General features: G+C 51.5%; 1 protein-coding gene across 5 annotated transcripts; it reads left to right on the forward strand.

The window, feature by feature from the left end:
• The first annotated feature begins 31,365 nt into the window (after positions 1 to 31,365).
• BIN1 (bridging integrator 1) lies at positions 31,366 to 88,343 on the forward strand. 5 transcript variants are annotated; one of them, XM_081243126.1, is made up of 18 exons: positions 31,366 to 31,545; positions 60,894 to 60,974; positions 66,754 to 66,808; positions 67,033 to 67,127; positions 67,262 to 67,357; positions 68,406 to 68,513; positions 73,477 to 73,562; positions 73,759 to 73,834; positions 75,202 to 75,284; positions 78,117 to 78,264; positions 79,573 to 79,701; positions 82,756 to 82,863; positions 83,413 to 83,436; positions 84,362 to 84,469; positions 85,265 to 85,351; positions 85,571 to 85,681; positions 85,930 to 86,031; positions 87,707 to 88,343. In XM_081243126.1, exons 1-18 carry the CDS (start codon positions 31,462 to 31,464, stop codon positions 87,812 to 87,814), a joined length of 1,689 nt encoding a protein of 562 aa, XP_081099252.1. In that variant the 5' UTR covers positions 31,366 to 31,461; the 3' UTR covers positions 87,815 to 88,343. The 5 variants fall into 5 exon arrangements, with proteins under 5 accessions (XP_081099252.1, XP_081099248.1, XP_081099249.1 ...); XM_081243122.1 differs by lacking the exons at positions 82,756 to 82,863; positions 83,413 to 83,436 and having other exon boundaries at positions 31,369 to 31,545; XM_081243123.1 differs by lacking the exons at positions 82,756 to 82,863; positions 83,413 to 83,436; positions 84,362 to 84,469 and having other exon boundaries at positions 31,370 to 31,545.
• The last annotated feature ends 53,328 nt before the right edge of the window (positions 88,344 to 141,671 follow it).

The raw sequence follows: 141,671 nt of genomic DNA on the forward strand, positions 1-141,671 counted from the left end.
CATATATCTCTTCTTTTTTGGATTTCCTTCCCATTTAGGTCACCACAGAGCACTGAGTAGAGTTCCCTGTGCTATACAGTAGGTTCTCATTAGTTATCTATTTTATATATAGTATCAATAGTGTATGTATGTTAATCCTAATCTCCCATTTCATCCCCCTCCCCCATATTACTTATTTAAAAATGATAGAAGAAAAGGGGATACTGGTCTGGGAATAAGGAAATACAGTGCTCTGATGCCATCTCTGCCTCTGATTTGCAATCTTGGGCAAGTCCTTTTTGTTCTGGGTTTTGGCATCTTCATCTGTAACATGAGCAATCTGCATAGTAGACAGGAAGGCCCGTGAGGCCTGGGACCATGTCTATTTTGTTTTAGAAGTGTCTGTACTCAGGAAATAGTGAATTAATGAGTAAATGAATGAGTGATACAAGAGTCAAGAATTAAGAGTTGTGGTGGGTGGGGGAGTTTCAGAGACAGGACACGTAGCAGTGGTCCTCAAATGTGGTCCAGAGGCAGAAGACCTGGAGGTTGTGAACTTTTTTTTTTTTTTTTTTTTTTTTGTGGTACACAGGCCTCTCACTGCTGTGGCCTCTCCCGTTGTAGAACACAGGCTCCGGACGTGCAGGCTCAGTGGCCATGGCTCACGGGCCCAGCCACTCCGCGGCATGTGGGATCTTCCCGGACCAGGGCATGAACCCGTGTCCCCTGCATCGGCAGGCAGACTCTCAACCACTGTGCCACCAGGGAAGCCCCAAACCTGGAGGTTGTGAACTTTTTATGGATACTATGAATAATCATGAGACTGGTCTCTGTTACATTCAGTTCACCAACACTGGAAGCTAGTTCAGAGTGCTGGGTTTAGTGTGGAACAGACTTGGATTCCAGTCCCAGTGTTGCTGTTTGCCAGCTGTAAAGTCTTGACCAAATTATATATATATTTTCTAAGCTTGTTTTCTCACCTGTAAAATGAGAATAATAATTAATACTGAGCTCATAGGGTTGCTCTGAGCATTTGAACAATCTGTTTAGAAATTAGTTCAAAATGGTAGACTGGGAACTTCCCTGGCAGTCTAGGGGTTAAGACTCCATGCTTCCACTGCAGGGGGCATGGGTTCTATCTCTGGTTAGGGAACTAAGATCCCACATGCCATGTGGCATGGCCAAACAAACAAACAAAATGGTAGACTGAATTCCAGCTACTGTTTCCTATCCCAAATCCTTAGAAACATCAGAAAAGATAAATACATATAATCCATAAGTGATCTGGCAAAGTGGTAACCTCAGTGGATTTGACATTGCAAGGAATTTCTGAAAGAAGAAAGTCGGTGGAATTGGAAGAAAGAAACCATTGCCTAAAATGTGTGTAGGAGAGACCTGACAAAGAAGGTGGGAGTGGCTTTGAAGGTGCTTCAAGCTTGAAGACAGTGGGTGGGGGTGGTGGTGACTGATAGGGTAATGGCTTCAGATGTTGCAGTAGGAAGAACCAACACAACCAGCAGCCTGCTCCTCCCAGCCCGCCTTCCCTGGTTAGCCAAATAGCAGCAGGCTCCATCATGCAAATGTGGGCACTCAGGCTAGAGACAAGGCAACACCCAGGAAGAATGGGCATTGGGTTATGGCACACTTTTCCATCGGTGTTTTTCTTACCCACTGTCATGCCTCCCACACAATGACGGGAGACATTAGCCATAGATGGGGTAAAAAGAATCTCAAATCCAAGATGAGCACACAGCCAAGAGTCATTAAACACTGAGGAAAGACACTGCCATGAAAGAGGCACAGAGCACAATAAACAGAGGAACTGACACCCAAAGAAACAGAGCTAACAGAGCAGATAGATTAAACATTTACAATAAGCACAAACATCCTCAGAAAGTTATTAGAAGAAACAGTCTGATATCTCAGAAATAAAAAATGACTCAAAATCATACTCAATAAATGGGCTATGAACAAGTTGGATACCTGTGGATAATAGCATATAAATGAGCTGGAAAATCAAGTCGAGAACTTCTAGAATGCAGTGGAGAGAGGGAGAGAAATACAAGTTAGGATATATGAAGGCTAGATTTAGAAATTCAATATCCATTAAACAGAAGTTCCAGAAAGAGGGAATAAAGAGAGTGGAAATGAAGAAAACTAGAATAAATACAGGAGGAAATTTCTCAAATTGATGAAAGACTAAAGTTCTCATAGTGAAAGGGGCCATCACATGACAAGCAGGATAGAAAATAAGATGATGAATAGACATGTAGGATGAAATTTAGAACATGAAGGATAGAGAAAAGCAAATCAGATTAATATCAGATTCAACTGCAACACTGCATGCTGAAATATCTTCAGAAGTCCAAGGGAGAATTATCTGAACCAGCCAAGCTATCATTCAAGGGTGAGGGCAAAATATATAAAGACAATTTCAAGCATCCAAGGATGATAAAATAAATCATCTTCGATCTTACCTGTGAGAGGATGCATTCCAACACAATGAGAATAATTCCAAGAGAAAGCTACAGGATTGAAGAAGCATACATAAAAATTAACTCAAGCCTGTTCTCTATGTCTGTGAGTCTGTTTCTGTTTCATAGATAGGTTCATTTGTGCCATATTTTAGATTCCACATATAAATGATATTGTATGGCACTTGTCTTTCTCTGTCTGACTTACTTCACTTAGTGTGATAATCTCTAGGTCCATCCTTGTTGCTGCAAATGCATTATTTCATTCCTTTTTATGACTGAATAGTATTCCATTGTATATATGTACCACATCTTCTTTATCCATTTATCTGTCAATGGACACTTAGATTGCTTCCATGTCCTGGCTATTGTAAACAGTGCTTCTCTGAACATAGAGGTGCATGTATCTTTTTGAATTATAGTTTAAGACAAAACTGTTCTTGTTGGCAGGTAGTACAACCTTCTACCTAGGTAACCCAAGAGAGTTATTTGGCAAATGATTAAAATGAATAAGAGAATTCAGCATGCTGGTCAGGTTATAATAACTTCAAGCTAGCATAGGCCTTTCCTATGGCCCAGCAATAATTAAGTCGAAAGTGCCACCACCACCACCACCACCACAAACCATCACTAGTGATCTTATTTTCTTCACCATGCTGTCCTTTTAAAAGTAAACCCTCCAGGGCTTCCCTGGTGGCTCAGTGGTTGGGAGTCTGCCTGCCGATGCAGGGGACATGGGTTCGTGCCCTGGTCCAGGAAGATCCCACATGCCGCAGAGCGGCTGGGCCCATGAACCATGGCCACTGAGCCTGCACGTCCGGAGCCTGTGCTCCGCAGCAGGAGAAGCCACAGCAGTGAGAGGCCCGCGTACCGCAAAAAAAAAAAAAAAATTAAACCCTCCAGAAAAGCCATCTTTAGTCCCTAACCTCTCTGGTTGATTGTCTTTTCTCCAGAGTGGGGGAAGCAGATGGGAAGAAGAGTGCAGCCAGCAAAGGGGCAAACTTGGTGCTGCCTGGAATCTCCCTCTTTCTGGAAGAACTGCTATTTCAGGCAGGACCAGAGTTGGCAGCACAAAAGAGCACTCAGCCAGCAGTGAGAGGACTGGGAGGCCAGAGAGAGAAAGTGATGAAGTTAAATAATGACCAGCAGAGGTGCAGCCACAGGCCAGGTCTCACGGGACCAGCTCTCTATGGTGGGAAGCGCGTCTCCTTCTGGGCCTCTGCCTTCCAGGGCTCAAGGTCTCCAGAAGCCATGGCCCAGCATAGGGCAAAGTCTGAGGAACAGAAGGGTTAATGCCTAAGCCAGTGATTCTCATCCTTTGGTACCCGCAGAACCGCTGGGAATAGAAGAACACCAAATGCAGATGCCAGGGCACCCCACTCTCCAGAGTCTACCTCAAGGAGCTCCTGAGGGGGTCCAGTGTACAGCAAAGCAGGGAAACCCTACCCTGGAGTCATGCACAAGTGGAGTCTGGGCTTCTCTTGCTGCACTGGCCCTTAGGCAAGGGCTGGCAGCTGCCCTGACCACAGCAGGGTCTGGCTGCCTGAGCTGCAGACTAGGAAACATGTGACATCGTCTCCCCACTCCTGGCACCCCATCATCCGCTCCCTTTGCCCATCTCCTGACTTAATTGTTTTTTCATCATCTCATCATTTCCGCCATTTATTTCAGGTTTTTAATTTTATTTCTTAAATTGAAGTATCCACCCTTAATGACAGGAGCAAAGAATTAAAAAAAAAATCTGAATGCCCAGGCCAGCACCCCAGGGCAATTAAGTCAAAATCTCTGTGGCAGGGCTGGGGCCTCAGGGTTTCCTGAAGCTCCCCACGTGGTCCCATGTGCAGCCCAGACAGCCATTCCCTAAGGGTGACCCATGGGCCTCGCCAGTGATTGATTCAGGGATGGGCATGTGACCCAGTTCTGCTCAATGAGATGTGAGAAGTCTTGGGGGTTAAGGCGTTTGAAATTCTGTCAGTTCTGGAGGATTCTTCAACCATAACAAGGAATGAAGTACTGATCCATGCTATAACATGGATGCTCCCCAAAAGCATTAGGTAAAGTTTAAAAAGCCAGTCAAAAAGACAACATATTCTATTATTCCACTCACGTGAAATGTCCACAAGTGGCAAATCTATAGGAACAGAAAGCAGATGAGTGGTTACCTAAGGCTGGGGAGAGGAAGAGGATGGGAGAGTGACTGCTTCATAGTTACGGGCTCTCCTTCCGGGCTGCTGACATTGATCTGGACCTGGGGAGTGCTGATGGTTGCACATCATTGTGACTGTACGAAATGCCACTCGGGGTAACTTTTGTTGTGTGTTTTTCCTGCCCCGACACACATGCAAAGTACAGCTGTTCTCTGAGAGAGTCCCTGGGAGAGATGGTACCTCTCTGTGTCAGGGGAAGACGAGGTGAATCCCCAGATCCTGTGAGCAGCCTGAGGAAGGGGCCAGCACGGAGGAAGGCAGAGCAGAAAATGGGGCAAAGCTGGTCACTGATGGCCTGGCTGAGCTGCTGAATCTGCACGTGCCCCGGGGTCCATCCCGCTTCCAGGAGCTCTGTTATGGTTGACGGTAAATGCCCTCTGGTTTAAGATTGTTTGGGTCAGGGTTTAAGATCACATGCTTTACTTTATTTATTTATTTTTATTGCCTGTGCCACGTGGCTTCTGGGATCTTAGTTCCCCGACCCAGGCCTTCGGCAGTGAAAGTGCCGTGTCCTAACCACTGGACCACCAGGGAAGTCCCTAAGGTCAAACGTTTCAGATTTTCCTCCTCATTTGTTGGTGCTGCTATCCCACTGGGCTGAGTAGGCTGCTGGTGACCCAGCGTGAGCAGTGACCTATCTCCCCGCCCAAGACTTGAGCCAGACTTACTAAGAGCCTGGAATGGGCGCAGGGGGTGCCCATCTGTAAGTGTGGCTGCACAGGGCTGGCTGCACCCACACACAGCCTGTGGGGCTCAGTGGTGGCCTCTGGGAGAGGGGCCCCTGAGAATGATCCACAGGCACATGTGAGTGCCTTGGTGCCAGGTCTCATACCCCAGACACTGCCCACAGGCGGGCAGCACAGGGGGACCCAGCTGGAGAAGGCGTGTATCACCAGAGGGGTGGTTAGAAAAGGGGGATCAGCCTGTGAGACTTCGGCTGTGGCCTTGGGGTGGGGGGCCTTGGCCCACAAGCCTGCCTTCCTGGTCCTCATGGCTGGACCACACTTAAGAGGGGCACCCAGGTGATATAGTCAAGGATGAGGGCCATTGACTTTGGCCAACCGTTTCTCTTGGTGCTGAGCCAGTCTCACCCAGAACTTATGAGAAGATCTTGGGCTTCCCACGGCAACGTCCCCAGTGGGCCGGGACGTGCTAGCCTCAGGGAGGGGAACCTAGGCCCTAGGAAGCTGGATTTTCACTGTTAGTTCAAGCATTGGTGTCTGAGATGAGCACACTGTACCTGTCCCCAGAGTTGACTGAAAGGAAAACACACAACATAAAAATTGTGAGTTTTAAGTTTTATTTGGAGAACTTACTGGGGACTATAGCCTGGGAGACAGGCTCCCAGTAGCTCTGAGGAACTGCTCTAAAGGGGTAAGGAAGGAGTCAGGATATATATGAACTTATTTGCTGGTAAAAACATGTAGTCAAGCAACAAAAGATTATCGCTAATCACTAAGAACAGACATTTCAAGCTGATGATATTAGCACTTTTCTATGTATGGAAAGATGCAAGATCCAGGGTCATTTGAAATTCTTCCTTAGATATGCATCTTAACTATCTAGGGATCAATATAACCAAAGCACAGAAAGTTCCTGTTTTTCTCCATCCTGAGTCTCCCACAGGGTGTGCCACTGGTGGGCAGCTGCAGTGGCCGATGGCCTGATCCCTGTAGAACTGGAATGGCTGGCAACATTTTTTTTTTTACACCTGGGACTGGGTGACACCAGGTGGCCTCTGGGCCTGCCTGGCTGAGACCACCTCCCCATGGTGTGTCCACCAGCTCCCAGGGCCACTCCATCCCTTCCAGCTCTCCTGGGCTCAGGCCTCCGTTCTGCAGGGGCTCTGTAAGAGGAGTGCACTTTGGCCCTTGAATGGAGGGGCACGTGTCTCCTCAGACTGCCTCCTGTTTTTCTGGAAGGAGAGCGGCCTCAGTCCCATTCTGCGGGAGGAGATGACTAGTGTGTCCGGGACTTCCAAGACCGAAGGGAAAATTGCCACAAGCCTCAGGACCAACTTCCACTCAAACTGGGCCTTGTGTGTGAGCCAGGCATTTGGAGAGATGCAAGCCAGAGGCTTCCTGGCATGGCCAAGACTGGCCCGGCTTTCAGACCCGGGGGGCTTCCAGGCTCATCCTAGGAGTGAGTCACACCCACCCCCTTGTTGATCTCACTCCCCATCCACACGGATGAGCAGGGTCCCAACCCTGCAGGGCTCCTCTCTGCCCATCCTCCCCACCTAGCCCTTCTCCCTCCCCTGGGGGCTAACATGCACCCTCCCCACAAGCCCTGGAGTTCCTGTTCTATGGCTTCCATAGAACTTCCATCTCCTCCTTCCCACAATGGATGGACACGGGCACTAGACCGCAAGGCTCCCCCTGAGTCCTGCGTCACCCCTCCCAGTCCCATTCCATCTGGACATCGAGACCCTCGAAGACTCCCAGCATCCATCAGATCCTCATCAGGCCCGTGCTCCTTTTCCTTCAATCATCCCCCTCACCTATCCTCCTCCACTGCTCCCCTCCTCCCAAGGTCCTGTCCTCTCTCTATCTCCCCCTTTCCCCAACCCCAAGACCTTGTCTGCTCACTGATGCCTTGGTCCCTCTATGTAAACCTGTGCCAGTGTCGGGGACTAATGGGCATCTACTCACATGGTCTAACTCCTGCCTCACTGTCCCCCGACTCCCCACCTTCTATAGCTGACCAGTACTGGGCATTGGGCAGGCCCGGGCACCTGCTTGCCTCATCTCACCTTATCCTCATGACAGACTCCCAAGAAGATGTTGTTTGCATGCTCTCACAGCCCGATGAATGAATGAACATCTGCCTTCCTGCAGGTGTGGGCTTCTCTGGGGTCTCTTCCCTAGGCTCTGACCCACAGTGAGGCTGCCACAGGGACGGCTGAAGGAGGGACAGATCATTCTGTGGTACTGGGGACTGTTGGTGACTGGGTTTCAGGTGTGAGGGGATGAGAAACCAGGATGACTTGTCAGGACAGACATCCTGGACTGGGGTAGGTGGCGGACAAGATGCTGGGCTGTTGCCCATAGATACTTCCTGGGCAGGCAGCTAAGAGGCACTGAGCTCTTCCCTTCTATCCATCTTTCCCTCCCTCCCTCCCTCCCTCCCTCCCTCCATCCATGTAGCTTGGTGTAGCTGTCCACAGGACATGTGGGTACCACAGCTCAGTGGAGCAGACCAGGAGGAGGACCAGTGGGCTTTGATAAAGACTGAGAGAAACAGGGAGGAGGTTCTGATACCAAGGGGTCAGCTCGGCCAATTGTTGCCAAGAGGAAATATGGGCACAGGGGGGCCTGATACCCTGATTTTTCTAGAGAATCCAGAAATGTGAGTTTTTATGTACACTCTCTGGATTGTTAAGTGTTGACAACTAATCACATTTAAAACACTGGACAGGCCTCAGCTGTGTGAATCAGGCAAAACGTGTACAGGCTGGAATCAGTGCAGGGGCCGGCAGTCCGCAGCCTCTGACATGGGATGCAAAACGCAGGCTGTGGAGTCAGAAGTAGAGCCCGATGTTGCACATATATATATATATATATATATATATATATATATACAGTGGAATATTACTCAGCCATAAAAAGAAACGAAATTGAGTTATTTGTAGTGAGGTGGATGGACCTAGAGTCTGTCATACAGAGTGAAGTAAGTCAGAAAGAGAAAGACAAATACCGTCTGCTAACATATATATACGGAATCTAGAAAAAGGGTGGTTCTGAAGAACCTAGGGGTAAGATGGGAATAAAGACGCAGACCTACTAGAGAATGGACTTGAGGATATGGGGAGGGGAAGGGTAAGCTGGGACAAAGTGACAGAGTGGCATGGACATATATACACTGCCAAACGTAAAATAGATAGCTAGTGGGAAGCAGCCGCATAGCACAGGGAGATCAGCTTGTGCTTTGTGACCACCTAGAGGGGTGGGATAGGGAGGGTGGGAGGGAGGGAGATGCAAGAGGGAAGAGATATGGGAACATATGTATATGTATAACTGATTCACTTTGTTATAAAGCAGAAACTAACACACCATTGTAAAGCAATTATACTCCAATAAAGATGTAAAAAAAAAAAAAAAGTAGAGCCTGCTAGTCCACTGGCTAACTGAAAGATGTGGGGCAAAGGACTCAGCCACTCTGAACCTCAGTCTCCTCTTCTGTAAACTGGGGTGAGAGCTACCCACCTCGCTGGGATGGTATGAGGGTTAAACAGGTAACTCAAGACAAGCGCCACACACAGCGCCTCCTTGGAGCGACCCCGCCACCCCCAATGATGGCTGTTGTCGCTGTTTCCATCACAGTGGTGAACGTGGGCCCTGGGTCAGGCTCGGGGGCAGCGCGGCAGCGAGGACCCTCCCAGGCAGCCCCTGAAGGCTTGCTAGTGCCGGCTCCTTGCGGGTGGCCGCCCGCAGGCCCCAGGACCACGCGGAGGACGAGGGGCTCCCAGCCAGGACCGAGACTTCCCCTTCGCCTCTCCTTCCTCCTTCCCCTTCCGTCCTTTCCTTAGTCCTCTTCCCTTACTTCTGCTGAAAGCGAAAAGGGGAAAAGGGAATTTTAAAAAAGCAGAACAAAGGTTTTGGTTATATATATATTTTTTTACTTTTTTTCTGGCCTTGCTGTGCCGCACGTGGTATCTTAGTTCCCCGACCCACAGGGCGGGGCGGGGGGAGGACCCGCGCCCTCTGCAGTGGAAGCGCAGAGTCTTAACCACTGGACCGCCAGGGAAGCCCTTGGTTGTATTTTTTGTTTGTTTGCTTTTTAAGCGTATTTGAAGTCTCAGTTTTCGGAAAAGTCAGCATAGGTCACGGGGTAAGTGCAGGGAGTAAAAGTTGTCTCCGTGGGGATCAGAGCCCGGGGCACTGGGTCCTCGAGACCCCTACTCTCGGAAGCGTTCCTCCTCCAAGCCTCTGCTCAGTGAGTGTTCTGGGGGCTTCGGGGCTGCGGGGAGGAGGCAGGGGGGCGGCTGGGGTGAGCGGAGGGGCGGGGGGGGGCCCTTGATTCCCAGCTGTACGTGTCACAGATTCTCCTGATTGCTTGAGTTGCCCTCAGTTCGTTTCTGTTATTTGACTCCTAGATGGAGTTGTCTGGGTTTCAGGCAGCAGTGGCTGGTCCACGTTCACTGTGGGTCCCCAGTGGCTCTGCTCTGGGTCTGGGAGCCCCAGGTCTCTTCTTGCCTCCTATAGTGTCACTACAGCTTCTGCCTCTCCTGTGACTGCTGTCTGTCCAGCTGTCCCTCGCTGGGGCCAGTGGGCAAGGGTGGGGGCCTGGGTCCTTGGCGCTGCTCCGGCTCTTGGCCCTGTGCTCTTCCCCTCCCCTCCCCTCCCCCTCCCCCTCCCCTCCTTTCGTCTCAATCTTTTTCTCAGTGTCTCAGTATCTTAGTCTCTCTTTCTCTCTGCTTCCACATGTGTTATCTCACTGCTGAAGGGTTTCCACCTCACAACTTCTCACTTCAGCATCCCTTGCTGACCAGCTGATCTTCCCTGGGTTTCTCAATTCAAAGAAAAAAGAACCCTGGGGGAGGGGTCTCAGAGCACTTCTGGTCGCTTGGGTTCACCATCACTGCCCATCAGGTCTTCGGTTGCTGGCCTGCCCATGGATTGATTGCCTTGTATGGGCCAGGTGTCATTCCCAAGTACTGTGTGACCTTGAGCAAATTCCTGTAACCTCTCTGAGGCTCCGTTTATCCCACCTGCCAAATGGGGACATTCATATTTATCTTACAGAACAAAAATGTAATCCTGGGGATGTGAATTCCTTGAGGTCAGGAACAATGTCTTATTCACCTCTAGATCCTCAGATTCAGATTCATGATAAGCGCTCAGTAAATATCTGTTGAATTAAGTTGTTTGTAAGTGGTTTATGTATGTATGAATTAAGAACGCTTTTTGCTATGAAAAATAGAAAATCCTCTTTATAGAGGCCTAGTCATATAGCAAGATTCTTCAGATCAGGTAACTGCTTGCATTGGTTTAGCAACTCCTGATGTCAGTGCAAGCTTATCTGCAAGTCTCTTGCTTATTGCCTTGAAACCACAAAATAGCTGCTGTGGCTCCAGACATTTTATTTGTATTCAAGGAAGCACAAAGGAGGAAAAGCTGCATGCTTCCCTTTAAGCAATAAAAGCAGAACCTTCCCAATCCCAGAAAATTTTCACTTAAGTCTCATTTCTATGTCAAATGTCCACTCAGTTCCAATGGAGGCTGGTAAAGTAAGTATTTAACTCTCCCAGGCTCTTTAAAGGAGGCGGCAAGGAACAGGGGAGAGAAATCTTATCGTTTTAGCCAACTGCACTCTGTCCCAGTCCTTTTCCTCCTGCTCTCCTCCCTCTGTTGGGATTGTGGGATAGAGGTATTTTGTGAGGATTGTGCCTGGAGTACAAGAGAGAGAAAGTCAGGAACAGGATTCAGGCCTGGAGGTAGGAGGTTTGTGTTACTGGAAGTGTGGCCATTGGCTAGACCATGGCCCTCTCTGGACTGGGGCTTCCAGGCTCCTTAGTGAGGTGGCTGAACAAGATGGTGTCTGAGGATCTTCCAGTTCTCATGGTCTAGCTTCATGAGAGCACCGTGTGAAGGCCAGAGAGGAAGGGAGAATGGAGTGGGAAGCAAAGAGTTAGAAACAAATATATGTGTATATGTGTGCAGAGCTGTAGACATGTTTGTAGGCAATGGGAACTGAAGTGTGGGACTGAAGCATCCCCAGCACTGGGCTAGCCAAGACAGAAATGAGAGAGCTGTAGGCTATTGTGTGTGACAGTATCCCCAGGCTGGCAGTAAGTACCCCCTGGGGACAGTACCCCCAGGGAGGCAGTAACCTCAGGTGAGCAGTACCCCAGGTGGGCAGGACCCCCAGGTGGGCAGTACCTGGGCCTCAGAGATGGTTCCAGCTCCCTGGCTGGACCAGATTGTGAAGCAGGGAAAGCAGCATGGACCAGCCCTTCATTTTCTGTCGGGAAAGAATGAGTCAGGGCATCTTGGACTCCTCCCTCCCGCCCCTTCCTTCTAGGGAGGCACTTATTTATCATTAGCTCTAAAGCAATAAGAATATCTTCTCTTTATTGAACTCATTTGTGTTTTCTGCTTTTTCTAAAAACCAAGTCTGGGCCTGTAGCAGTGTTTGCCATCTCTTAAAGGAAGAAATTCTCCCTTACCCCAGGTGTGGGCCTAAATTATATTTAAAAAATAGCTTTGTTTTTTAATTATTATATTTGGTTTGTGAGAATGAAATAGGCTTATAAAGAAGTGACTCATTATGGAAAAATATAAAAACAGAATTTGTGAATTTTTGCTGTTTTTCACTAACTTTGTACATTTTCTTGCTATCCAAGAAAGAAGAAACTACAACTGACTTCATTGTGAGCTCTTTACTTAAAACTGTGGACTAGATTGTTTTGATTATAATGTTTCTTAACTATATAGAAATATAAAATTAAGCATAAACTTCTTATGCTAATAGCTCTTATACTTTTGGGTACCATAAAACCAAAACAAAATTAGAAATCATATATAAACATTACGAAACCAGTAAAATTCAAAACAACATTAATTTAACATGAGGGATAATGATGTTTTCCTGAAAATTAATAAAAATTTACAGTAGGACTGGGAGGCATAAGGCTTTATTTTGTTTTTCCTTTTGTTTTTGTCTTGTTCAGCATGGCTATACTTCTAAGGACAAAGAAATTAAAAATAAATCTTAAACTTTAAGAGTTTTAGTCCTCCAAGTAATACTAGTAATGTAATTTTGAAATTATTTGATTCACGTTTTAGGAGACAGTAAATAAGTAATTACACTAATTGAAACAAAAATTATCAGGTTAAGGGGGAAAAGATAAAAACATAAAAACAAAGAAGGGGGAAAAACCCTCTAATATTAAATTTGAATTGGGACTATCAATAAGAACATATGGTTTTTATTTATTTATTTATAAATATTTATTTATTTATTATTTATTTCGTTGCGTTGGGTCTTAGTTGCAGCAGGTGGGCTCCTTAGTTGCAGCATGCACGTGGGAGCTAGTTCCCGGACGAGGGATCAAACCTGGGCCCCCTGCTTTGGGAGTGTGGTGTCTTAACCACTGTGCCACCAAAGAAGTCCCTGATTTTTTTTTTAATGTGAATTTTCTAGCTCTGCCCATTGAGAGGGCCCAGGAACAATCATATCTCAGTAGCAATGAGTACACCTAGCACCCAGATTTTGGATTCTAATACCATTTTCCACTGAAAGAGATTAGAACTCTCAGAGAAATGGCTGACTCCAGGCATGGAGAGAGAAAATACAAGGTGAGCTTGCCAGAAAGAAAGGAAGCCTTTTATGATGGCAAATTTTATACGTCAACTCAGCTAGACCATGGTGCCCAGTTGTTTGGTTAAATATTAATCTAGATGTTGCTGTGAAGTTGTCTTGTGGATGTAATTACATCTATAGTCAGTTGACTTTAAGTAAAGGAGTTTATCCTAGATAATGTGGGTGAACCTTGTCCTATCAGCTGAAGGCCTTAAGAACAAAAAATGGATCAGAAGGCATTCCACCTCCCTGACTATAACATAAAAGTCCCGCCCGAGTTTCCGGCCTGCTGGCCTACCCTACAGATTGCAAACTTGTTTGTCCCTACCATTGTGTGAACTTATTCCTTAAAATAAATCAAATACGTATATTATTGGTTCTGTTTCTCAGGACAACCCTGACCTTGAAAGACTAATAGGGATATATCAAAAGGACAAGGAACCAGCTAAATGGGGCCCCCACAGGCCAAATTTGGAACAATTTGAGCATCAAAAAAAAAGAATAAAGAATGAACTGATTAAAAACATTGAATAAATAAAGACCCATGAGACCATAGCGATGTTTAAAATGAAAGAGAGAGAAAGATGAAAAAACCCACCTGATTCACTACCTCATTTACTATTATGACTATTATACCAATTCCTTATTCTGGAAATAGAAAAAATTAAGCATTGATACGATCTTTTTAGCAAGGAATGTAGAAAGAATGTTAGTAAACAATTATTTTTCAATCCTCAGTGGAAGAATTGATTTGAGAATGGATCATCAATGGATGCTAAACCTCCCTTAACTGAGAGTGTGCTAGGGATCGGGGACTTGCATGGGGCCAAACTACCATCCTGCCTCTCATCTGCTAATTGCGAGATAAAAACATGCCTTCGCAGTGGGAAGAGCAGGCTGTCACCAGCTTAGCCAAACTGAATATCACTACCAATGGAATCGGCTGGCATTAGGCACCTCCTGTCATGATGTGGTGTGAAGTGCACAGCATCACGGGGTAGGTGAACCTGCCAAAGAGTGTTTAGACTCAGCTTCCAGTTTATAAGAACTCCAGGGAAGCAAGTCAAACCAAACCCCAAGGAAACACAGTTCAGAATTTGGGACATTCTATAGGACAACTGACCTGGTTTCTTCAAACAGGCAATAGCATATTCCCCCCAAAAGGTGGGGCCTCTTCAAAGTGGACTAAAATGTCTCAGCAACAAATGCAAGCGTGAACATTACTTGAATCCTGTTAACAAAAAACCCCCATATAGGGCTTCCCTGGTGGCGCAGTGGTTGAGAGTCCACCTGCCGATGCAGGGGACACGGGTTCGTGCCCTGGTCCAGGAAGATCCCACATGCCGCAGAGCGGCTGGGCCTGTGAGCCATGGCTGCTGAGCCTGCGTGTCCGGAGCCTGTGCTCCTCAACGGGAGAGGCCACAACAGTGAGAGGCCCGCGTACCGCAAAAAAAAAAAAAAAAAAAAAAGAAGAAAAGTTGGAAAAAACTGTAGAAGCAAAATAACAACGTAAATGTAATGTGATGGAAGACGTTCATACCTTGTAGGGTAGCACTTGGATGCCAGCTCTTGCTGCTATTTTAATTTTCAGGTGCCCACAGGACTCGGTGTCATGAGAAGACTCAATTCTCCAAGCACTTGCTCTACTAAAACTATGGCCAAACTTTTTTACCGGGCGTTATGTAGTTGTTTGGCCTTCTCTTGATGCCGACAATGATGTATAAAATCTTTTATATTTGCCATGAGATACAGTACTTGGTGAGAGTATGACCCTAAGTGGAAATATAAATTCCAGCCTGCTGTGGCTGACAGGTCTCAGTTATAAGGTGTCATGCAGATAAGGCAGGTACCAACATGGGTGGCTGCCCAGTGGGCCTCCATTCTATCAGGGCACTGATTATGGCTCTCTGTCAATTTTAATACTCACTTTCCCAAATTCCCTGTTGCTAAGCATGACATGTGACTCAGTTCTGGCCAATGGGATGAAAGTAAAAATGATTCATTGGGTGGGGCTTCTGTGTAACCTCTGTACAAGGGACACACTTGGGGGGCATGTGGCTTCAATCCTTTACTCTTTGGCTCTCCTGTTGTCCCCCACTAAAACTGGAGGTGTAACAGGCATCTTGCAGCTGTGAGGATACACGTCCCACAAACTATTACTAGAGTAACAGAGTCAGAAGATGGAAGGAAACTGTCCTTGATGACATCCTGGAACAGCTGCATTTGCTCTGCACTGCATTTCCTCAGATTTCTTAACATCTAGGAGAAACAAACTTATATGTGTTTAAGCCAGTGTCTGTTAACATAACTTGCATATAAATACATCCTTGAATGATTCATTTAAAATATACTTTCCGGTGGTTTTTTTTTTACATCTTTATTGGAGTATAATTGCTTTACAATGGTGTGTTAGTTTCTGCTTTATAACAAAGTGAATCAGTTATACATATACATATGTTCCCATATCCCTTCCCTCTTGTGTCTCCCTCCCTCCCACCCTCCCTATCCCACCCCTCTATGTTAGATGTTTAGATTATCATATGTGCCATGAATGTTGATGCAAAAATTCTTAACAAAATATTAGCAAATAGAATTCAGCAATATATAAAAAGAATTATACACCATGACCAAGTGGAGTTTATTCTAGGGGTGCAAAGCTAGCTCAATGTTAGAAAAATCAATGTAATCCATCATATTAACAGTCTAAAGAAGAAAAATTATATGATTGTATTAATGGATGCAGAAAAAGCATTTGACAAAATTCAACACCAATTCACACACACACACAAAAGAAAACTCTTAGAAAACTAGGAAAGAGGAAACTTCCTTAATTTGATAAAGAACATCTAAAAGAAAGCTACAACTAACATCATACTTAATGGTAAAAGACTAATTCTTTCCCCCTAACATTAGGAACAAGTCAAGTATGTCCATGCTTACCACTGCTACTCAACATAGTATTGGAAGATCTAGCCAGGGCAATATGTAAAAAAACCCCCAAACAACCAAACCAAATCAAAACAAAACAAAAACAATAAAACTCAAACAAACAAAAAAATGAAATTAAAAGCATATAGATTGAGGAAGGTAGAAATAAAACTATCCCTATTTGCAAGTGACATATTGTCTACGTAGAAAATCCTGAAGAAAGAAGACAAAGAAAACCTAAATAAATGGAGAGACATATAGTGTTCATGGGTTGTAAGACCTAATGTGAAAAGATGTCAATTCTCCCCCAAATTGACATACAATACAATTCCTCTCAAAATCCCAGCAAGAAATTTGGTGGGTATAAACAAGATTATCTTGAAATCTATATGGAAATGTGAAGGAACTAGAATGGCTTTTTCATTTCAGCCCCAACTATTCTGACACCAGTGGATGTACTGCCATAAAATTCTGACACTACCCACCCAGAGTTAGCCCAGACCCCACAAATCAAAGGTCACAGTCACCAGCAAGACTACTCCCACTCCGGATTCCAGCCACAAGCGGGGTCCCAGGACACATGTGCTTCTGATGAACTACCTACAAATCTGCGGGTTCCCATCACTTCCTCAGATTAGATGATTCACCAGAACATCTCACAGAACTCAGGAAAACACTATACTTATAATTTAATTATAAAGAATACAAATCAGGAAGAATCAAATGAAGAGACACATAGGACAAGGTCTGGGGGGATGGCAGATTTTTTGTGCCCTCTTCCTGTGGAATCAAGGCACATCAAACAGGAAGATCCACTTAGCTTCAGTGTCAGAGTTTTCATTGGGGCTTTGTTATGTATTGAATCATTGGCCATGTGATTGAACTCAATCTCCAGTTCCCCTCTTCCTCCCCTGAGGTCAGAGGTTGGGCTGATATGACACGCTCAAAGCCCCAACCCTCTAATCATGTGCTTAGTCTTTCTGGTGACCAACCCCCATCAGGAGTCATTGCATCTTTTAGCATAAAATCAGGTGGGATTCAAAGGGGCTCATGAATAATGGACATTTCTATTACTCTGGAAATTCTAAGGATGTCTTCTCTCTTCCAGGAATCCAGGACAGATGCCAGTCAATTCTTTATTATACAATAATAGCTAAAACAACTTTGAGGAAGAACAATGTATGAGGAGACCCTCTATCTGTTGTCATGACTTGTTATATAGCTAGTGCTATTCACACTGTGGTATGAGCAAAGGAATAGACCCATAGGTCAATGAACAAAACAGAGAACCTAGAAATAGACCATACAAGTATGGCCAACTAGTTTTTGACAAAGGTAGTAGGAAAATTCAATGGAGGAAGGAAAGTCTTTTCAATGCACGGTGCTGGATCACTGGATATCAATAGGCAACCCAACACCTCACATCTTTTACAAAAATTAACTCAAAATGGATTGTAGATTTAAATATAAAACATGAAGCTATCAACCTTTTAGAAGATGAGATAGGAGGAAATCTTTGGGACCAAGGGTTTTGTGAAGATTTCTTTTTCTTGTTTTTTTTTTCTCGGCCACGCCATGCGTCTTTAAGGATCTTAGTTTCCTGACCAGGGATTGAACCCAGGCTCTCAGCAGTGAAAACGTGGAGTCCTAACCACTGGACTGTCAGGGAATTCCCAAGAGTTCTTAAATATGACACCAAAAATGCACTTTCTGAAAGAAAAGAAAAGGATACATTGGATTTCAAAATTAAAAGCCTTTGTTAAAAAAATCCTGTTAAATGGATGAAAAGAATTAGCTTCAGACTGTGGGAATATATTTGCAGACCACATAGCCAACAAAGGACAATGATCTAGAATATATAAAGAGCTCTCAAAATTCAACAGTGAAAAAACAAGCAATCTGATTAGAAAAGAGATAGAAGACATGAAGAGACATTTCACTGAAGAGGATGTACAGATGGCAAATAAGCACTGAAAAGGCGTTCAACCTCATTAGCCATCAGCAAATGTAGACTATGATGAGTGATTACTATACACCTATCAGAACGGCTAAAATGAAAAATAATGACAACACCAAAAGCTGGCAAGGATGCAGAAAGCCTGGATCTCTCATACTTTGCTGGTGGGAAGGTACAATGGTACAGCCACTCTGGAAAACAGTTTGGCAGTTTTTAAAAAAATGAAACATATGCTTATCATATGACCTGTCAGTTGCACTCCTGGCTATAAACACTCTGGGATAAATACCAGAGAAATAAAAATTATGTTCACACAACAACATGTACACGATTGTTCATAGCAGCTTTATTTGTGGTTGTCAAAACCTGGAGTCAACCCAAATGTTCCTTAATAAGTAAAGGGCTAAGCAAGGTGAGGTATGTCCATCCATATCATGGAATACTACTCAGTAACACCAAGAAATGAACTATGGATGGATGAAAAAAGCGCATCTCAACACATCACATTCTCTATGAATTCCATTTATACGACATTCTTGAAATGACAACATCATGGAATTGGAGAATGAATTAGTGGTTGCCAGAGTGGGAGGAGGGTTGGGGGAGGGTGTGACCATGATGGGACGGCACCAGGGAGGGCTTTGTGGGCTGGGATAATTCTGCATCTTGACCGTGGTGATAGTTACTATGAGTCTACACATGTAATGAAGTGACAGAGAGCTATACACATATATTGGACTAACAGCACATTCCTGGTTTTATATTGGATCAGTTAGGTAAGATATTACCACTGGGGGAAATGGGGTGGAGGGTACATGGGATCTCAACTACCTTGTCACTTCCTGTGAAACTGTCACTATTTCAAAATTAAAAGTAAAGAGTAATGGCCTATATGGAAAAGAATCTTAAAAAGAGTGAATCTATGTTTATGTAAAACTGATTCACTTTGCTGTACGCCTGAAGTTAACACAACATTGTAAATCAACTATACTCCAATAAAAATTAAAAAAAAATAAAGTTAAAGAAAAAAATGATGGCAAAATAAAAACTTCTTCAGAAAAGAAAAATTATTAGGATGGAGTGTATCAGGGCCCACCACCCCAATTGGAGAATCACGAAGTGGGGGCAGAGGGGCTGGGATTGAGCCCTACTGGGTGCAGGTACATTCTGGTTGCCCGGCAGGTGCACTGATGAAGTCAGCTGTACTCGCCCCAGAGGAGAGCGCCATCTAGTCCAAAGGGTCCAGGTAACGTAGCATCCCGTGCTCTCTGCTTCCCACTCTCCTCTGCTTTTTCCGAGCACTCAGTGCATCAGTGCTGTTGGACACTGGGAACACGGTGATGAGTAAAGGTGGAGGTCTCCTCCTTGGAGGGACAGGTAACACAGTGGAAGAAGAGGTATCGGGTCCCAGAGCAAAGGCGCTGGCCCAGCTGGAGGACTTGGGGAGGTTTCCTGGGTGGCAGGAGTCTTGAACTGAGTTTAGAAAGACGAGCTGGAAGCAGTGAGGCAAAGAAGGAGACGCTGGTTATATAGAGAGGACAGCTGGGGCCGAGCGCTGGAGGTGAGGGTCGGCAGAAAGGGCTGGGCGTGCAGGGAGAGGAAGGTGTGTAGGCAGGCGGGGACTGGGCCTCCAGGGTGCTGTGCATTAACCTAAGGTATCTGTCATTTATTCTACAGTCTCTGGGGAGGCAGTGAGGGTAGGAGAATGGCATGATCTGATGAACATTTTTTTTTTTAAAAGAACTACTCCGCAGAAAGTGTCTATGGATGGATAATTGTTAAGTATTATAAGTTGCTCTTTACATATGGTACCCATCCGTCCCCCAGCTGCTTGAGTGTTTTTTTGTTTTTATTTATTTATTTATTCATTTACCCATTTTTGGCTGTGCTGCATCTTCAATTCTTTACCACGGCTTTCTCCAGTTGCGGCGAGCGGGGGCCTCTCTTCTTCGCGGTGCGCGGGCCTCTCACTATCGCGGCCTCTCTTGTTGTGGAGCACAGGCTCCGGACGCGCAGGCTCAGCAATTGTGGCTCACGGACCCAGCCGCTCCGCGGCATGTGGGATCTTCCCAGACCAGGGCATGAACCCATGTCCCCTGCATCGGCAGGTGGACTCTCAACCACTGCGCCACCAGGGAAGCCCTTGATGAACATTTAAGAAAAATCTCCGTGGGCAGTGGAGAGGGCAAGTTGGTGGGGGGAAGGCCAGGGTCCAACCCAGAGGACAATGCCGGGGGGGAGGTGAGGGCCCTGTGGGCATGCGGAGGAGGGTTCAGATGGAGGTGGACCTGGGGACTGAGTTGACCAGGGCTTTGTAGATGCAACATAGATACAGTGGTTCCAGAGCCCCGGCCAGGCCCCCTCCAAGAATGCCCGGAACTCAGCTTCCTCTGGGCTGCCAAAGTGTCCCCGCCTGGACCCTGGGGCAGGATGGACCCTGCCCTGAGCTACCTCATATCCTTCTCTGAGCTGCCAGGCCAGGAGTCTGCTCACTGCTTGGGAATGTCTTAGTTTCTGCAGATGACTTGCACGGGGTCAGGCTTTTTGAGTGATGCTTGCTGCCGGGACCCGCACCTCCCCCATCCCCCCAGGATCTGCAGCACCTCCAAGGGTGTCTACGTTGGTGTGGATGCAAAAGTCATTCAAAGTGTGTATGCTTGTTCGGGTTTCTCTCCCACTTGTAGAAATTTTGGCAACAGCACTTTATAATGTTATGGATGATCGTCTACTATTGGGTGCTCCTTCCAAACTGAAGACTCCTTGTGGGCAGGCACCTTGTAGGCAGGGTCCTCCTGTGTGTGTCCCCAGCTCGCAGGGCCAGCTGGCTCAGTGCTGGATGAACACTGACCAGAGATTTCACTGCTTGGTTGGCTGAACTGCTCTCCCCAGCCTTTGTCTGTGCACTTAGAGGCAGGCTGTGCTGGGGCCTTATTAGGCTGTTAAAAAACACCTCCCTGCTCCATGTTTACAGTGGGGTTCACGTAAACTGTATATATGTGTATGTGTAAATATACACACACACAGGATAGTATTTGGAATGCTAACCACTGCTTCTCTTATCAGCAATTTGTTACCCGCTACCCTCCCTGGTTCAAACAAATGAGCTCTCCGCTTTCATTGCCTCAAGGAATGGATCAAATTCTTGGTTTTTGACTTTCATTTTTTTTTTGATTTTTAAATTTTATTGAAGTGTAGTTGATTTACAATGTTGTGTTAATTTCTGCTGTACAGAAATTATACATATAAATACATTCTTTTTCATATTCTTTTCCATTATGGTTTATCTCAGGATATTGAGTAGAGTTCCCTGTGCTATACTGTAGGACCTTGTTGTTTATCCATTCTCTATGTAATAGTTTCCATCTGCTAATCCCAAACTCCCAATCCATCCGCGCCCCCCCCCCCACTCCTTGGCAACCACAAGTCTATTCTCTATGTCTGTGAGTCTGTTTCTGTTTCATAGATAAGTTCATTTGTGTCACATTTTAGATGCCATGTATGAGTGATATCGTATGGTGTTTGCCTTTCTTTTTCTGACTTATTTCACTTTGTGTGATAATCTCTAGGTCTATCCATGTTGCTGCAAATGGCATTATTTCGTTCTTTATATGGCTGAGTAGTATTCCATTGTACATATATCTACTACATCTTCTTTATTCATTCCTCTGTCGATGGACATTTAGGTTGTTGGCTTTTGATTTTTAAAAGTCTGGGCCTGTTTATAAGCCAGTAGGCTGGGGATGGTACCTGACAAGTTAGTCGAGAGCAAGCGTGCCTCCTGTCAGATCAGAAAGCTATTCCGAAGGTGGGATTGTGGAGAATCGGAGAAGAGAACGTGGCTTCTTCTAGGTTCAGAAAGAGGCCCCGACCCTGCTGCCGGGACCAATCCCCGGGGACAGGGAGAGTGAGGGAAATCTGGGTTTGGGAGAATCTGAGAGCAGAGTACACCTTGCCCAGAGTCCCCAGCTGTCACGTGTGAGGCAGGAGAAACCTGCCCATCCTGTCTGGGCAGTGGGCCCTAGGGAAGCTTCAGAAGGTTCCCTGCGGCCCCAACATGGAGGGAGAAACAAAGTGATTCGTTAGGTCTGTTCTGAGAGGCTGCCAAAGCTAGGTGTCCTAAAACCCAGTCATGAGGGAAGGGGGCTATTTCTCCCATGCCCTGGAACAGACCCACGATGCAGCTGGGTGGCTGACACAAGGATCCCAGACTGGAGACAAGGGTGGGAGCACGATGCTATGGTGTGTGGAAGTGGCCAGGAGACACACGTGAGGCCAGAGCCTTCTATGTCTGGAGACATGGGAGCAGGGGGCAGGAGGGTCCTGCTGGAGAAAGAAGGGTTTAAGAGGGAAGAGTAAAGCGAGTCAAGTTTTTCCTGCACAGCCAGGACTGTGGCTTGAGATCTGTCCCCACTACCTTTGTTTGTTTGTTTGTTTGTTTTGTTTTTTTTTGTTTTTGTTTTTGTTTTTGTTTTTTGCAGTATGCGGGCCTCTCACTGCTGTGGCTTCTCCCGTTGCGGAGCACAGGCTCCGGACGTGCAGGCCCAGTGGCCATGGCTCACGGGCCCAGCCACTCCGCGGCATGTGGGATCTTCCCGGACCGGGGCATGAACCCGTGTCCCCTGCATCGGCAGGCGGACTCTCAACCACTGCGCCACCAGGGAAGCCCCCCACTACCTTTGAATGCACATCTTTTCAGCCATTTTTTATTTAAGGAAGCATTGTTGTGTTTGGGGGTGGGGGGGCAGGACCCATTGAATTGGACATTGTCAGATGTTTACTTAGAATGAACAAAAACTATTATTATGTTTTCTGTCCCACTCTGTAAAATATAAAATGCGAGAAACATGATTTCATTGCAAGAGTGATGCTGGCCACCTGCACCCTGTGAATGTGCATCACTGTCTGCCCGCCACACCCCTACCCCCATAGGTCCACCAGTGAGAGCTCGGCTGAATCCTTGGTGCTTCCACCAGCTCCTGGGGGCCAGGAACTAGGCTGGGGTGGTAGAAACTGGCTTTAAAAGCAATACAGGTCTGCAGGAAATAAGTGAATTATGCACGGTCAAAGACGTGTAACCATAAACAAATGCAGCATACTTAATGCAGCAAATGTCAGAGAGAGAGGAGGTGACAAGGGTGGGGCATATATGAAAAGACAAAAAGGCAGGTGCCTTGGGCTTCCCTGGTGGCGCAGTGGGTGAGAGTCCACCTGCCGATGCAGGGGATGCGGGTTCGTGTCCCGGTCCGGGAAGATCCCACATGCCGCAGAGCGGCTGGGCCCGTGAGCCATGGCCGCTGAGCCTGTGCGTCCGGAGTCTGTGCACCACAATGGGAGAGGCCACAACAGTGAGAGGCCCGCGTACCGCAAAAAAAAAAAAAAAAAAAAAAAAAGGAGCAGGCAGTGACTGGCCCAGTTTCACACCACTAATAATCACAGAGCTGGGGCCTTTTGGCTCTGAAGCCTATGTTGTTGTTGTTATCTTTTTGGTCTATTACCTTTCAGCCACACCATAGACCACACACAGGTCAACAAATGTTTAAAGACATGGGGGAGGCACACAGGGAAGTCTATTATCTTAAAAATTTTTTTGCTCTTGGAGATTTCATTTGCCGGTGGCCAAAGGGAGTTACTGGTTTTTGCTGGAAGCCTTGGAAATATCCTGGGGCTGGTTGGTGGCCCGGTGACTGGCCTGTTCCCCAGCCCCTCCTGCATGCCCTGGTTAAAATGGATGAAAACTGGAGCTGACCATCTGGGTCAGTAGGTTTGGAAGCAAGTAGGTAGAGCCTGGAGACAGGTCCCCTTTCAGAAGTTCCCCTGGAGGGCTGTCTTCCTATCTCTGCAAAGGTCCCCTCCAGGATAGTGGACATGCCCGGGAGAACAGATGGGTATCAGCACTGAGGACCAGCTTGAGCACAGGCTGTGAATGGCATGTCCTTAGCCTCTTTCCACCTGTATTCTGAATGCCTACTCCTTAACTACGTACTCGGACGTCCCAGTTTGCCCAGGACAGTCCTGGTTTAGGTCTAATATCCCAGTGTCATTGTTTTTTCCCAGTTTCCCTCAAACCTATCCAAGTTTGGACATTTCACCTTAATTCAGATGGGCCAGGTAGAGGCACTCAAGAGAAACTCTAAGTTGAGGATACTTGTAGCATTAGGAATTCACCAGGGTTGTCTCTCAGAAGGACATTATTTTGATAACAATATATCAGTCGTGACAACTGCAGGTGACCTCACATTGGCTTTAGCAAGAAAACAAATGTATTGGTTGGTTTAGTTGGATAGTGGGAGGTGGGGAGTGGGCAGGATTCAAGCACGACTGAAACCACGTTCTCAAACAATATCGTTATGTCTGTCTCTCTGTCTCTGTTTCTCTCTCTGTCTCCATCTCTCCAACTCTCAACTCTTGTTGACTTCATTTTCTAGGCAGGATCTTTCACATGGTGAGCAAGCTGACTTCTGGAGGCTCCACACTTACATCTCGCGTATTAGCAACCCCAGCAGGAAGAGGAACTTCTGTGTCCTACAGGCATATATTCCTACAAGGCCAGGGAAGACTCTTATTGGCTCTACTGGGGTCATGTGCTCATCCCTGAGCCAATGGTTATGGCCTGGGTGAATGGCTCACCTGGGGTATGTATGCATCATGGTGCAAGGGACAAGGCAGCCTCAAAAAAGAAGGACAGGGGCTTCCCTGGTGGCGCAGTGGTTGAGAGTCCGCCTGCCGACGCAGGGGACGCGGGTTCGTGCCCCGGCCCGGGAAGATCCCACATGCCACGGAGCGGCTGGGCCCGTGAGCCATGGCCGCTGAGCCTGTGCTCCGCAACGGGAGAGGCCGCAACGGTGAGAGGCCCGCGTACTGCAAAAAAAAAAAAAAAAAAAAAAAAGAAGGACAATTAGCTGGGCAGAGTAAACTTATAGCATCTGCTACTCACTGTATAGGGCCACCATTTACAGAGTCACTTCTAATATTCCAGGAGCTTTATATATATTGTTCTTTATTTCCACAATAATCTAAAGAGTGTAATATACTCCCATATTGCAGATGACGGTTGAACAGTTTAAATGACATACCCAAGGATGGGCAAGTGGTAAACTGAGGAGCTGACTTCTGACTCTAGGTCTGACTGGCCCTCCCACAATATCACGGTGACATTTTACACTTGGAGGGAGTGAGGATCATTTGAGCCAGAGGCCCTTCTTGGACACCGTATCACACATATGCTGCCTGAAATAATGCTTCTGGAAAGACTTAGGCCCTTTTGGTTCTGCCTGTAGATTCTTCTGCATCCTCCCTGTCTCTCTAAAAGATGAAGCCTGCTGTCCCAGGAGGAAGGTATGAAAATGGTCTGTTCCCCATTCTGGAGATGGCCAGGTGCTAGGTGATCCCAGCACAGGACCTAGCAGCCATGTGCCTTCGGGTAAACCTGTCTTCTTCAAGTCTCCACCTGTAAGAGAATGGCACAAAGTTCTACTGCTATTGAACACAGGATTACTCTGACGGTCAAAAGAGTATAAAGCTGGCCTTCCCTGGTGGCCCAGTGGTTGGGGGTCTGCCTGCCGATGCAGGGGATGCGGGTTCGTGCCCCGGTCCGGGAAGACACCACATGCCGTGGAGCGGCTGGGCCCATGAGCCATGGCCGCTGAGCCTGCGCGTCTGGAGCCTGTGCTCCGCAATGGGAGAGGCCACAACAGTGAGAGGCCCACGTATCACAAAAAAAAAAAAAAAAAAAAAAAAAAAGAGTATAAAGCAAAAATCTTCCTTGTAAGACAGAATGATGCTGGTGATGCTAAGAGTCATAGTGCCATCTCAGAGCGTCTTACTCAATTCTTGAAGGATAGAGGGAAAACACTGTGCAGTGCTCTTTTTTCTTCAAGGGACAGGAGGACTGCCCTTTGCCCACCTGAGTCCTTCATGGTTTAAAAAATCATGTCCGCAGACCTCACTGTTCAGACATGCAGACCAGCAGGTACGGCACACACTCTTTCACAGCATGGTTTCCCAACCAGTGTCCCAGGGAACAGTTTCCTCATTTCAATTTGTGTTTTTAATAGCATTTCTTTCTGATTACGAAAATAGTATACAAAAAAATTTGCAAAATAAAAAAGGAGGAAGGGAAAAAAAGACCAAACCCATGCCAAACTGCTCCATCCAGAGATAGCAACCATATTTGTTTTTTTAAAATTAAAAAAAAATTTTAATTAAAGTGTGGTTGAGTTACAATGTTGTGCCCCTCTCTGCTGTACAGCAAAGTGACTCAGTTATCCACATACCTTTTTTTATATTCTTTTCCAGTATGGTTTATAACAGGACACTAAATAGAGTTCCCTGTGCTCTACAGTAGGACCTTGTTGTTTATCCTTTCTCTGTATAATAGTTTGCATCTACTAACTCCAAACTCCCAGTTCAACTCTCCTCCCCTCCCCCCCTCCCCCTTGGCAACCACACGTCTGTTCTCTCTGTCTGTGAGCCTGTTTCTGTTTTGTAGATAAGTTCATTTGTGTCATATTTTAGATTTCACATATTAGGTGATATCATATGGCATTTCTCTTTCTCTGTCTGACTTACTTCACTTAGTGTGATAATCTCTAGGTCCATCCTTGTTGCTGCAAATGGCACTATTTCGTTCCTTTTTATGGCTGAGGAGTATTCCATTGTATATAGGTACCACATCGTCTTTATCCATTCATCTGTCGATGGACATTTAGGCTGTTTCCATGTTTTGGCTATTGTTAATAGTGCTGCTCTGAGCACAGGGGTGCATGTATCTTTTTGAATTATCGTTTTGTCTGGGTGTATTCCCAGGAGTGGGATTGCTGGCTCATATGGTAATTCTAGTTTTAGTCTTCTGAGGAACCTCCATACTGTTTTCCATAGTGGCTGTACAGACGTACATTCCCACCAATAGTGTAGGAGGGTTCCCTTTCCTCCACACCCTCTCCAGCACTTGGTATCTGTAGACTTTTTAATAATGGCCATCCTGACTGGTGTGAGGTGGTACCTCAGTGCAGTTTTGATTTGCATTTCTCTAATCACTAGTGATGTTGAGCATCTTTTCGTGTGCTTACTGGCCATCTGTATGTCTTCTTTGGAGAAATCTCTATTAAGGTCTTCCGCCCATTTTTCAACTGGGCTGTTCGTTTTCTTGTTGTTGAGTCGTATGTGCTGTTTGTATATTGTGGAGATTAAGCCTTTGTCTGTCACATCATTTGCAGCTATTTTCTCCCATTCCGTAGGCTGTCTTTTCGTTTAGTTTTATGTTTTATTTTCTATGTTTAATGGTTTCCTTTGCTGTGCAAAACTTGTACGTTTGATTAGGTCCAATCTGTTTATTTTCATTTTTCTTTCTATTGCCTTGGGAGACTGACCTAAGAAAACGTTGGTACAATTTATGTCAGAGAATGTTTTGCCTGTGCTCTCTTCTAGGAGCTTTACGCTGCCATGTCGTATGTTTAAGTCTTTAAGCCATTTTGAGTTTATTTTTGTGCATGGTGTGAGGGTGTGTACCAACCACATTCGAATATCAGTTGGGACTATACTGTTGTAGAATTTAATATACTGTATTATTCTATTAACAACACATTATAACATTTCTCCATCACGAAAAAGGAAAAGGGTTATTGTTTTGGTAAACATTTCATGTTTGGCTATACTGTAGTTTAATCACAGCTGGTAACAGGCCTTTGTGCAGAGGCCTGGGGTTGGGCTTTGGAGAGCTGGAGGGATGCAGGGGCTGGGAGGCCTGCGCTAAAAGGACAGAAGTTAAGGTATACTAATAATCCGTCAGGTATTTGCTTGTCTGCTCGGTTATTCCTGCCTCGATATTTGAGGGCTCTGCTGGGCACCAGGCTCCCCTCCCTGTTCTCCTGTCAATGCCCACTTCAGGTTGCTAACATCACCCCCTCAAAGAGCCTCCCACCACCCCCAGACCCCATCAAGCCCCTGCAACAGTGAACTTTCGAGGGAGGGGCTTCATTGCATGCACCACTGGCAGAGCTGAGCCCAGACTGGTACTTAGTAGGTGCTCAGAGACGTCTGGAGACTGAAGGAGTGAGTGAACATGAAGAGTAACAAGAACAATAATAATCGCCAACGTATCGTCAATTTTGTACTATTATAACGGGATGAACATCTTTGTGATTAAAGCTTTGCTAAAATTTTATACTTCCTATACTTGGGATTCTAGGGTTGAAGAATTTGATGATTCTTAATATGTACTGAAAGATTGCTTTCCAGAAATTCTGTATCTGTTATACTCCCAGAAGCAGTATGTGAGAGTATCTGTCTCTCTGGTTTTAAGTAACATAACTTAAAAAACGATTTGTTGATTTGATGAAAGTGAGGGCAGGAACGGTATCTCATTGATTTAATGGACAGTTTTTTTTTTTCTTCTGGTAAGACTGAACGTTTTAAAAAACATTTATTTATTTTTTTTGGCTGCGTTGGGTCTTCGTTGCTGCGCATGGGCTTTCTCTAGTTGCGGCGAGCGGGGGCTACTCTTCGTTGCAGTGCATGGGCTTCTCATTGCGGTGGCTTCTCTTGTTGCAGAGCATGGGCTCTAGGCGCCCGGGCTTCGGTAGTTGTGGCTCGCGGGGTCTAGAGCGCAGGCTCAGTAGTTGTGGCACATGGGCTCAGTAGTTGTGGGTCGTGGGCTCTAGAGCGCAGGCTCAGTAGTTGTGGTGCACAGGCTTAGTTGCTCCGTGGCATGTGGGATCTTCCCGGACCAGGGCTCGAACCCATGTCCCCTGTACTGCGAGGCAGATTCTTAACCACTGCGCCACCAGAGAAGCCCAAGACTGAACTTTTAATACCTATGTATTGATGATTTGAATTTCCAGTTTTGTGAACTGTCCATTTGTGCCATTTGCCCATTTATTTGTAGAAATCTTAATGTTTTTCTTATGAATTGTGAGTTCTGTTTTATTTTCAAAGATATTTCTTTAGTTTCGTACACTTCAATTTTTTATGTCAACTTTCTTTTTGAAACAGAAATAAGTTTTTTCCTGATGGTGAAAACAATGGACTATCCTGGTAAAAAGTAAGACACTAGAGAAAACCATAAAGAAGAAAGTAAAAATCGCCTACATTCCTACCTTTTGGCCTATACTAACGTTTTTTGAGCATTTCCTTCCAAACTTTTTTCCTGTGTGTTGACAGTATTTTTTGAGGTTTAAAAAATTGAATTTTTGCGTACCCTCAAACAAGCATTTTTTTTAAGTCAATACTTCCTCCAATGGTTTTGTGCTTTAAAAAGTCTTTCCAATCTGGAGATCAGGTAAAGAATTATCTTTTTTAAAGATAAGAGCTGTGTGTATTTTTTAGTTATGAAGGCAACATAGCATATTACAGAATATTTAGGAAATTAAGGGGAAAAAATCAGCCATAATGCCTTGATTGTAACACATCTATTTCCTTGTGCATGGTTCTTTCGAGTCTCTGATCATGAGCACTTACTTTTATGTTGTTGCAAGGATAGTGCATGCAAGATTTCCTATCTTCTCCTTTTCACTCATAATTATACTTAAGCATTATTTTCATGTTGCTACACAATCTCTGTAATTGTTTAAAATGATCCTCTAATGGTCTCTCTGGTCGCTGTGCTGTCTAGCTAACCCTATCCTGCTGATAACCATTTAAGTTGCCTCCAATTTTTCTGTCAAGTGATATTTTGAAACACCAAAGTCCAGTGAAGCAGAATCTCCCACTGTTCCCTGGAGGCTGACTGTAATATGATTTGACTTCTGCTCATTTTCTCCTTTCCTCAGAGGAGGACTGGAAGAAATCGCTCTTAGAGAGTGGTTAGAAAAATGCCAAACATAAAATTAGGAGGATAGTGACCATGAGGTGAAAGCTTGATGAGCTTTTAGGAGAAAGCTGCCTTAGAAACTGCACTGTTTAGGTTTTGTTCTTGTAACTCAGGAATCGGGCATGAGTTTATTATAATAATAATTTTGACAAAATGCCTTCCCCTCATGCAGTGCTTGGTGCTTCTCCTGGTATGCAGTCCCGTGTATCAGCTGAGGGCCTTAGTGCTGGAGGGCCTGGGTCTGAATCTCTGCTTATCTCTTTGACCTTCAGCAGCTGCAGAGCCTCAGTCTGTCTTTCTGCAAAAAGCAATAATAATAGGCCTGGAGGACTGAAGTCCTGAGCACTCTTGGGGAAATACCAGAGGAGTAGCCAGAGAGGTTGCAGAGGAGCCTTCCCGGGGAGCACAGGCCAAACCTTTTTTTCCTGGGCCTCGGTTTCTCCATGAGTATGGCAGGCTTGGTGTACGGTCTGCAAGAGCCTTTCCTGTTCCTCCCAGAAGCCTCCAGGGGACCCCTGCCCTGGCTCCTGCCTGGGTGCTGGACATGACCAGTCCTCCTCAACAGGGCCTCCAGGACTCCTCTCAGTACTCAACTCAGCTCACATCCCTGGGACACGCCCTGACTTCCAGGGCGGCAAAGTGCTGTGGCATCCTTCTAAGCCCCTGACATGATTTTGGGGAGGGGTGTGGTGGGATCAGTAAACCCAATGCATATTTATTAATTTTGAACAAGTGTCATTGGTCTGTTGGCAAAGTTGTCATCGGTGGGTTAGCAATAACCTTATCTTCTCTTTGAATAATGACAATTACTCATCTTTCTTCCATCAGGGCATAGGAGACCACCCAGTGTATAGTGGTTGGAGAGCCTGGGATGTGGAGTCAGAGGTCTGGCTCCAGGCCTCTCTGTGCCTCGTTTGCAGAACGGGAGAAATACTAGCAGCTACTTCATCGGGCCGTCCTGGACACGGACCGAGATAATGCCTGCCTATGAGGCACTTAGCAGAGTTCCAGGCACACAGGAAGGCTCAGTACTGTTAGGCTGCTGTTATTATAATAATTATCCGCAAATTAGAAAACCGAGCGCCTGGTTGGCAAGGGACTAGGCAAAGGGGACAGTTCACAGGTGGCGCCCTGAGAACCCAGGTCGAGAAGGGTGAACCTAGAGGCCAGGAGGAGGCCGAGCGTCGAGAGGGGGTGCCCAGAGGTGAGCCCCGGGAAGGAGAGGCGGCTCCGGCTGGGCTGCGCGCTCCAGCCCGGGCTCCCTGATCGCCACACACTTTATCTTTGATTTTTGAAAGCACCCTTCTCCTCCATCTGGCCTCCTTTCCGGGGCTGTGGAAAGGAAAGACGGCCGGCGGCGGCGCCGGACCCAGGCCTGTCGTATTCGTCCCAGCCCCGGGGCGGTGTCATCGGAGGGTCCCGGGAGTCCCGCTCGCCACCTCAGCCGCGGCGACGGTGGGCGCCGCTCCCTCCTCGCCGGCCGAGCGGTTCCGGCGCCCGGGTGGCCCTTTAAAAGGCCGTGTCTTGTCCGGAGGGGGCGGGCGGGGGGCGCTGACCGCTGCCGGAGGCCCGGCCCCTCCTCCCTCCCCCTCCCTCCCTCCGCCTGTCCGTCCCTCCCACGGTCCCCGCGTAGCTCGTTAGCTCGCTTGCCGGGCGCACGCTCCGCCTCCGCCAGTCGGCTCGGCGGTCTAGTGCGCGGCGTGGAGCGGGAGCCCGGGCCGGACGCGCGGCCGGGGGCCGGGGGCCGGGGCTGGGGGCTGGGGGCTGGGTAGATCGGCGCCAGCCACCGGGCAAGCCTGAGCCGCAATGGCTGAGATGGGCAGCAAGGGGGTGACGGCGGGGAAGATCGCCAGCAACGTGCAGAAGAAGCTCACTCGCGCGCAGGAGAAGGTGAGCGAGCCCGAGCCCCTGCAGCCGCGCCGTCCGGACACCTGTCCCCCACCCCCGCGCCGGGGGCTGGTCCTGATCCCGGGCCCGGCGCTGTCACCTCCAGACGAGCGCTGCCGAGGGCCTAGGGGTGTCCACAGGCTGCGCCCCCCGACGCTCTGGGTGCCCTCTGCCGTCCGCGTCCTCCGTCTCCTCTCACCCCCGGCGGGGTGCAGGAGAGGGCGCAGCTGTTCCTTCACCCCCACCCCCACCCCCGCCGCTTTGTATCTTCGCGGCACCTCTGCAGAGGAGCGGCGGCCCCCGCTCTTCTCCGGGCGCGAGGTCCAGGCTAACCCCGCCCTGGAGGCCGAGGCCGGGAGGCTGGGAGGCGAGGTGGCGCCCCTAGCCCTCCGGGACCACTTGAGCCCTGCGGGCGGGGCCGGCGCTGGGGCGAGGGGGGCCTGCCCCTTGTCCCCAGGGTCGCTTAGTTCCGGGAATCCCGAGGCTGCCCTTCTGCTCGCGGGTGCCTGCGCGCCGACTCCAGGCCTCTGAGCGCTTCCTGCGCCCGCCGTTCCCTCCTCTCCACCCGCCGCTCCACCTTCTGTCCCCGTGGGCCGAGGGAGGGGTCAGGTTTCCCTTCCCGAGAGGTGCCTGCGGCCTGGAAGCTCCGGCCCGGCTCCCGGGGAGCAGAGAGCTGCGCAACCCTCGAGAGGTGCCCTCGCCGGAGCAGGGGCTTCGTGTTTCCGGCCGCGGGGGGAGAGGGTGGCGGCTCTGGCTTTGGGAGCCCGCGGCCGGGGTGGGGATCCGGCCCGGAGGAGGGGCGGCAAGCCGCCGGGGGTGTGGAGGGCCCCGCAGGAAACCCGACCCCTCGGCGCGGAGAGCCACTGTTTGCAGCCGGGGCTTCCCGGGGCCCTCGGACTGTGCAGGAAACGCAGGATTGGGCGGCAGGGGTCCGCGCCCGCCCGGCTTGCTATCCCTAGCCGCCTCTGGTTTATTGAATTGGATCACGCCAGCTTCTGACGCCACTTCCCCTGCCGACTCCAACTCTGAAATCTGAGATTGCAGAATCAGTGCTGCTGCCAGGGTGGCCCCCCAGTGCTCCCCTGGCCGGGTCTGTCCCCTCTGCCGCCCGATCCCGGAGACCGGCCGGCCTTCCCCCGCCAGGCTTGTGGCTGTTTATAAACAATGACTTTTGCAGCTGAGACCTGCGGGCTCCCTAAGGATGCAGCCACGTGACAGTGGGGGTGGGGGTCGGGGTGAGAGCGGCGGCGGCCTCTGGAGCTTCCCCCGCGCTTCCCTCCGAGTCCTGCAGCTCATCCTTGTGGTCCCGGGCTAAGTAGGTGGGTGGTTGCGTAGAGGGAAGGGCCCTCAGCCAGACTCCAGATCGGGCCTGTCCCAGCTGTCCTCCTCCCCTCCCCAGGGCGGGACGAGGGATTAGAGTACCACAGATAGCTGGCTGGGGGCTGGGAAGGCTTCAGCGCCCAGGTTGGGGAGAGGGGAGGGGCAGATGCCTCTGCCCTTGCTCCCCGCCCACGGCTGGGTAATCCATTTAGGTGCCTGGAGCAGGCAGCTCTGGGTCTAAGCCTGCTTCCTGCCCCTGAGGGGCTGAGGAAGATGAATGGGAAGCCTAGGGAAGGCTGAGGCAGTTTCCCTGCCCCCAATCCAGTGACGTCCTAGTCCTCCCCGGCTCCCCTTTGCTTTTGCTGTGTCCCCGTTGCCCTACTTGCCTTGTTTCTGCAGCAGCATTTTTCAGTAATTTCATGGGCAGTAGGCATGGGCTGTATCCCCCCCGTGTACATGGCGAGAGGTCATCATTGACCCCACTGAGATGCCTCCTCTCCCTCCTTAGCCTCTGTTCTGTGGCCATGGGCAGTCGGTTGACAGCTGGTCAGCTGTGGATGCTGGCCTTGGCCAAGGGCTGGCCCTGCCCGAGCCTGGGCCTCATGGGACTGGAGTTGCTTAGCGCTATTGCTGTTCACTGCCCCGTGGGCTCTGGTTGGGAGGTCTTCCCCAGCGGAAGCCAGAGCAGCACCGCGGGCATCCTGGCCGAGTCTGGGAAAGTAGCCTCCCCTGTTGGCCCAGCTGCAGCCCCCTCCCAGGAGCCCGATGACTTGACCTACAGCAGTCTCTCCCCTCTGCCCTCCGGAGGCTCAGAGTCTGCGTTGCAGCCTGGGTGCCGCTGACCTGGCTATCTCCTCGGCATCTTCAGGTGGCCCTCAGGACCATGTCTAACTCGCAGTGTCAGTGGTCTCATAGGCATCCAGCCCCTGGCCCCACCTCGCCTTGGTCAAGTCTATGAGTAAAGGGGCAATTCCAGTGGTCCTGTTGCCACGGCAGGGTATTTCCTGAGCAGGGACAAGCAGGCGCTTGGGCAGAGGGCCTAGGTTGTATCTGCATAGGGAGAAGGGCCCCCACCTCTCCTCTTCTTTTCCGCACCCTCGATTTCCCCCCATGTCTTCTCTGCCCAGTCGTCCACCAGGATTCAGAGGGGGACGGTGAGGTGTGGGAGAGCTTGCCCGCTGGTGCCTGCGGAGCCAGCTCTCCTGTCCCCCAGCTCAGTGAGTCCCCGCTGGGCCCTGGCATTGCCCATTGACCCGGCAGCATCCACCACTGGTCTGGGTGCTCCCTGGGGCTTGAGCAGATCCGTGTGGGCACCCAGCATTCACCTGGCCCCAGCAGGTGCAGAGTGACTGTTATGAAAAAACAATTCAGCGAATCCCGCCTGCACCTGGACCTGTGCTGTGTGCCTGGGCCTGGGCTGAGCCCCGGGTGCTGCGGGGAGCAGGGCGCACGTGGCTCTGGCCGGCGTGGATCTTACTGTCGCAAGGTCCTGAGGCCTCTGGCCCTGGTGTGAGGAGGGCGTGAGACCACAGCGGAGGGCTCCCCGTGGTCCGCCAGCCCAGCATGGCACTGTCAGCGCTCACCTCCCAGCCCCCAGCTGCCCCCAGGGTGCTCGGGTGCAGAGCATGTGCCTGGAGTTCGGACCCGGGTACCATGAGGTCATCTTCCCATCGCGTTTGGCTTGTCGGATCCTCTATAAATGACTCTGTCCATTTTTGGGCCTCAGTAGGTGGCTGGGCAGAGCCAAGTTGGGGTGGAGCCTGGGTCAGATGACAGAGAAGATTAGGGCTTGGTGGGCTGGGTCCCTGGGGTGACGGGACGGTCGGGGAGAAGGGACAGGTGAGGTGGGGGTACGCTCTGGCCTGCTTGCCCCAAGGTCCACTGCCCAGAAGTCCTCACGGGGCGTGCGTGAGAGAGGCCGGCCTGTGCTGGTGGAGCCGGGCCCGCGGAAAGGCGCAGGGGAGGAGGCTCTGCCCACTGTCTGCGCCCCCCACCCCACCCCCGCCACTGGCCCAGGCTGCTGGGAGTGGGGAAGCCTGGCCCCGAGGGGCAGGGCCTGGGGCTGTCCGTGCAGGGAATAGCACTGGTGTGTCACAGCAGATCCTCCCTAGAGGGAAGGTGCAGTGGCAGTTATTTATAGGACCCTGACACACGGCCATGATGGGGCCACACTCATCTGGGTGGTTAAGGTCTCCTGTGCCGTAGCCATGGAGGCCTCCTCAGTAGGAGCCAGGCCTTTGCAGCCAGTTCTTATGCTCACGGTGGCCTTGAGAGTAGCCACGGCACACAGAGGACAGGGGGCAGGGAGCCCGCCGGGTCTGCTGGACGGCCTCTGAGGCCCTGGGCCCCGGTCAGCAGGGGCTCTCCTCTGCCCCGACTTTGCACTGTCCTCCCGATCGGGGTGTCTCTCTCGCCCCTGAGTGTCCTCTCTCTCGTCCCCTCCCATGTTGGCTTTGCCTCCGTCCCTCTGTACCTCCCTGCGCTGTGTCCCTTTCCTCTGATCTTACACAAGCATTTCTGCACCTCTCCAGGCTCGGATCAGCTTCTCCCTGGACCCGAGTTATTTATGTAGACGGTTCATCTTGCCGGCACTGGCGAGAAGGCTCCTGAGCTAGGCGTCATCTCTGGGTGGGGTGTTTCTGGGGGCTCGGTGGACGTTTGGCTGAGGCCTGTGGGTGTGGGGAGGTTGCAAGCGTGACCTCCGGACTTCCTGGGCCCCGGTGGGCCGGGGTGGGCTGGGCCTCATCCCACTCCGTTGAGTCTGCTGGCTCGTGGCAGGGCCCAAAGCAGGCAGAGGCTGTTTTGCCCAGGTCGGCTCACTGGGCTGTCTGGGGCCTGGGGGAGGTGTTCCCCGGGGTGGGGTGGGGGAGCAGCTGTGGGTCAGGGTGCCTGTGGAGTGGGGGAGTGAGCTGCTGGTCACCCAGGGAAGGGGTGGGGTGTGTCGGGAGCGGAGAGGGGCGCCTGGGCCGTAGATTTGGGTTGGATGTGACCAAGTCTTGAATGCCGGTGGGATCTGTGGATCCTGTGGACTCTCAGAGAGGCTGAGGCCTCAACTCTTCACCCTCCTTCTTCGCAGATGACCTCGCCGTGTCCCCTTCTCACCTTCGCTCTCTGGCATTGCCCACGCCCTCGTGCATGGAGGAGGCCATCTCCGTCCAGCTTGCCCCTCACCAAGTTGTGCTTCTGTGCCCCCCGTTTCTGCCTTAGCCCGGCCTTGCCTGGGCTTTTGCCATGAGGTTCTAGAATCCCTGGGTCCTACCCAGGGGCGTGTCAGAGACAGATCCCGGGCATGGGCTCGGCAGGCAGCAGGTGGGGATCCTGGGTTCCCCTGACCAGCCGGGACCTTGGGCAGATGGCAGGACCCTTCTGAGCCCAGTTTCTTCATTTGTGAAATGGGGGTAATACTGGTTCCCCTTCACACGCCCGTTGTGGAGAGTAGGGCCTCGGACAGCTGCCCGTCACACAGCAAGTGCTCAGTGGGCAGAGCCGCACGATGACCCGGAGACCTCCCTCCGCGCCAGGCCCTTGTCCCAGCCCTTCTCCCTGGAGTGTCCATTACAGGCCTCTGCAGACAGCTAATCCCTGCTGAGCCCTTGATGGATCAGGGTTTGTAATGTTGTCCCAGCCCACGGTGGTATGTGTGCGTGTGTGTGTGTGCCCGTGTCTGTGTGTGTGTGTGTGCAGAGGAGTGGCGTGTGGCGGGGGAGGGAATTGCACAGTTCCGGGGTTGAGGTGGGAACTGGACTCATTTGCACGTAAATCCGGTGGCCCTGGGTAAGTGTTCCCCCCTTTCTGGGCTTCACTCTGGCCATCCGTAAAGTGATCACGGGGTTTGCTTCTTCATTTACTTGGAAAACCCACTGTGTGCTGGGCACCATCTTGGTTCTGTAGGGCTGAGCATAATCAAGCCCCTGCCTGCCTGGAACTGACATCTCGTTGGGGGAGACACTCAAGAAACGAAAAGTCTGGTGGCAGGTAGATACAAGAGCAGGGCAGCTTTTCCTCAGTGGAATGTGATGGCCCAGATCAGCCTTTCCTGAGCATTCCAGGGCCGGGCGCTCACATGGTGCAAGGGATTGGTTTGGGAAGAGGCTGAGCTGAAGCTTCTGGCTCCAGGTGAGAGGGCATCTGGGGGATGATGCCTTCCTGTTTGATGTCACCCTGCTATGTGGTTTTCTAAAGCTCCTTTTTTTTTTTTTTTTTTGCGTGGCATGCGGGATCTTAGCTCCCTGACCAGGGATCGAACCCGTGCCCCCTGCATTGGAAGCATGGAGTCTTAACCACTGGACCGCCAGGGAAGTCACTAAAGCTCCTTTTTTGGCAAGTCTCCTTTTGGGATTAAAAATACAAAGAAAAGGACACCAGAGCTGAAGGGCACTGACAGTGTAGGCCAGGGCTGCTTTGTGGGTGGGGGCTCTCACCCACGATGTAAGAGGAGGTGGGAGGGGCCAATAAAAGAGGAGGAGGGAGACACCAAAGATGGCCCAGCCCAGGGAGGACCACTTAAAAGATTTTCACATCAAGCAGCAACTCAGGGTAGTGGCAACCACTCTCTAGGGAGCTGGGTTTGAATCCCTTCCCACATGTTACTACCTTTGGGCAGGTCACATTGACCTCTCTGAGCCTCAGTTTCCTCACCAGAAGTCAGTGGTGAGAGCCACAGAGAATGCTGTGTGGATTAAATGGACACAAGTGAGGGGCAGGGCTGGTGGTTCTTGTGCCGGGGATGGGGCATGCCTCGTGGGACCTGGCTGGCACCTGGGGCTCCTGGGGCCTCCCCAAAGAGGCTGCCACCTCCCAAAGAGGCCACATGGTTCTGGACCGGGCAGCGAGGCTGGCTTAGTGCCAAGGGCTGGCAGGGGTCAGGGCTGGGGAATTGAGAAGAGAAAGGCAGGCTCTTCCTGTCCCAAGGGAAACCTCTGTCAAATATTAACTTAAAAATAACCTGGTTTGGGGGCTTCCCTGGTGGCGCAGCGGTTGAGAGTCCGCCTGCCGATGCAGGGGACATGGGTTCGTGCCCTGGTCTGGGAAGATCCCACATGCCGCAGAGCAGCTAGGCCCGTGAGCCATGGCCGCTGAGCCTGCGCGTCTGGAGCCTGTTCTCCGCAACGGGAGAGGCCACAGCAGTGAGAGGCCCTCATACCGCAAAAACAAACAAACAAACAAACAAACCTGGTTTGTTGCACACCTGCTGAGTGCCAAGTGCTTGGTGAAAATTCTCATTCTCACCTTGCAGGGGAGGTCATTATGATACCCATTCAGCAGATGAAGAAACTGAGGCTCAGAGCAGTGGTGTGACTTGCCCATGGGCTGTCCTGGTCCACTGTCTGGGGTGCTACCTCTCCCTTGGTGACTAGGCCCTCAGGCCAGGGGGAAGGCCCAGATCATGCAAATAAGATGCGGATCTCTATCCAGGAGGGAAGGCCTGTCTCGGGGGGCGGGGTGTCACTTGACAGATTTTGGTCCCAAGACCTTCCCCACCATTAAATTAGATCTGGGGCTTCTTGTCTGCCCCTGGGTCCCCACATGGGGTCTAAGCTTATACTTTGGGATGTGGCCTTTCTGTTTTGGGGGTGTTTGGTGGGCCCTGGACTGAGGGGACAGCTTGGGGTTTCCTGGGGCAAGTCTAGGGACAGCAGTTCGTACCTGCAAGTGAGGACAAATGAGGTGATGTGTGTGTGTTTTCCCAAATTTGAAAGCTGCATCCGCTTTACTCAATATAAAGGAACACCCTTTATGCTGAGATTGTATCTACTTTTGTTCATATTGTTGCAACAGTGTTTCTTTTATGAAATGATGGTAGTTCTGGTAGTTTCTTAATGTTTTTGGGGAGGAAATAGTCATAGTGCTGACTGCACCCCCCCCCACCCCCGCAAAACACACACGCACACACACAGTGGCCGAAAAACACACGCGCACACACACACTGGGAAGATTTTCCTGGTGTGGAATCTAAAAGTCTGGGGCCCAGTGCCCTGGGGCAGTTTGCTGCCCACCCTGTGGACTGGCCGCCTGGAGCTGGGGTGTTGTTGGCTGCCCTCCTGGGTCCAGGCTTGAAGCAGGCCCGTGGTGGCCTGGGGCAAGCCCCCTAGAATATCTGCTCCACAAGGGTGGGTCCTGCCTGCTGCGGTAGCTGTGGTGCCCCCAGCTCTGCACACAGTAGGTGCTCAGTGCTTCCTTGTTGACCGGATGCTTGGATTCTGCAGGCAGGTAGAGGCAGGCTGACGGCTGGCAGAGGCCCGGGAGGCCCTGGGTTCAGGGTGTAGGGTGGGAGGGGGAAGGGCGATGTGGCTGCTGGATTTCAGGCGCCCAGAGAGCACAGGAGGCATCAGAGCCCAGGTCTTGGGGTCAGGTGCAGGGGGCGCATCCAGCCCTGGCACAGGCTATTTCGAGGGACCCCTGGGCATCGCTGCTTAGAAACTTCTCCGGCAGTAAAATGTCTCAGGGCTGTGATGGTGCTACCCTGAGCCTGGGGCTGCTGTGCTTGGGCCCAGACACTTGAGTTCTCAGGAGTGGGCTGGGGTCCTGCTGGGGAGCCCTCCTTGGCTTCAGGCCAAATGCCAAAGAAGGGTTGGCCTGGGCCGTCTGCAGGGGTCCTCTTCCGACCTGAGAAAGCTTTGAGGTGACTGGGGTGCCGGGGATCCCCGACCTGGGGGTCTGTGTGATTTGCTAGACCTGAGACTCAGTGCTGCCCTCAGACCCACTTGGGCTTGCTCTCGGCTGGGCCTCTTCCCTCTGCCTCCTGGACCTCACCCTCAGCCCCAGTCCCTGACCCCAGGTCCCAGTGCCATGGCAGATGGAGTGGGATTGGGGCCACAGCACTGGGGGAAGGTGGGTTTGGAGCCTCGGGGTGGGCCTCGGCCTTGGTTGCTGAGACCTGTCCATGGTGCTCCTGGAAGTGGACATTTGTGCCCTGTCCCCCCCCATCCTGTGCCTGGGGTGACCGGCGGGGTCTCTGCTGCTGTCCCTGCTCTGTGGACAGGGTGTGAGCTTGCAGACATCTCTGCCTCTGCAGTGCAAGGCCGCAGTAAGGCGGGGGCTGAACCCCAGGGGCTGGGAGTGAGTGGGCGGCAGCCAGCAGCAGCCACCGCATTGCTGGGGGGAGGGACTTGTCACTGTTGTCACTGCCAGTGGAGCTGGGGCTCTCAGGCCCTCAGAGGCCCTGCAAGCCCCCTCCATCCTGGAGCCCCCAGGGCACCTTTGTAGGGACATCGGAGCTGGCTCCTCGCTTTAGATGCCTGGACTTCTGGCGCTGAATTAGCTCTTCTTCCACTTGTCATTCTCTCCTTCGTGGCCTGCCCATTGTGGGCCAGAGGGCTGAGGTCTGAGGGCACTGGGAGGAGAACTGGCCCCTGCCCTCCAGGAGCTCCCAGCCCCACAGCCAGTGCCCATTACAGCACTGGGAGGAGGTGAGGGGAAGGACACTGGGGTCCTGAGGAAGCCTCCCATCAGGGCTGAGCAGTCAGGGAAGACTGCTTGGAGGAAGTGGCATCCCCTCTTGAGGGAGTGACCTGGGTCAGGTTAGAATCCAGCTGTGCCCAGGAAGGTCCGGGGGGTGGGTGGTCTGGGGCAGGGCTGCCATCCTGGAGTCCACTCCGTCAGGGCTGGGGTCACAGCCTTCCTCCTCCCAGTATGGGCAAACCTGCTTCTCTCTGTTTTGAGGCCACAAGGTGACACTGCGGAGGGGATGACACTGCTAAGCCTGTCGAACTGGACAGCTGGGAGGGGTCAGTGGGCCAGCTCACCCCTGTTCAAGGCACCCCAGTGTGCTCCGCCCTTTGAGGCCAGACCAGATGGCCAAGTGGGGGTCCCCTAGGTCTTGGATCAGAGCCAGGGAGGGTCCTCAGAGGACGAGGGGTCATGCCAGCTGGTGGGAACGGTGGCTCGGAGCACAGACTGCAGGGTGAGGAGTGGATGACAGTAGGTAGCATTGTGTGGATGAGTCTCAGGGCCAGCGGCTGGCTGGTGAGGGGTCCAGGGCTCCACCCAGGCCTGTGCTTGAGGAGCTCTGCAGGGGCCGTGGGGCCAGAAGGCGGCTGGGGTGACGGGAGCGCCTTGCCAGCTCTTTTTCCAACAGCTGCTGCTACTTTCTTTGGAACTTTTGGTCACCTCGGCCTCTCCCCAGGACTGCAACCAACATGCTGGAGCCCTGGCGAGCCAGGTCCCGTAGTTGGGCACTGAGGGCAGACCTGGCCCAGGGAAAGCTGGGCCGAGCGGTCTCCCTGCTGCTCCCACCCCGGCCCCATGTGGCCGCCCCTACTTCTCTGCTCTGAGATGGCATCACCTCTCTCAAGACGTGTCCTCCAGCCTGTCAATAACTATCTCGGGGCCAGATGTGGATGATGGAGTGGATGAGGGTGCTGAACTGAGCCCCGGATCCCTGCAGGTGGGCAAGAGTCAAAGAGAGACTAAACAAGGGAAGGGGAGGAAAGAGGTTGGGGTGAGTGCGGGAGAAAGACAGACCTGGGTAGAGAGAAGGGAGCATGACCCCAGTGACCACTCACCCACTCTGGGGTCCTGGGCAAGTCGTGCCCTCTCTGAGCCCCTATTTCCTCCTCTGTAAACGGGAATGGGAGTTCCTGCCCACGGGCTTGTGGAGAGGGTCCAGGAGGAAGGAACATGATCAGTGCCCAGTGCCTAGTGGTGGTGGAGGAAGTGATGCGCTCAGTGCCTGGGTGGGGAGGATGCACAGGTTTTGTCTCAGGGAGCATCTTGGGGAACCCCTGGGAACCCACAGGTAGGGACCATTCTGGCTTTTGTGTTCTGATGACCAGATTCTTGAAATTGAACTGCAGTGCATTTTTGTTTCCTTTTTTTCCTGCATAGGCTGAAAACACTAAATCGGGAGGGGTGGTGTTGCCTCCCCCAGGAGGGAAGCCAGAGCCCCCCTGAGCCGGAGCTTGATTGAATGGATGGGGGGAGGGTATACAGTTCCAGGTGGGCTGGGTTTAGGGGCCTAATGAGGGGAGGGACCTGGGGACATAGGTGAGGGGTCTCCCATCATTCATTCATTTGTTCATTCATTCGAGGAACTCAATGCATAGCAGAAAGAGCCGGGGCTTGAGAGATGTGGGTTGAACCCTGGCTCGGCCGCTGAACCTCAGTTGCCCACCTAGGAGCTGGGAAGCATGAGATGCCCCTCCCAGTGAGGGAAGGTGAACTCCAGGACTCCTGTAAGTGATAATGGTGGAGCTGAGTTCTGCTGGGTCCAGCTGGGTCTGGATGATTCTGGAGGGGAGGTCAGGGTTAGCATCTCCATGGCATTTTGTGGTTTACTGAGAACCCTCCCATCTGCTGTTTTTCATTTGTTCCTCTCAGTGACCTATGAGGTTGGCGGGACTGGATTATGGTTCCACTTGGCAGATGAGAACACTGGGGCTCAGGGAAGCCCTGGGATTTCCTCCCTCCCAGTCTTGGACTTGGCCCCAAGTTGGCCTTTCTTGGGAGTTGCCACCGCCATCCCTGAGCTGGGAGAGGGTGGTTGGAGGATGCTTGGAAGAGATTATTGTAGTGCAAATGTGAATGCTGAAATGTTTTCCATTAAAAATCAGTGGGTGGGGGGCTACGCTGATGGCGCAGTGGTTGAGAGTCCGCCTGCCGATGCAGGGGACACGGGTTCATGCCCCGGTCTGGGAAGATCCCACATGCCGCGGATTGTCTGGGCCCGTGAGCCATGGCCGCTGAGCCTGCGCGTCTGGAGCCTGTGCTCCGCAATGGGAGAGGCCACAACAGTGAGAGGCCCGCGTACCGCAAAAAAAAAAAAAAAAAATCAGCGGGCGGGGGCTGCCTTTGTGGGGCGAACACCTGGGGAGCATTGTGTGTGTGTGTGTGTGTGTGTGTGTGTGTCGTGTGTATGGGGGAGGGGTGCTGGCCTGCTAGAGGAGAAGGTGACCCTGCAGAGCCACCTTGGGACTTTCCACATGGCCCCTGGGGTCCCCCATGACTCCACCAGGCAGGTGGAGGAAACTGGCTTCATGCAGGTATCCCAGAGGGTCAGGGTCCGATGTGGAAGGAACTGCCCTGACTTGACTCCCAGGGGGAGCCTCAGGTAGAGAAAGACCTGGGTGCAGATTGAAAACAGAGTTGGGAAGGGAGGGGAATCCCACAGGTGGGGGAGGGGAGGGGAGACTAGGAGGAGTTAATGGCCAGGAATACAAGTGGAGTCGATCTAAACGGAGAAAGAGAATCCACAATTAATAGGGTGCATTTGCTGAATCTGGGACAGGATGAAAATATTGTTTGAAATATAAACTAAGCCAGGAGCTAGTTTATAAGTTGTGTGTGTGTGTGTGTGTGTGTGTGTGTGTGTGTGTGTGTGTGTGTGTGTGTGTGTGTGTGTGTGTGTGTGTGTGTGTGTGTGTGTGTGTGTGTGTGTGTGTGTGTGTGTGTGTGTGTGTGTGTGTGTGTGTGTGTGTGTGTGTGTGTGTGTGTGTGTGTGTGTGTGTGTGTGTGTGTGTGTGTCCCCGCCACCCAGGCCTCCTGGTGGAGGGGACCATGGGCCTGGCAGGGGCCACAGCCAAAGGGGGGTCCTGGGCCTCTCCTGTGGGCCTCTGGGGCGGTGCTGTCCTGGGTCTGGTGGACCAGGTGGGGGCCATCCTGGTACTGCACTGAGGAAGCTGCCTGCATGGGTGCAGGGCTGCCTGGGAGAGCTGAGTCAGCACCCTGGGAAACCCATGGCCGGCAGCAGGACAGAACCTGATGCCTGCGTCCCAGCTTTGAGTCAGTGCACCGGTGGGTCACGCTGTCCCACTGTGTGCACTGTGGGTGGAGGTGAGAGGCCAGGAGAGGCCACACCCACATCCTGCAGCCTGCTAGTGCTCTCTGGAGCCACGTGGTGGGGATGGGGAGGCAAGGGCTGTCAGCACACCGGAGGCCCAGGATCCGAGCTCCTGCCCCCCGCCTCCACGGGGGACTTGGGCCAGTTACTCCACCCTTCTTATTTCGATTTGCTCTTCCATACAGTGGGGTGACCGTCCTCCCTGCTAGACCCGAGTCTCCAGTGGTGGAGGCTGGTCCCGCTGTGATCCTGACACCCGCACACAGTAGGCACTTAATGCTGAGTTGGGGTATGAGGCTCCCATGCACGAGGGATGGAAAAGGCTTCTCGGAGCATCTTACACAGCGTGGCAGGTGGAAGGCCCATGTTCAAATCCCAGCCCTGCTCCTACCAAGCCCTTGACCTTGGGCAAGTTACCTGTCCCCTCTGAGCCTCGGTTTCCCCGCGTGTGAGGATTTAACGGGGGAAGAGGTGTCTCCATTTCACAGCCGAGGACACTGAAGGTTGGGGTTCCAGCTCTCGGGTGGGGTGGGGGTACTGAGGCGCCTTGGCAGGCGTGGGGTGTTCAGCTGTGCCCATGCCCTCCATGTGTGTCCAGTTGGGCCATCCTGCCCAAGTCCGGGCCAGCCTTGGCTCAGCAGTGGTGGAGCCATGCAGGCTCAGCTTGGGATCCAGATGGTAAGGCCTCGGGGGAGGACGGCAGGGGAAGGTGTTGCCCAGAGAGGGCCCGGCAGGGGCCAGGTGACACTGTGGACCCCTTCCCACCACTTTTAGGCCTCCCCCGACCCCTATTCCCTCTCCCTGTAAGCAGCAGGAGTCTCTTCCAGCTTTTAGATGCTCCAGAAGTGTCCAGAGCTGCAGCATGGGCTGGCCAGGAGCCGACCTCCCGGGGTCTGGGGCTGGGCGTCCACCCCAGGCCATGCCCTGCACTGCTCGTTTCCGCTCTCCTCCTTTGGCACATTGCTGTGATTTTGGGTTTTTTTTAAAAAAGAGGTGGGTAACTCTGACTGGCAGCTCAGCTTTCCCTTACTGTTGAGCTGTGTTTCTCCTGGGAAAGCGGGCCCTGGGGGAGGAAAGGGACAGGTGGGTGTGAGCAACCTCCGCAGCAGGCCCCGACGGTGAGCTGGCACTGGCTGTGATTTCTGGGGGCCAGGGCCCTCTTTTGTGGGTGGGTGTGGGGAGTCTCTGCTACCCCTCTGTGTCCACACTGCCTGAGCTCTTCTCAGGGAGGGACGTGGGTCAGACCCTGAAGGCCTCCCTAGCAAGATAGACTCCAGGGCTGATGCTCTGCTGCGACCCTGGGAAGTCAGAGACGGAGGGGCCTTTTGCGCTCACTTGGTCCTTACCTCCCGCCTTTCAGGGTAAAGGTGGGACCCTGGGTGGTGACCTGCCCAGACCTCTGGCGGCCCCTGCATTGTCCCCTGTGGTCTCCGGGCTGGGAAGGGGAGGCCCCAGCTCCTGTCCACCGTGTGCTGATTTCCTGCATCTGCTGGGCCGGGAGGACCAGTGCCTCCCCCTCAGGCCCCTCCCTGCCCACCTTATTTCTCTACCCGGCCCCAGCCCAAGACCAGTGGTGCAGGGTTAGCAGGAGGGACCCTGGGAAAGCCCCTCTTGCCCGTTGACAGTCAGCGCCTCTGCCAGGGGCGGGGCCGCCACTGGACTCCCACTCTGGGCCCCTCTCGTTTCCCTCACCCTGGTCTTCGCCCTTGCTCTGACTATGCTCCCTTCCAGCCCCTCCCAGCCCCCTCGCAGCCTGCCCCCAGCCCCTGCTCTAGTGGAAAGCAGTGGCACTGGCCCTGCCCCTGGGCTGGGAGCAGGACCCCCCTCTTCTGCTCTGGGGCCCTGTACCAGTGAGTCCCCAGCCTTTGATTCTGCATCTGCAAAGTAGGGTGTCCTCACAGGTAGTGGCAACTTGGAATCAGGCCAGGGCTGAGTTAGGGGAGCCCTTAGGACAGCTCCCAGGCAGCTGAGGGCCTGGGAGGGACCACAGGGCAGGGATGGGGAGAGGTGGGGGGAGGGGGGAGGGAGCCGGCCCTCCCTTGTGCTGTGTCTTGGGCAGGGCGTGTGTCTGCACTTGGCAGGACGGGGTGGAGCTATTTAAAGTGGACTCTGGGCATCAACTCCTTTGAGTGACAAAAATAACAACAATAACCAAAATAAAAGCACTAACATGTTGGGAAAAAATACCACATGTCTTATGTCCTTTAGGTACTCTTTAATAGTTCCAGGTTCACAGATGTGGCCATGGAGGATTCCGAGTGGTAAAATGAATGAATAGCCTGGTTGCACATTTAGGCCAAACAGACATAGGCAAAGGGCTGAGGGCATTCAGAGGAATAAGTGAAGCCTTGTGCCTGGGGTGGGGGTCAGGGAAGGCTGCCTGGAGGAGGTGATATGAAGGGCCGGCTTGGCCTGGCGTCAATAGGGAAGTGGTTCCCTGATGAATATCGTGGAGGTGGCCGTGGTCCTGCCCTGGTCAGACCTTTGCTTGGCCCAGGCAGGTGGGTGGAGGGGAGACCTTCACCTCCCCTGTCCTGGCTCTGGCTCTGTACTCTGCTGAGTTGGGGGCTGGGCTCATGCTTTGCTGCTTTTCCACACAGGCTGTTCCCCCAGGGAGCCCAGCAAGCAGCTGATGAGGGGCTGGTGGGAGGTGGCTGGGCTGGAGATTCCACCCCTCTGCTGATGGCCGGCGTCGTGGCGCCTGGGGCTGAGAATAGCACCCACACTCGCATGGAGGGGACAGGTGGGCCAGCGGTGGCTGGGGGTGGGTGGTGCTGACGTCTCTGAACAGGTGGCATGGAGGGCTGGGCGCAGGGCGGGGCTGTGCGTGTCCTCCACTGGCCCCACCCAGCACGGATGCAAGTGGCCGGCGGGTGACCTTGTGGCTGGGAGCCCTCCCTGACCCCTCTGTAGAGTGGGCGGCATCCTGGGCTCAGCGCTGGGATGTCAGATAGCAAGGCCCATCAGGGCTGCCTGTGGGTCGTCAGAGGCCAGTACTCTGAGCCGCTGTTTGGGCTCCAGGGGGCCTTTACCAGTTTACCCTTTTACCAGGGGTCAGGGTAATGGTGGTGGGGCTGGCAGGGCCCCTGCAGAGCCAGGGGGAGGAGGCTGCTGTGGGGGGTGGGACCAGGAGCCGGAGGTGGGCTGGCTGCCCTGCAATGCTGTGTGTAAGCCCGAGTGAGTCATGGCAAGCAGGTGCTTGGGGCGCCAGGCACCAGGCACAGGAAAGGGATGTGTGGGCCGGGGGGTGGGGGTGGAAGGGAACGAGGTGGGAGGGGCTGCTAGAGCTTTCTGGCTTGGGTGGGAGGAATCCCAGGTCAACCTAGGGGTAAAGGGACAGGGGGAAGCCAGCCCCTGCTCTGTGCTGGACCCTCTTAGCTACACAGCCCCCCTTCATCCTTATACCCCCTTGAGGTCTTGGCTGGTTTGGCTGATGGGGCTCAGGGCTCAGAAAGGTGAGCCCTGGCCCCCTGGCCTCCCCGCATCGGAAGCGGTCCAGAGCCGGAAGTGCCCCTCCTGCCCTTCCCTTCCCTTCTCTCAGCTGCTGTCCAGACCAGACACGGAGCTGGTCACCATCCTGAGCTGTTGGCCAGGGGTGGGAGCCACTGAGGGGGCAGGTGGGTGGGGAGGGAGAGCAACAGGAACCCAATGATGGGGCCTGTCCTGGCTGCACCAGGGGTCCTGGCTGTCCCTCCCTGCCTTCCCGACACCTCTGGGGACCTCAGACTCACTGTGACCCCCAGGTGTCCCCACCTCGGGTGATTCAGGCTCCTTCCCTCTTGTTGCTCAAACCTGGCGTCCCCCCTCAGTTTTCTCCCTGTCACCCCATCCTTGAGCACTTCTCGCCATTTCCTGTCTTGGCCCTGAACTATCATTGCCTCTCACCTGGGTCACTGTAGTCACCCAGGTGGGCTCCCTGCTCCAACCTGCTCTGCAGTCTGTTCCCACACAGCAGCCTGGGGGGTTTAAAACTGTGGGTCAGATCACAGCTCCCCAGAGCCTCCTACTCCCCGCTGGAGTTTCAAAGCCCTGTGGCCTGGCCCTGGCTACCAAGGCAGTTTGTGCAGTGGTTGGAGGGTCTAGCCTCTGGAGCCAGGCTCGGGGTTTGGATCCTAACCACCCTGAGGGCTGGCTGTGTGACCCTGGGGAGTTTTTAAGGCAGTGCCTCAGTTTCCATGTCTGCAAAGTGGGGATAATAATAGTACTTCCTTTCATGTGAAGGGCTCGGCACCTGTGTTGCAGGGCATCTTCCTCCTACGCTGCCCTCTTGCCCTCTTTCATACTCTGGCCTGCTCTTCCCACCCCAGGGCCTTTGCACTTGCTGTGCCCTCTGCCTGGTGTGGTCTCGCTCCTTCATCAGGTCACAGAGGTCACGTCCCTGAACACCGCCCTCTCCGTGCCCTGCTGTGTGTTTGTTCAGAGACTTACATCGCCACTGGACATGCCTCCCCCTTGGAGCACCGGCCCTTCCAGGGCGGGGGGCCTTGCTCTGTGCCCTGGAGAACACAGCCTTCCAGGCTGGGGGAGGGCATCCCAGATGAGCCAAGCCTCAGCTCCAGTCCCAGCCCATACAACCCAGGGGCCAAATCCCCAAGTCCAGGGGCGGTGACTCCTCCATTGCATCCGAGCTGTGAGGGCCAAAATCACATGGGGGTCCCTGAGGAGGGAGCAGTTTGGGCCCACACCGAGAAGTTGGTGAAAAGTCCCTTTCTTCCACTGGAGGGTGGGCTGGGTGGGGTGAGGGCTAGAGGGGGAGGTCTGGAGAGTTGGGTGATGCTTGATTGTGGAAGGGAGTGGCCTTCCCCTCTGGGTGGTCCTGGCCCTTCCAGAAGCTCTCCGACCCACATGGAGGCCTGTTTCTGGTTCTGGTTCTGTGGACATCCAGGAATGGGCTCAGACTGGCGGGTGGTTCCTGAGGGGAGGGGAGCCAGTCATGACCAAGCCTGGGCCCCCTCCTGTGCCCCCTTGGGGCTCCAGGGCACCCCATGTGGGCTGACCCCCTCCCAATTCCTCCCATATGGAAAGGGGCTCCTTTAGAACCATTTTGTTTGGGAACCAATGGCCAGGTTCAGATTCTAGCTCCTGTTTACTTAGCCCTGAGACCAGGGGCATTAGGCCTCAAGTTTTTGTGTTTTTTTTTTTTTCTTTCTACAACATATTTTTATTAATTTACTGCCTGATAGTTATCTATAATACCTTTTTTTATTTGGCCACGCCGCGTGGCATGAGGGATCTTAGCTCCCCGACCAGGGATGGAACCCAGGGCCCCTGCAGTGGAAGCGTGGAGCCCTAACCACTGGACCGCCAGGGAAGTCCCAGGCCTCAAGTTTCCTCATCTGAATACCTCCCTCTCATGGGATTTAGCGAATGCTTGTAAGGCTCTCGGGACGCCTTTGGATTAGCGGCTGCGTCTGATTTGTGCCAGCCTCCGCCCCGCACCCCCCAACCCCTTCCCCATCCCAACTTCGGCCCCTGATGCTCTGTTCTGGGCTGTTCCAGCCTCCTCCACCCACCGCAGCCCACCCTAGCCTCCTCTGGGGTCTGGGTGGCCCTGCTCTGGCTTCTGGCCACTGGCTTATCTGCTGAACAGGCTGGAATTTCAGGCTTCCTGGGAGGGGAGGGGAGAAAGGAGAGGAGGGCAGGGTTTCTTGGCTGGAATCATCTGGAAACTCCTTACCTGGGAGGAAGTCAGTAAGTAAGCTGGTTTCGGCCAGACTGTCGTATTTCAAGGCACTGTTGTGGGTCTGACATACATGGCGGCCAAGTGTTTGTGTACCAGTTAAGGACGTAAAAAAAGAAAACCAAACATCACTTTTCACTCTCGCCAGTATTTCTAAAGGAAAGGAAGAATCACTAAAAGAGGAAGGAGATAATTTTAGAGTGACAGTTTCCCAAGAGAGGCCCGTTGGCTTCCTTAGTCGGTCAGCCGTTCTTACCAGGGCCCACAGAAAAGGATGATGAGTCTCCGTGGACTGGTGTCAGGGGATAGCGACTTCCAGAACATGAGGACTTGTGAAGAAAAATAGATCACCAAGTGGGGTGAGGCCCTGGCGCTTCAGGGAGGCTTGGGAGGGGAACCTGGAAATGTTTTTCAGTTTTGTATTTCATTGCAAACATGTTTGCAAACTTTGCATTCTAATACACAATCTGTGCCGCTTATGTCACAAAAGTGGTTTCTTTACCAGTTAAATCTTTGGAAAGCAGCAAGGTGGAGCAGGCATCTTTTGTAGTAAACAGACACGCTTCCTATTACCCCCAGGCAGCTCTGTATCCCTGGATCACAAGTTGAGGGATTTCCCTGGCGGTCCAGTGGTTAGGACTCCGAGCTTTCACTGCCCTGAGGGCCCGGGTTCAGTCACTGGTTGGGGAACTAAGATCCTGCAAGCCCAGTGGTGTGGCCGAAAGAAAAAAAAAAAAGAATCACAAGTTGGGTTTGGGTTTTGAAATCCGTCAGGTTTGGGGTCCTGGCTCTGCCACTCAGTAGCTGAGTGACCTCTCTGAGCCTGTTTTTTCATCTGTAACATGGGACCAACAGTCACACCTTGGGATGTCCTGGTGATATGAGCCCACTTGTAAGGCAGTGTCAGGGGTGGTGGGCCCCCCTCAAGGTGGGTCCTTGGCCAGGGCTTCCTGGGGTCATGCCTTGCACTATGATCTTTGTGGAGCTTTGAAAGAGGGGCACATGCAGTCCCTGGGGAGCTTGGCTGGGCGGGTGCGTGGCTGAGAGATGACATCTGATGGTGAGGGGTACCCCACCCCCCGCCGGCGTGTGAGCTGAGCTCACAGACTTCCCCTGAAAGGAAGGCAGGTGGCAGCCTCTCCTGTCACCTCCTCCAGCCAGCCTGGGGAGACGGAGGTGCCGAGCAAGGATGGGGGCACAGAGGAACCAGGGAAGGGGGCTGTCTCTTGGGGGCAGCCCTGTGTGTGTGCTGGGCCGAGGAGAGGGAGCTGGAGTTGGGACCCCCTCTCCTGCCTGAGACCCGCCGGCCCAGAGGTGGCCCTTCCCGGACCTGGAGCCTGGCTTGCCCCCCTGGGAGACTGTTGCTTTCCCTTTCTCTGGTTTTCTCCCCAGCTCCCTTCTGCATTCCGGATTCTTCTTCCACACCGTCTCCTGGCCTCTGCTCTGCTTCTTGCCTGGCTCTGTGGCCTCCGTGTGGCTCCTGCCGCCTTCGTACTGTGTCCAGAGGCGACTGAAGGGCCAGGGCAGGAGCCGTGTCCGGGAGCGTGTGTGGGGCTGTGTGCAGACACGTGGGCGAGCACCAGCACGTGGACACGCGAGTGTGCACACGGGCCTGTGTTGGGGGGCATTCTTGCCTGCTGCGGTTGGAATGCTGTTCCTGGCTCTTGCCCAAGGCCGGCGTTTTAACATTTATCTTTCTTAAAAAGTCATCGCCCTCTGGGGAAGTCGTCAGGCTGGGCCTGATGTGTGGCCAGCCTGGCACCCCAGGAGGGCTGAGGAGTGCTGTTGGAGGGCCCCTTGCCATGCGTTCTGGAAGCCCTGTGCTCTGGACCGGCTTTCCGGGCCCTGGGCTCTGCTTCCAGGCAGGAGCCTGAGCCTCTCCCCACCACTGCCGGCCACAGCCGGGCCAGGGAGGCCAGACCCCTCATTCTAGCCGCTCTCTGCCTGGTGCCCACCCAACGCCAGGGTGCAGCGGCCACTCTGGGGCTGTAGCCGTGTCACACTGGCCAGCAGATCGCCAGCCTTGGGCGTGAGCACTGTGGTTCTGGAGGCAGAGGTGCCTGATGCGTCTGCGTGAGTGAGTTCACAGGCCCTCGGTGGGAGAGGCAGCCCCGGTGTAGTCACCAGCCAGCTGGGGGCAGGGGCTGCAGCCCAGCAGCGGCAGCCGGGGAAAAGGACCCAGGAGTCAGGAGCCCTGGGTCCAGTCCTGGCTGGCCCACAGTCTCCTTGATACCGGCCGGGGTTCTTGGCCTTCCGCAAGCAATAGAAACTGACTAGGGGCCAGACCAGAAATTCAGGCAAGGCTTTACGGGGCCCCCCTGCTGCAGCTGGTGGGAGCGAGAACACACAACAGGTTCCCTTGCTCGCTTGCCTCCTGAGGGGGGGCGAGCTTGTTCCTTATATGGGGTGAGGGTAGGGGTGGGTCCAGGGGTTGGGCCGGAGGGGTGGCTGAGGTGCTTTGCCCACCCGCTTGGTGGTGCTGTGTGCTGGGGGCATGCGCAGTACCCTGCTTTTGCTCCGGGCTCTTCAAAAGTGGCAGCTGGGTGTTTTGGTCTCTTTGTATCTTTTGTCCATAATTTTGCCCCAACTGTGCATGCACGCAGTTATTTTTAGTCCCATATAGTTTCTTTATATTTTGTTGCTCGCAGAGAGGTGTGTCCAGGTGCAAGCACTGCAGCAAAGGGTCCCAGGTCCCAGGCTGTCTCATTCTCATTCATGAAATGGGGGTGCCAAGGCCCACTGGAAGAAGAGGCCCAAGGGGTCCAGACGGCTGCACAGTGCCAAGAAGGGTTCAGCCAGGCCAGCAGGGCATCCCTGCGCTAGGGTCGACTGTCGGAGGAGCCCATCGCCTCTGCATCCCCAGGGCTGTCACCAGGTGGTGTGGCCTCGGCCTCGGCAGGGACGGACCCAGTGGGCAGCTGCAGGGCCTCGAGTCTAGCTCACTTTCCACAGCAGACGAGATCTGGGCCACACTTGCTCAGCCACGGGGTCCTGGCTCTGCTCCTTCTTTGCCCTGTGGCCAAATTCCTTCCTTTTCTCATCTCTAAAGTGGCGGTGAGAATACATAGCTCTAGGCCTGGCATAAAGATGAAAGGAAAGACCTAGTAACAGGACACCCAGGAGCAGTGAGCACACCTCTCCCCTGAAGGGAACCTGGGCTTCTTGGAGGAATGGCTGATTCTAGGGCCGGGGCAGGGACCCGCTGAGCCTGGAGCATCTCGTAGTGTCAAGAAGCAAGGAGGTGCTCAAAGGCTAGTGGAGGCGTGTCCACAGGCTCCCACTGGCCGAATTTGGGACAGTTTGAGCATCAGAAAGAATAATGATGGTAATAGACTATAGCACATTGAATGCAAAACGGAGGCAAGAGTCCATAACAACATCCCCATAAAGGCAAGACCAGGGGAAGGACTTCTTTATAGCCTTCCAGGTAATATAGAGGAGGTGATAGAAACCCACGATAACAGTTGGTTCAGACAAAGACAAGAGGCACAGAGCTTCCAGACTTTAGTGCACACAGAGCCCTAGGGGACTTGTTAAAATGCATCGTCGAATCCAGCAGGTCTGGGGCGGAGCCTGAAATTCTGTATTTCTGCCAGGCTCCCAGAGGGCTGTGATGCCGCTGGTCCGTGGACCCCACTCTGAGTAGTAAAGTATTAAATGGATATAAAGACATCGGGTAAAAAGTTATTGGCCGTGGACAGTCACACAGTGGCGATGTATCGCCTTTCAGATGACTAGTTAATTATCTAGAGGCAAGTCATCTCTACAGCAGAGGTCTGGCAAACACTGCCCGACCAAGTGGTCAAGCTCAGCACCGGAAGCAGGGGGCATCCTGAGGTGATGCTGTTGAAGGCCACATTACCTTTGTAGTATGCGTGCCAAAACAGTGTTTAACCTGGACTTAATCATGAGGAAATGAGCAGATGAATCTGGAGTGTAGGCCATGCTCCATGGGACTGGTTTGTACTCTTAAAAAATGTGTGGCACAGGGAACCATACTCAGGGTTTTGTAATAACCTATAAGGGAAAATGATCTGAAAAAGAATAATATATATGTATAACTGAATCACTTTGCTGTACACCTGAAACTAACACAACATTGTAAATCAACTGTACTGCAATAAAAAACATGTCAATATCATGAAAGAGAAACAAATATGTACAGTGAATAGGTATGTGGGGGAATATTTTAGACTAAAGGAGACAGGAGACATGACAATAAAAAGCAAAGTGTGTACTAAGTGAAGTCAGAAAGAGGTACCACTTATATGTGGAATCTAAATATGACACAAATGAACATATCTACGAAACAGAAACAGACTCACAGACATAGAGAACAGACTTGTGGTTGCCAGGGTGGAGAGGGGGAGGGATGGATTCGGAGTTTGGTATTAGCAGATGCAAACTATTATATAAAGGAGGGATAAACAAGGTCCTACTGTGTAGCACAGGGAACTATATTCAATAGCCTGTGATAAACCATAATGGAAAAGAATATGAAAAAGTATACATATGTATAACTGAATCACTTTGCTGTACAGCAGAAATTAACACAACATTGTAAATCAACTATACTTCAATTAAAAAAAAAAAGCAATGTGTGAACTATGAACTGTGTTTGGATCCCAGATCAAAAACCAAATAACCCAGACCTAAGGGAGATTTGGGGGACAACTAGGCATGTTTGTATATGGACGTATATTGGGTAATAGTAATAAGTAAAGAGTAAACATCGGGGGTGCCATGGTACCGCGGGGATTTAGGAGAACATTCTTATCCTTGGAAATGTGCCGACGTCGTTAGGGGTGCAGGACTCAGGGTACAGGGTCGTGATGTTTGCAGCCTACTTCCCAGTGGTTGGGCTAACATACAAACAAACGAACGAAACTGTTTCAATAGAGAGAAAGAGAGAAAAATTGTGGCCTGTGGCAGCAATTGGTGAGTTGGGGGAAGTGCAGATAGCAGTCTGTTGTACTCTTCTGTCAACTTGTTTTGCCATTTATGGGGGTTATATTTCTTTTTTTTTTTTTTTTTTGCGGTACGCGGGCCTCTCACTGTTGTGGCCTCTCCCGTTGAGGAGCACAGGCTCCAGACGCTCAGGCTCAGCGGCCATGGCTCACGGGCCCAGGCGCTCCGCGGCATGTGGGATCTTCCCGGACCGGGGCACGAACCTGTGTCCCCTGCATCGGCAGGCGGACTCTCAACCACTGCGCCACCAGGGAAGCCCTATGGGGGTTATATTTCAAACTAGAAGTCAGGAGGGGGCCTGTGCAGTGTGGCCGTGCCTGGTGGGCTGGGGCTTACCTCTCCCCGCTCCCTCCTTGCTCTGCTGAGGCCCTGCCCACCTGGCTCCTAGGTTACTATTGGGCTGGGAGGAGTGTGGGGACAGGCGTCCATCACAGGGGGCCAGGGGGGCCCGGGCAGCATCTGGGCTCGAGGACCATGAAGCCGGCCCATCCCGCTGTTTGGCACAGAGGATGGAGCAGGCGGGCAGGAGTCAGGGGGTCACCCCAGGGTGTCGGGGAATGAGCCAGAGACCCTGAGGCCGTGGAAAGTTGGGGCACAATATCCTGGGAGGGGGCAGCTCCAGCCACCAGGTGGCCTTTGGCCCAATTCTGATGGCCACCTCTTCATTTTTGCCTCTTGGCGTGTCTCCATCCGAATGGGTCCCTGCTGTGTGGCCCCTGGGAAAGCCTGGCCTTCCACCTGCCCACCTGCCTGTCTGTCTGTGTGCTCCTGCGTGCCCGGGAGCCTCTGTGAGGCTGCAAGGACGTGCATCCTGTCGCTGTGGTCCCCTGACCGCAGGCCCTGCCCGGAGGAGGAAGTGCAGTGGTGACGCCCAGCCGCCCGGGCGCAGCTCATTCCGTGACCAACCTCAACCGAGGCCGTGGCCGTGGCGGTGCCAGAGGAGATGATGAGGAAGGTGAAGGCCGGCGGGGGTCTCAGCAGCTGGGTGGTGGGTGCCCGGGGCAGCTGAACGCCCCTGTGTGTGTGTGAGCGTGAGGGCTCCGGGTGCTGGGGGATGCGGGAGGAGGTCTCCATCTCTGCTGGTCTCTAGAAGGGCTTTTCTAGCCTGGTCCAGAGCCTGGGGACCAGGGCTTCCGTCCTGAGCCCCTGGGCTGGGCTCTTCTCGCCAGCCCTATGCTACATGTTCAGATGTGGGCGTGTGTCCCACACCTATAGGGGGCGGGGCACGCTCTGGGAGGAGGGAGGGGTCCAAGTGGGGCCCCTGGGGTCAGCCGAGGGGTGAGTGCCTGCACACTTGCTCCCCTGCACTGTGTTGGCTGGGCTGGGGTGGCTTGGAGGGGGCCAGGTCTGCTGGGTGCCCCTCCTCCAGTCTGGAGCTTGGGAGCAGCCCTGTGCTCACTCCTGGCTGTGTGTCCCGACGTGCCTGCCATCTGTCCCATGGAGCCAAGGACACTTACCTGTGAGGAGGGGGCCCATGGTGTCTGTAAAGTGCTGTGCTCGGTGGGCAGTGAGCGATAATTGGTCCCTAGTTCGAACGAGACTGGCCCCGGGGGCCCTTTCTGTTCTTCTGGGTTTGGTGGCCCGGTGTGTGGCACAGCTGGCCTGTCCCCTGGGACCACTGGCCATCTAGGAGGAGAGGAGGGGGCCTGGCAAGATGGCCCGGACGAGGCCTCTGGGCCGTGAGAGAGGCTGGGGAAGGGGCACCCCCCCCTCCCCTGCAGCACCCCGGCCACAGGAAGCAGTCGCTGAGCCCTGGCACTTAGAGGCACTCAGCCGTGTCCTGTGAGCCTCCTGCCCCACCCAGGGAAGGGCCACTGGCCCTGGGTCACAGCCCAGCCCGGACAGGCTGACCCATGGACGCTGTCGGGGAGGTTCGTTCTGCCACCAGCTCCCCTCTTTCTGCCCTGCCCGGGGCTGGTCCTTCCGAGGCTCTCCACACCCTCTGCTATCCAGCTGCACTGAGTATGTGCTGAGAGTCGACGGGGTGGCACCCATAAGGCTTCCTGGACCGCTGGGCTTGGGCTGAGCAACTGCCACCTTGGTGTCGTCCATCGCATCGTCAAAAAGGCTCCCCTTTGTTTATTACAGGGGAGACATGCGTGACGAGCATGCGCTTAGCGTGACACAGGAGGGTCTGGGGCTCCCCGAGCCACTCGGTAGCCCTGGACAGGGAGCAGCCACCAGCCCCCTGCGCACCTAGCTTCTGCTCATTCTCCAAACCCGGCTCAGTGGCCCTGTATCCCTGAGCCCCTGGGGCCTGCACCTCCTGACACCCAGAGCTCCCCGCTGCTTGCAGTGGTCGCCTGAGCATAACGTGGCCTGCTAACCGGGCGTTGAACGGATGGAGCATCTCTGTCCCCAGGGCCCATGGCTGGGGCTCCCCTCTCGGCGAGGAGAGGGCTGTGAGCTTGTGTGTGTCCCAGGTGAGGGCTGGACACAGCCACCCTGGGGCCTCTGTGGGGGTGGGGACAGATCGGGCATGGCCCAGCGGCTTTTAGGTGGCAGGGTGATCTGGGCACCCCAGAGGCTGGTCAGAAAGGCCTCTTCCCCAGTGTCTGGGGCGTGGCAGGAGCCCCAGCTATGGAGGGTGGCAGACAGGTAGCCATCGGTGCTGTGGAGCTTTACTGCACCAAATTCTGTCCTGGTTCCTGGCCCGGGGCAGGTGGTGCCCAGCTTGTTTTTCCCCCAGTAGCCACACTGGGAGCTCCCCCTGAGGACGAGAACCCAGGCCGTGTGCCCTCTTCCCCTTGTCTCTAAAGTGGGATGGGTACAGTGAGCAATAACCAAGGCCAAGGCCAGCACACACTGGGCGATGCCCTGAGCCTCGACGGTGGCGTGGGTACAGTTACTCCCGTGTCAGAGTCAGGCACTGAGGTGTAGCAAGTTAAGCAGTTAGCCTGAGGTCACATGGAACCGTGCTGGTCACTGCCTTCCACACGGACTTTGCAGGGCTGGGACCCACTGGAGCCAACACACGTTACCCAAGACCAGACCTCAAATTCGTGTGAATGCCAGATCTCACCCTGATCCTAACAGCGACCTTCATGGCGAGCTCTCTGGGTGTCAGGCTGAGGACTTTCCATACACAACCCTCTCATTTTGCATAACAGGAAACTGAGAGATGGGCTCTTTTATTCAAAGTTAACCTCAAAGTTAACAGCTCAGATGAGAACATGTTGTGTGTCGACCCTGTGCCCAGCCCTGTAACGGAGCTGGGGACACAGAGAGGGCAGGCTTGGGCAAGGCCAGAGGCTGACACTCAGGCAGGGAGGAGAGTCGGTACAGGCCCTAAGTGGTACCGAGTGGGGTGGAGGAGGGAAAGGGCAGGGGCAGCTTCACAGAGGAGGTGTCGCCTGAGCAAGGTTTTGGAGGATGAATAGGAGTCTGCTGTGTGCACATGCATGCCCGTGCATTCAAGTACAGAGTGTGTGCACGTGACTTCTGTCTGGCATCTTGGGATGCCATCTGTCTGGACTGGGAGGGTGGGTTTGTGTCAGGTCCAGCCATCAACTGTGTGAAGGCTGTTCTGAAAGTCTTTTAGGGGATCACCTGTACTTGGGTACCTACTATGGGCCAGGTACAGAGATGTTTTACAGATATGAGCCTTAAGGTGGGCGCTAATGTCCTTTTTTAAAAAATTAAAAAAATAATTAATTAATTAATTACTTGGTTGCGTTGGGTCTTCGTTGCTGCATGTGGGCTTTCTCTAGTTGTGGCGAGCAGGGACTACTCTTCGTTGAGGTGCACGGGCTTCTCATTGCAGTGGGTTCTCTTGTTGCGGAGCATGGGCTCTAGGCGCGCGGGCTTCAGTAGTTGTGGCTCGTGGGTTTAGTTGCTCAGCAGCATGTGGGATCTTCCCGGACCAGGGCTCGAACCCGTGTCCCCTGCATTGTCAGATGGATTCTTAACAACAGCGCCACCAGGGAAGCCCGCTAATGTCCTTTTTATTTTCCGACAAGGCACTTGAGGTTGAGAGAGACGGTCAGAGTCCCTTTTCTCAGGGTTCTTCTCACCACCTGGCATAGTCTCACCATGGCTGGCCTCTTTCTCGAGGCCTGAAGCTCTCTCTGGTGGCTTCCGCTGGCTGGGGGAAACACACAGCTGTGTTTGATGCCTGGGGCCAGGTGTGCACATCTGTGTGTACATTGGGGCCTTGGCATTCTCAGGAGCCCTGATAGCCGGGCAGGCACTGGTGACCTCACTGATGGAGGGCATCTCCTCAGGGAGAAGGAGAGGCAGGGGGTGGACAGGCTCACTGCCCAGTCCTCCTGCCTGATGGTAGGCTCCAGTGGCCCCTGCTGACTTCTGCAGGTTCTTTCCCACCTGGTGGTCCATTTCTCTCTCTGGAGGTGGTGGGGCTGTGGGGTGGGCATTGATGGGGTGAGTCACCTAGTTGTGCTCAGTGTCGAGTGGGCTGGGCATCCCCACAGCTCCACCCTGTTCCCATGGGGCCAGCCGGATGTGGCTGCCAGGGGAATGGGGAGCCTGTGGATTGAGGGAAGTGCCTGTTTTCTTTCTTTTACTTTCTTCTTTTTTTAAATCTTTTCTTGGCCATGCTGTGCGGCATGTGGGATCTTAGTTCCCTGACCAGGGATCGAACCTGCGCCCCCCCATGCATTGGAAGCGCGGAGTCTTAACCACGGGACTGCCAGGGAAGTCCCAAAGTGCCCATTTTCCTGCTCGTGGTTTTGCTTTTCTCCTCTCAGTCCCGTGTTGGCCCTTGGCACCCAGCTGCACTTCGCCCATGGAGTGTCCTGACTGTTGTAGCACAAAGTTGTTGGCGGGCTGCTCCCCAGTGCACCGCTGCCCCTGCACCCGCCACTCTCACCTTTCCTCTCCATCCTTTGCGACCTCTAGTCATCTTGAATGACTTGAAATTCCCTGGTAACGGACCTCCTCTTTCTGGTCCTCCTCGACTTTGCTGCAAGCTCTCCCCTCTGTCTGAGCTGCCACTTCCCCCGGGAAGTCTTTCTTGATTGCCCGGCCTGGATAGGATCTCCATCCTGGGCTCCCCCAGGCTCGTGTGCCTCCCTCTGTCTTGGGACTGGACACATGTCTGAATCATTTGCTGCCCCAGCAGAGATGAACAGGGCTGGGCACAGAGCGGGCGTTTGGCAAGAGATGGCCGAATGCATTCCATGATGAGAGAGAGGGTCTGAGAGCTGACTGGCCTCGCCCTGGCTCCTGGGCAGCTGGGGGAGGGGGAGCGGGGCAGCACAGGCCATCCTAGGGTCAGTCAGGGGTGAGAAGGGTCCAGCCTGTGTTCTGGGACTGGGCATCCCTCGGTCCAGGACCCTGGCCTGGCATTCCAGCCCCATCTGGTACTCATCCCTGCCAGGGGCCCACCTGTTTGTCTCCTCCACCTGCCACCCTCACCCACTACCACCTGCTTCCTTGTTATTCTTGCTGGGTCTTGGCCGCCGTCTCGGCCGCCCCTCATCTCGGTGTTGTCCTTTCTGCTTGCCTGCCCAGGCCTGTGGAGGGGAGTCTTTGCCTCCCTCTATCCCTGCACACCCCACCTCCTGTCTGCCTCAGTATCCCCTTTCTGTACCCCCATCTCATGTTTTTCTCTGCTGTCTTCCCATTGCCCTCACCCTTCCTTGCTTCTTTATTTTCTCTCTCTCTCTCTGCCCATAGAAAACTCTGGGGTTGGAGGGACAGGAGCTGGGAGAGGGGAGTCTGGGAGAACCTGGTGGGCCAGTCCTTCTGGCCAGGGCTTCCTCTCAGGCTCCTGGTCCGGCTCCCTCTTCTTCTAGATCTTTCCCCCCTCTCCCGGCCTTGGGTCTCTCTCTCTCTCTCTCTCTCTCTCTTTGCCTTTACCCACCCATCTCCCCATCTGTGTCCTCAATGTCCTCTCTGCTGACACAGCTGAGAAGAGACAGCTGTGACTCACAGAGGGGAGAGTCTGCCTCTGGGATTCGGGGAATAGAGTGTGTGGCTGTGAGCCCACGTGTGTGGGCCCTTGTGCGCCTGTGTGTGTGAATGCACGTGTGCCAGTGTGAGTGCCAGGGGTGGGAGGGAGTCTAGATATGGGCTAGAATGGGTCATAACTGAAACTCTGGTCAGATTGGGAGCCGACTCCCAGGGACCGCAAGAGCCTGACGCCCAGCCAGCCCTCCCTGCCCTCCTGGTCCTGGGGTGGACACTTCCCTGCCCCTCCCTCTGGTATTTATGAGCCTTGGGCCCAGGAAAAGGGAGTCCTGTGGGGAGGTGGGGCTGCCGCTACTGGCCCCCTCATGTTCAACTGCCAGGGTGGGGGTGGAGCACCCAGGGGTGCAGTGTAAGGTCAGCTAGGAGGGGCGCCCGACCCCTCATACTCCTGTTTTGGTTACTACAGCAAGTCTGTCGTAAGTTCCTCCTCTGGACGGATGGGTGAGCCCTGTGTAGAGGGTGAAGAGGGTCTCAGTCCTGCCCTTGGGGGTCACAGCAGCCACAAGCCCTCTGATGGTCCCGGTGCCCTGGGCTGGGTGCTATTGGCCATGGGCCTCCCAGACCCGACCCTGGCTGGGGTGGGGAGAGGTCTGCGGTATTGGTGACAGGGCCCTTTTGGTTTGGCTACTTCCCTTCTCAGAGTAACACACTTTCTTTCTCCCTCTGCCTTGGCAGGTCCTCCAGAAACTGGGGAAGGCGGATGAGACAAAGGATGAGCAGTTTGAACAGTGTGTCCAGAATTTCAACAAGCAGCTGGTGAGTGTGGGTGGCCCTTGGCCTTAGGGAGCTTGTGAAAATGGAACTGTGGCTGCCAGGTGGAAAATGTCAAGAGCTGAGTTTGTGGGCTAGGGGAACTTGAGAAGAGGATCAGTGTGGGCTGGCGAGGTCATGGAAGACTTCTTGGAAGAGGGAGCACCGGCACTGGGTGTGGACCGTGGGGGAGAGGAAGGAGGGGTAGGGGTATACCTTAGGTCCTTGGTAACACTTAAGGTTGGGATGGGAGCTGGCATTAGATTGTGCCCAGGCTCTGGGAAACCTTGAACGTCAAGGCAAGTGGGATCTCTAGAAGCTTCTTGTGAGGAGAGTGGTATCTGCAGGGTTTAATGCGGGGGCAGAGCTGACTGGCTTTGATTTGGGCACCTCAATCAAAGTGTCGACTGTGCCTGGCTGAGTGGCAAGCTCCAGGCCTGGCCATTTGTAGATGGCTTGCAGGTGCCTGTAACAACCCTGTAAGGCAGCTGGTGTCACTGTGCCCCTTTCACAGATGAAGCAGTTGAGGCTCAGAGAAGTTGGGTGATTTGCCCAAGGCCATCCAGCTTTGGGAGTGGATTCAGACCCATACTTGTCTGATTCCAAAAACTGCAAGGGACTTGAAGGGCATCCTTAGCAATTCCTTTTACAGGCCAGGGGCCAGTGACAGGAGGGCCTTAATTATGTTGGCAGCCTGGGGGCAGTGGTTAGATCTAAGGGAGGACTTCCTGACCAAAGGGCTCTAAATACCCTGACTGGGTTGTACCTGAGACCTTCCCCGCTCAGGTCTGCTAAGTCTAGAATGAGCTACTTTGGTGGCTGTGTCTGAGTGTAGTAGAAGAGGGGAATGAAATGACCCTGGCAAGTGTCCCCTCATTGGGCAGGGCCAAGGAGGCAGGGAGAGAGAGCTGGGCCATGGCTCTGTGGCTTCTGCAGACCAGCCCCAGTGAGTGACAGATGGGGATAGGGGCCAGAGGAGGCCACAGGAATGGGCATGGCTGTGGGGAGTGAGGTCAGGGTCTCAGCTCTGCTAGGAAAGGGGCTAGGTGGGCCTAGACGGGGGCTGGGAGGGCCCAGGCCTCTTCCTGCTCCTTGTCCACACCTGACGCCTCAGACAGCACGGAAGGTACTCACCAAAGCCTCTGCGGCTGGAATGGAACCTCTGGTGGAAGGGGCCTCCTTTGGAAAACTCTGACAGCCCACTGGCCAGGGGCTGGGAGCAGCTGGGAGAGGGCCGAAGAGCATGCTGGGAGAGGGCAGGGGTGCATGCTGGGAGAGGGCAGGGGAGCAGCTGGGAGAGGGCAAGGGAGCAGCTGGGAGAGGGCAGGGGTGCAGCTGGGAGAGGGCCAAAGAGCATGCTGGGAGAGGGCCGGGAGCATGCTGGGAGAGGGCAGGGGAGCAGCTGGGAGAGGGCAGGGGTGCAGCTGGGAGAGGGTCGGGGAGCAGCTGGGAGAGGGCAGGGGTGCATGCTGGGAGAGGGCAGGGGAGCAGCTGAAAGAGGGTAGGGGTGCATGCTGGGAAAGAGCCGGGAGCAGCTGGGAGAGGGTCGGGGAGCCTGCTCGGAGAGGGCAGGGGAGCAGCTGGGAGAGGGCAGGGGTGCAGCTGGGAGAGGGTAAGGGAGCAGCTGGGAGAGGGTCGGGGAGCCTGCTCGGAGAGGGCAGGGGTGCATGCTGGGAGAAGGAAGGGGAACAGCTGGGAGAGGGCCAGGGAGCCTGCTGGGAGAGGGCTGGGGTGCCAGCTGGGTAAGGGCCCAGGACCAAGTCTACCCTCACCTGCCAGAGAAGCTGAACTGAGGGGTTCCCCAGAGCAGGGTTGGGAGCCCCCATGGCTGCTTGTCCCCCAGGCCAGGAATGTTTCAAGGCCCAGAACAGAGACATCTACTGGCTGTGTGGCTCTGGGTGAGCCCTTGCCCCTTGGGCCTCAGATTTCTCACTTGCAAACTAGAGGTTTGAACAAGAAGTCTGAAGTCCCCTCTGGGTCCCTGGCTCTGGGCAAGGAGTCACTCACTGATCTTTGCCCAGAGGGGCTGGGAAGTGAGGCCAGGGCTAAAGATAGCCACTGCTGGTGGCCCCCTGGCTGTGGACATGGGCGGTCATTTGAGCTGGTGCTCCGCCCTCAGGCTGGGTGGGGCGGTCGGCTTCTCAGGGGCCAAGGGTGCAAGCAGGGTGGGCAAATTTAAGGTCTCGTTTGAGGCTTGGGGTAACCCTCCCTTAGGAGTTAGGGCAGCTGGGCGGTTCTGTATTTGATTGGTGTGTGGAGATGACTAGGACCTGGGGGTGGGGTTCAGGATTTACAAAGGTGTGCGGGTCACTCTTCTCAGGGGAGTGAATTCAGGGAGCTGCAGGGCTTGGCGGGGCGGGGGGGCAGTGCCTGGGAAAGGCCAGGTGAAGCTTGAGCACAGGGAGCCCTGTTCTTCACCTGGGACCACCAGGCCTAGCGGGCCAGCCCTAGCTGAGTTCAGGATGGCAGGGAGTTTGGGCTTCAAGGAAGTGCATCTCCCACCCCTTCCTATGGGTGTGGGTCACCTTGCTGTCACCTGCTCTCACAGGGACCCCGTTTACATCGCTCCTCTGGGCCCACTCAGTGTTAGTTGCGGCATCCCTGCCCCCGCGCCCCGTCCCTGCACTGTGAAACCCTGGAGGGCCCACTCACACTCCCGCCCACCTGAGTGCTTCAAACTCAGCTCAGGCCCTCCCGGAAGCCATCCTGGGTCCTCCAGGTGGCCCAAGCTCTTCCTCCTAGGAGCCACCTGGACTTTGCACCCCAGGGCTCATCGTTGCTGTTTATCTGTCACTGAAGTGGGGCAGGTCTGATTCCTTCTCATCCCCCAGGATCCACCCAGGTCTCTGCTCCAAGGGGGCATCGCTGGCTATCTGTCGTTTGAAGCTCCTCTGGCACTGATTGCAGAGGGGCAAGAGTCAGCTGGAGCCAGAGAGGTCCATGCAGGGGAGGACATCCCTGCCCCCTGGATTCCCTGGGAAGATGGGGGCTGACATCAGGGAGGCAGGGGTAGCCTTTGGAGGGAGGTTTGGGGGGACATGGGCTGCCTGCTGGCCGCCCCATGGAGCCGCACCTGCCGTTGGTCCCAGGCTGTGGTGCCCTTCCAAGACTCCCAAGTCCGGAGCCAGGAGAGCAGGCTGAGGGGCAGTGGCTCCAGGACTTTATCCTCCCCCAGCTGCTCTGCAAGGCGTTTGTTAGAGCCCAGGAGCCTCCGGAGAGCTGTTTCTCAGGGCCAGTGTGGAGGGGAGGTGGCTTGGGCGCCCGCCTGAGGAGGCAGCTGGCTGGGGGCCCCGGGGTGGGGGGCGTCGACCCTGGGACCAGCTGCAGTTGGCACAGGGCGGGCCTTGCGCATCTGTACCCAGCGTGCCTGCTCACAGCGTGGCCTTGTTTGGGAAGCACAAGGGGCCCTGGTACGGCCTGAAGCCTGGGTAAGCGTGGCAACCCCCCCCCACCACGGGTGACCCCTTTCTCAGGGTGCATTGGAGACAGACTCTGGGGGACTCTGGGGAGGGGAGCGAGGTGATGGAGGCTAAGCTGGGTCTGGAAGATTCTGTGACATCAGATGAACACGATAACATCACATCACAAACATACTTAAGCCTTCATCTCTACCACCAAAGCACTGAGTTGTGAAGACTGGGAAGGGTGCATCAAGGCTGCATCAGGAATGGGGTGGCCCCTCCCTCGTTCCCCAGTCCCATGGGGTCCACAAGCGGTCCCTGAGGGAATTCCTGAGAGGTTTGAATGCTTGTGGATTGGCCTTTTGTTTCGTACTTTCATCTTTAATCAGCACACCTCAAACTTGGATGTTCCTAAGAATTATATGTGGCCAGGGCTTTATACTCCAAAACTCCATGGAAGGAGTTTTGGAGAGGGTTTCCTTCTTTTACATGTGATGTGCTGAAACCCTCCTTGCACAGTGTCTCTGCTGTTCCACGGAGGCATTCGTCATAACGAATAGGCAACTCCCTGTTCCGGCCCCTTCGTGACCCATTCGGCAAACGGGGGCCTGAGTGGCCAGGTATTGGGGGTTCTCGCCGGCTCTCCCAGTGCCTGTGTGACCCTGGACAAGTCATGCAACCTCTCTGTTTCCTCTTCATTAGGTGGAAACAGTGGTGTTGAGAGCTGGTGTGTGGAAAGTGCCGGCCCCAGTGAGGAGCTGCTGCCCGGAGCTCTGAGGACACCAGGGCAGGAGGAAAGGGCTCTGGCTGTAAAGAGAGGGGCCTGTTTGCAGGGGGACAGGAGAGGTTTGAGGGTGCTGGGGGTGAGCCTTTGCAGGGGGGCTGGGTCCCTGCCTACCCTCGGCTGGAGCCTTGACCTGCAGGGGTGGACCACCACCTTCCGTCTCCTGCGGGAGCTCCAGGCTGGCCGGGTGGAGCTCTGTAGGGGCTCAGGTCTCCTGGGACTGTGGCTGGATGCTGTCGTCTTTCTAACCCTCCACCAGGGGGAGGGACTTCAAAACAAGGTGTCCCTGAGGCGAAGGCTGGTGTCAGGGTAGGGAGAGCCCAGGAGGTCAGCCTCACGCGCTGCTGTTCACGGCCCTCCAGAGGCCCCGGTCTCCTGTGTCCCCCGAGGTCCCCCATCATTGTCCTCAGTGTAAAGCCCACTTCCTGAGGCCGGCCTTCACGACCTCGGGCCCGGCCCAGCTCACTTAAGCCATTTCCCTGAAGGCCTGTGATGTGCCAGGCGCCCCTGCAGGCACTCCCCGCACATTTGCTTGTGGTCTCCCAGGCTGGGGTCCTTCGACCCAGTGGACAGGCAAGGAGACCAAGGCTCAGAGAGGCTACGTGTCTAGTAAGGGACAGAGCTGGGTCTTCACGTCCCCATAAGCCCCCATGTGTGCTTTCTCCCGCTTTCCACATGGCTTCTGGAAACTTCAGCATCTCCCTGGCGGTGGTCTCAGACTTTCCCCACTGGCCCCAGCCTGCTCACCCCTCCTCGCGCCTGGAGCTCAGCTTTCCTGCTCCTGTCTTCTGTGGTGCTGATGGCCAGAGGGAGTTGAGGCTGTGCCTGTGGTTCCACCCTCTCTGCTGGCCCTGCCTGCTGTTCCAGGAAGGCCCGGGAGCTGCCCTCCCAGCTCAGGGTGCTTCACTCCCTGGCCCATTCTCCCTCATCACCTTTTCCTCCTACATCTTCCCTCTCAGCTGGGCCAGTGTTCCGAGAGGCCTGGACATGACCCCCATACTTCTCTGCGCTCCTTCCAAAGGCCTCCCCTTCCGGACCTCCCCTCTCCCCATCACAACCCTCCTGACCCTGGTGGGATGCAGTGGAAGTCCGCTGGCCTCAGGCACCAACCACCTAAGCTTTCAGGACAAGGTGCTGGGTGGTTCCTGTACCCCCGGTCGTGTTCCTGGGCTTGTTGGTCACCTGGTTCATGGTTACCCGAGGGCAGGCCTGCCACACGCTGGTCCTATCCTACACCTGGGCTGTGCGTGTGTGTGTCCTTCGGCTGTGCTCCAGTGTCTCGTCCAGGGTGGAGAGGTCTCTGTCTTCTTGCCTTCCTTACAGGGCTGAGAATAGTTTCTGAGAGAGAAAGTACTGACACCCTTGGGTGAATATTCCTTCGGGCACAGGGCTCCTGAGAGGGAGCTCAGTGTGTCAGTGGCCAGAGAGGCAATAGCTGCCATGCTCCGGTGTGGGGCGTTTTCCTGTCTGGTATCCTGTAGGCCCCCAGTGCCTTGCCGTGGACAGCCCATCCGTGGCAGGTGTCCGAGGTACAGGAGGCAGACGGCAGGTGTGGGCTGTGCGCCAGGCCCTCACCTTCTTCTCGTCTGCCTCTTTGCAGACCGAGGGCACCCGGCTGCAGAAGGATCTCCGGACCTACCTGGCCTCGGTCAAAGGTAAGGGGCAGACCTGGCCTGGATGGGCGGGCTTCCTGGGACGCAGAGAGGGGGCGCTCCCCTTGTGGAGCTGATGGGCGCAGAGCTGGGAAGGTGCATCAGGGCTGTCAGGGCTGTCCACCTACCTCCTGGGACTTCAGGGGTGGGGCAAGGGCAACCCCCTCCACCCCCGCCATCAGGGGTCCCCATGGCCCTGGCTGCAGCATGGCCCTTCTGCCCTACAGCCATGCACGAGGCCTCCAAGAAGCTGAACGAGTGTCTGCAGGAGGTGTACGAGCCTGACTGGCCTGGCAGGGACGAAGCGAACAAGATCGCTGAGGTGAGTGCGGGACGGATGGCCTTGGCCCTTCCCCAGGGGCCCTTCTGACCTCAGCTGGCCGCCCGTTGCACCCTGCTGCGCCCTCTGGGACCAGCCCTTCTGGTCCTCACGTGCTGTGCTCTCGTCTCCCGCAGAATAATGACCTGCTCTGGGTGGATTACCACCAGAAGCTGGTGGACCAGGCGCTGCTGACCATGGACACGTACCTGGGCCAGTTCCCTGACATCAAGGTGAGAGGCGCTTGGTCTGTCCACCCTGCTGCGGCCTGGCAGCCTGTGTCGGGGAGCTGGAGAGGGAGAGAGGGACGGGGGTGCCGGGGCGGGGGAGTGGGCAGCCCCTGGCTGAAGGCAGGCCTCCCCCCTCGCCTGGCAATTCATCCTCCAGGGCTGCTCCCTCTGAGACCAGCCTGCCAGCCCCCAGACCTGGGCCTTTCTGAGCTGGAAGCCCTGTACCTTTGGGTCTCCAGACTATGGAAAGAGACTTCATGGGGCCTCATGTAAGTGTGTGGCCGTGTCCCTGTGGAGTGCCTGTAGGGTTGATGAGGTGTAGTAAGGGGCTGGAAGGCCTGGGTACGTGTGCCCTGTGTCAGGCTCTGTGTGCTCGGAAGGGAAGGTGTGTATAGTTGTGCGTGTCGCCTCTTACCTGGGTGTGTTTGCGTGACTTCGCGTGTTCAAAAAGCCAGCTGCCTTTGCTGGGCCCGGTGAGTTAGGACCCGTCCATGTGCCAGGATCTCTGCCGAGGTGACTGGGACCCCAGGTGCTCCAGACACGCAAGCAGGGTTGTCTGGAGCTCGGGTGGTGACTGTAGAGCTGGACCGGATCCCCTGGGCGGTTGGGTGTGGGGGTCCCGCTCCACACTGGCCCCCTTGGCCACCCAGTGCAGAGGCCTCAGGCTCCCAAAGGTGCCTTACGGGGAGAGTAGGGGGGAGGCAGGTGGTGGTGGCCCGGGGGGCCTCTTTAAGGAGCTGAGGGCCAAGGGAGGAGGCTCATCGGACACGGCTGGCAGGAATTGACAAAAATGGCTCACTGTAGCGAGGACCTCCATATAAGAAAGGACCGCAGAGGGCGCGGACTGCCTCGAAGGGTGAGCTCTTTGCCGCCAGAAATGTCCGACGGACGGTCTCAGGCACGTCTTAGACGGACTTGAGCCTGGAGTCAGCTGCCCTGAGCCCTCCGGGTGCATCTAGGTCACCGTGCCCGTGACCCAGTTTCCCCGGGTCGGCATCTCAGCGCGGGCGCCAGGCCCTGTTCAGCCCCCTCCTCCCTCTCTGTCCCCCAGTCACGCATCGCCAAGCGGGGGCGGAAGCTGGTGGACTACGACAGTGCCCGGCACCATTACGAGTCCCTTCAAACCGCCAAGAAGAAGGATGAAGCCAAAATTGCCAAGGTAAGGCCGGGGGTGTTGGGTCTGCCGGGGAGTCTTCAGGGAGTGGCAAGCAGCAGGGCCGCAGGGGTCCCAAGCCCCACCCCGGGGAGCCTTCCTCCTGTGCTGCGTTCACCGCACCCTTTGCAGGCTTGTCTGTCACTGCGCCCTGGCCTGCGGGCATCCTCAACCCCTTTGCCAGATGGCCTCACGGCTGGGGACTCGTCCTAGTCGGGCCGAAGAGCTGGGGTGGGAACGGCGCTGGGCCCAGGGCCTGAGTGAGAAGCTCTTGTGGGCCCCTGGGTGAGGCCCCCCTCCTGGCCCATCCCCTGGCCCCTCCGCCTGCTCTGAGGCTGCTTTCCAGGATGAGAACAGGCCTGGCTTGGGTTTCACTGGCCCGGCCCCTCTCGGCCTGGCGTGCTCTGGCTGGATTCCTTCACCGGATCCCAAGCGACCCTGCCACAGCTGGAACAAGCCGGGTGGGGGTGGGGCGGAGGTTGCACACATTCTCCAGGTGAGGGTCTGCGGGCGGAGCGCCCGCCTCCCACCGCCCCCCCCCCCCGCCCAGCCCGGGGCAGGACTGTGCTTGCTGAGCCCCTGTGCCCCTGCTAACGATTCTCACATTTTGCTTTGCAGTTGGAGTTCACCTCCTTCTCCGCCCCGCTCGGGGCACCCCTTAATTCTCAGCCTCCGGGCCTTTACTTGTTCTTGGGGGGCCGGCCCTCTGGAGGGTGGCAGGTGTCTGTCACTGCACTGGAGACTGTTTGGACGTGGTGTTTAATGTCTGTGTCTCTGTTTCTTTCTCCCCACCTCCCTCCTGTTTCTCTACGCTCCTTGGCCTTGACCTTGACCTCCCCTCCCCACCCCCAGCCTGTCTCGCTGCTTGAGAAAGCCGCCCCCCAGTGGTGCCAAGGCAAACTGCAGGCTCATCTCGTAGCTCAAACTAACCTGCTCCGAAATCAGGTGACACTGGCTTCTAACCTTGCACGTGCTGGCGCCTTCTGGTTTGTCGTCCTGTCCTCGGTGCTGGGTGGTGCTGGGCGCCCATCTGCCCAGACGCCCTGGGGGGAAGGGGCGGGGGCGGGGGCGGGCTCCTCCCGGGTTGGGAGGCAAGGCTCTTTTCATTACGTCTCTGCTGTGAGAGCTCCTGCTTCTGAGGTCCGAGGTCCAATGCGGGAGGCGGAGAGAGGCTGGGGGCTCTGCTTGACCTGGGGTGGGCCCACTCTGTTGCGTGGTGCCCGGGGCTCTGGTCGTCCTGGGACCGACTCTGAAATCCTAGCCCCCAGGAGCCCAGGAAAGCCTCGGAACCTTTGTCCTCTGTGAGGGTTCTTGCGGGGAGGGATGTGGTGTCTTTAATGCATTGTCCTTCAAGCTTCATGAGAACTGTGAGGTTGCCCTGAATTTACAGAGGAGACAAACCTGTCCAGAGAGGCAGAATCTCCTGCCCAACGTCTCAGAGCCGCTTAGTGCCTGAGTTGGGGCTCAAGCCCTGGGTCATTATCCTGTTTCCCTGGCCCGGGGCTCCATGTGGGTGGTCCTGCCACAGCTGGCCAGAGTCATGGTGACCCTTGTAAGTGGACCTGTAGGCCCCATGGTGCCCCTGGAGGGGATGCCGGGAAGGCTCTTCAGTCTGGCTGGGACGCTGAGACCTGGGGCCGAGAGGATTGGCTCTTTGGGAATTTCATGGAGGGCAAACAGTCCACATCACAGTGGTCCCTGAGGGCTTCCTGGAGGAGGCTCTTTGTACAAAAGTCGTGATTGGTAACTACTATCCTGGCAATACCTTGGAATGGGCCGGGTCCTGGCTGAGCACAGTGTGGCCGAGGACCACGATGCAGTGCCCTGGGAGAGGTGGCCTCGTGGTTCTCAGTCCGGTGAAACTGACCAGGCTGTAGCACCCCTTCGTGGTCCTGGGGTGGGGGCAGGTGACAGAGGCCCCACCCAGGAGGTGGGGTTTGGGGTTTTGCTCTGGGCAGCTGCCCCCTTTTTTCTGGGCCACCATCTGATTTCCTCACCTTCAGCCCACACGTATTGAATGCCTGGGATATGGAGAACTCTGGGCTCTGCGTGGGCTTGTGGCTACCTGCTGCCTGATGTCTTTTAGGCCAAAGCTGTGGGCCGACTTTGGAGGCACTGAGCTGTCGACAGCCTCACCTCTCCAGGGTCTGCGGGAAATGGCCGGGGGAGTCTTGGACAGGCCCGTGTCCTCCCCTGCTGCAGGAGGTGGAGGAGGGCCGAGGGGCTGGAGTGGCCTGTCCTGCCTGTAGAGTTCAGGACTTCTGGCTGGAGGGGGAATGGGGCCACTCACCCAGAGCCAGGATTTCTGCATAATTTCCCCTGAGACGGGTTTGGCACGGTTGCCAGGTGAACATTTTTGTCCTGTGGGAGAAGCCCCTGGGAGACTGTGGGGCTTGGGGTGGTGGCCGTGGCCGCTTTGGGGCTCCCGGGATGGGTGTGGTTGGGGATCCTGCTGGAGGGCCCCCAGGCCCCCGCCCTGGAGGATCGGCCCTGGAGGATGGCCGGGGGAGGCCAAGGCACGGGATCTCATCTTTGCATGTTGGATTGCAGATGTTTCGCCTTTCGGCCAAACTGACATTCCCATTTGGATCCAGTTTTCATTTGAGCCTCTCCTCCTGCTCCACCCTGCCTCACGCCTGGCTGGAGGCTGGGGAGCCTTCAGGCCTTTGGCTGGCAGTGAGCTGGGGCACTTGAGGTCCTGGGACTGCCCTGCTGGCTGACTTGACTTTGGGGGGACAGTGCCACCTCCTGAGGCTGTGCTCTCCTGAGCCGGCCAGCTCCGGAGGTCCCCTGGGCTGCTTCCGAGCTGCTCTCCATGTGGGCCGGGGCCTCCCCAAATCTGCCTGCAGGGCCCCGGGGCCCTGCTGCATGGCGAGCTTTCCCACTGCTCTACATGTCCGCCAGCGGCGTGTAGTGGAGCCACCAGGGCTGCAGGGCCTCCCCAACAATGGACAGCTCTCCCCGCACCTCCTGCCACCGCTAGTGTTTCTGAAAGAGCCAGGATATGAGGAATGTGACTCAAAGGGAATAAAAGACACAGGCCCTGACTTCTAGGAACTCTAAAACGGAGCCACCCTGTCCTTTGCAGCATTGCTGGGTGTGAGAACAGCGCTTGGTGCACAGCTACGAGCTGCTGTGCTGTCCGCCACCGTCTTGGCTACGCTTGTCCATTTGGGGAGTTAGGATGAGCATCGTGGGGACCAGAGCGGTGGTCTCTGTGGCTGCAGGAGCCTGGGCGGTCAAGGTGGTCCTGGAGGATGTGGGACTTGAGCTGGCCTGTGGGTACTTGGGTGGGAGGCCCACGTGACAGTGCGAGATGCTGGAGGCTGGAAGTGTGGGTAGTGGCCCCCCATCAGGCACTGGGATTCTCAGAGGACTAAGGCAGGGATGATGTGGCCCATGGCCTGGAGGGCACCACAGATCTGACCCATTCCAGGAGTGGCCCGAGGCATGCATGCTTAGAGACATTTCTTTTATTTCCTATTCTCCCTTTAATTTTTTTTGATAATATTTGTTATTAGTATTCTGTGGACTCCCTTTAATTTTTTTTTTTTTTTTGCGGTACGCGGGCCTCTCACTTCTGTGGCCTCTCCCGTTGGGGAGCACAGGCTCAGGGGCCATGGCTCACGGGCCCAGCCGCTCCGCAGCATGTGGGATCCTCCCGGACCAGGGCACGAACCCGTGTCCCCTGCATCGGCAGGCGGACCCCCAACCACTGCGCCACCAGGGAAGCCCTCCCTTTAATTTTTAAATGAGATTTTAAAAAGTGAGGCGAGGCGCTCTTGCTTACTCTAGCAAGTTCCAGCAACCTGAAGGTCATGTAGTCAGGGGCACGGTGGCCCTTCTTCCCTCCAGATCCCACCCCCAAATTCACCGCGGCTCGGCCCGGCACAGCGGGGGGGTAGGCCCTGACTCGGGCTGATGCTGGTGCCTGAAGCTGGATGGGACAGCTGGGGGGGGCTCAAGGTGGATGGGGCAACTTGGGTGTGCTCTGTGGCAGTCTGGCGGTTCCAGCCAGTTGGCCTGCGAACATGAGGCTGCTGGAGGGGAGTTTTCTCCTGGGCGGGGCCTCCACGTTCGTTCCTGGGCTGTGACTCAGAGCCTGAATCCAAGTCACCCCCCCTGAGTCACTGTTTCCTGCAGCGCCCTCCGGAATGTGCTAGCCGAGCCGTTTCTGGGGCCGGGGTCTGTGACTCACCCCTACCCTCGGCTCAGCCCTCGCCAAGCTCCTTTCTTGGGCTCTGTGATGGGGTCTTAGCGCCCCCGCCTGGTGGGTGTGGGCAGGCCTGGAGGGCTCCCGGCCGGCGCCCGGCCCCCAGGCCTCGGGAGTGGGTGCAGGCCCCCTGCCCAGCAGCCCGGCTCCCTCCTCCCCTGCCTCTCGTGGATGTGCCCGATCTGCTGCCTCTGGCCTCAGTCTGGTGGGGAAGGGTCACAGAGGGGAGAGGGGTCGGGAGAGGGTAGGAAAGACTCTCCCAGGGCGGCCAAGTCCGGCTGGTGGTTGAGGCCAGACCTGGGAGAGGAGGGAAGGCATAGTCAGAGGGGCCGGCGCGAGAGCCGGGCGGCACGCGGACTCCTCGCCTGAGAGAGGCTCCGCTGGAAGTGAGCAGGGTCCCGCCTGGCCGGGTCTGGGGCCTCTGCCCCTCCTGTGCCCCAGCCCCCGTTGTCCCTTGTCTCACGCCTTCTTGTGGTTCTCCTCCCCCACCTCCTTCTTGGCGCACCTGGGCCAGATGCTGGGGGCCGGGTTGGGTTCTCCCTTTGGCCGTGGCTGCTCTGCCCGGAATACCTCTGACGGGCTTGGCTGCAGGGGCCCGAGGTGCTGCATGGGGAGGTCTGCCCGGGCGTCCACATCCACGTCAACCTCCATCTTGCCCGAGCCCTGGTCCCGTGCACTGGGGCGGGGGGCGTGGCCTAGCCTGGGTGGGCCGGGCCGGAGGCCTGGCAGAGGGGAATGACCCGTCCCGCCCCCCAGGCCGAGGAGGAGCTCATCAAAGCCCAGAAGGTGTTTGAGGAGATGAATGTGGATCTGCAGGAGGAGCTGCCGTCCCTGTGGAACAGGTGAGGGGCGGGGGGTGGCGGGCCGAGCCTCGGCCGCCCTCTCCTCCTGAGGCGGCATGGCCATTCTGCGTGCCCTGCTCCGCGCCCTCCCAGGGCTGGGTCCGGTGAGGATGGAGGCGAAGCAGCCCGTGCGGCTCTCCTGGGCTGCGCACCCTGACCTGCAGTTCACCTGGCCCTTCTTCCCTCCCCCCTGCAGCCGTGTGGGTTTCTATGTCAACACATTTCAGAGCATCGCAGGCCTGGAGGAGAACTTCCACAAGGAGATGAGTAAGGTAGTGCCCCTGGGCTGTGCTCCACCTGCCAAGGGCCAGGGTCAGAGGCATGGGTGGGCCGAGCTTCCTCTTCCCTGCTGCGGTTGGACACATGCTGGTGACCACAGGGGGACCCTGTGGGCCCCTGAGAAACAGTGTCAGGGCCCAGTCCTCAAGGAACAGAGTGTCAGGGCCCAGTGGGAGCTGCCGGGTGCTCTGGGGAGGCTGCGAGTGGACCCCAGGGGTCCAGCCCCGGCCCCCTCCCTGCTCCCAGTTCTATTCTCCTTGCCTGGGTGGAGCCCACCACCCTCAAACTGGAAACGTGCTCTCAGGCAGCCTTGGCCCAGGGAGCTCAGTGTCAGAAAAGAGTGGCAGTTTTCCAATTTGTAGGCAGATAATAAATTACTAAACTTTTCCCAATTAAAAAAATGTCTTTTCATGTTTCTTAAGACATTGAAACAAGTCTGCTCTATCTACAGAATCTGGCGCAAGAAGGGGTCTGATTAGCTTAAACTCCTATCTTGTGCTATCATCAATTTGATTAAACTGTCAGTTAAGCTGCACAGCTGAGTTGGAGGAACCCGGCATTGGCAGCTCCCTCCCTCCCTGTGCCGCGGGTGGACCTGAGTTTGTCTCCTGGGCCCAGAGGAATGAAGTGATTGTGGGGCATTCCAGGCCCAGGGCAGGAGGAGGGCTTTTGCCAGCTTGGGGCCTGTCCTGAGTGACCACCTTCAGTATGGTTTCCTGCCTGGTAGGCCTTCCCTTTCCTTCCTACTTTTTCTTCTTCCCTTCAAAGATTTGAGACAACTTGTAAAAAAATTTAAAAAAAACAGAGAGAGGTGTTTTGGGAAGAAAACATTTATGTAAAGTGGGAGGAAAATTCAGCTCTGGGCTTCCTAGTGGCTAAAGCAGAGGGAAGTATACTCAGTAAAGAGAATCACGAGGTGCATGGGGTAAGCCCCTCGTCTTGCCTGGGCTTTCGGTGAAACCTCTGGCAGTTGTAACGTGGCCTGAAAGCATCTTGGCAAGTGGCTTCAGCAATTAGGATCAACAGTTAATTTGCAAAAACAATTGAAAAAAATTAAAAACAGTACAAGCTCTATGGGGCATTTTAGGAAACGCCTGTAAGTAGGAAGAAGAAAAAGGTGGTCCCAGAAACAGTAGCTGTTCGCAGGGCAGCCCACTGCCTCCTCCTTTTTTCCTGTGGGTTTTCTGGGACAGGTGTGCTGGTTCCCTGCCCCCAGTGATGGGAAGAGAAGAGCTTGCTCCTGGTTGGGGCAGGGGCACAGGGGAGGGGCTGGTGGGGAGGAAGAGAGTCAGGGATGTTGTTAGGGAGAGGGGGGCTGTTTGGTGGCCCCCACCCAACCGGCTTGCTGTCCCTCCTGCAGCTCAACCAGAACCTCAACGATGTGCTGGTCAGCCTGGAGAAGCAGCACGGGAGCAACACCTTCACGATCAAGGCCCAGCCCAGGTGTGTGATGCCCCCCCTCCCCTGCAGAGGGCTGCTGGGGGCTGAGGGAGGTGTGGTCTGGGGCCGGGCTCTTTGCTGAGGTCCTTTCTGGCTGGGCCTCCCTGTGCTCAGGGGAACAGGTGAGGGTGCCCCACCTCCTCTACCCCGTGTCCCTTCTGGGAAGGAGCTCTCCCGGGCAGCCTGCAGCTCCCCTGCCTGGGCCTGGCTTCCCTATCTGTGCAGCTTTGCAGGCGGGCCCGGTGGACTAAATGATGCAGCCCAATGGGAAGGGAGCCTCCTCGTAGAGTGGAGGCCTGGTCCCAACCTTATCCGAGGCCCCGGACTGGGGGGGGGTGCCCTTTTCCTGCCCTCTGCCCAGAGGGGAGCTCTGCTTCCTGAGGGGAGAGCTCCAGGGAGGAGGGGAAACACCTGGCCCTCGGCTGTGGCCCGTGGGAAACCACAGCAAGTCTGAGATTTCCCTTCCTTTCCGTCCGTGAGCTGCTGTGCATCGCAGCACAGTGTGGAGCAGCGATGCACCTCGCCCTCCTCGTCTGCAAGGCGGGGTGATTGCATCTGGTTCTTGGGGTAATTAGGGTGTCCCCTAGGAGGAGGAAGGCAGTCAATATTCAGTGAATGTCACTGTCCCTCTTCTCTCCTGCAAACACAGTATGTGTGAGGGAGGGAGCGGCCCACAGGGGGCCCTGGGGGCAATAAAGGCCAAAACGTGTTTCCCAGGTCACTGCCTGGCCTGGAGGTCATGGTGGCGCATCCAGGATGGGTGAGGAGGGTGGAGGGCGCCGCCCACCCGGGCAGTGCAGGCAGCGGGGGCCAGGCCGCCTTGGGAAAGGGCTGGTCTGAGGGGAGAGGAAGGGCCGTGGAGGCTTGTGAGCCTCCTTTGCAGCAAAGTGGGCAGCCAGGTTGCCACCTCTCCCAGGGACCCCCGCTGGCCCGCTGACCCCGGTCCTTCTTGGGCCCCAGAGCTCCTGTGGCTGGACCCCTGGCAGGGCGGGTGGCCAGCGCTGTCCTGGCCTGAGCCGCCTGCTGCTCGTCAGGTCCTGCTTCAGGGCAGCGTCCTCTTCTGCTTGTTCTGTGGGCACCACCTCAGGGTGCCTGGCAGGACGCGGAGGCCAGCAGGGTCCCCAGGACTGGACAGCTGGGGCCGTGGGCAGGACTGGGCCCTCTTCCCGGCCTCCGGGAGTTAGGAGGGCTTCTGCTCTTAGCCCTCCTCTGAGCAGAGGGGCTGCTGATGAGGGAAGGGAATAGGCCGGGCCCACATCTGCATTTCCCCGAAATGAAGGCCTCCACGTCCCGCCCGTCCCCACAGAAAGAAAACTAAACTGTTCTCCCGGCTGCGCAGAAAGAAGAACAGGTACCGGCAGTGAGTGCTGTGTGCGGGGGGCCTCGGAGGCCAGCACCCTGGCCCCTGTGCATGCGCCTGGCCCTGCCGAGGGCGCCACTAACCCCTAACTCGCCTTCCTGTGTGTGGTGTGCGTGTTGGGGGGCACAGGGCAGAGGGGTGTCGGTGGGAACGGGGGGCGGGCAGACCGCCTTAGCACGTTCCTCTTGGGCTGTGGCCCGACCAGGAGTGGAGGATGCAACCAGAAGGGGGGCCCGGGAGGCTCAGGGAGACGGCTGCTGCAGCTCCGCGGTTTGTAGGAATTCTGTGTGTGCGTGCGTGCGTGTGTACATATACTGGATGTATGTGTATTCTTTAAGGAGGCAAAGACGTTCCCATAAAACACATTCAGTAAAGGTGAGAAGGAACCAGCGAGTCTCCCACGCATCTGTGCCGTTGTCTGGCCCCCCGCCATGCTTGGGCAGGTGATGGGGTCACTAGTTTCTGTCTGTCCTTCTAGGCCTGCCTGCCTCGTGTGGCTGCTGGACACTGGAAATGTAGCCAGTGTGACTGAGGAGCTGAATTTTTAATTTATTTAATTTGAACAGCCACCTGTAGCTGGTGGCTGGTCTCAGTCAGCACTGTTCTAGAGTTTCTTTAGGCAAGGACAGCATAGATTTCTATTTTGCACCCAGTAGCGGGCCGTGCACACCGTTTGTCCTTGTTGGTACTGAGACTCGACTTGGGGGCCTCATCCTCTCGTCCCCGCTGTGAAGAACCGCCCCCCCCATTTATTTACCCTCTCTGCCTGTTGCCTCTGCCGGTTGCCCAGGTTCCCCGGGAGGACCCACGGGAGCAAAGCCTCGGGGCCTGGGGAGCGGGGCTGGCTGTTTCCTGGCATGAGGGGTGGACGGCAGGCAAGCTGGTCCAGAGGCCCGTGGGCTCAGGCTGAGGAGTGGGGCTGCCCTGAGCGCAGAGGCTGCTGAGTGACGCGTGGGGTGAGACTCACTTTGCCTCTAGGATGCGTGGCTTTCTCCTGCTGTGGGGCTCGGCGCCCCTGCACCTGGTGGAGGCCTGAGGGAGGCTGGCTGGCCCCTGGCGGCGGCTCCCGGGTCCCGCCCTTGTACCCGCCGGGGGCCCACAGACCTCAGCTCCGGGTGTGGTTGTCACTGTGTCCAGGGCAGGCCCTGCTGCGGACACCTGCTTGTTCCCGGTGCTCACGCCTGTATCACCTGATTTCCACCCGTCCTCCTGCACATGAACGTGCAGTTTCACACGTGGGTGCACGGGGACACACACTGGTGCACACGTGGGCGTCACGTTTTTCCAGTGAGTCTGGACACACACGTGCACCCTCGGTTTCCCGGGATCTATGTGGACACACACACGTGCGTGCACATTTTCACACACGGGTCCCCGGGGCATTGGCACGTGCACACACCCTGTCCCACGCACACTCCTTCCTGGACGCCGCGGCCTTCCTCCATCCGGGCCCCTCTCTTGTCTCGCCTCCCCAGTGACAACGCCCCTGCGAAAGGGAACAAGAGCCCCTCTCCTCCGCCTGATGGCTCCCCTGCCGCCACCCCCGAGATCAGAGTCAACCACGAACCAGAGCCGGCTGCTGCGGCCGCCCCCGGGGCCGCCCTCCCCAAATCCCCGTCTCAGGTAGGCACGTGTCTTGGTGGCCCGTCCCCTCCCTTCCTTCCTCTGCCTCCTGCTCTGCCGCCGTTCCCCCACCATCCCTGTCCCCTGTCCCTGCCGGCCCTGGCTCCTCTCCGTGGCCCCCACAGGGGCATCTGTGACCGTCTGTCTCCTCCTGAAGTGTCCCCCCACCGCCCCCTGCTGTAGCGTCCCCTTCTCTCCTCTCCCCTGGCCTTTGGGCTGCTTGACCTTCTTTGCCTTCTCTTCCTCCCGAGACACAGTCTCCAGGGCCCTCAGCCCCCAGAGCATCCAGATCTGCGCAGGTGGCTGCCTGCCCCTCTTCCTTGCCTTCTTCCTTGCGGGGGGCCATGCGGGACCCTGAAAGGGGCATCGAGAGGAGGGGCTCAGTGAGGGGAGCGGGAGGGGGAAGCCCGCTCCCCGCCGTCCGTTTTCTCCAGGTTTCTGCAGCATCCCCGGGAGCTGCAAAGGGAGAAAGGAGGGGTGGGTCCACCAGGCAGGACCATCTGAGCCCCGCTAGGCTGTCCCCTGGCCCTTCGGCTCCTGGCCGAAGCTCTGCCGGTTGTGGGCCCGCCCGACAGCTGATTAGGAGAGCGATGCTAAGAGGGTGTTGAGAGCCTGCACTTGACTCGAGCACTTGCTCGGGGCCGGACCCTGCGCCAGCCTTTCTGTATTTTCATTCATCGTCCTCACAACCAGCCTGTAAGGCAGATGCTGTTATCACCCCAGCTCGACAAGCGCTGAAACCCAGGCTTGGGCGGGGGGGTGACTTGCTGAGGTCCCCGAGTGGGCAGGTGTGTGGCCCTCTGCGGGGCCCTGGCTGTGTGCTGGCCTCGGGGGTGATGGCCAGAGGCTGGGCTGCAGCTCCTCCAGGGGTTGGGGTGGGCAGGGGGCCTGGGCGTGCAGGAGCAGAGGCAGGGGGCTGGACGCCCAGCTCTCTCTCAGCTCCTGTTTCTCTCCTCAGCCTCCCCCGAGGGCGGGGAGAGCCACACCCTCCGATGGCAGCCCCTGGCGGCCCCGCAGGCCCTTCTTTCCTTCTTTTCTGTCCTGTTCTCTCCTCTTCTCTCTTCTTTCTCTCCCTCGCTCTCCGCCCTCCCTTCTCTCTGCACAGGGCTTCCGACCGCCTGCTTCGGCCCCTCCCGGGGGCCCCTGTGGTCTCGGTGTCCGTGTCTCGGGGAGCAGTGGCTCTCCTGTTTCGTCCTCCTTGGCGGCTGGGGGGCACCGTGGCCGGGGCTGTGACTAACGTGGCTTTGTCTCTGTCTCCCCGGCCCCCGTGCTCTGCTGTGCGGCCCCCCACCTGCTGCCGACCCCCAGCTCCGGAAAGGCCCACCGGTCCCTCCGCCTCCCAAACACACCCCGTGCACAGAGGTCAAGCAGCAGCAGACCCTCAGCCTGTTTGAGGACACGTTTGTCCCTGAGATCAGCGTGACCACCCCCTCCCAGGTCAGCCGCGGCCGCCGCGGCCCAGCTCTCTCTCCCTTCTCTCGCTCTTTCAGGGTGTGCATGGCCTCCCCCACTCCCACCCCCAGTTCCTCTGCCTCAGGAGCAGGGGTCAGCTCTGGGCCTCTCTCTCGCACGTCCCTACGTCCCTCCACCCGTCATCCCTCATCTCTGAGCACGTGGCCAGACGTAGGGACACGGGCAAACAGTCCTAGTAGAGACCGTCGGCTGCGCAGTGGCCTCTCCGTTCCATTGATGCTGTGGCCAAAAGGGGCGGGGAGCATGGAGGACCTGGGCCAATCAGGGAAGGCTTCCTGGAGCAGGTGACGTTTGCCTATGAGCAGACACCGTGCGTTAGACAGAGGTGGCAGCGTGCATGCGTGTAGGTCAGGACGGGTGAGGGACAGGCTCAGGAACTGCCGGGAGTTGCGTGCGCGTCAGGAGAATGCTGCTTGGGCGGCGGTGAGGAGGTGACTCGCAGGGTTGCGAACACCTGCAAGGCACTGAGACTTTAGCTCCCAGAGCTTCTGACCCCACCTGGAGCCGGGGCTGTGGCTGGGCTGCCGAGCCCGGGTCCTGCTGTCCATGCCCTAGGAGGCACGTAATGCCCATCCCCAGGGGGACGGAGGGTGGGTGGAGCAGGGGAGGTCACTGTGGTGGCAGGCGGGTGGGCCGCACATGGTCGGGTCAGCTCACAGAGGCCGCAGTGCACCGACCACTCCAAGCCTGGCCTCCGGGCCTCACAGCCGGGCCGCCCTGTCCCCGCCGGGCCTCGCCATTCATGCAGGCTGCCTCGTCCCAGGCTGTGCTGGGCCCACGTTGCAGCGCTGCTGTGGGCTTGTCCTGCCTGGGTGTCTGGGTTCTGCCTTGTGCAGGCTCCTTTGCACAAGCTCAGAGGCCTGCAGAGAGGGGCAGGGCTGGGGGGTGGCACGTCGGGGGAGAGGCAGTTAGGAGCGGAGGACCGTGCTCTCCGCGATGAGGGGCCGTGGGGTGAGTGGGCTTCCAGCCCCCACGGGAGGACTTCGGGTTGGAGCTGGAACTTTCAGTGCAGGGCGGCTGGGGGAGGGCGGGGGTTGCCCTGTCTCGGGGGACCCGGGAGGGAGCCTTTCTGGAGAGCCTGGCTGAGGCTGGCCCCGGGCACTCCCGGGGCCTTGGGGAACCGCGGCCTCGGGGCAGCCTGTGGCTGGGATGCTAGCCACCTGGAGCCTGCCTCCGCCTCGGGGTGCACGCGAGGGCTAGTAGACACTGCGCAGGGAGTGGAGCCAGCCGCTGACCTACCGGGCCTGGTTCGGTTTTCAGTCCCCTCTGGGAGAGGTTGTCCCCACTTCACAGGTGAGGAATTGAGGGCCTCACCTGCAGCCAGGCCGCCCGCTGAGCGTGGCCCTCGCCGTGCTCCCCGCATGCCTCCCCTCCGTCTTTCCGCCCACTCCCCGGAGCCGGGGCCCCGCCCAGTGGGGTTGGAGAGCCCTCACCGGGGGTGCTTTGCGTGGGGCTGGGGTGGGCTGGTCCCCCCAGGATGCTGTGCCGACAGCGCTGCTCTGCTGGGCTGTGGTGAGTAGCCTGCGTGCCTGCCCCCGAGGCCGGTTCCGGGCCTGCATGGTGGGAGGCTGGCCTGCTGGGAGGTGAGCAGAGAGTGCGCGGGCGGCCCTTGGCCTGGTGACCCTGTCCCCTCGGAGTCTCGTGGGGCAGCGGCTGCCTGGTCCTGGCTGGCTTCTTAGAGGGGTGGGTGGTGGGGCCATGAGGGGCAGAGAAATGCTGCCTGCAGCCGGTGAGGGCACCCAGGACCCAGCCTGCGCGGCCTCCCGGACACTCGGTCCCCTAGAGATGGCAGTGACCTTCCTCCCAGGCTCGTTGGACAGGGCTTGACTTGAAGGAGAGTCCGTGGCTGGGGATGAGCGTGGGGCGGGAGTGCGTCCCCTGAGCTTGGGCCTGGGCCCTCTGTGCCTTATCCCCTGAGCTGTAAGCTGGCGGCACCAGCCCTTCTCAGGACTGCGGGTCTTGGGTCTCCCCGCACAGGCCGCAGCTCAGCTGGGAAGGCCCCCCCGGGGGACCCCTGTCCATGCTTCCAGGTCTCGGGTCCTTCTAAATGGAGGACCTCAGGTGCTTCGGGCTGGAGGGCATGTCCCGTCAGTTCTGGGCCCCATCAAGTGGGTGGGGAGGGAAGCTGGCTGGCCCGGGCTTGCGGGGCTGTGGCCCTCCCAGCCCTGCCTGAGGGGAGGACCCTGGGCCGAGCCTGGGCAGGCATAGCCCTCCCTGTACCCGGGGAAGCCCCTTATGTGAGATGGGGCCACAGGTGAGCAAGCCCTCCTCCTAGGAAGGCAGCGTGTCCGCTGGGCACTGGTGCCAGGCGGCTTGTCCTCCAGGGTGGCTCTGGGAAAGACCCTTTTCTTCCATGATCGTCTGGCCCAGCTTACTGAGGGGCTGGCTTCTCACATTGTGGACGGGGCCGCTGCGGCCCGTCTCCTGGGGCCATTCCTGCTACACGCACATTCCTGGGCTGTGCTCAGCCCCACTGAATGGGAAACCTGGGGGGGCTGGGGAGGGACGTGCAGTGTGAACACGGGTGCTCAGGTGTTGGGGCCCCCCCCTCTGTTACGACGGGGCTCCTGGGCTCTGTTTGCTGGCTCGGCCCTGAGCTGGCTGGGGGTGGGTGTCACCTCAGGACTGCCTGTCAGTCTGCCGCAGCAAGGGGAGGCCTGTACCTATCCAGGGGCCCTCCGAGCCGGGGGACTGAGTGTGGTCTTGTCCAGCCCGGGCCTTGGCCGGGGCTGCTGCTGGTGGGCGCAGACACTGGGAGGCCTTCTCGGCCTGCAGGATGGGACAGACGCGAGACAGTTGGGGGCTCGGCCTTGGTCTGGCGGTGGCTGCCTGGCGGCTGGCCAGCAGCGAGCCAGCCCCAGGTGTGTCCTTGTGTGGGTGGAGCCTGCGCCGGGGGTGTGGTGTGGGTCGTGCCCTTGTGCTGATGGGTGTGTCTGGGAGCGGAGCCTGCTGTGCCGCCCTGGCTGAGTGCTCACAGCCTGTTACTAACTGCCTTCCTTCTCTGCTGCTGTTGCCAAGTTTGAGGCCCCGGGGCCTTTCTCGGAGCAGGCCAGTCTGCTGGACCTGGACTTTGACCCCCTCCCACCTGTGGCAAGCCCTGTGAAGGCGCCCACGCCCTCTGGTCAGGTTGGTGTGAGCCCACCACTGCCCACGGGCCCACCGGCCTCTGGGCACCGGGGCCTGGGTTCATGTCTGCCCACCGGCCATGTGGGCCCATCTAGGCCCAGGCCTTTGGGGGTCCTGGGGTCACCAGGCTCTCCTCCCACTCACTGCCCTTCCCCTGGAGCCCTGGTCCCCAGTTCTTGTCACCTCCCTTGGTCCTGACCATGGGAAAGGGAAGAGGGCAGACACAGGTCAGCAGGAGGACCCTCAGGACGAGGTCAGCTGAACACTCACCTGGCAACTTACACGGTCCATCTCAGCCCCCTCCTGCCCCTCTCCTGGCGGCAGCCCCGGGTGTGGGCACTCCCTGGCCTGGGGGGGGTCTCTGTAGCCTGGAATGTGTCCAGGACTCGGTGCTCTGGGGACCACAGAGCCCGGCTCTGTTCTGCCCTGTGCCTGCTGGGCTCGAGGGCCCTGGGATGGGTGCGGGGTGGGGGTCCCTGGGGACTGCTTGCCTGCCGCCGCCTCTAACCTCCGTGCTAACTCTGTCCTTCTCCCCTCTGCTGTGCTCAGTCAATTCCGTGGGACCTCTGGGAGGTAAGCTGTGTTTGCTCTGTGCCCACCCCGCCTCGTCCTGCACCTGGCTGGTTCACAGGTGCACACGCACACGCACACCTGGCCGTGCCCACGCGCACAGGGAGCTGCCGCTCCTCCAGCTGTTCTGCTCCCCCCCCCGCCCGCCCCCTCCATGGAGACACTGGGCCTTCAGCCAGGCCCTGTGGGAAAAGCCTCCTCAGCTTAGCCTCTGAAGAGTCCCCCATGGTGCAGCCCAGTTGTCAGGGCCTGTGAGTGGCGTAGACAGTGACCAACTGGTCCCCGAGGGTGGATGGGGTGTCCCCGTGCTGGGCCAAGGCCTGCTGGGTAGGGGGGCCTTGGGGTGGAGGGTCCTTGCCCCCGAGGAGCTTTCTGTCAGCAGGGGCCCCGCAGGGCAATGGCACCAGGGAGCTGCTGGGACAGAGGAGGGGGGAGAGATGATTCGAGAAACAGGACACACAGAGTGAGGCCAGGCGCCTGCCCGACAGGTGCTGTCATCGCCTGGTGGCTCAGACATCCACGTCCTCAGGGAGGACACGGGACACCCCACAGCTGGTGATGCGGCTCCCGCAGGACCAGGAGGGGCTGGCGAGAAAGTGCCAGCAGCCCAGGCTCTGGGGCTCGCAAGCTCCAGGGTATTTCACTGGAGGAGGCCAGAGAGAGCCTGGTGCAGGCAGGCGGAGCCTCCCCCCAGCCACGTGCTGAGCTGCGTGTGGCACATTCACACCTTCCTGTCCCCTGGGCAGTGGTGGGAGGAGGTGTCCCTCCGGGGAGTCCCTGTCTGTGCCCCGTGGGGCTCCGGCCAGGCTGCAGGCGCCCATCTGCTGCCGTGGGCCCACGCTGCGCTGCTCACGACCTTCTTCTCTTGTCTCCCGCCCCCCCGCCCCCCGCCCCTCCCACCCTGTTCTCCCTGGTGGCCCATCACTAGCCCACAGAGAGTCCAGCTGGCAGCCTGCCTTCCAGGGAGCCCAGCGCTGCCGAGGGCACCTTTGCCGTGGCCTGGCCCAGCCAGACGGCCGAGCCGGGGCCTGCCCAAGTAAGTGCCCCCGCCAGCCCCTCACCCGCCCCCGGCCTCTGGGGGTGTAGCATGGAGGAAGAGCCCGGAGGAGGGGGCACAGGACGGACAAGGCCACCGTGGGACTGAGGGTGAGGCTAGGGCCCTGAGCCAGGAGGCCCCGGGGCAGGGCTTGTGGCTCAGTTAGGTCAGCCCCTCACCCGCTCGCCGACCCCTGTCCCAGCTTCCCAGCTCAGGCCTCCCACGATGGGAGGGAGGCATGTCTCGAGCACCTCCAGGTCCATGGTGGGCACTCTCCAGAATTCTCCTTTAACCTTCAGCCTGACCTAGACATTTCCTCCTCCTACAGATGAGGAGGTGGGGGCTAGGAGGGCTGAGTGATTGCTCCCAGAGCTCAGAAGTGGCTGAGTTTCAGTGCGGGCCCAGCGCAGCCTGTCTGCAGCCAGGCAGTGTCCGAGGTGCCCTGCCTGGGCCCTCGCCACGGGAGCCACCTGTGAGGGGCCAGCGGGGCCAGGCGGGTGGGAGGAAGCCAAGGCTTGGCCAGGGCTTGGGCTTAGAGGGCAGGGCCTGTGAGGGAGGCTCAGGGAGACTCAGGCTCAGGCTCAGGCCCAGGGGCCTGTGCCGGGCTTCTCAGCAGCACGTCACTTGGGGTCCGTGTGTCTGCCAGCACCTTCTCCAGCCACTTCCATGCCCGGAGCCTTTCTTTGAGGGGCTCCCTGTACCAGGCAGAGGCACTGGCTCTGCGTGGCCCCTCCCCTTGTCCTGGTCTCAGCGCCCCATCCTGTGTCCGACCCCATGCCGGCATTTATGTTGCAGCCAGCAGAGGCCTCGGAGGTGACGTGTGGGACCCACCCTGCGGCTGGAGCCCAGGAGCCTGGGGAGACAGCAAGTGAAGCAGCCTCCGTAAGATGACAGGGACCAAGGCCCTGTCTTTTCTCCCCGCCGCCCGCGGCTCCCTAGCCCCGTGTCTTGCTCTGTGCTGGTTCAGGTCATGGTTCCTGGTAAGGAACCTGGAGGCAGGCTGGTCTGGCATTGGGCACAGACACCCCCTTCTCCGCCCGCGCGGCCCCGCCCTCCGGGACCCACTCCCTGCCCTCGCTAACCTGCGCCCCCTCCCCCCAGAGCTCTCTCCCGGCGGTGGTGGTGGAGACCTTCTCGGCGACTGTGAACGTGACGGTGGAGGCCAGCAGCGGGGCAGGGCGCCTGGACCTGCCCCCGGGGTTCATGTTCAAGGTGAGCCTGGCCTGCTGACCCTCAGCCGCCGGCTGCCTCCACGGGGAGGGGAGGACACTGGGCCCGAGGCTACGTGGGGGGCCCAAAGCCGTCCCTCCCCGACTACTACCCGTCCTCTGCTCCCCAGTCCGCGAGGTGGCGTCCGAGCCCCGCTCCTGCTACTTTCACCTTCTCCCGGCGCCCACGGGGCTGCAGGTGGGACAAAGGCTGCTGAGGAAAGGGGTGTCAGCTCTCCCCACCCTCTGCAGGTGCAGGCCCAGCACGACTACACGGCCACTGACACGGACGAGCTGCAGCTCAAAGCTGGGGACGTGGTGCTGGTGATCCCCTTCCAGAACCCGGAGGAGCAGGTGAGGCCCGGTCTGCAGGGAGGCGGCGCGGCCAGCAGGGGGCAGCAGAGCCACGCCAGCCGACCCGCAGCCTCTCCCCAGGCCTCCCTTCCCTGCGGCCGGCACGGTTCCCTTTGCTGCTCTCACCCCGTCTGCCCCCCTCAGTCTCTCACTTCCTGCCTCTTGCTTCCTCCTTCCCGCAGCCTCTGCTGCCTTTCTCTCGATTCTCTGCATCCTAGTTCCTTCGGCCCTTTCTCCCTTCCAGGCCCCCCCAACCCGGGCCCCCCTCCTCCAGGACCGCATCCCAGGCTGCCCCTCCATGGACCACATCCCCCCACCCGCCTCTCTGCAGCCTCCTGTTGGCCCCAGGTGCCACCCTCCAGGCTGGCCCAGCCCTGTCCACAAGGGCACGCGCTTCCCTGCCCATGTGATGGACCCCCGAGTCCACAGCCCTGTCCCCAGCTGGTCCTCACCCTGATGCCTCTCAGACCCTTCTCCTGCTGTGGCCTCTCCTTGTGAAGGTCCTCAGAGTGGGCTTTGCTGAGCCCTGGGGGGCGCAGAGTAGGGCAGAACTGCCCCCTCCCCTCCCCCCAGGTCTGGACGGGCTGCTTTATTTAGGTCGCTGTGGCCCCTCAGCAGGAGCCCCTGTTTGTGGGGTGCTGGTGGTCCAGTGGGGCTGCCCACATGGGTATCCAGGTGGCAGCCACAGTTCAGAGGGAACCTAGTGGGGCTCTAGTCCGTTCAGTCACCAACATGTCCCTGTGGTGTAATTGTCAGAGTGGCCGAGGGTGGGAAGAGGTCTGGATTTGGGGTGAGGCCAAACTGGCTGGGGCGTCCTGGGCTGGGGCTTGAGGACACTAGGTACTTACTGAGGCCACCGTGGGCTGGGAGGTTTGAGTAACAAGGATTTCCTGGGCCTGGTGCTGAATCAGCCCATTTTCCTAAAGCCCCAGGTCCCTGCCGATCTCCCCGGTGGGCCAGCCCTGGTCTAGGTGGGGTTTTTAGAAGCAGACTCCTGGCCTCCCAGCCCACAGTGAGAGCCATCTGGGATGGGTGGAAGTGGCTCAGGTAGGACACACACAGGGTCTAGGACAAGGCAGGTAATCCTGCAGGTGGGTCCCAGGCATAGCCCCGCTGCAGGGGCAGCAGTGGCAGGGGGCGTGTGGTCACTGCAGGCCCAGGGGTCAGTGCTTGTCATGGCTTGGGTAGATGATCCCTGTGAGGGGTCAGTATTAAAGCAAAGGTCAGGTTCGACTCGGAGGGCTTGGTGGGATGGCCTCAGGTCACTCTAGAAGCTTTCAAGTGGCCAGTGCTCTGAAGAATTTTCTGGCATTGTTTGTGGAAGGCCGGAAGAACAGTTGATGTCCTCCTCGGTGATGTGGCCTCTGTGGGCACTAGCTGGTGGGAAGCTCTTTGGTGGGGGATTGAAGGAGTCGTTTAGAGGCGTTTGGACCAGTGCAGCAGTCAGGCTGCCTTCCCGCGGTGAGGAGGACTCACCAGACAATAAAGAGTTAAATGCACCTACTGCAGGGAGGGATGGCTCCAGTTGTGGGGGGCCCGGTTTGGGTCTCAAGAGAAGAGCAGGGAATGCTGCCTGGAGGAGGCATCCTTTAAGGCAGGTGTGATGGTCTAGAGGAAATGAGCGGCCAGAAGGAGGGCTCCCCCAGCCCCATGCAACGCGCTGGCTTCCCCTCAGGATGAAGGCTGGCTCATGGGCGTGAAGGAGAGCGACTGGAATCTTTACAAGGAACTGGAGAAGTGCCGGGGCGTCTTCCCCGAGAACTTCACCGCGAGGGTGCAGTGAGAGCGGAGCGGCTGGTGGTGCTGCGGACGCGTGAACAGCAGCACCTTTTCCCGAAAAATGTGTGTTTTTTTTTTCCGTTTTTGTTTTTAAACTTTTGAAAAGCAAAGGGAAATTGAGGGGAGAGACCTAAGCCAGGAGGTGTCTTCCCAAAGATGAGGTGGTTTTCCAAAGAGCCTGGTTTCGGCGAGTCCGGCGGAATCGCCAGCGTTCCTGAAGCTGCTGTATCCCCTAGTTGAGTTCCCGGCCGCCTCCCCGGCCCGCGCCCGCTGGGTGGCGCCGCTGCCGCCGCCTGGGTGCCCGGCCGCGGGGCGGGGCCTGGGGGCCGCCGCGCACTGCGCTTGCCTGAAGCTTGGGCCGGCCGCCCGGGCCGGGGGCCCCCCTTTCCTGGCAGCTGCCGCAGGTGGCGTCCAGCGTCCCCTGAGACCTCGGGCCCAGACACCAGCCTGGCCTGGCCCTGCCCCGCAGACGTCTGTGTGCTGTTTGAAAATAAATCTTAGTGTTCAAAACAAAATGAAACAAACAAAAATGACAAAAGTACTCAAAGTGTGAGTGTGTGTCCCTCCATTTCTGTCTGCTGTGCAGTGCAGCCGCGATTATCTGTGCGTTTGTCCTGAGACAGCCCCCCCTGCAGGCCCTCTGCCCTGGCCGGCACCCCTGCCCGTGCGTGACCTCCGCGTCCTTTGGGGCTCATCTGGGCCCGGACCCGGCAGGGGCTTTAGCCCTGTCCCGTGATGTTTTCACTGGCTGTTGGTGGGGTTGCAGGAGATGGGGGCCCGGTGACGGGAAGAGCAGACAAGGGGCTCGAAGAGCCAGCTCTGTGCCCAGGAGTCTGCTGGGTGCCGCCCTCAGGGACTCGATTTAGTGCGTGTGAGAACTCGGGGGCGGTACCAGGGCAGCATTGCACAGATGAGGAGTCAGGCTCGAGGGATTTGGGAGGTTTGCTGGTGAGTGGTGGGACAGGGGCGGGAGTAGGGGCAGGGGCTGAGCCCTGGCGGGAAGGCCTGATGGGCCGGCTCCGCTGCGCTCCCCACCTGCCTCTCTGTCCGGCATCAAGGCCCCCACTGCACGCAGCCCGGGTCTCCAGCTCCATCAGTGGACGCGGGCGGCTCTGAGTGGCATGTGGCACATGCAGCAGTGGCCTGAGTGCTTCCCGGGGGCCGCTGGAGTTGTGCTCTTGGGCCCAGGGACCAGCCTGGACTTCAGGTGGCAAGGATTTTTCTCTGCATGAATCTCTTCTGCAGAAAAAGCAGGTGACAGGGATGAACGTTGGAGTCTTCGCTTTATCTTTGGATATAACTCCTGAGCTTTGTTTCAGGTGGCGGGATTGTCACTGCCGTGGCTCTGCCTTGTCCTGTGGCTGACAGTGTCTGCTCTGTCATCCAGAATTTCTGTGAGCAAGGAAATTATGAGAGTGGGGCACAGGAAGTTGATTTCTATTGCCCCTGCTTCCACAAGCTTTAGCATTTCCGCCCTTTTCCTCCTCCCTCCCTCCCTCCCTTCCAGGTTGACAGGTTAATTCTCCTGCCCAAGGCCACTCAGCTCATTGTTGGTGGAGCCAAGCTTGAAGCCCAAACCAGGCGAGCTCCACTGAGCTTCCAAACCTGGGGTGTGTGTGCCCTGTAGGGTATGTGGAGGCCTGCAGCCAGGTGCCAACATGAGAGGCTTCACTTTTATTTCATGGTGAGAAATTTAAAGACATTGTTCAGGAGAAAGTATTTGCGTTAGGTTTCTCACAAGGTGAGATTCAGAGAGGTATCAGCTGGTGGCTGACCCTCAAGGGGGTCCCCTCCCTTGCAGCTGGGCTACTTTGGCAGGAAGAGCCCTGCTTTGTGTCGGGTGGGGCCTGCAGGGGGCTCCGTGTAGGAGTGGGGAGGGAGCCGGCCCTGCAGGGACAGCTCCAGCCCTAGGACCGAGTGTGGGGCTCCCGCCCATGCGAATAAGTAGCTAGCTCGAGGCCTGAGCTGCGCCAGAGTGTCTGGGAGCTGGGACACCTCCAGGTGTGTGTGAGTCCAAGAGAGCTCAGAGCCAGGCAGCTCACACCTTGTCGGCCTCCCCTCCGCATCCTCGAGGCCACAGACGCCCCTGGCCCATCTCGTGGACTCCCCTGGCCTCCCCTCCTTCCGGCCGGCTCCCCAGGAGGCCTTGCACAGTGACTCGGACGTTGTCCAGCCTGCCGGCTGGCCTCCTATTCCTCCTCCTTGGTTGGATTTGGGGACCAGGCTGGCGTTGCTTCTCTTGGTTCCACTGGCCTGCAGACCCTCGGCTCTGACTCTGGGAATTCAAGTGTTCACACCTCTAGCCTCACCACCCCAAACACCAGGCTCTATGCAGGGGCTCTGTGACCGAACATTGGGTTTGTTGGCTCAGCAAACCTCAGCTGGTTGTCCTCAGTGCCTGAGGTGGGTGGGCAGTTGGGCTGTGGCTCAGGCCCTCCGAGATGCTCCCGGCTCCCTTGTGCCCTGAGTGTCAGCTTCATCTCTGGGCTGCGTCCTCAACCGTTTCCGGTTTGATGTCTGCACACCCCACACAGAGCGGCGGAGGACTTCCTTCCCAGAAGCCCCCCAGCAAAGCTCCTTTGTCTCATTGGCCTGAACTGGGTCAGGTCCCCAATGCTGAATCAGCCATGTGGCCAGCGGTGGGACCTCAGGATTGGCCCCAAACTTACAAGGCCTTGAGATGGAGGCGGGGTTGGGCTGGGGGGCTGGGGAGAGAGGACACCTGAACCAAAATTTGGATATAGCTTCCAAGGAGAAGAGGGGTGGGTTCTAGGAATTGGAACCAGTGACTGTGCACACCACGGTGGCTTCCAGAAAGGGCTGAGAGACCAGGGAATGTGCCTGATGGAGACCATAAGTGTATGTATGAGTGTGTGTGTGTGACATTTGGGAGACCCTGGCTTTATTCACCACATCCGATCTCTCTCAAGGTCAGTGTGTGACTGGTGAACACAACCCACGCAGGGCTGTTCCTCCATGTTCCAGGAGTAATGTTCACCAACTGCCCCCCCTCTCCCGCTGGAGAGAGGACCTGTCCCACTACTGGAGACCGTGTAGACTGTGACCTTCCCCAGCCGCTTGGAGACGTGTGGCTGGGGATGCGCCTGTGTCGGCATAGATCCAGTCTCCTGACCGATCGTTCACTGTTCATCCGTTCACTGATTGGTTCCTCGCACCTCCCTCAGGAGATTACAGAGATCATTCAGTGCAGCTCCTACCCTGCTGTGCTCAGTCTGGGGAGAAGCAGACGGGAACAGTTAAGACCACAACAGGTGCTCTCGTGGTGGTGAGTCCAAGGTTCTGGAGACAGAAAGGCGCCACCACCTGGCTTCACACGGGAGCGGGTGTCTCCGCTGAGCCTTTAGAGTTAACGGGGGTCCCCAGGAGCTGACGTCTGGGGGGCCCATCTCAGTCAGGCAGAGAGAAGCGGGCAGAAGAGTAGGCAAGTCTGGGGGTGAGGTCAGTGGAGTTGGAGGGGCCTGTGAGGGCTCAGGCTCTCGCAGGGGCCCTGGAGCTCAGGAGAGAGGTCTGGGCTGAGGGGCAGTGAGGTGGAGATGGCCCGGGGGAGAAACGAGGGCACCTGGGAGGGGGAGGGCCCTGGGGGTGCGGCCTGAGCACAGCCTCAAGAGGAGGGGGGAAGAAGCGGTTTTGCGGGCACAGAATGCTATGGAGTTGCGAAATGCCTTCCTTTAAGAAGAGTTCCCTGGTCAAGAAAGCCACTGTGGGGCTTCCCTGGTGGCGCAGTGGTTGAGAGTCCGCCTGCCGATGCAGGGGACACGGGTTCGTGCCCCAGTCCGGGAAGATCCCACATGCCGCGGAGCGGCTGGGCCTGTGAGCCATGGCCGCTGGGCCTGCGCGTCCGGAGGCTGTGCTCCGCAACGGGAGAGGCCACAACAGAGAGAGGCCCGCGTACCGCAAAAAAAAAAAAAAGAAAGCCACTGTGGCCAGTGTGGCCAGAGAGGACGTGGAGGGCAGTCAAGACAGCCTTGCCTGGGCTGCTCTTGGGTCCCCGGGGCTCCGGGGAGAGGCTGCCGTGGGCCTGCCAGAGAACACGGGCAGGCCACTGCCAACGACGTTCCAGGCCCGGCGCTGGTTGTGTGGACAAGCAAATCACTGAGGAAGAGCCTTCTCGGTATAATGAAGAAGGAAAATTAACAGTGAGATAGGAAACCAGCCCCTGATTATAGATGAGGATCCCGACTGCTGATGGGGGAGGGGGGAAGAGACCTTCCTGGCCTCCCAGCCCGCCAAGGTCAATGCACAGTGGGCAGAGATGGATGCCACGTCTTGGAGTCCCAGGGTGGGCAGAGGCTCATCTCACGTCCCCACAGTGCCCTGCCTTGTGTGAACTGCTGGGGTGACCAGGAAGGAGGCCCAGCTCTTCCCACAAGGAGGCGATAAGCTCGTGGTGGGCCAAGGTTCGCACATAGAGACCATCCCAGCGTGGAGGCAGTGGGATTCCTCCTCTGGAAGCCTGATATGACGCCCCATCCTTACTTCGGGAGGTCTATGGGGCAGAGTCACAGCATGGGCTGGGAAGTTTGTAGAAGGTCAGCCTTCATTATGAGCTGGCAGCCCTGAATTCATGGCTTCAGGCCAGCATCCTCACCCGAGCTCCAGGTGGAGGTATCTAACTGCCCATCTTCCCCAATGGCCACGGCACCTCTCAGATGGGCTTGTCAAACCCGGGGCCTCCCCCTGACGCCACTCCGTGCTCACCCGGTACTCACCTGCCCCTCCCCCCTAACTGAACTCTGATTTTGTCCAGGGTACCGATCAACTCCACTGAAATCACTCAGACTTCCTTGCAGCTATGGGTGACCTTTCGACACAATCGTGGCCAACGAGATGAGGGAGGGCATCCTCTGCCCCCAGAGTCAAAGCCTTCTTAAGACAAGGGCCCTGGGAATTCCCTGGCAGTCCAGTGGTTAGGACATGGCACTCTCACTGGACTCCATCCCTGGTTGGGAATTAGGATCCTGCAAGCCGTGCGACTTGGTCAACTGGAAAAAAAAAAAAAAAAAAAAAGAGCAGGGCCCTTGCCTCCTTCCTTGCCTGGAATGAAACAAGCCCGTCACGTTGGTGGGGTTTCTGTTACCAGAAGGTTCCGTGCTCTGGTGTCTGTCACCAAGTCCTCTGACCGGCCTCTTAAAGAGCTCTAAACCCTTTTTCCTCCCCCTCGTCCCCCTCCTCCCAGGTCAGGCCTGTCACCTCTTCCTGCAGGAACGTGACAGTGTCCTGGCCGGTCTGCGGTGTCTCCCTTTAGTCAATGCCTGGAGTGGACCAGGGCTGCCAGGGCAATTTTTTGTGTAATAGGAAGAAAGCAATTTCTATCAGAAATGTTGTCTACAGTTTGAAGTTGGAATGGATTAAGCTGAGAGGAAGCAAAAAATTCCTTTAAATGAGGAAAAAGGTCACGTGTTGGAAAAATAATGTCTTTAGATCATGTTTGGTTTGTTTGGTTCTAATCATGATTCCTTCCCCAATCACGGCCTGGATGGAAGGAGACAAAGAGGTGAATTGTTTCGAAGAAGGAAGTATTGAATACCTTCCCTCTGCCAATCGGGGAGGACTGGGGTGGGGGTGGGGGTGGGGGGGTGGGGAAGGGTGGAAAGAGAGGGGGAGGAGAAGTCTGGAGGGAAAGGGGCCTGAGAATGGGGAGAAGCCAGGCCCAAGGACCCAGCGGCCAGAACATCCCCGGCAGTGAACCCTTAAGTCTGTAGGACACTGAAGACTAATATTCAATGTGTTTCTAATTCTGTGCTGGGCTGAAAAATCCCACCTTCGATCCTGAACCTTTTATGTGTCAAATCTGCTTTGAGGAAATCAAGGAGCAGGAAGTCCCGAGAGCAGAGTGTGGAGAAAAGCACCATCGCCCCCCAGCCCTCAGCCCCGCAGAGGCCCTAGGAGACGGTGGGGCGGGTCTGAAATGTTCAAAAGATGTAGGAAAGGACAAAGGGCCATTCCACTTGGGAGCAAAGGAAAGGGTGGTTCCCAAAGGGGCAGGGGCCCCGGGCAATAAGGGGGCAGATGTTTGGGTTGCATTCAGGCCCCCCGGAAGCTGGTGATGGGCCGGTTTGCCGCCTGCCTCTGGGCTCCAAGCCTGTGGCCTTGATGGTGGGACATTGCCTTGGGCCTCAGATTGTTTTCTACGAAATAGTGGTGACAACACTTAATTCGCAGGGTTGTTGCATGAACTAAGAAGTATTAAAGAATATTTTTTAAAAGGTAAAATCAGACACATACATATCCTACAAATAAAAAAGCAACACATTTTATGTAATCAATTAATGAGGAACCAGTGACATGCTACAAGGTAGTTTCAATGGGCACTAGATTCACAGAGATTCACGGTCTCGCCTGGACAAAATTCATGTGCCCTGTGACCAGGAATCACATGTATTCTGTCAGTCCTGCGTGAACTAACTCAGTCTTCCTAGAATGGCAACCCCAGGTTGGTTGCAGGCACGCACCTCTTACAATCAGACAACCCTCTCCCTGGGTGACACCCAGAATGCCATGAAGGGACACTCAGTAATTTTTTTTCTGTGCAATAAAGTTTCTCACAATTTTTAGAGCCATAATCTTCACCCCCAATTCCTCTTGGTCACAAAACTACGGTCTCATTAGGTCTGGCCCGATTATTTACTTAGATGCAGTAAGAATGTTCATTAATTTACGGGCCTCCTTAAATTTGCTGTGAGCCATCGAGTAACTGCCAAGGCCCTGGAATTAGCCTCTGTGGGAAGTTTTCATAATGAGTCTCAGCCTGCATTTTTTTTTATTGAAGTATAGTTGATTTCCAATGTTGTGTTAATTTCTGTTGTACAGCAAATTGATTCAGTTATACATACATATACTTGCTTTTTAATATTATTTTCCATTATGGTTTATTACAGGATATTGAATATAGTTCCCTGTGCTATGCAGTAGGAACTTGTTGTTTATCCGTTCTGCATATTATAGTCTGCATCTACTAATCCCAAACTCCCAATCCATCCCTCCCCCATGCCCCTCCCCCTTGGCAACCACAAGTCTGTTCTCTATGTCTGTGAGCCTGTTTCTGTTTCATTTATGTCATATTTTAGTTTCCACCTATAAATGATATCACATGGTATTTGTCTTTCTCTGTCTGACTTATTTTGCTTAGTATGATAATCTCTAGGTCCATCCATGTTGCTGCAAATGGCATTATTTCATTCTTTCTTATGGCTGAGTAATAATCCATTGTATATATAGACCACATCTTCTTTATCCATTCATCTGTCGATGGTCATTTAGGATGCTTCCGTGTCTTGGCTATTGTGAATAGTGCTGCTATGAACAGAGTGGTGCATGTATCTTTTTGAATTACAGTTTTGTCTGGCTATATTGCTGGATCATATTGGAATATGATCCAGGCTGGGTTTTTCAAAGCCTCTATTATTTGCTGGGAAACAGACCCCAAGGAACTGTCGCCACTGGAAGATTGGATATATTTCCTCTTTTCTCAAAGCTTCTTCTATTGGGGAATCCTCCCGAGCTGCAGGAAGCGACCTTCCTCACCACCTGTGAGGCTGGTATGGGCTTTGTGGCATTGATTCTGTCTATAAAGTGGCTCATCACACCTGATTAAATTAGAATCGTCCCCAAGTATGACATCCCAAATACACGGTCCAATTATATTCCAGGAAAAAGGAGGACAGTTTCTCATTGAACATATGACAATAACTACATTTCCATGAAAAGTTCAGGGAACTAAGCAAGAGTCTCTGAATCCTGGAGTTGAGGGGGTCAGTGATAATTGGATGAAAATGTTTCTTTTCATGCCCAGCTATGAACTGTTTAGCAGCTAAAAACAATGCCTGTTTTCGATCTGAGGTGGTTCTAGTCAGTACATAGGTCATCAGACCTGTACAAGACACTTAGTGTACCATATATGGGTAAAAACTGGAAACAACCTAAATGTCTACCAACAAAAAATGATTAAAGTGTAGTCACACGATGGAATATACAGACAGGAAAAAGAATAAGCAAGAACTATATAGACCAATACAGAGTCATCTCAAAAACAATGTTCACCACCCTCTCCCCAAAAAAGTAAACTGCAAGAGGAGAGTTATGATTCCAATTTCAGGAAGATTGAAAGCTTGCAAAAAACTATGCCGTATATCGCTAATGGATATCCATATATAACAAAGTGTTTAAAAATGCATGGGAGTAACATATATCAAATTTAGATGAATAAGTACTGCTGAGGAGGGAGGAACGTGGGGAGGGGTTATCCAGGGACTTAAGTCATCTCTGGAAAAAAAAATGTCTCTTCAACTTACAAAAGCAAAGTGAATTAAACTGTAGGTTAAGAAGGAAGAGAAAGGCCTTCGTCACAGATCTATATATGAAAAAGGCAAAAGCAATGTCAGGAATTTTCCCCCCCCCAAAAAAATACCCACAATAAAATGGCCTCATTCAATCCTAAGTAATTAATTCTCATTCCTTGCACCCTGGGTCAACAGTCTGCTTTCAAGAAGGGTCTCCTCTGGACATAGAGTCCTAGAAATCCTGATCTACGGGTTGGTGTGGTCTGATGGCTGTGCAGGGGAGGTCAGCTCACCAGTCTGTCCCCAGGAGGTAGTTCCATGAGGCGTCAGTGGTCTTTTCATGGGGCCCTCAGGCTGCTCTTCACTGCCGAAGACAAAGCATCCGGTCTGTAGCTGATAGCAGAACTTCCAGACCAACAGCAGAGTAAACTAAAGACTAATTTTGTCGATGACAAAAGCTGTGGTTCATTTATGATAGCAACTAGCAATGCAAAAATGGAGGAGAGTAAAAATCTCTATTGGGAAACAACTATTTCATAAGAGTTTTGATCAGTGTTTCCCTGACGGTAAAATGAATTATGAAAAGCAAGGTCACTGGCAAACCTTCAGGGCCTTCCCATAAGGCATGCAATGTCGGGAATATTTATATTGATGACATTTACCAATACCAACTTAACCTACGGAAGGCTGAGGGGCTTCTCTGAGGTTTCAGCTCCTCCAGTGCAGCTCTGATGAAGGAATGTGGAACCCATTAAACAAACAATTCCTTCTAGCATCTCACTCTCTTGTTTCATAAGGTGAAAGAACAAATCTTTGTGAGTTTCTAGGGTCCCTCTGAGAAGTTTCAAAGAATGTTTTAAAGATATCTGAAAGTTTTATTTTACCGTTTCTGTATTTAAGATCTGAGCTTGGGACGGAGAAATCAAAAGAGTTGTCAGAGAGGATCTGGGCATGTGATTAAGAGAATATCAGGCACTGAGAAACAATTCTTGCTCTCCTACTTGGGAATAATAAAAAATTGTGAAGCCAACATAGAAGGTGGGATGGTTCTGAGGAGCTGTATCTCTTTCCCAAGTGAGGCTTTGTGTGTGTTTTGTTTGTTCATAATCAAGTACATCATAAAGTCAACATAAAGCACAGTAATTTTTATGGTAAGACCCAGACTATCTGTTATCTGGGCAGGTTACATGCAAGGTAAAGAGTCACCTTCCATATTGTAGACAAAGGCGCTAGTCAGTAAACAAAGGCAGCAAGCTCGTCGATAGTGAGTGAACTTGGCCAATTTTTTTAAAATTTAATTTTCATTTTATATTGGAGCATAGTTGATTTACAATATTGTGTTAGTTTCAGGTGTACAGCAAAGTGATTCAGTTATACATACACATATATCCATTCTTTTTCAGATTCTTTTCCCATATAGGTTACTACAGAGTATTGAGCAGAGTTCCCTGTGTTATACAATAGGTCCTTGCTGATTATCTATTTTATATATAGCAGTATGTACATGTTAATCCCAGACTCCTAATTTATCCCTCCCCACCACCTTTCCCCTTTGGTAACCATAAATTTGTTTCCTATGTCTGTGAATCTGTTTCTGTTTTGTAAATAAGTTCATTTGTATCATTTTTAAAAATTCCACTTATGTGATATATGATATTTGTCTTTGTCTGACTTACCTCACTTAGTATGATCATCTCTAGGTCTATCCATGTTGCTGCAAATGGCACGATTTAATTCTTTTTTATGGCTGAGTAATATTCCATTGTATACATGTATCACATCTTTATCCATTCCTCTTGTCAATGGACATTTAGGTTGCTTCCACATCCTGGCTATTGTAAATAGTGCTGCTGTGAACATTGGGGTGCATGTATCTTTTCGAATTATGGTTTTCTCTGAATATTTGTCGAGGGGTGAGATTGTTGGATAATATGGTAGTTCTATTTTAAACATGTTTCATGATTTCTTTTCAGAATCAGGTATTCTAAACCAAGACAAATAAAATTTACTTTTTCAGTTTTGTCCCTCACTGTGCTCTTTCACATTCGGGAAGAAAACTGCTCTTCACTGCCTCACAAAACAAAAGCACATCCACAGTTGTGTTTCTTTGTTACAATTGCTTTGTGTATAACATCAACCACCCATATTAGTGATAATTTTTATCAAAAGTAACTAACTTGTATTTTACAGAAAAAACTGGGGAAGTGGGTGGAAAACTGAGAACTTTCCTGCACAAGACTGTGAGCTGACCAGCAGGGCACATAAGTCCATGGGCACACACCTCCCTTACTCCTTCTTCTTCTTTTTTTTTTTTAATTTTTTTTTACTGGGGTATAGTTGATTTACAATGTTGTGTTAGTTTCAGGTGTACAGCAAAGTGACTCTGTTATACAAATACATATACCCACTCTTTTTTAGATTCTCTTCCCATATAGGTTATTACAGAGTACTGAGTAGAGTTACCTGTGCTATACAGTAGGTCCTTATTAGTTATCTATTTTATATACAGTAGTGTGTATATGTCAGTCCCAATCTTCCAATTTATCCCTCCTCTCCCTTACCCCCCCCCCAGTAACCATAAGTTTATTTTCTACATCTGTAACTATTTTGGTTTTGTAGATAAGTTCATTTGTGTCATATTTTAGATTCCACTTATAAGTGATATCATATGATATTTGTCTTTCTCTGTCTGACTTACTTCACTAATTATGAGAATCTCTAGGTCCACTGATGTTACTGCAAATGGCATTATTTTGTTCTTTTTTATGGCTGCGTTACTCCTTCTTCAAGTGGAAAATGTGAATACATTTGCTAACATGACTCCCACACAGAGCCTTTCTGTAGCATATAAAATAAGAAGCAAAAGTACATAGAGTTATAATTATGCTTAGTAATTTTTTTTCAGTATTCTATCTTAGAAATTACCTAGGTAGCCAATGATTATCCATTAATTATCTCCATTCAATATCAGTTTAAAGTTTCCAAGATCTGAAGATCTTGGAACTTGACCTCATCTGATTCACTACAAAACATGTAAGTTTGTCTGAATAATGATTCAATTTTGAGTAACACCAATTTACAGTTTTCATAATTGGAATATTATATAAGAGTAATGTTAGCCTTTTGGTCAGTAAGCTATTTAAGAAGTTCAATGAAGTATTCTTTCCATGAGAAATCAAACCAAATAAAATGTACACTTGCATTATACTGAACACTGACAAATCAGGGAAAAGACCTACCTGTTTTTTAAAACCAAAATTATTAAGCTAACCTGATTTACCTTATTTATGTGAACTTGGATTTATAAAATGTTTCTAGGATAGCAATTTCTTTATGAAGGATATTTTATTCAAATACATTGAAAGTATCACCACTTAGGAATATTAGATTTATATATTGCTTATTTTTTTTCTATAAACAAATCAGAACAGAGTTTCCTTAAGATATGATAATCTAATCTAATCTATTAACATATTTTATGCTCACACACCAAGAGGTCAAGGTCTTCTTCCACAGTAGACCCACAGACACATGAATACATAGATACATAGAGAGATTTGTCTTCAGTTTTACAAGTTCAGTCACAGGCCAAAAGTAAAGACAAAATCTGACCAATCCCAGATCTCAAAGAGCTGGTCTTTCCAGTAAGCACTAAATTCTTAATTGACTTGAGCTCAAAATAGACAAACAAACAAACAAAAAAGGACTAAAAAGGTATTAAAGATACATGCAGCCCAATGTTCATAGCAGCATTATTTACAATTGCCAAGGTATGGAAGCAACAGAAGAATGGATGGGGAAGATGTGGTATATATACACAATGGAATACTACTCAGCCATAAAAAAGAATAACATTTTGCCATTTGTAGCAACATGGATGGACTTGGAGGACATTATGCTAAATGAAATACTTAAATCAGAGAAAGACAAATGCTGTCTGATATCACTTATATGTGGAATCTAAAAAATACAACAAAGTAGTGAATAAAACAAAAAGAAGCAGACTCATAGAGAACGAACTAGTGGGTTACCAATGAGGAGGGGCAATATAGGAGTGGAGGGAAAAAAGAGTTATTATGGGAGTATACAAAATCCTATGTGTGAAACTTTTGAAAATTGTAAAGCTCTATAGAATTTAAAGAATCGTTCATTCAATTAAAAAAAAGTTAAATAAAAAAGCACCAACAAGGTGGATTTTCTGTTGTCTCTTGCCAGAAGGGACTAGATCTCTATCATCCATCTACGGAGATCACCAAATGCTCAGACCATAAAACCAAATTCCCAACCACTGTTGCCAAGAATGAAGAATAACTTATCAGTCATGCATGAACCAGAAACAAAAGCATAAGCACAGATTCAGTAAAGATTATAAACATAGAAGTAGAGAAACAAAGAATGGATCAAGTCAAAGTTCTGTTGCTGACTGGGACTCACCCTGGGGCTAGAATAACTGTGTCTTAGTTCAGCAGCCCAGGAAGTGCCCCTCTCCAGCACACAGTTTACCTGGCTCTGTTTGGTGAATCCACCATGTATCTCAGTGGGACCTCTGAGACTGCTAAAGGATAATTTTCCAAGAGGTGGAATCATGACTCTCACACAAATATAAAATGAATACCTGTCAGAGATTTTATTTAACTACAAATTAATGAGAGCCAGTTCAAATGATAAGTGGATTTACAGAGATTTTTATTCTCCATTGGATAAAACCCATTTGCATGGCTGTGAACATCTTTGGCGTTACTAGGACAGAAAACACCCACATCACCATCAACCCTCTGCAAGTTAATTTCTGTCTCTTCAGAGTTGCCAAATAGACCCCCCTCCCCTCAAAAAAAAAAAAAAAAAAGACAGCCCAAGGCGTGCATCACCATAGAATCAGACAGCTCTTGGAGAGTCCGCCAGCCACCGGCCAGAATTCTATTGTAAGGATACCTTGGAATCTATTTTCCCATTCCAGAGTCTTTTGCATGACAGAAGGATGCAGGAAGTGCACCTGTCACAGAGGAGAGGCCAGCTAAATGGCAACTACTGGTCAGTCCAGTGATCAGGAGTCACCAGGTGCTTAGAGATATTCTCAAGCAAGGAAGGAGCTATGGCCCCAGGATGTTGTACATACTTGGCTTCTGCCTTGGCTCTTCTGAGTTGACTTCTTTCTTCCTGGGGAAAGAGATTGAGGGTGGGTCTAGGAGAGGGTGAAAGTAGAGGCAGTGGAATTAATTAAACAAACCTCAGTTAAAAATCAAAGTCTGGACAGGCCTGAAGGGGGAGCTCTCACACCCTGTCTTGCATGCTCAAATGCTTCCAAACAGGACGAGACCTATGCCTTACATCTTGGGCAGGAAGGTGTTGCCTAGTTTACTATCCGGCAGGAAGAAGACAACTTCTATCCACCGTACAGCAGCTCAGCCGATCAGAGACTGTAGCATCCCAAACAATGAGAAGCCTTCATCCTTTGGACTCCCAGCTTCCTCCAGTGGACTTGGTATCAAACCAAACTTGGGTCCCCTTGCCCGTGCGCCAATCTACTGACACTGGGCTGTGTAAAGTAAAGCCAATCTGGGTGGTGAAGGAAGGTGCAGTGTTTTTTGCAGGGTGTCCAGCAAGGAGTCCAGAGAGCTAGTGCTCAAAATACCTGGACTCCCTGTTGGCTTTCAGGGAAAGGTTTTTAAAGACAGGGTGAGGAAGGGGGGTTGTGGGGTGCGTGATCAGCTCGTGGACCTTCTTCTGACTGGCTGGTGGTGAGGTCATTGGGAATCAACATCATCAACTTTCTGGTTCCAACTTTCTGGGGTCTACATGCTTGTAGGCGTCAATCATAAAATTAACTTCTTCCACCTGATGAAGGTTTCAGTATCTGCAAAACAGCTCAAAGGACATGGCTCAGAATATTATCTATAGCCCTTGAGGAGGAACTAAAGGTCTTTGACTTTGTTTAATGGCTAAAGTATTATTGTTTTGTCTTGCTTGGCTGTTTTCCTTTCTGCATTTTCTTAACTTCTCTGATTAAATTTAGTCTTTGGAACTTGGGGAAGGCTTAGGAGGCTAATGTTATTTTTTTATTTTTTTATTTATTATTATTTTTTTACATCTTTATTGGAGTATAATTTCTTAACAGTGGTGTGTTAGTTTCTGCTTTATAACAAATTTAATCAGTTATACATATACATATGTTCCCATATCCCCTCCCTCTTGCGTCTCCCTCCCACCCTCCCTATCCCACCCCTCCAGGCGGTCACAAAGCACCGAGCTGATCTCCCTGTGCTATGCGGCTGCTTCCCACTAGCTATCTACCTTACGCTTGGTAGTGTATATATGTCCATGCCTCTCTTTCGCTTTGTCACAGCTTACCCTTCCCCCTCCCCATATCCTCAAGTCCATTCTCTAGTAGGTCTGTGTCTTTATTCCTGTCTTACCCCTATGTTCTTTTTTTACACACAAAAGGCAGGTGGAGGACATGGGTGAGAGGGGTCTGTTCCAGGAAGGCCCCTAGGGTCCTGCTCAGTTACAGACTCTGGTTATTTCAGCCCCTCCCAACTCCCCTCCTTTCCCTATAAAAGCAAGATCCCCTTCCTTGTTCTCTGGATTTGCCTATTGTCCGTCATAGTTGGCATGTCCTTAATTGCAATTCCTCTGGCTATTCCTGAATAAACTCGCCTTTGTTGGTGAGATAACTGACTATTATATTATTAAAGTTGACTAGGGGGACACCAGCCAAGGACCTGGGCTTGCTGGCTTCCTGCAGGGATGGGTAGCTATCGCCTCTATTCCCCCAGTTTTTCTGGAAAATTGCACAGAATATTCACAAATAAAATTTTATCTTAACTGTGTTGGAGGAGTCTGCACAGGACTGAATACTGTAATAATTTTTAAAAAATGCATATACTACTTTTCTTCTTACAGAATTGAGCTGAAAAGTTTTTAACAACCAAAATGGCAAAACAGTGACCAATGAGCCCCTGTGCTGACCAATGAGAATGGATGTGAGCTGCAAAAGCAATAGTTCGGTTTGGTCAGACCAGTTCCTTCCTGTGAATTTCAGCCTGTTCATGACAGAAAAGTCAGAAAATGCCCCAAAGGAACCCAGCCTCAGTTAATATTTTGTGTATATAATTTGAGGTCTTTCTATTTGTCGACTAAAAAATAAATGCACAACCTAAAATTTGAGAATTATGTTTTATTCAGCAGACATACTGAGGACTTCAAGCCAGGGACACAGCCTCTCAGATGCTCTGAGGGACTGCTCTGAAGAGGTAAGTGGGGGAGCCAGGATATATAGGAGTTTTTGCAACAAAGACTAGGTAGTCAGAACATCAAAAGATTACTGTTAAAGAAAACCAGACATCTCAAGTTAATGAATTTAGCGCTTTTCTACATACAGGAAGATGCAAGAGACTGGGCTCATTGAAATCATTCCTTTGATATGCACCTCAGCTATCTGGGGCCTGTGCTTCTCATCCTGAGTCTCCTCAGGGTGCATCATTGAGGGTGGCTGCAGTGGCTGACTGCTGGATGGTGGGCATCTGTTTCTATCCTGAGTTCCCTCAGGGCTCACCTTGGTGGTGGCTGTAACGTGATGGCTTGATGGCTGCAACATCCTTTGTTTACTGATATGTCAGGCAACATCTTTTCATTCACATATTTATCTATATTTTACTACATCTATACTTTTAAGTATGATTAACAGTGTCTGTTATATTGCAGTTAAAATCAACCAGCTACATGCATATGTGAAACACCCTTCTTAAGTCTGATGATTATCTATAGGCTGTGTGGATCCAGTATCATTCATTAATGTTTTCTCCTGCTGTTGGACTCTAACAAACTTCACGTCTGTAACGTATTCTCTGTTTACATCCTTATTTATTTCTTCAGAATACATTTTTGCTTCCCCAGCACTCTCCCGACACCAGTTCCTCCCAGGCTGGGGACCTGTTCTTTCAACATGTGTTTCCAGCCCTTGGTGCTGTTCCTTACCCTCAGCCTGGGGTTGGTGGGGCCCTCTGGGGTACTTGGGTTCTTGCATTCTCACTCTTGTTCTGGTCTCTGTGGGGGAGGCTCTGCATGCAAGGCTGGGGTTTAAATCCCACCCTCCATGCTGTGTGCATCCAGGCCTGCCCTGCTGGTGCTGGGAGCCTCCTTCTCTCTCCTTCCTTCACCCTACAGTCCCCACCCCTCCCCCATGAGTCTTGCAATGACTGATCAGTCTTTCCATTATGGAGCAGCTGCTGCAGGTGGCCCTGGGCTCCGCTGTGTTACTTGAATATGACTTCATCAGTCTTTGACAGCTCCCTTGCTTTCTTTTATCTTTTTTGTATTTATTTGTTTGTGCTTTTTCTTTTTTTTAAATTGAAGTATAGTTGTTTTACAGTGTCGTGTTATTTTCTGGTGTACAGCAGAGTGATTTTTTTCACTCTTTATTACGAAAAATTTCAAGTAGAACAGTAAACAGAATGGTATAACAAAACTCCATGTATCCATTACCTAGATTGAATCATTGTTAACATTTTTTTATATTTACTTTTTTTGACACAAGTATTTTAAAGTCAATTACAGATATTGTGACATTTCAATGTGAATCTTTTTTAAAAATGACATCTACCTACATCACACCTAAGAAAATCAACAAAAATTTCCTATCATCTTATACCCAAAACATGTTTAAATTCCCCCCATTTATACCCCCCAAATATCTTACAGTTGGTTTGTTCAAACAAAGATCCAATCAAGAACCACTTGTTGCATGCAGCTGCAGTATACCTAGAAGTCCAGTATACCTAGACTTCCAGTTATCTTGTAATCTAGATATTGCACTGTCCAAAATGGTAGGCATTGGCAACATGCGGCTATCTGAATTAATTGAAAATAAATAAATAGTAAAAATGAAATAATATAAAAGATGCAGCTCTTAGGTCTTACCAGCCACGCTTCTGGTGCTTAACAGTCACACCTACACGACAGAACTTTTGCATCATCACAGAAAATTCTACTGGGCACTGCTTGTCTAGAACATTCCCCTTGTTCACTCTGACATCTTTTTATATATAATACTGACCTGTTGGGGTTTCCCTGGTGGCGCAGTGGTTGAGAGTCCGCCTGCCGTTGCAGGGGACACGGGTTCGTGCCTCGGTCTGGGAAGATCCCACATGCCGCGGAACGGCTGGGCCCGTGAACCATGGCCACTGAGCCTGCGCGTCCGGAGCCTGTGCTCTGCAACGGGAGAGGCCACAACAGTGAGAGGCCCGCGTACCGCAAAAAAAAAAAAAAAAAAAAAAAATTGACCTGTTGAAGGGATCTGGCCAGTTGTTACATAGAATACTCACCTTCTGGATCTGTCTGATTATTTCTTCGTGGTGTCATTTAATTTGTTCCTCTAACCCCTGTTTTACCTATAAACTCCAAGTTAGAGCTAAAAACTCAATTAAATTTAATTCTTAGAATCAGCAGGGAGAGCATCAATTGTTGCATGAGGGTCAGGGGTGATTTTCCTACAAAGTGTGTGCTGACAGTATTGTGGTGTGATCAGGCACTCTTCCCTTCATTCTGAGCTTGTCCAGTACAGTCATGTACTATCCTAGCCTCGTGGCATTGATATTCAAATTGTGTGACTCTACTGCACATAGGAATTTTCCAGAGTCACAGTTATAAAATTTTGCACCTTCTACAAGACCTTAATTTGGCTCAGCGGTATCCAAGCATCAGTGAAACAGAACAGCAAGGTAAGACCTTAATTTGGCTCAGCGGTATCCAAGCATCAGTGAAACAGAACAGCAAGCTACCTGACCGCCAGGAGACAGGCTCCCTTGGCAGAGAGGTGCCTGAGTGGGGATGAGGGTCATACATGACAAGCCCAGCAAAGACCGTTCTCATGGTGGCAACTCCAGCTGCCTCACATGTGTGCCCATAACACTGGGATCTCAATGGGATTTTTTAAAATATCTCATTTAAGGAACTAAGATAAACAAAAATCAAAAATTTTAAGAGAAACCATAGGACAAGATTTTTTGTTATTTATTTGGAATCTTCACTTCTAAAAATTATTAAAATGACTTGAAAAGTAGAACTCATAAGGGAAAATCACTATAAAGTTTCAAACTAGTACAGAGGACTGATTGAATAAACTGTGCTCACTTACTTATTTCTTTGACATATCAGTATATAGAGATATTTCTAATTATAGCTGCTCAGTACTCCTTTGTGTGGTGGAAACACAGTTTATAATTGTAAACCAGGTTTTATTTAAGATGAAATAATGTTATTTTTATAATTCTTAGCTTTATTTTCCAAAATAAATCTAACTAGAAGCTTTTCCCCCTAGTATTTCCTCTAAACTTTAGTCTCTGCTTTACGCAGATTCACTTTCAGGGACTTTTTTTTGGTGCCAGTATTTTTGAGTAACAGCCCGAGTGCTCACACCTTTACAAGTAAGAATTCTAAAAAATTCCCTTTGAAAACGAAAGTAGAAAAATTCCTTTGGAAAGTGAAGCCAAAGCCCTACATTTTTTTGTTTCTTGGTCACGGCAAAGTGGCCACGCTGGGCCATTTCCCCCATGACTCATGCATCTTCTCTCCCGGGTGCCTGGTTCCAGTGTGAGCTCTGCTCTTGCCAGCTGTGTCCCTGGGCAGTGCCTTGGCTTCCTGTCTGTCAAATGGGGGTAACACTGGTCTCCCAGGCGGTAGTGAGGATTACGTGAGCAGGTGCTGCTGACCCAGAGCAGCTGTGGGCTGGCCCTGAGAGGCCCTGGGTGAAGCCAGCTCCCCAAATAAGACATGCTGGGTATACCATTCTTCCAGGGCTTCCTCTAGCAAACAAACCCCACTGAAGGAATTTCCAAAGCAGATGAACTAGGACTGCAGGGGTCTGGACAGCTGTGGGAAGGGCCACAGCAATGGTCACTATAGCCCAGAAAGACTAAATGGTCTGAGCAAAGAGAGAGTATTTGAAGAGGTTGTTTTTGGTGGATAAATATTTTAAAATTAATTTTATTGAAGTATAGTTGACTTAAAATGTGTGTTAATTTCTGCTGTACAGCAAAGTGATTCAGTTATGCACATATACATTCTTTCTCTTACTCTTTTCCGTTATGGTTTGTCATAGGGTATTGAATATAGTTCCCTGTGCTATACAGTAGGACCTTGTTGTTTATCTGTCCTGTATATAATAGCTTGCATCTGCTAATCCTGAACTCCCAATCCACCCCTCCCCCTGCTCCCCTTGGCAACCACAAGTCTGTTCTGTATGTCTGTGAGTCTGTTTCTGTTTTATAGATAAGTTCATTTGTGTCATATTTTAGATTCCACATATGAGTGATCTCATATGATATTTGTCTTTCTCTGTCTGACTTACTTCACTTAGTATGATGATCTCTAGGTCCATCCATGTAGCTGCAAATGGCATTATTTCATTCTTTTTTATGGCCGAGTAATATTCCATTGTACATATGTACCACATCTTCTTTATCTATTCCTTTGTCGATGGACATGTAGGTTGCTTCCATGTCTTGGCTACTGTAAATAGTGCTGTTATGAACGTTGGGGGGCATGTATCTTTTTGAATTATAGTTTTCTCTGGATATATGCCCAAGAGTAGGATTGCTAGATGATATGGCAACTCTATTTTTATTCTTTTGAGGAATCCCCATACTGTTTTCCACAGTGGCTGCACCAATTTACATTTTGGTAGGTAAATACTTCTTTAACTTCCAAGCAATGTTACAGTTCTTTGGGCAAAGGAGTGAGCCTGACTCTGGCCTCATTCCAGCCCCACTGGAGGCCATGGCCTTGAGTGAACCAATCCCTGGGAGCTGCTATAATGTGCAGTGACCATTCGTATGCAGATGACTAGCCATTTCTCTTTATCTCCAGCCCAGACCTTTCCTCTGAGCTTTAAACATAAATATGCAGCTGCCTACCTGGTTGTTGTTATGGATTTCTCAAAGGCACCTCAGATCTAGCCCAGCATGTAAGACAAAATGCAGGGCTTGAGGCCCCGCAAACCTTTCCTCCTTCAATGAGAGGCATCCTTTCCATCCAGAAGTGGGGAGTCATTTTTACCTCCTTCCTCTTCCTCCTACTGCCTTCCAGAACCAACCTTAACCAAGTCTAATCAGTTTCTGCTCTATTGCCAGCCTGCCTACACTCTTGTCCCATTTCTGTCCCCTGCAATCTTCCAAAACTATGGATCTCCTTACATCACCCCTCTGCAAACAGTTCCTCAGTAGCTGTCCATTGCTCTCGCCTTTAAAAACCACAGCCCCTAACAGGGCCTTCAAGGCCTGATGTGGTCTGACCCTCGCCGACCTCCTGCCTTATCTTGTCGCATTCTCCGTGCTGACTCAAGTTCCACTGAGGAAAATGGACTTGGCCAAGAGGGAGTTAATTAGCCTTGTGGACCACAGACCTCAGGAGAAGAGGATTTGTCTGGTTGATTATCACAAATCTACCACTTGGAAAACAGGAGGGCTGCCATTTGTGGGAACATGGGATTCTGACAGACTAAACTGGCTCCTTGAGCTGCCATTGCCTCCTTTTTCTGGTTTGCAAAACCCAGGAGCCATATATTGGTGCCTTAGGGTGTGTTTGTGGATTGACATCTGTGACAGTTCTGACCTGGCTTTGCAGTCTATTGGCTTTAAGTTGTTCCTTGAACCTGGATAGTAGTGGACCAATCTTCAAATACCGGCTCCTTTGTTTAATAGTTCTATGACCTTGAGTAGGATTATAACTTCCCTGACCCTCAGTCTCTTCAACTATAAAACAGAAATAATTCTACCTGCTCTGTTTGCCCCAAAGAGTTGCTTTGAGGCTCAAAGAACTCATGCAGACATTGTGTATGGATAAGGTGACCCACATAGCTTATTGGCCCAAGCTGGGCCAGATTTGAGAGTGGCAGGGTATGTTCTTCATAACTACAGAGGGACAGTAGGTACAAATGGGACAATGCTGAGCAAATTGGGACTCCCGGTGACCCTGAGTACGGAGGGCGACCTTTCTGTACACTTCGGCCTTTGCTCTGCCAGATGATGACAGCGGGGCAGGTGAGTAGGGCTGCCATGCTTGGAATGAGTTTGTAAATTGACGTGTTTTAGGCTCCCACAGAGATTATTTCCACTCAGGGAATCCAAGATAAACAGTGGATTTGTTTTTGGAAGCTACTAAATTACTCACTATGATTCTGCTACTGTGTCTGGCTGATTACAGATATTAGCTCTTTTTTTTTTTTTTTTTTTTTTTTTTTGTGGTACGCGGGCCTCTCACTGTTGTGGCCTCTCCCGTTGCAGAGCACAGGCTCCAGACGTGCAGGCTCAGTGGCCATGGCTCACTGGCCCAGCCGCTCCACGGCATGTGGGATCTTCCCGGACCGGGGCACGAACCCGTGTCTCCTGCATCGGCAGGCAGACTCTCAACCACTGCGCCACCAGGGAATCCCCCCTCTCATGTTTTAAAAACAGCTTTATCAATATATAATTTACATACCATAAAGTTCATTCATTTAAAATGTGTAATTCTATAACTTTTCTTATATTTATGGAGTCATGCAACCATCACCATAATCTAATTTTACAGCATTTTCACCATCCTCCAAAGAAACTCCACACCCGTTAGTGGTCACTAATAACTCTTTCCTTCTCCTCGTCCCTGGAAACCACTAATCTACTTCCTGTCTCTGTAGATTTGACTATTATGGACATTTTATATAAATGGAATTGTATAATATATGGTCTTTTGTGACTGCCTCCTTTCACTAAACATAATATTTCCGAAGTTCATCCATGTTGTAGCATGTATCAGTACTTCATTCCTTTTCATTGCCATATAATATTCCGTTGTGTGGATAGACCACATTTCATTTATCCATTCGTCAGTCGATGGATATTTGAGTTGTTTGCATGTTTTGCTGTTACGAATAATACTGCTGTGAAATTTTCTTTTTTTTTTTTGTGGACACATATTTTCTTTTCTCTTGGGTAGATACAAATAAGACACTGTTGTTATGGCTTTGTAAGTTAATTGCTTGATTTATCCACATTTAAAAAATTATTTCCTCAGTATTCTTTCTAGTGCCTCCCACCTTATATCCAAAATATATTCTTTAGATTTCTTTCCGTGAGGGCAAACTTTCTCAGCTTTTGGTCTGAAAACTTCTGAATTTCTCTCTCAGTCTTGAAAGATAGTTTTATTGGGTGCTGTGAGTTGAATTGTGTCCCCCCTCCCAAAAAAGATATATTTAAGTCCAGACCCTTTGTACGTGTGAATGTGGCCTTATTGGGAAATAAGATTTTTGCAGATGTAATCAAGTTAAGATGCGGTCACACTGGATTAGGATGGTTCCTAGTCCAATGAGGGTATCCTTTTAAGAAGAAGGAAATTTGGCACCGAGACACAGGGAATAGGGCCAGATGATGATGGACGTGGAGATTGGAGTGTTGCAGCTGCAAGACAAGGAACACCAACGATTGCTGGCAATCACCAGAAGCTACAAAGAAGGACATATATACACTACCAAATGTAAAATAGATAGCTAGTGGGAAGCAGTCGCATAGCACAGGGAGATCAGCTCAGTGCTTTGTGACCACCTAGAGGCGTGGGATAGGGAGGGTGGGAGGGAGCGAGACACAAGAGGGAAGAGATATGGGGACATATGTATAAGTATAACTGATTCACTTTGTTATAAAGCAGAAACTAACACACCATTGTAAAGCAATTATACTCCAGTAAAGATGTTAAAAAAAAAAAGAAGCAAGGAAAGATTTGTTTTTAGAGCCTTCAGAGGGAGCATGGCCCTGTCAACACTTCAATGTTGGACCTCCAGAACTGTGAAAGAATAAATTTCTGTTATTTTAAGCCATGCAGTTTGTGTTCATTTGTTATAGCAGCTCTAGGAAACTAATACACTATATGATTCTATGTTGACAGTTATTTTGTTCTTCATATAATGAGGATGTCAGTCCATAGTCTTTCTGATTTTCTTTTTTCTTCTTTTTTTTATTGAAGTATGGTTAATTTACAATTTTGTGTTAGTTTCAAGTGTACAACAAAGTGATTCAGTTATACATATGTATATATATATTTTCAGATTCTTTTCCATTATAAGTTATTACAAGATATTGAGTATAGTTCCCTGTTCTATACTGTAGTTCACTGTTGTTTGCCTATTTTATATATAGTAGTGTATATCTGTTAATCCCAAACTCCTAATTTATTGCCCCCCTTGCTATCCCCTTTGGTAACCATATGTCTGTTTTCTATGTCTGTGAGTCTGTTTCTGTTTTGTAAATAAGTCCATTTGTATCATTTTTTAAGGTTCCACATATAAGTGATATCATGTAATTTGTCTTTTTCTGTCTACCTTACTTCACTTAATATGGTAATCTCTGGGTCCATCCATCTTTGTTCTTCTTGAGAAGTTAACTATTGATCTAACTGCTATTTGTAACCAATTTCTCTTTCCTTCTTGACTGCTTTTAAGATCTCTTTGTTTCTAGTTACCTGCACTTTTGCTATGAAATGCCTGGGTTTGGATTTCTTTTTATTTATTATGTTCGGGACATACTGGATTTCTGAATCTGAGGATGTGGGTCTATCATCAATTCTGGAAATTTCTAAGCCATTATCTTTTTGAATATTCTTTATTAAACTCTACTACCTCATTTTGAAAACCTGATTAGACGTAAAGTAGCCCTTTTTACTCTAATCTCTATCTTAATCTCTCTTTCATATTTTCCCATCTCTTTGTTTCTCAGGCTGTGCTTCAAATCTGTCTTCCAATTTACCAATTGCTGATGGAAATTCAATTAACAATCAAGTTAAGAAGAAAAAAAGAGTATCTTATTTAAGCTAAACTGAAGATTATAACCTGGGAGACAAAGTCTCAGAAGCTCTGAGAACTGTTCCACCTGTTAGAAGTCAAAGGCACAGTGGTATACCTTTATGAGACAAAGGGTGGTACATCAAATAGATATACTGAGATTTTACATAAAGTTCACCAAGGATACAAAATCCAGATAAGCACATACAAAACGGGCAGCAAGTCACTATGACCTCTTACAGTCTTGGGAAATAACACTATTTTTTTACAACGTTACATTGTTAGCATCAGAAGAAAGAAAAAAAAAAGATCTTTCTGGTAGGGCAGGCCCTCCCATCCCTGAGGTACTCTGGTTAATGTGTAATGAAGACACACACTGCACATTAGGGAGGGAGGGAGGGAGGGAGGGAAGAGGCCAAAAGGAACAGAAAGAGAATTTTATGTTTAAATTTTCTTGTCCTGCTTTAAAAATATAAATTTTATTTCATCACAATTCTCTCTTTATTTGTGTATAATATGCTATATAACCCACCCACTGAGTTGTTTTTTTTTTTTTTTTTTTTTTTTTTTTGCGGTACGCAGCCCTCTCACTATTGTGGCCTCTCCCGTTGCGGAGCACAGGCTCCAGACACGCAGGCTCAGCGGCCATGGCTCACGGGCCCAGCCGCTCCTCAGCATGTGGGATCCTCCCAGACCGGGGCACGAACCCGTGTCCCATGCATCGGCAGGCTGACTCTCAACCACTGTGCCACCAGGGAAGCCCAGAGTGTTTTGTTTTTAGTGGCACAATGTAAAAGTTTAAATGTTTAGATTTTTTAAAACCATTTTTTAATTGATGTATAATTAATTTACAATGTGTTAGTTTTAGGCGTACAGCAAAGTGATTTGTTTTATATACTAATATACATTCCTTTTCAGATTCTTTTTTCTTAAAGATTTATTATTTATTTATTTATTTAATTTATTTTTGGTTGCATTGGGTCTTAGTTGCGGAAAGTGGAATCTTCGTTGAGGCATGTGGGATCTTTTGTTACGGCACACGGGCTCTTTGTTGTGGCGCATAGGTTTCTCATTAGCTGTGGCATGTGGGTTATGCGGGTTTTCTCTTTTCTAGTTGTGGCATGCAGACTCCAGGGCGCATGGGCTCTGTAGTTTGCGGCATGTGGGCTTTAGTTGAGGTGCGCGAGCTTAGTTGACCTGTGGTGTGTGGGATCTTAGTTCCCTGACCAGGGATCGAACCTGCGTCTCCTGCATTGTAAGGTGGATTCTTTACCACTGGACCACCAGGGAAGTCCCCCTTTTCCGATTCTTTTCCATTATAGATTATTGCAAGATATTGAATATAGTTCCCTGTGCTAAATGTTTACATTTTTTATTGTTAATTATAGTAAACATACAGAAATATATGTAAAACACAAGCACATTAGCTTAACAAATTGTGGCAAACACTTGTGTAAATGCACCAAGTGAGGAAATAGAGTACTGCCGGCACCTTAGCGGCCTCTGCATGACCCTCCCAATCATACTCTTTCCCTCCCCTTAGCAGTAACCAAAATCTCGACTTCTTTTGTTATTTTTTTATAGTTTTTTTGTTTGTTATGTATCCTTAAACATATAATTTAATATTGCTATTTTTTAGACTTTACATAATGGAATTACACTGTGGTATTCTGCTGCGTCTGATTTCTTTTTTCTTAATATAATGTTTCAAAGATTAATGCATGTTGTATATCTGTCAGTGTTTAATTCATTTTCATTGCTGTATAGTATTCCTTTGCATGGATATACTTGTTTGTTTATCATTTCTACCATGGATGGACATTTGAGTTGTTGCCACTTTAGCTATCTTGACATTTTCCAAAATGTACATGAGAAAGTATTTCTGTAGGGTATATATCTAGGGGTAAACATGTCAGATTTACTGGATATTGGAAACACTTTTCCAGTGTGGCTGTACCATTTTACACTCCCACTGCAATGTGTACAAGGCCTTGTTGCTCCTAACCAATGCTTGATATTGTCAGAATTAAAAATTTTTGCCAATCATGTAGGTGTGTAATATGATTCATTGTGATCTTAATTTTCATTTTGTGATTACCAGTGAGTGTGAGTTCGTATTCATATATTTATTGACCAGTTGGATATTATTTTTCATGTGGTGCCTGTTCAGGTGTTCTGCCAATTTTTCTGCTTGGTTCTTTGCCTTTTTCTTATTGACTTGGGGCAACCCTATATATATTCTGGTAACAGGATTTTTGTCATTTATCATCTTCTTCCACTCAATGGCTTGATTTTCACAGTCTTAATAGTGTCTTTTTGTAAACAAAATTTCTTAATTTTAACGCGGCTAAATTCATGAATCCTTTTCTCCTATGTCTAGTGCCTACTGTGTCCTATTTAAGAGATCTTCCTCTACCTTGAAGTCATGGAAGACATTCTTAGATTGTCTTAAATATTTGTTGTTTTCCTTTTCACTTTAAGATTTATGATCTGCCAATATTGATTTTTGGGAACGGGGTGAGTTAAAGATCCAAATTTATTTTTTTATATGATATCCCATTGTCCTAGTACCATTTGAAACAAAGCTGACCTTTTGCCAGCACTTGGCAGTATCACATTTATCATAAATCACATGTTTTTATATTTATGACTTTGTTTCTGGAATTTCTTTCTAAATCTTTCCATTGGCTTATTTGTCTATCCTTGTGCCTATACCATGCTTTCTTAATTGCTGTCTGTGATGGTTACTTTTATGTGTCACCTTAGCTGTGCCCAGATATTTGCTCACATTATTCTGGGTGTTTCTACGAAGGTGTTTTTTGGATGAGATTTTTTAAATTGGTGGACTTTGGGTAAAGCAGATTGCCCTCCACCATTGGGTGGTTCTCATCCAATCAGTTGAAGACCTTAATAGAACAAAGACTGGTCTTCTCTGAGCAAGAAGGAATTCAGCTGGCAGGCTGTCTCTGGATTCAAACTGCACCTGTCCCCTGGGTTTCCAGTCTGCTGGCCTACTCTGCAGATTATAGATTTTCCAAGCCTCCTTAATCACATGAGCCAATTCCTTGAAGTAAATCTCTCTCTACATATACACATCCTGTTGGCTCTGTCTGGAGAACCCTGACTACTGTACTATCTTTTTATAATGTTTTGATAACCGGCAGAGCAAATCGATTCACTGAAAAAAAAAAAGAATGTGCTGATTAATCTGAGTCCTTTGCATTTCCATATATTTAGGTCTTCTTCAACTTTTCCCAGTGATGTTTTGTGTTTTTTAGTGGTAGAGGTCTCGCACATCTTTCCTCCCTAAGGACATCCCTAGCTACTCTGATGGTCTGTTGCAGTCTCAGCGCCAGACTGTGAGCTCCCTGAAGGTGTAAGTGCTGACTTTTCCCCTCCCGTCTCTTGCACCAAGCCTGTGAGCTTGGCCCTGAGTAGCTGTGTAACAAATATTTCTTGCATAATTAGTGAATTTTATTATTCATACAGACAGTGACATTATTTTAGTGGTCTGTCAAAAGATTAATAATGCAGTAGTGAGTCATTAAACATTTATTGAACACCCATCACAGGCAAGGATACATTCAGAGCACATCCCTTTTATTTTGTTATGTAACTGCTACCAGCACTAGTGCCAGCTGAGAGAGCACCTCTGGGGTTTCCCCAGCACCAGGCATCTCTCTGCTGTTTCCAGCATCAGGAGGATGGGCCCTTCAGGTGTGCTTCTCCTGGATCTCAGTGTCTCTTCCCAGAGGCAAATGACTAAAGGTAGAAGGCAAGCTGGCCCCACGGCTCCCCTACCAAAGCGGTAGCTCAGAATTCCTGTGGTTTCTGCAACACCTGGGTCTCAGCCTCTCCTTCAGTCCAGGCCTTCCTACTACACACCACCATTTCCCTTTGGCCCCCCTCTTGTTCTTTTTGTGCAAACCTCAATTTGCATCTTTTTTTTTTTTTTTTTTTTTTTTTGCGGTATGCGGGCCTCTCACTGTCGCGGTCTCTCCCGTTGCGGAGCACAGGCTCCGGACGCGCAGGCCCAGCGGCCACGGCTCACGGGCCCAGCCACTCCGCGGCACATGGGATCCTCCCAGACCGGGGCACGAACCCGCATCCCCCGCATCCGCAGGCGGACTCTCAACCACTGCGCCACCAGGGAGGCCCTCAATTTGCATCTTGATGGAGGTGAATAATTAGAACCCTCCAGCATGAATAATTCTAGGCAAATTAATTTTCATGCCAATCAGGGAAATTAATTGGCTTCATGATGTTTCATATTTTCTAGGCGGGGTCCCCCACCTCTTCCCTGCCTCAGGCTCTTCTTCCTTAGCACTTTGGAGAAGATTGCTTGTTAGTTTTATTGTTTGTCTGTTTGTTTTTAACACTTCCACAGGCAACAATGCTACCCCTCCTTGTAGCTAAATTAGCCATTTAACAAGCACAGTAAAATCTTCCTTGGAGCCACTACTGGCTCAGTCTAATGCACTTGGTCCTCTATAATCCAGTGTCTACTTTAAACTTTTTATTTGCTTTTGTGGATACAAAAACATACAGAGAAGTACATAAGAGATATAAATATGCAGCCTAATGAATTTTTATAAAGTGAATGCTCATGACTATCTTCTGCCATTCTGTGGCTTATCCTTTCTCTCTCTTTATTACATCTTTTGATGGAAAAAGTTCTTACTTTTAATATAGTCATATATATCAACCTTTCCCTTTATGCCCTGATTAAAAATTGTTCCAAAATAAAGTGTTTATACTGTACTTTTATAAGAGAACTGAACTTTTCCCATTTTTTTCCAAAATGGAGATAGCTTTATTATATTTTTTCTGGTAACAGAAATAATAGATGATCTTAGTATTTGCCTTGCACACACATACACACACACACAAGAATTATTTAAAAGTAGGTTGAAAATATGACATTTCACTTTTTATTACTTTTTTTTTTTTCGGTACGTGGGCCTCTCACTGTTGTGGCCTCTCCTGTTGCAGAGCACAGGCTCTGGACGCGCAGGCTCAGTGGCCATGGCTCACGGGCTGAGCTGCTCCGTGGCATGTGGGATCTTCCTGGACCAGGGCACAAACCCATGTCCCCTGCATCGGCAGGTGGACTCTCAACCACTGCGCCACCAGGGAAGCCCTTTATTACTTATTTTTAAAAATTAATTTTTTCTTCTAGTTTTATTGAGATATAATTGACATACAGCACTGTATAAGTTTAAGGTGTATTGCCTAATGATTTGACTTACATACATCATGAAATGATTATCACAAGAAGTTTAGTGAACATTCATCATCTCGTGTAGATACAAAATTAAAGAAATAGAAAAAAAATTTTTTTTCTTGTGATGAGAACTCTTAGAGTTTACTTACTCTCTTAACAGGTTTCATATATAGCACACAGCTGTGCTAATTATGTTTATCACATTGTACATCACATCCCTAGTACTTATTTATCTTATACCTGGAAGTTCATAACTTTTGACTGCCTTCATTCAATTCCCCCTCCCCCCACCAAGCCTTCGTCTGGTAACTGCAAATCTGATCTTTTTTTTTCTATGAGTTTGTATGTTTGTTTTTGAAGTATAATTGACCTATAACACTATGTTAGTTCCTGTTACACAATATAGTGATTTTTTTCTATACATTTCAAAATTATCACCATGGTAAGTCTAGTTATAGTATGTAATCCCACCCCAAAGATATTACTTAGTTATTGACTATATTCCCCGCCCTGTACACTTCATACCCATGACTCATTCATTTTGCAACTGGAAGTTGTACCTCTTAATCTCCCTCACCTATTTCTTTCCTCCCTCCACTTTCTCATCCTTTGCAAATGACCTATTTGTTCTTTGTACTTATAGTTGTGTTGCTGTTTTGTTGTTTGTTCATTTGGTTTGCTTGCTTTTTAGAGTCTACATATAAGTGACATCACACAGTATTTTTCTTTCTCTGTCTGACTTATTTCATTTACCATAATACCCTTTAGGTCCATCCATGTTGTTGCAAATGGCAGAATTTCATTCTTTTTTATGGCTGAGTAATATTCTACTCCATATATGGAATATAATATATATTCCATCATCTTTATTCATTCATCTGTTAATGGGCACTTGGGTTGTTTCCCAAAATCTTTGTTATTGTAAATAATGCTGCAATGAACAACAGGGTACCTATATCTTTTCTAATTAATGTTTTTGTTTTCTTTGCATAAATAACCAGAAGTGGAATTGCAGGATCATATGGTAGTTCTATTTTTAATTTTTTGAGAAAACTCCATAATGTTTTCCACAGTGACTGCACCAATTTACATTCCCTCCAACAGTGCACACAGGTTCTCTTTTCTCCACATCCTTGCTAACACTTGTCTTTTTGATGATAGCCATCCTGACAGGTGTGAGGTGATATTTTGTTGTGGTTTTGATTTACATTTTCCTGATGATTAGTGACGTTGAACATATTTTCATGGGCCTGTTGGCCAGCTATATGTCTTCTTTAGAAAAATGTCTATTCAGATCCTTTGCTCCTTTTTAATTGGATTGTTTGTGTGTTTTTATCATGAGTTATCTATTTTGGATATTAACCCCTTGTTAGATATATTGTTTGCAAATATCTTCTCCCATTCAGTAGGCAGCCTTTTCATTTTTAGAGCTTTCTTTGTTGTGAAAAAGCTTTTCAGTTTGCTCTAGTTCCATTTGTTCATTTTTGCTTTTGTTTCCCTTGCCTGAGGAGACTTCTCCAAAAAATATGACTAAGACTGATGTTGAAGAAAGTACTGCCTGTTTTTTTTTCAATAGAACTTTATGGTTTCAGGTCTTACATTTAAGTCTTTAATCCATTTTGAAATTATTTTTGTGCATGGTGTGGGAGAATGTCCAGTTTGATTCATTTGCAAGTAGCTGTCAAGTTTTCCCAACACCATTTATTGAAGAGGTGTTCTTTTTTCCCATTGTATATTCTTGCCTCCTTTGTGATAGATTATTTGTCTATGTAAGTGTGGGTTTATTTCTGGACTCTCTGTTCTGTTCCATTGAGCTACATGTCTATTTTTGTCCTGGTACCATACTGTTTTAAGGATGGTAGCTTTATAATATAGTTTAAAATCAGGGAGTGTGATAACTCCAGCTTTGTTCTTTTCTTTCTCAAGGCTGTTTTGGCTATTTGGGGCCTTTCATATTTGCATACAAATAATTTTAGAATTATTTCTTCTAGTTCTGTGAAGAATGCCATTGGTATTTTGATAGGGATTGCATTGAATCTGTAGATTGCCTTGGGTCACGTGGTAATTTTAACAATATTAATTCTTTCAATCCATGAACGTGACATATCTTTCCATCTGTTTGTGTCATCTTCAATTTCTTTCATCACAGATTTCTGAGCACAGGTATTTTACAACTTAAAGATTTTTTTGATGTGGACCATTTTAAAAGTCTTTATTGAATTTGTTACAATATTGCTTCTGTTTTATGTTTTGGTTTTTTGGATGTGAGGCAAGTGGGATCTTAGCTCCCTGACCAGAGATTGAACCTCACCTCTTGCATTGGAAGATGAAGTCTTAACCACTGAGCTGCCAGGGAAGTCCCTTACCTCCTTGATTATATTTATTCCTGGGTATTTTATTCTTTGTGATGCAATTGTAAATGTTTTCTTACTTTCCCTTTCTAATAGTTCATTTTTAGTGTATAAAAATGCAACAGATTTCTGTGTATTAATTTTGTATTCTTCACCTTTACCAAATACACTGATGAGCTCTAGTTGTTTATTGGTGACAGTTTGAGGATTTTCTAATGTCTAGTCTCATGTCATCTGCAAGGAATTACAATTTTATTTCTTACTTTCCAAACTGGATTCCTTTTATTTCTTTTTCTTGTCTGATTGCTTTGGCTAGGACTTTCAATACTATGTTGAATAAAAGTGGTGAGACTGAGCATCCTTGTCTTGTTCCTGATCTTAGAGGAAATGCTTTCAAATTTTCACTGTTGAGTATGATGTTAGCTGTGGGCTTAGCATATATGGTCTTTATATGTTGAGGTGTATTCCCTCTATACCCACTTTGTTGAGAGTTTTTATCATAAATGGATAAATTGAATTTTGTCAGAAGCTTTTTTTTGCATCTATTTAGATGATTATATAATTTTTATACTTCAGTTTGTTAATGTAGTGTATCACTTTGATTGATTTGTGGGTATTGAACTATCCTTGCATCCCTGGGATAAATTCCACTTGATAATGGTGTATGATCCTTTTAATGTATTGTTGAATTCAGTTTTCTAATATTTCATTGAGGATTTTTGTAGCTATGTCTGTCAATGTTATTAACCTATAATTTTCTTTTTCTTTGTTTTGGTGATATCTTTGTCTAGTTTTGGTATCAGGGTGATGCTGGCCTGGTAGAATGAGTTTGGAAGCATTCCTTCCTCTGTAATTTTTTGGAATAATTTGAGAAGGATGGGTATTGATTCTTCTCTAAATATTTGATAAAATTCACCCGTGAAGCCAACTGGTCTTAGACTTTTGTTTTTTGGGAGTTTTAAAATTACTGTTTCAATTTCATCACTGGTAATTGATCTGTTCATATTTTCTATTTCTTCCTGGTTAAGCTGTGGGAAATTGTACCATTCTAGGGATTTGTCTATTCTAGGTTTCTCATTTTATTGACATATAATTGTTCATAATAATCTCTTATGATCCATTGTATTTCTGTGGCTTTGGTTTTAATTTCTCCCTTTTTATTTCTGATTTTATTGATTTGGTCCCTCTCTCTTTTTTCTTGATGAGTCTGGCTAAATGTTTATCAATTTTGTTTATTTTTTCATAGAACCAGCTCTTAGTTTCATTAATCTTTTCTATTGTTCTTTAGTCTCTATTTCATTTACTTCTGCTCTGATTTTCATGAATTGTTTCCCTTCTCTGACTTTGAGTTTTGTTTGCTCTTCTTTTTCTAGCTCCTTTAGGTAAGGTTAGGTTGTTGATTTGAGATTTTTCTTGTTTCCTGATGTAGGCTTGCACCACTATAAAATTCTCTCTTAGAACTGCTTTTGCTGTGTCCCATAAATTTCATATTGTTATGTTTTTGTTTTCATTTGTCTCCAGATATTTTTTGATTTCTTCTTCGATTTCTTCAGTGATCCATTGGTTGTTTAATAGCATGTTTTTTAGCCTCCACTTGTTTTTGGTTTTTGCAGTTTTTTTCTTAGTAGATTTCTAGTTTCATATCATTGTGATAAGAAAGCATGCTTGGTACAATTTAAATATTTTTAAATTTACTGAGATTTGTTTGGGCTGCCATTTCCAGACTTGTTTTCTGGACTAGCATGTGATTCATCCTGGATAATGTTCCATGTGCACTTGAAAAGAATGTGTATTCTGCTGCTTTTGGATGAAATATTCTGTACATATCTATTAAGTCCATTTAGTATAATGTGTAGTTTAAGGCCAGTGTTTCCTTATTGATTTTCTTTCTGGATGATCTGTCCATTGATATAAGTAGTGTTTTAAAGTCCCCTTCTATTATTGGGTTACTCTCAATTTCTTCCTTTATGTCTGCTAATATTTGCTTTATGTATTCAAATGCTTTTATGTTGGGTGCATATATATTTACAATTGTTATATCTTCTTGGATTAGTTCCTGTATCATCATATATTGTCCTTCTTTGTCTGTTACATCTTTGTTTTAAAGTCTATTTTGTCTGATATAAATATTGCTACTCTGGCTTTCTTTTGATTTCCATTTGCATGGAATACCTTTTTCCATTCCCTCACTTTCAGTGTGTGTGTGTGTCTTTATATCTGAAGTGAGTTTCCTGTAGGCAGCATCTATTCAGGTCTTGTTTTCGTATCCATCCAGCCACTCTATGTCTTTTGATTGGAGCACTTATTTCATTTACATTTAAAGTAGTTATTGACAAGTATGTTTTTATTGCCATTTTGTTACTTGTCTTTGGTTGTTTTTGTAGTTTTTCTTGCTCCTTTCTTCTTCTTTTGTTCTCTTCCCTTGTGATTTCATGACTATCTTTAGTGTTATATTTGGATCCCTTTCTCTTTTTTTTTTTGGTATGTATCTATTATAGATTTTTGGTTTGTGGCTACCATGAGGTTTATATATGGCAATCTATATGTATTTATTTTAGGTTGCTGATCTCTTAATTTCAAATATATTTTAACAACCTGGTATTTTTACTCCTCTCCCCACATTTACTGTTTTTGATGTCATATTTTGAATCTTTTTGTTTTATGTATCCCTTAACTTCTTATTGTGGATATAGATGATTTTAGTACTTTTGTCTTTTAACCTTTCTACTAGCTTTATATGGAGTTAATTTACTAGATTTACTGTATATTTGCCTTTACCAATGAGATTTTTCCTTTCATAATTTTCATGTTTCTAGTTGTGGCCTTTTCTTTTTTGCTTAGAGAAGTTCCTTTAACATTTCTTGTAAAGATGTTTGGTGGTGCTGAACTCTTTTTGGATTTTGTTTGTCTGTAAAACTTTTGATTTCTCAAAAGCCTTGCTGGGTAGAGTACTCTTGGTTATAGGTTTTCCTCTTTCATCATTTAAAATATATCATGTCACTCCTTTCTGGCCTATAGAGCTTTTTTGTTGAAAAGTCAGCTGATAGACTTATGGGAGTTCCCTTGTATATACCTTGTTGCTTTCCCCTTGCTGCTTTTAATATTCTCTCTTTATCTTTAATTTTTGCCATTTTAATGACAATGTGTCTTGGTGTGGTCTTCTTTGGGTTGATCCTGTTTGGGGCTCTCTGTGCTTTCTGGGCCTGGATTTCTGTTTCCTTTCCCAGGTTAGGGAACTTTTCAGCTATTATGTCTTCAAAGATATTTTCTTCCCCTTTCTCCCTCTCTTCTCCTTCTGGGACTCCTATAATGTGAATGTTTGTACACTTTATGTTGTCCCACAGGTCTCTTAAACTGTCCTCATTTCTTTTTATTCTTGTTACTCTTTTCTGTTCAAGTGCAGTGATTTCCACTATTCTGTCTTCCAGCTTGCTGATTTGTTCCTCTGTATCATTTAATCTACTATTAATTCTTTCTAGTGTGTTTTTCATTTCAGTTACTGTATTATTCATCTCTGTTTGGTTCTTCCTTATATTTTCCAACTCTTTGTTAAAAACTGCTAACATCTCAATCTGTTCATACATTCTTTTCCCAAGTTCTTTGATCATCTTTATGATCATTACCTTGAACTCCTTCTCAGGTAGATTGTTAATCTCCACTTCAGTTAGTTCCTTTTCTGGGAGTTTATCTTGTTCTTCTGTTTAGAACATGTTCCTCTGTCACCTCATTTTGTCTAATTCAATGTTTTTATTCCTATGTATCTAGTAGGGTGGTTACATTTCCTGACCTTAGAGAAGTGACCTTTTGTAAGAGGTGTCCTGTGCACCCCAGCAGCACACTCCCCTCTGGTCACTAGAGCTATATGCTTTAGAGATGCCCCCTATGTGGGCTGCAAGGATCCTTCTGTTGTGATGGGCTGACTACTGAGGGTGGTCTGGTAGGTGTGGCTGGCTCCTGGTCCAGTTGCTTACCATGCCTTGCCTTGTGTGGAGGCTGCTGGCCACTGGTTGATGGGGCTGAGTCAGGAGGTGGCTGTCTGTGGAACCGTGGATGTTCCAGGGCTAGTGCTGGCTCACTGGTGGTCACAGGTGTGTTCTTGTGTGGGTGGTTGTGGAGCTGGGTTTCCAGTTATACTGTCAGCCTGCTGGTGGGTAGGGCTGGCTCCTGACATGACTGGCTGTGGGTTCTGGCATGTCCCAAAGCTGGTGCTGGTCCATTGGTGAATGGGGCTGGATCCCTGGGTGGCTGGATGAAGAGTCTAAGGTATCTCAGAGACCATGTTGGCTTGCTGGTGGGTGGTGTTGAGGTCCAGGTCATCCCAGGGCTAGTGCTTGCCCATCAGTGGGTAAAGCCAGATCCTGGGACTAGTGCCTGCCCACTGGCAGGCAGAGCCAGGCCCTAGGGTCACTGACTGCAGGGCTGAAGTGTCCCAGAGCTGAGGTTGGACCACTGGTCAGTTGGGCCAAGGTCCAGGGACTCCTGGATCTAATGCTGGCTCACTGGTGGGTGAAGCCAGGTCCTGGAATTTCTGGCTACAGGACCCTGGGGGTCCTGATGCTGATACTGTCCCACTGGTGGGCAGGGTTGGTTCCTGACACAGCTGGCTATCCTGAAGCTTGTGTCAGCCTGCTGGTGGGTCAGACAAGATCCTGGGGCAGCTGGCTGAGAGGCACAAGGTGTCTCACAGCTGGAGTTGGCCTCCTGGTGGGTGGAGCTGAGGTCCAGTGGGTCTCTGGACTGGTGCCTGCCCACTGGTGGGTGAGCCTGGTCCTTAGGCTAGAGCCAGCTCACTGGTGGATGAACCCAGGGCCCAGGAGGTCCTGCAGCTCATGGCTATCCACTGGAGGGCAGATCTGGGTCCCAGGGTCTCTGGCTGCAGGGCCCTGGTGGCCTCAGGGCTAATTCCTGTGCACTGGTGTGTGAGGCTGGGTCCTGCGCTCTCTGGTGGATAGGCCTGTGTCACTGGGTGGCTTTGGGCTCAGACGGTTTTTAGGCAGCCTCCTGTTGGTGGGTGGAGCTGTGTCCCCTCCTAGTAGTTGCTTGGCCTGAGATGTCCCAGCACTGGCACCAACAGGCTGTGGGTGGGACCAGTTCTTGGTGCTAATGGGCTGGAGGGAGGATTCCACAATGGCACTTGACAGCACCAATGTCCACGTGGTAGAACAAGTTCCCAAAATGTCTGCTGCCAGTGCCTCTGTCCCCAGGGTGAGCTGCAGTTGCCTCCTGCCTCTTCAGGAGACTCTCCAAGATCAGCAGGTAGGTCTGACCCAGGCTCCTTTCAAATTACTGCTTTTGCCTTGGGTCCTGGAGTGTGAGATTTTGTGTGCACCCTTTAAGAGTGGAGTCTCTATTTCCCACAGCCCTCTGGGTCTTCCAAAAGTAAGCACCACTGGCCTTCAAAACCAAACGTTCTGGGTGCTCATCTTCCAAGCACAGCACCCCTGGGCTGGGGAGCTCAATGTGAGGCTAAGACCCCTTGCTCCTTGGGGAGAAGCTCTGCAATTGTAGTTATTCTTCCATTTGTGGGTCTTCCCCTGAGAGTAGGGGTCTTGACTGTACTGTGACTCTGCCCCTCCTACCCTTCTCATTATGGTTCCTTCTTTATACCTTTCGCTGCAGAAGATCTTTTCTGCCAGATTCCTGTCTTTCCCATCCATAGTTGTAATCATGGCGTGCTCATGAGAGGAGGTGAGATCAGGGTCTTCCTATTCTGCCATCTTGCAGCAAAGACTTCTCATTGTTGTTTTAATTTGCATTTCCCTAAGACTAGTGATGTTGAGCCTCTTTTCATGTAAAATAATATTATCTCTTAAATTTCATTTCTAAGTGTCCATTGCTAGTGTACAGCAATACAATTATACAATTTTTATATTGACCTCAAATTTTGTATTCCTGAAAAATTCAATTATTAGATTTTTTTTGTATTGTCAACACATATATTATGCCATTTGTGTATAAAGAGAGTTCTGTTTTTTTACTTCCCAGTCTTTATGCCTTTTACTTCTTTTTCTTTGCCTGGCTAGGGCTGCCAGCACAAGGTTGGATAGAAGGGGTGAAAGTGGCGATCCTTATGTTCTTCCTAACTCTGGGGGTGAAGAATGTTCATTCTGTCACCGTTAAGAGTGATGTTAGTGGCATTCTTTATCAGCTTTAGGAAGTTCCCTTTCATTTTCAGTTTGCTGAGAGTTCTATTATACTAAACAGGTCCTGAAATTTATCACATGCATCTTTTTCGGTATCTCTTGAAGTAATCATATGTTTTTTCCTCTTTATTCTGTTAATGTGGTGAATTACGTCATTTGATTTTTTTAATGTTAAACTAGTCTTGTACTTCGTAATATATTATCTTTTTTATATATCACTAGATTTATTTTGCTCATTTTTAAAATTATTTTTGCACTCTGTTTAGGAATGAGTTTGTCCAGTGATTTTCTTATCTCTCATTCTCCTTGTCAGATAGTAGAACTAGGTTTTGCTGTTATAGTAAATGACTAGGGAAATGTTTCTTCTTATACCTATGGAAGAGTGTATGCAATAAGGACTTTATTTCTTTAAGTGTTTGTTACAGTTTTCTTGGGTAGCCACCTTGGCCTGGAGTTTTGTTTGTGGGTATATTTTTGTTTAGCTTACAATTTTAGTTTCTTTAATCATTACAGAATTATTCAGATTTTCTACTTCTTCTTGTGCTTGTTGTGTTATTATAGATTTTTTTTGTTTTTTTTTATAACTAATTTCTAAAAGAGAATTACTTCCACATCATCCCCTCAGGGCTCCTTCCACTCTGCATCATCTTCCTATTTCCTAAAAGCTAGGAAATGTAAAGATATTACCTTAAAGCTGTCACTCCATCCTGGACATCATCACTCATAGCATCTAGTGTAAGGATAGATTTAAAATAGATACTCAATATTTTGTTATTGTTTTTGCTGTTTTCTTTTTTGTTCCCAACTCTTGCTGGAATCTCTTTTTGTTCTATTGGATGGCCTTTACACAGAAGCTCTGTAAATAGTTTGGAGTTTTGTTTTCTTTTGACTCAGAAAGGATGCTACACACGTTAACTTGGCATTTGTAAGGGATCTTAATGTCAGAGGTTTCCAAACATGTTAGGAATTTCTTGGCTATTGAGCAAGCAATTCCTCTCTCCCTTGCGGGCCTGTGGCTCAGGGAGCAGAGCCTCAGTGTGTTTGCTTTCCTATGGGAAAGGATCCAAAGAACACAAGAAGCCACTCTTGGCTGCTTCACAGATGCCGGCTTGCTAGACCAGCAGTAGGACCCACTCCAGCCTTCTTGGCCAATATTTGATGCCACAGAGACGCACTAAACAAGTTTGATTTGAAAATGAGCCACATAGTCATGGAGAAAGGATGTGCTTGGAGGGGAACCCATTCAGTGCAGTAGCTTGGTGGGCTCTAAAACGAATGAAGAAAGCCCTTCCTCCTTATGGACCATCAGAACTGTAAGGGACCTTGGACATGACTTGGTCCAACCCTCTTATTAAACAGGTGGAGAGACTACTGCCCAGAGAGGTGGCACAATTTATCCAGTTCATGCAGTGGGTGAAGGTGGGGCTAAGACCAGCAGCTCAGTCTTCTGACAACCACAGCTGATTGTTTTCTGCGGCTGAAGGGTGTCTCCCTTACTTCCCTTTAGGTCTTTAGTTTCATGTTCACTAATCTACCCAAACAACTAACCTTAGGGAGTGATGCCCCTGCTTCTCTTCATAGTGGACCCACTTCCTTTGTCCCCTTACATTCTTACCCAGGGGAAGAGACTGACAGTTAATTGAGCCATGGATTATTTGTGATGTAATTTCCAGGCCTTAATATCAAGGACCATGTGCAATTTTTCTCTCTTTTGCTCTGTGTGGTCCCTTCACTGGGTAAAAGCTAGAAGTAGACATTCTCTACCAAGTGGCTGGTTGGGTAGGTGATTCAGGGGTCTTCTTGGGGCCAAATTACCTACTTAACAATCTTCAGGCTTGATGGGGAATATGGATCAATAGTTACTCTTGGAAAGAGGAGGTCTTAGAATCTCAGTGTTATTTAACAAATATTTATAGAGTCTTTACCCAGGGAATGCTACAGTGAATACACTAGATAGGGTTCCTGCCCTCAGGAAGCTAACATTTCAGTGGGGGAAAAATGAGTAAATAAGAAAAGAAAAAAATAAACAAGGTGTCATAGGTGGTGATAAGACTCCTGAAAGAAATACAGAAAGTGACACAGTAGAGAGGAATTTGGTGGTTGGCTGGGGGTCTAGCTTATACCTGGTGGCCAGGGAGGGCCTGTCTGAGGAGCTTCCACTTAATCTGGACCTGAAAGATGGGGAAGAGCCAGCCCTGAGCAGAACTTAGAGGAGAGCGGAGAGAACACGGCAAGGGACTTGGATGTCATAGGAATCTCACAGACTCCAGTCAATGTGGGCAGAGAATCACATGCAAGGGGAAGCGAGGTACCAGATGAGCTTTGAGTGAGGGCGAGTACCAGATTTGACAGCGCTTTCTGGGGAATTAGAGTTTATCCTAAGAGAATAGGAATATTTTAAGTTGCGGGGGGTGACAAGATCCAATTTATATTGATATTTTTTAAAAGATCGCTTTGGCCAATGGAGCCACCACTGTGTGGCAGAGGCTGCCGGCTCTTCCCGAATATCTATCTTTACTATCTTTATGTAGTAATGGAATTTCTCACTGGTCACGTGTCCACCCAGGTAAGGATGACACTCCAACCTCCCTGGTAGTGGGTGTGGCCTGTGACCAGGTCCGGCCCAGTGGAATGTGAGGGAAATGACATAGGCAGGGCAGGTCTGGTTGAGGATTGACTCTCGTGCCCCACACCCCCCATCATGAGCAGGGTATCCTCCTGCCCCTGTGTGGAGCACATCTGTGTAGGATCAACTCCGCTCACCCGACCCAAGTAGGAACAAGACACCTGTGTTACACTCAGGCCAGGTCGGCAGGCTGATGTTCCGTGGGACCCAGAGCTGTAGGTCCTTACTCGTTGCAGTCCACCTCAGTGATCCCCGCACCCTCCCCATCTTGGCTTAGGGCTGGGAAAGGCTTGGGAGGTAGTAACCTGTCTCCACAGACACTGTATCCTCAGCAACGTGGCTCTCCCTTGTCCTCGTCCCCATTTCTTTGCTCACGTAGAAGTGGGGGGATGGGAATGGGGGTGCCAACTCTTACCTACCTCTGAGGGAGTGCCTGCTGCCCACATATGGGTGGCCCTGTTTAAACAGGGAGAACTTAGGGACTCTTTTTCTTCAGCTTTGGGTCCAGGTTGCCAATTCTGTGGTGACAGGTGGTCTTTATCAGCAGCCCATTATATGATTATTGCTGTCGTTAGTATCACAGTCATGAGCAATACCAGCCACATCATCATCATCATTAAGATTGTCACTGTCACCATCCCTGTCTCCATCCCTGCCATCCCCACTGTTACTGGGGCCCTATGACCACTGGCCACCTCCACAGTCATCACCACTACAAACACCATGACCTCCTTCAGCATCACTGCCCCCCATCTGTAGTAGGTGGGTAGGACTAGCTGCTCTAACAAATGGACCACAGAATGTATGATGGCTCCAATACAGTAGAAGTTTCTTCCGCATTTATGTAATAGTCTGCAGCAGGTGTTCTTGGTTGGCAGGAGATGTCCTCCACACAGTGGCTTAGAACTTAGGACCTTGTGATTGTCTGCATGTAGCCCAAGGAGGGGAAGGAGGGTGGGGGTGGGCACACTCAGGCGGAAGTGACTCATATTTCTGCTCACATTCCATTGGCTAGAGCACTGGTTGTGCCTAAATGCAGAGGGTCTGGGATGGGCGGTGTAGCTAAAAATGAAACAGTTTTTGATCAAGTGGTAACATTCCCTTCCAGGCCATCCTCACAAGCAATTTAGTGCTTGTGCTCTGTTCTAGGCTTGAGGGCTTCAGTAGTTGCAGCATGTGGGCTCAGCAGCTGTAGCTCGTGGGCTCTAGAGGGCAGGCTCAGTGGTTGTGGTGCACAGGCTTAGTTGCACCGTGGCATGTACGATCTTCCTGGACCAGGGATCGAACCTGTGTCCCCTATATTGGCAGGTGGATTCTAAACCACTGTGCCACCAGGAAAGTCCCAGTGATGGGGGAGTATTCTCTAGAAGCAAAGCTGGAAGTGAAGGGTCAAATCCTCTTTTGGCAGCTGGTGGTGGTGGAACCCAGGGCACTTCCAGCAATGATTCCAGCCTCTGGATTTGAACTTTCATCATATTCCAGGGAGAGAGCCTTGCTGAGCCCCGTTTGGGTCCGGTGTCTGAAGGATCCATCTGCCATGGATGGGGAGCTGTCTTATTGGAGGTGGTGTCCTCCCCTCACCCTGCCCCAAGGAGTGTGTCCTATGGGGGACGCAGCATGGGGGGCATTTGGGAGTGAAGAGCATAGCTGCGTCGAAGGTAGTTCTTCCCATGTTCCAAGCCCAGCTCCTCTACTGACTAGCTGGGTGACCCAGGCAGACGGGTTGTCTAGCTTCTGTGCCTCACTTTTCTCACCTATGAAATGGATATTGAAAAGCAGAAACCATCTGAGGGGATCCATTTAGGGGATGTGTGGGGAGGGCTCCCCATGTGTGCATTTCCTCCTCTGCTGGGATCCGATTTGCCTGCTTTGATGAGGAGGCAGCTTGACCTCGGGGGAGCAGGGAGAGTTGCCCTCAAGCTTTTCACTAGACAGTAATGTCCCCTTCAGGCTTGCCTGGCTGGCCCTGCAGCACAGGTGCGCACGCACTGGGGCAGGCACAGGGGAGCCCTCTCTGCAGGGCGCTGGCGTGTTTACAGATGCTCTAATAGCATCGGGGCTGTGAGCCGTGAAGGAGCTGGAAATGCAATTTTCAATTAGGAGTCTTTGCTTGTTCTTGCTTACATTGCACTCTAATTAAATTTCAGTCAAATGTGGCACAGTGGTGCAGGGGGAGGGCAGGCTCCTCTTCCTCTAGACGAGAGGCCTCTCCTTTCCCTCCCCCTGGAGTGGTCTCTATCTCCCACCCCTCGGCCTCCATGGGGGCGGTCTGGAGCTGGTGTCCCTGCTCAGTGGGTCCAGCAGGCCTCCAAAAGTCCTGAGGGGGCTCCGCAAACACAGGGCTCACAGGGGGCCCTCAGCAGAATTAAAGTGGCTACTGCTGTCGGGATCCTCAGCTAACGGAGGATACTCCCTCCACCAGCCATTCTGGCTAAGAGAGGCGTGGAGGAAAACAGGTGGAGGTACAGCCATGGGGCGCCGACTGCTCTCTGATCAGCTGGGCTTGCTGGAGCTCATGCCCTCTGAGGGAGATCCCGGGCTGCCCTCCCTCCCTGTTCTCTAGGAAATCATTCCGCAAAGGTTTTAGCTAGCAAATCACCCTGCAAAGCTCCTTTAAAGCAAACAATGCCTTGAGTGTGATGGAGGCAGAAGGGAGGGGATGTGGGGGAGAAGTGCCCCCAGGATTGGCCATTATGCCCGCCATCGGGCTGGTCCTGGAAGGTTGGCTGGGCCAGGAGGAGCTGGCACCTTGGCTGGAGAGCCCGGGGATGGCACTCTCAATCTGACAGTCTTTTAAAATCACACCTTATATTTTTTGCTCCCTAAAAATGTTTTGATGACCAGGCACGGCCAGGTCACTTTCTGTCCCTAGCAGCAGCAGGGGCTTCACGGGCTGTCGGCGAGCCGGACAGTATTAGGAACAGAAGTTACTGAAGAGGGACTGGGCAGCTTCTCCCAGTGCAGGTGGAGCACGGTGCACCTGCGGCTGGTCTCAGGTCAGGGGTAGACCAGCACTCTCGCCCTGATGCCTCCTCTGGCTGAGGTCGCGTCCTCCTCTGCCCTCCTCAGAGCCGTTTGGGAACAATACACCATTCTCTTCATGACTGGGTAGCTGTCCCCGTTTCTCAGTTTTCTCTTTCCCTTTTAATGGTCTCCTTCCAGCAGGGAAATGGCTCCTTTCCCTCTCGCTGCATCCCCGTTGGATATGGAAATTGCGGGGTTCCCCTCTCCCCCATCCCTCATGTCTCCTCCTTGGCTTCCGGTTTCCTCTCCCTCTCCCTCCTGGGCTGTGGAGAGTCCCCAGAACCTATCCCAAAGACAGGCCAGGTGGGCGCCAGGCCCGCCTCTGCTGTGAGTGCCCGGCTTCTTACATCAGTGGGAGAGGGCAAGTGTTGGACATTTTCTGCATGGTGACTCACTTTGGTGGTTCATGAGGAGAGCTACAGACTCTGCCCAGAAAAATCCCCACAGTACGTCATAGAATCCCTGAAATCATCCAGCTAAAAGCCTGGGACTAGATGGTCTTCGTGGCTCTGAGGTTCTGTGATTCTCCTGAGGCCAAGGCTGGGGGTGGATGCTTAGGACAGAGCAGAGAACACACAAGCCCATTGTCTTAGGATGCATCCCACACCAGTCGTCCTCCTCCCCCAGCTCCAGGCAATAAATACCTCCCTGGGAGTGGGAATTCTGGCTCTGTCATGGGGGCCTGGTTGGGTGACCTGATGGTGGGGTCTGGGGTCCATCTCAAGGAGTCCTCCCCTGCAGTACGAGGTGCCGCCATTCTCCCAAGTGAACTTTCTCCTCCCTGGTGGGGTTCAGAGCTGGTTGGGGCCCTGCACCACCCACTTCATCTCTCACCCTCTTCCCACCAGGGTTCTGGCTGAGTGAAGCTGAATACAAAGAACCAAGCCAAGTGGGGCAAAGTGCCTGTGTCACCAGGGACTCTCTGCTAAAAGCTGGTCTGGAAGACAGCTCTTGCTTCTGACTCCCTGAAGCTGCACCTTGGGACCACCTGACCCTGTCCTGCCCACCCCAGGAGCACAGGCAGGGGCCGGGGCTTGGCTTGCCTGCAGGTCACTGCAGGGGCTCTGCTGCTGGAGAGGTGAGAATAAATAGGAGCTGTTCTCTTTTCCCCTGGAAGCCACTGCCAGGGCCAGTGTCTCCACTGCTATCATGAGCTTGGACCAAGGAGAGCTGCGTGGGGCATGGCTGTGCCTACGAGGGTGAGATGGGCTGCGCATACCACACAGCCCGTTGCAGGGGAACGAACTACTTGAGTTTTGGTACAGGAGAGAAGAAAACAGATCAGAGATGGCGGAGAAACAGTATTAAGATTCGAGTTTGACTATAATGAGGTGCCATCTTACACCAGTCAGAATGGCCATCATCACAAAATCTACAAACAATAAATGCTGGAGAGGGTGTGGAGAGAAGGGAACCCTCCTGCACTGTTGGTGGGAGTGTAAATTGGTTCAGCCACTATGGAGAACAGTATGGAGATTCCTCACAAAATTAAAATGATATGATCTAGCAATCTCACTCCTTGGCATGTATCCAGAGAAAATTATAATTCAAAAAGTTACATGCACCCCAATATTCATAGCAGCATTATTTATAATAACCAAGACATGGAAGCAACCTAAATGTCCACTGACAGATGACTGAGTAAAGAGGATGTGGTACATATATACAATGGAATATTACTCAGCCATAATAAAGCCATAAAAAAGAATAAAATAATGCCATTTGTAGCAACATGGATGGACCTAGAGATGATCACACTAAGTGAAGTAAGTCTGAAAGAGAAAGACAAATACCATATGATGTCACTTATATGTGGAATCTAAAATATGACACAAATAAACTTATCTATGAAACAGAAACAGACTTGCAGACGTAGAGAACAGACTTGTGGTTGCAAAGGGGGAGGGATGGATTGGGAATTTGGGATTATCAGTTACAAACTATTATATATAGAATGGATAAACAACAAGGTCCTACTATAGAATACAGGGAGCTATATTCAATATCCTGTGATAAACCATAATGGAAAAGAATATGAAAAAGATACATATGCATATGTATAAGTGAATCACTTTGCTGCACAGCAGACATTAACACAACATTGTAAATCAACTATACTTCGATAAAAAGATTCAGGTTTGAGAGGCAAGAGCGATCCCCAGAGACAAGCTTCTTCAGGTTGGGGGCTGGCACAAGGTAGACTGAGCCGTCATAAGGTGTGGAGTTGGGGTTCACACGGCCCTGACTTCAAGTCCTGACTCAGCTACTCACTAGCTGGTGACCTCAGCAAGACTCGTGCCCTCTCTGAGCCTTAGTTTCTTTATTTATAAAGCGAGGAGATAATACCTACCTCACAGGTTGTTGTAGGAATTGAAGTATTCCTAAAGTAGTGACACATGATACCTGCTTTATAAACGTTTACTATTATTAACTTGATGGGTCAGGGCAAGAGGCATACGTGCGAGACCTCTGAATCTCAAGTCAGCTGAGCGGACAGGTAGGAATAATTACATCTCTAAATTTTATAGTCAACAGAAAGAAAAAGAGTACTTTTCAAAGCATCCAGAGAGAAGTGAAGGCATGGACTCAGATGAGTGTGCACCCATTATTCGTCATAGCCAAAAGCTGGAAGCAACCCAAGTGTCCACTGATGGATAAATGGATAAATTTGGACACATGTACAACATGGATGAACCTTGAAGGTATTACATTAAGTGAAACAAGTCAGTCCCAGAAGGGTAAACACTGCATGATTCCATTTATATAAGGTCCCTAGATGAGTCAAATCCATAGAGACAGAAAGGAGAAGGGTGGTTGCTAGGGGCTGGGGGAAGGGGAAAAGGGGAATTGTTATTTAATAAGTACATAGCTGCTGTTTGGGAAGATGAAGAGGGTTATGGAGATGGATGGTGATGACGGTTACACAGCATATGACTGTACTTCATAGCACTGATACACACCATTTAAAAATGGTTAAAATGGTACACTTTATGATATGTATATTTTACCACAATACAAAAGAATCCGGAGCTCACACTCGGGGTGACATTCGATGTGGGTGGAGGGGAAGGGGCTGGCTGACCCCCTCAGCCTCCTGAGCTCTACTTCTGTTTCCCGGGTGTCCCCATCCTCCTGTTGGGGGAAAGACCACTTTCTGTTCGCAGCCCCACTCGTCACAGACTTTTAGATTGAGGGCTGTCCCTTTTCTGCCAGCCCTGCTTTCCCCCTCCCCTCTAGAAGCCCCTGGTTCATTAGGAAGGTGTCTCCTGATGTTCTCTGAAATCCCGTTGGCAGCCCTGATGAGCACCAGGGGCTGGCTGCTCTGATATTGGCCCTGGCAGCCGGGGCTTGTACAGCTGCAGGCCCTGGCCTCACAGCCAAGCATTCCTGGCAGCTGGGAGCTTCCGGGGCTGGCTGCCCATCCAGCACTAGGGAAGCAGATGGTGGCAGGGATGCAGGCCTGGCAGGGAGCTGTCTGCAGTGTCCACTCTACTCAGCAAGGGGGAGATAGAGCCCCACGTTTGGTTCTGTGGCTTAAGAGAGCTGCGCATCATATATACACTACCAAACGTAAGGTAGATATATAGTGGGAAGCAGCCGCATAGCACAGGGAGATCAGCTCGGTGCTTTGTGACCGCTTGGAGGGGTGGGATAGGGAGGGTGGGAGGGAGGGAGACGCAAGAGGGAAGGGCTATGGGAACAGATGTATATGTGTAACTGATTCACTTTGTTATAAAGCAGAAACTAATTAAAAAAAAAGTGCTTCTGGTGTGTGGTATGGGATAGGGGCACGCCAGTCCTGTTAAAGCCCCACCAGTCCCCACACAGCTCGGATGGAGGATGGATGGGGCTGGGGTCCAGACCTGAGCTGTGTGCCACCCCTGCTGTCAAGGCATTCATTCTGGGTACCTATTGGTTATGTAACAAACCACCCCAGCCCTCAGAGGCTTTAAACAACCATTTGATTATCTCACAGTTCTGACTCACATGGTGTTGGCTGGGGCTGCTGTCCTCCGAGGGCTGGGCTGGCTGGGACGTCCAAGATGACGCACCCACGTGGCTGTGGGCTGGGAGGGCAGCTGGGGCTGCCAACTGTAGTTAGTACCCAGACGTGGCTGCTCCAGGTGGCTGCATTTCCAGAGGGAGCATCCCAAGAAGAAGTGTTCCAAGGGGGACAAAGCAGAAGTTTCCACTTCCCTTCCACTTCCCAGGCAGGCACTGCATTAATGCTGAGGACTTCTGATTTAGCAGCCCCAGGGCCAGCCTAGATTCAAGGATTGGGGAAACCAAGAGAGTGCCAAAGAATTCATGGCCAACTTGAATCCACCCTAGTCCTTGTTGGCCCCAGGCCTCAGGTTCCCCTTGTCAAATGGAGCCACATTGTGTTTCACAAGACTTTAACAAACCTTTAAAACACCATAGAGAGTCTCAGGAGCAGAGAGCAGGCTGATGGTGTGGTTGAGGGCAGGAGGGCAGGAGGGCAGAGCAAGCTGGGGGGGCTCTTGCTCAGTGGGCTAGTAGTTGGCTAGAAAGGACTGATCTTTGCCGGGAAAGGAAACCCACAAATTGCAAACTTACTCTGTACCAGATGATGGACTCTACTTTCATTTTCCCTAATCCTCCAAGTAATCCTGTGAGATGGGTAAAATCGGCCCCCTTTTATAGATAAAGAAATTGGAATCCTGTTAATGGCTTGCAGAGAGAGGCAGGAGGGTGGGCTCCGAACCCAAGGGTGTCTCTCTCTCTCTAGAAAGCTGTGCCTCTTCCACTGCACTGTGATCCCCAGGAAGCAAAGTCATGCTTTGTCTGCAGCTCAGGAATCTTCAGAGCAGAAGGACCAGGATGACCTTAACATCCAAAGGGCCCTTCAGAGCCATTTATGGTAGGGGGAGCAGGGAGCTGACTGCTCACGAGGATTCAGAAAGGGTCAAGCTCACAGCATGTCTTGGCTGGGGCAGCCCTAGCTGGAAAGAAGCTCCTGGGAGCCACAGGGAGAACCTGAAACTATGGGCAACTCTGGGTCCTACCAGGCAACAGAGGAAGAGGGATACTTTACCAGGAGGCAGGAGGCAGAGAGAGGATGCTAGGAACAAATTGAAGGAACTTCTGGGTAGTAGGGATGGAACCTGGGAACAGCAGATAAAGGCTATCCATCCTTTCACCTATCTGTCCATCCTTCCACCTATCTGTCCATCCTTCCATGAGTTCACGCATCCATTCATCCATACACTTATGAATTCATTAACTGCTTTCAACATCTGAGTTTCTACGATGTGTCTGCCCCTGTTTTCCATATATGATTAAGATGCAGCCCCAGGCCTTGGGGAATTCAGATTACCCTAGGGCAGGCAGAGCTGTAACCAGGTGACGGCATTATTGTGTTGGCACTGAGATGGGGAATGCAGGGGGAGCAGCTATGGGAGACCAGAGGAAGGACAGAAGACTGAAAACCAGAGACCCAGTGTGGAAGGCAGGGGTGCCAGGGTGTAGCTGGGTCTGATTCTGGAAAGGATGGGCCTTGGGCCCAGGGGCTCAGCCTCTGGGCCTGAGAAGAGCCACTGTGTCTGCAGAGGATGTATGTTCCCCTGCAGTGGCAGGACTCCAAGATAAGGCCTGGAGTCTTCCAGCCCTTTCTTTTTTTTTTTTTTTTTTTTTTTTTTGTGGTACGTGGGCCTCTCACTGTTGTGGCCTCTCCTGCTGCGGAGCACAGGCTCCGGACGCGCAGGCTCAGAGGCCATGGCTCACGGGCCCAGCCGCTCCGCGGCATGTGGGATCCTCCCGGACCTGGGCACAAACCCGTGTCCCCTGCATTGGCAGGTGGACTCTCAACCACTGCGCCACCAGGGAAGCCCTTCCAGCCCTTTCTTAAAGGCGTGAGTGGTCTGACGGTTCCAACTTCGGAGAATGCGCACCTGGGGAACTGTGGCTGAAGCCACGCCTGTGACATCTCAGAGGAAGTGTCTGACAGCTCTTTCTCCAGGGAGGACCAGACATGAGGAAGACAGCCCTGAATGTGCAGCATGAAGGATTTTGGTTCATCTTAAGACAGAAGTTTAAGAAAAACTTTTTCTCATCTTGATGTAAAAAAAGAAAAGATGCTTTTATTATATTGGAGCATATATAATGCAGACTCGTTTGATATTGTAATAAAACTGGTTTATCCTTGGTGATGTCCTTTGCACTAAAATTGTTCCCTGTCTGGAGAAAGGGGGCAGGATATTGCCATAACAGAATTGGAGAACTCAAAATTCAAATTCTCAGGTATGAGATGACACATAGGAAGAAGTGTGATCAGAAACATTTCGTGGTTCCCAATTTTTTCACTTGCAGATATTTTTCATGGGACTTTATGCAGCCTACCTGGATGTACAATATCTCCTTACTCTTCTTTTTCCTTTGTACAGTATTATGGGCATTTTTGTCATCGTGTAATCCTCACATTTGTTTTGTGATGTAGATAAGAGTTCTTCCATTTCTTCTGATGAAAAGTTGAGTCTCAAGGAGGTTATATAGACCCTCCAAGATCCCACAGCCAGTGAACAGCAGAACTGAGACTCAAATCCAGGTCTCTGATGCCAGGCCTGAACTCTTTCTGCTCTGCTGAACTGCTTCATGTGAGAATTGAGGCACCTCCATCAGTTTGGTGTTTGGAGGCAGCTGGATAGAGCTTTGGACTCTCAGGGGCTCCCTTTGTGATCATCAACTGGAGATGCGTGGACCACATACTGATTGATTCTCTGTGTATCTTTTTATTTTTTATTTTTGCTATTAGCTATATTACTTGTATTCTGCTTATTTTCTTATATTACCCACTATGCAACTGTGTCTTCACTCAAAATAATGATGGCTAAGTGACGTGAAATGATTGACCAGCTACATAATTCCATATAAGATTAGGATTGGTTGTAATAGTGTGAACTCTAGATATGGAAAGAAGCAACAAGGGTAAATGATTTCTTGGACCATAACAGACTAGTAAGACAGCTGGTCCAGAGACCTTTATGGCTACCATTAGACTGGTCCAGTTCAGTCATAACACATTGAGTCATCTATCAACAAAATTATCTATGTATCTCGAGTGGTTTGTGGCAAACAGTGTGCCTGTTCCTTTGGTCCCAATTTAACTTGGGGATGTGGCAGTTATTCTGTTGGGCTGCCCAGCAGGTTTCTCCCTTTTCCTCTTACTTCAGCTACATACATGGTCCTCAGGTCTCCTCCAGATCACAGGGATTGGCATGTGACCTATACCTGGCCAATCAGAGCATCCCAATTTCCCTGGCCTTAGTGATATGTTCAGGAACATTAATGTGATCCACCTGGCCAATTAGAGCCTTTCCCCTCGATTTTCTTCTACTGATGGTGGAAAGACAGTCTTTTATGTTGGGGTTGCAGTGCTGGAAACATGTGGCTCTGGGCTGCCAGAACATCTTCCCACCTTATGGAGGAAGTCCATTCATAAGAGAAGAGGAAGCTCAAAAATAGAGGGCCAGGAGGTGGCAAGAGAGCTCCCCAAGGTCACGACTTGCATCCTGGATTCAGCTGTGTGGGGTGTTAGCTACACCTGCCTCCACCCATTCTTCTCAGTTATATGAGTGAGCACATTCCATTTATGATGGGGCCAGCTATTGCAGGGTTTTTGTCACTTGCAGTCAAGAGTCCTGACCAGTATAGGGATCACTTGTAATAAACAGAGACCTAGTCAAACCATCTTATGTATACAGGGAGTTTATCGTGACAACTTGGGGACATATATTGGAATTGAGAAGAGTGGTGTACAACTAAACCTTGTAGGCCCATGAGATCACGAGGCAGCTCCTCTAGCCATCTTTCCTTCTCTCTCCCTCTGGGGTCTCATGGCCTCAACTCTGCTTCCTTCTGGGTCTCTGTTCCAGTCTTCTGTTTCCCTCTGTAGACTAGTTTCCTCTGTGACTTGTTAGACCCCTCCTATACCTAAGCTCACCTGTGGCTTTGGCCAGCCCTGTGCCCACTGTGGCCCTGACCTATGTGACTTTGCACCTCAGCCATCTGTCTTCTGATGTGATGTATTGATACTAACATGGCCTGGGAAGAAAGCAAAAACACGTGTTCACTTCTGGGCCAGTCATTTGTGGCTGGAAGCATGAGGTCAGTGGATATAATTATGGCTGCTTAGACAACCTTGTCACCAGGGGCTGTGGGTGGAACAATTCCTCTCCAGGGGTGGGATAGGGAGGCAGCCATGGCACAGCTGGTGTTGGGTGGCTGACATTGATGTCATGGTGAGATTGGGATATTGGACCCCTGTCTCTTCTCCCAGTAACCCTGCATGGCCAGAGGTCCCATAGCCTCCAGTGGCCCAAATCATTCTGCCATGCTTCTTCCTGCTTCTCTGTGTAGTTCCCAACCCAGCACTTGTCCTAGCAGTGGGATCTGATCCTACCTGTCACTTTTCCCACACTTTTTCCATGACTCAGCAGGTACTAGCCCTCCACACTTGCCATGTATGTGGCTCTGCCATCCCACTGCCCTGTCTGATCCTGGCATGCATCTCTCCAGCACTGCCCCTCTCCTAATTCACCAGGAGAACCCAGCTTAATTGTCTGCTCCTCATCATAGCCTTTTCTGAGCCTGAAAATTCCTTTTCTATGCTCCCCAGTAAATCTTTGCTCTCTGCAATAGAGTATTTATTACATTGAGTCACAATTATGTTTTTTTTTAAATTTGTCTGTCTCTCACACTAATTGTCTGTCTCTCACAGTAATTTAGCATGTAGTGGGAAGATTTTGGAATAAAAAATAAATCCTGAGTTCAGATTCTGACTCTAACACTCTTTAGCTGTATGTCTATGATGAGTAATTAAGCCTCTCTGAGTGTTAATTCCTAACCTGTAAAATGCAGACAACAATGGCACCCACCTTATGGTTTACTGTGGGTGTTAAATGACATAATGTGTATAAGTGAATAAATGGCATTGTGCTTTCTTGAAGGCAGAGACAGTGTGTAACTCATCTTTTGGCAGCTGGGTGCTAAGCACAGGGACTGTCATGCAGCAGACTTAATACAACTTTGTTGAATGGATGAATGTTTCATTCAAAGAATAAAGCTCTAAGGGTGGACTAGCAGGCCCTGTGATAGGAGGGGATGCTTAGAGGCTGGGAGGTCTCTTCTAGTGGACTGGCAACTGATCTATAATGTATCATCTCTTGCACTTTCCCAGGTCTCATATCATGTGCCTTCTCTGTGATTCACAACACAGGATGACTTCTCATTTTGGTCCAAAAGGAGCTGGTGGTATCATACTTACTCTCTGTATTAGTTATTTTGCTGCATAACAATATTACCACAAACTTTTAAGTTTAAAACAACACACATTAGTTATCTCATAGTTTCTGTGAGTCAGGATTCTGGGCACCCCTTAGCTGGAACTGCTGCAAGGTTGCAATCAAGGTATTGGGCATGGCTGGGATCTCATCTGTTCCTTTGCAGGTTGTTAAACTAAGGGCCACAGGTTTGCACTGGCTGTTGGCCAGAGACTATCACCAGTTCCCTGCCACTTGGCCCTCTCCATGTGCAGCTCATAACATGGCAGCTTGCTTCTTCAAAGGCAGCAAAGAAGAGGGAGAAACTGCAGTAAAACAGCATTATAATTGTGTGTCACACAATCATGTACAGTAATCATGTATACATGATGGTGTAAATTCCATTACCTTTGACATATTCTTTGTGGTTAGAAGCAGGTTACAGATCCTCTGTATACTCAAGGGAATGGGACCACATAAGGATGTGAGCATCAAGAGACAGGGATAACTGGAGGCCATTTTAGAGTCTGCCGCACCATCTCACAGCAAACGATTATAAAATGGAACAAAATATTTGAAACAACTATTTTCAGACATTGAACAGAGCACAGAACTGGACTGTGGGCCTAGAAATAAGCATGGGAGATAAGCTTGGCATTTACCCTGGCTTTCAGCCTGGGGTCAATTTTCAAGCCGTGGTACAGGAAAACAGAACTCAAGTAGAAGGTGGAAGTCTTTTTGAGCAGAGGAAGCAGAGATTGGAATTTAGGACTGCTAAGTGGATGGAATTGGAGGCGTAGGGCACCAGAGAGGAGGAAACCACAGAGGAGAAGTCCCCCAAATTCCCTAGGAACTTGGCCAAGTCCCAGTTTTCTCACACTTAGAGAAAGACTCTGAGAAGACAGTAACAGCTGCTGGGGTACTATGGCAGATTGTATTTTGTAAAGATGGTCACAGCAATATCTTCTATGCCACATGCTCTTCTAAAATGTGACTCTGGAATGGTCTCATAAAGAGATGGAGTCTGTTTCTGTACCCTGGAGTCTGGATGGGCTATGATTGCTTTAACCAGTAAAGCACAGGGAAGTTATGCTCGGTGATTTATAAAGC

This window comes from Mesoplodon bidens (genome assembly GCF_964165515.1).
Source record: "Mesoplodon bidens genome assembly, chromosome: 8".
In the NCBI taxonomy this organism is placed as follows: domain Eukaryota; kingdom Metazoa; phylum Chordata; class Mammalia; order Artiodactyla; family Ziphiidae; genus Mesoplodon; species Mesoplodon bidens.

What these genes read in the sequence shown, in the direction of transcription:
- BIN1 (XM_081243126.1), top strand. Translation starts at nt 31,462, where the DNA reads ATGGCTGAGATGGGCAGCAAGGGGGTGACGGCGGGGAAGATCGCCAGC. An exon ending in ATGAAGCCAAAATTGCCAAG is followed by an intron (nt 68,514 to 73,476) that starts GTAAGGCCGGGG and finishes CCCGCCCCCCAG; the next exon opens with GCCGAGGAGGAGCTCATCAA. An exon ending in CGCCCACGCCCTCTGGTCAG is followed by an intron (nt 82,864 to 83,412) that starts GTTGGTGTGAGC and finishes TGCTGTGCTCAG; the next exon opens with TCAATTCCGTGGGACCTCTG.